The sequence below is a fragment of the Oryx dammah genome, unplaced genomic scaffold, assembly GCF_014754425.2.
Source record: "Oryx dammah isolate SB20612 unplaced genomic scaffold, SCBI_Odam_1.1 HiC_scaffold_21, whole genome shotgun sequence".
Classification (NCBI taxonomy): domain Eukaryota; kingdom Metazoa; phylum Chordata; class Mammalia; order Artiodactyla; family Bovidae; genus Oryx; species Oryx dammah.
In genome coordinates this window covers 52,859,462-52,985,374 of record NW_024070205.1, presented here as the reverse complement: position 1 = coordinate 52,985,374, position 125,913 = coordinate 52,859,462, and the positions used below count along the sequence as shown (strand labels likewise).

The window sequence follows — 125,913 nt, the reverse complement described above, 5'->3', positions numbered from 1 at the left end:
GAGTCGAAGACTGAAGCAACTTAGCAGCAGCAGCAGACCTACTAACAGCTGAAAAGGGAGGACTCTGCCTCTTCTTAAATTAAGAATGCTGCTTTTATGTAAACCAATCAGGAATAGTCAGGGACATGGGCCAACAGCTAAGGGAATGAATCATGAAAAGGAGAGAGGAACTAGCAAATTCCTGGGGTAATTGGAACAATATCTGGAGCTGGGCATTGTGGCTTCTCCCTTTAACTGATCCTCTCTTCATGTTCTTTGCAGCGCTCTTGTTTGGCCCTTGTATTCTCAAGGCTATTACCCAGTTCATAACCTCTCGAATTGAATCCATAAAGTTACAAATGGTAATAGCTCAATATAGCCCCCTATATTGAGGGGGATCTCTGAATGTCTTACCAAAATATGAGATGATGCTTTCTACAATGAGTGATAGAAGCATCAAGAAGGGAGAGTGAAGAGGAAAAGTTAAATTTTTTACATAACCTCCTGCTCCTTCTGCCTCTGTAACTCAGCTTATTCCTTGCAAAGTCTGGATCACGTAGGTCTCAGAAAGTGGCGACTCATAACACTAGGAACTGGAGCTTATTTCACTCACCCTTGTCCGGCTCTCTGCAATCACCCTAGCCCCTACAAACCCGCTTAATCATCCTGTCCATGTATAAAAACTCTGTAACCCCCTTGTCTGGGGCTCAGAGCTTGGAGTGTTAACTCCTCTGGGCCCACCGGCATAATCAACCTGAGTTCTCCAACTCTCCAAGTGCGGTGCTTCATTTCTCGAGTACTGGTTTCTACAACAGGTAGCCTTTCCCTTCTGCAGGGGATCTTCCCAACCCGAGGATCAAACCCAGTTCTACCACATTGCAGACGGATTCTTTACCAGATGAGCCACAAGAGAAGCCCAAGAATACTGGAGTGGGTAGCCTATCCCTTCTCCAGTGGATCTTCCTGACCCAGGTATCCAACTGGTGTCCCCTACATTGCAGGCAGATTCTTTACCAACTGAGCTATCAGGGAAGCCCTCTGAAAGTGAGGGAACAGTTCAGTTTGAGAAGAAAATGTGTATTCTGCTCTCAGATGAAATCACCTTAGATATCAATTACATATACTTGGTTGATGGTATTGTTGAACTCAGCTATGTCCTTGCTGATTTTCTGCCTGCTGAAGCGATTTCTGTTAGAGAGTTGTTGAGGTCTTTGGCAGCTCAGTGTAAAGAATCTGCCCGCAGTGCAGGAGATGCAGGAAACATGGGTTCGATCCCTGGGTCAGGAAGATCACCCGGAGGAGGGCATATCAACCCACTCCAGTATTCTTGCCAGGAAGATTCCACAGGCAGAGTCTGGTGGGCTATTGTTCACGGAATCGCAAAGAGGAGAACGCGACTGAGCACATCAACTATAATAGCAAATTCACTTATTTCTCCTTGCATTTCTGTCAACTTTGACTCACATATTTTGATGCTCTCTTGTTAGGTGCATACACATTAAAGATAGTTGTGTCTTCTTGGAGAATTGAACTTTTATTACCATGTAGTGCTCTCCCTTGGAGAAGGCAATGGCAACCCACTCCAGTACTCTTGCCTGGAAAATCCCATGGATGGAGGAGCCTGGTAGGCTGCAGTCCATGGGGTCGCGACTGAGCAACTTCACTTTCACCTTTCACTTTCATGCATTGGAGAAGGAAATGGAACCCACTCCAGGGTTCTTGCCTGGAGAATCCCAGGGACGGGGGAGCCTAGTGGGCTGCCGTCTATGGGGTCACACAGAGTTGGAGACGACTGAAGCGACTTAGCAGCAGCAGTGGTCTCCCTTATCTCTGACAATTTTTCTTGTTCTGAAGACTGCTCTGTCTGAAATTAATATAGCTTCTCCTGCTTTGTTTTGATTAGTGTTAGTATAGTACATCTTTCTCCATCCCTAGCCCCTTGCTACTTCTTCCTCCAATTTTATGAGACATAAGTCATATATCAGTCAGTTCAGTGGCTCAGTCGTGTCTGACTCTTTGCGACCCCGTGGACTGCACCAAGCCAGGCTTCTCTGTCCATCACCAACTCCCGGAGCTTGCTCAAACTCATGTCCATCAAGTCGGTGATGCCACCAACCATCTCATCCTCTGTTGTTCCCTTCTCCTCTTTTGCCTTCAATCTTTGCCAACATCAGGGTCTTTTCCAGTGAGTCAGCTCTTTGCATCCGGTGGCCAAAGTACTGGAGCTTCAGCTTTCGCATCAGTTCTTTCAATGAATTTTCAGGATTGATTTCCTTTAGGATTGACTGGTTTGATTTCCTTGCAGTCCTAGGGACTCTGAAGAGTCTTTTCCAGCACCACAGTTCAGAAGTATCAATTCTTCGGTGCCCAGCTTTCTTTATAACATTCTGTAAATTTTAGGTTTACAGATTGATGCACATAAACTACTACAAAATATTTACCACAATAAAGTTAGTGAACATATCCTTTGCTTCACATAATTACCATTTTGTTATTACAGTGAGAACATTAAAGCTCTAATGTCATAGCAACCATCCTTTTACTTTTAATCTTTATGTGTTTTTATATTTAAAGTGGGTTTCTTGTAGACAACATAGAGTTAGGTTTTATTTCTTAGAAATCCCCTGGCAGAGTGGTTTGGACCCTGCTTTTCCATTGCTTCAGGCATGGGTTCAGTCCCTGGTCAGGGAACTAGAATCCTGCAAACTGTGCAGCACAGCCAAAAATATGAATAAATAAAAAGTGACATATTGATATATACAGTTGGACCAATACTATATTGGATTCATGTTTGTTACTGTTTTCATTTGTTGCCTTCTCCTTTGTTGCTATTTTTGTCTTCCACTCTTTTCCTGCCATTTGGGGTTTTAACTGAGTATTTTAAATAATTCCTTTTTCTCTTCTTTCTTAGCATGTCAGTTATATTTTGTTTTTAAGTTTTTTTTTTAGTTGTTGCCTTAGAGTTTACAATATACATTTACAATTAATCCAACTCCACTTTTAAATAACATTATACCATTTTGTGGATAATGCAAGTACCTTATAATAAAATATTCCTTGGGGTTTACCAGGTGGCTCAGTGGTAAAAGAATCTGCTTTCAGTGCAGGAGACATGGGTTAGATCCCTGGATCAGGAAGATCCCCTGGAGAAGGAAATGGCAACCCAATTTAGTACTTTTGCTTGGAAATTCCATGGACAGAGGAGCGTGGAGGGCTACAGTCCACAGGGTCACAGAAGAGTCAGACATGGCTTAGTGATTAAACAATTCCTCTCTTCGGTTGTATCATTCCTGTTATTCATTTCACTTATAGTAAGCACTCATGTATATATGTATGTATATATTTGAATATATTGCTGCTATTACTATTTTGAACAAATTTTTATGTTAGATCAATCAAGAATAAGAAAAATAAAAGTTTTTATTTATTTTCACTTATTCCTTCTGTAAAGTTCTTTATTTAGATCTGAATTTCTGACTTAAACCAGTTTCCTTCTCTTTGAAGAACTTATTTTAAAATTTCTTGCAAGGCAGTTCAATTGACAACAAATTCTGTTTCTTTTTGTCTAAGAAAATGTTTCTTTCTCCTTCACTTTTGAAGGATAATTTTGCAGGATACAGAATTCCAAGTTGGTGGTATTTTTCTCTCCATACTATTTCATTTCACTCTCTTCTGAGAAGAAGTTGGATGTAATTTTTATTTTTGCTTCTCTGTAGGTAAGTTGTTGTTTTCTTCTGGCTTCTTTCAACAATTTCTAAAACTTACCTTTGATTTTCTGAAATTTGAATATGACATACCTAGCTTTTTGGCATTTATCCTGCCTTACATTCTCCAAGTTTCCTGGATTTGTGTTTTGTCTAACATTTATCTGGGAGAAATTCTCAGTTGATTGCTTCAAATATTTCTTCTGTGTGTTCCTCTCTTTCTTTTCCTTCTGGTATTCTCATATCGCATGTTATATCTTTTCTAATTGTCCCATGATTTTGAATATTTTGTCCATTTTTCAGTCTTTTTTTCCTTTGCTTTTCAATGTTGGACATTTCTATTGACCTATTCTCAAGCTCAGACAGTCTTTCCTTAGTCTACTAATGAATCTATGAGAGACATTCTTCATTTCTGTTGCAATGTTTCCGATCTCTAGCATTTCTATGTGAGTCTTTCTTAGAATGTCTCTTTTTGGTTACATTATCCATCTGTTCTTGCACATTACCTACTTTTTCCGTAGTGCCCTTAGTATATTAATCACAGTCATTTTAAATGCATGGTCCGATAATTCTAAGATCCCTGGCACATGAGTCTGAATCGCATGCTTGCTGTCTCTTCAGATGACTGTCTTTTTTTTTTTTTTTTGGCCTTTTTTTATGGCTTCTAATTTTTTTGTTGTTGTTGAAAGCTGGACAAAATATACTGGGTGAAAGAAACTCCTATAAATAGGGCACCTTTAGTGACAGAGTAGTAAGGTATGGACAGGATAGTGTTTTATAGTCACATGACTGGGGGACTTCTCTGATGGTCCAGTGGTGAAGACTCTGTTTGCTTCCAGACTTAGGAGTGCATATTGGATCCCTGACCAAGGAATAAGACCCACATTCCACACAGCACAGCTGGAAGATAAAAAGAAAATGTTTAGAAACAAAAAATATAGTCCTATAACTAAGTCTTAGTTTTTTAGTGACTCTTTACCCCTGAGCTGTAAACTTCACAAGTGCCTCTCAGTGCTCCCCCCACTATCCCCTTAAGTGGCAACTGATGATTTAAAGGGACTGGAGTTGAGTATTTCCCTTCTCTCAGGTCATTTGGACTCTGATAAAACCCCAGTAGATTAGGCTCATGTAATACAGTTTCTCCTGAGGGCAGGATTTGTTAAGAGCAGAATGCTCTGGTATTTTTCGAATGGCCTCTTTTTGCCTTCTCCCATAGGAATCACCGGGCCTCCCTGGTGGCGCTAGTGGTAAAGAACTGCCTGCCAATGCAGGAGACACAAGAGACAGGGCTTCAGTCCCTAGGTGGGGAAGATCCCCTGGAGAAGGGCATGGCAACTCACTCAGATATTATTGCCTGGAGAATCCAGTGGACAGAGCAGCCTGGCAGGTTATAATCCATGAGGTGGCAGAGTCAGACATGACAGAGGAATTTTTTGATCTTCACTAAGAAAATCTGGCAGAACTATAGGGCATAAGACTCACAAAAGTAAGCCCCTACCTTCCCTCTTCCCTCCCTGCACCGAGTTTTTATATTCAGGCCTGTCCATGCTAAGCCTCCATATTTTCCTCAGTTACAGTTCATGTTTTCCTATTCAGTACTGGTTCCATGGAGGTTTCTACTAGAGGTTTTGTTTTGTATTTTTCCTGCTCTGGTAAATTGTGATTCTATTGGCCTGTCTCTCCCATTTTTGGAGCAGTGACCTCATTTCTCTGACAGACCTAAGAAGACTTGATTTTTCAGTTTCTTTGGCTTTTTATTTTATGTTAGGAACTACTGATAACTTCTAAGCTCCTCAGGTGTCAGACTGGAAACAAACAATTCAATTTGTACTTTAAACATATAACATGCATTTTAATACACACACACACACACACACATACACACACATACCCTGGGCCCTTGGCAGTGAAAGCCGAGAGTCCTAACCTCTGGACTGCCGGGGAATTCCCACGATAGCATGTATTTTAAACCATGAGTCCTGATAACTCACAACACACACACACACACACCCTACTTAATGCTTTTTAATCCTGATTATTTCCCCTTTAAAATTTTGCATTCCCCATAGTTTTGATATTGCAACCATGTTTTAACTTCTCACATAGATTAGACAGAGTATCTTAATTAGGACTGATATTTCTAATCCTGGATTATGGTGCCAGCTTTTTAAAAATTAACTCAAGATGAAACAGCTGATAGAGAACATAAGATAGACTGCGTTTTCTGTTTGAACTGGAGGAAAATATATGTGAGATGAAGTTTATGTTTTAAATAAATCTGGACTAATTTCAATATCTCTCCTATAGTCAGTATGGGTCATTCATTTGGCAAACACTTATCAAACACCAGTTATTTGCAGGATAGAAGATACTGGGGGTACAAAAACTAATATAATATGTTACTTTTATTGTAAATTTAAGGCATGGTGGGCGAGGCATGTAAGGAAGACAGTTAATGTAATAAATATTCTGATACAGGTACGTTCAAGGTGCAGTGGGAGTGTAATGATAGCTGGTTTATAAATAATCTTTTAGCAGTCCATCTAGCTTTACACTATGAACCCTTTATGATCCTATGAACCCAGGCTGTGGCAGGCAAATCCAATTGGTTTTGCTTTCATACTAATTTTCCTATTCATCCTCTTCTCTCCTAAGTGGTTACTTTGCAGACAAACTTGTCACCTTTTCATACATTCAGTGCACCAACAAGAAGGATATTTTTAAAATGTAAATCAGAGTAAAAAATGTAAACCAGATCAAGGTACTTTTATACTTAAAACTCTCCAACAGATTATCATCTTAAGAGAATAAAAGTTAAAAACTCCTTGCTAGGGGTCTACAAGGCCCAAATGACCTTGCCCTACCCACCTCTGACATCCTTTCTCAAAACTTTCTCACCCTTATTCATTGTATTTCAGCTACACTGGCTTTTTTCCCCTGATCTTTAAACACAGGAAGTTCTTATGAGCAATTACGCCTCTGGGATCTCTCTTCACAGTGTCTGAAACTTTGCCCACAAATCTTTACATAGCTATTGTTCAGATTCCAACTTATATGTCAGTTCCTCAGCTTTGCCTTCTCTGACCAGTTAGTCTCCAATCTGAAAACTGCTTGTCATGGATATTTACTTATATACGTATGTGTGCATGTATGGATGTGTCTGTCTCCCTGACTGTAAAGTAAGTATATAAAAAATATATAACTTAAACTATAAAGGATGTTTTTATATTTTAAAAATATAAAAATAATATTATACATTATTTTAAAATAATAATTTTAAAAATTGTAAACAATTTTTTACATCTGTAAAAAATACAGGGGATATTTTTCTCTTTTATTCATTCTGTATCTTTAAGGTCCAGTAGTGGCATATGCTAGCTACTCATAAAATACTGGTTGAATGAATGTATGACTTTCATAAAGTATATTCCTAGATCCTATAACCCTTTGAAGTTATCTCTTTCTGGTATTTAGCTGCTTATTTATTGTGTGTTCCTCCCACCTGGTAAGGGCAGCATCTTGTCTGCCTTACTCATTTCTGTATCTCTGTAGTCTACAGAAGTTCTTGGCATATACAGAAGTGGAGTTGGTAAGTCTGTGGTAAATGAATGGATAAGACAGTATATTCAATTTTCAAAGATCTTAAAATCTAGAGTGGAGAGAAACATGGCTGTAACGAAGAATAAGCAAGAGGCTGAAATCTCCGGAGAAATTGAGATTAGGATGGGCAAGTCTCAACCATTAAGCCAGGAGTACTGAGGTTAGACATGTACTTTGAGATGAAATTCTCTTACCATTCCCAAGTGAGGGGGTCTGGTGGGTCCAGTGCAGAATCTAAAGAATTTAGCACATGGCAAAGAAGTTCTACTGGATATTCAGAAGATTAAAAGCGATCAGTAAACACTTGTTGACTAATTGCTTGTCACATCTCTGGAAATAATCAGATTTAGGACAGAGACCAGGTCCACCTCTTTGATAGGTATTCGTACTACTGAACCACATTTCCCAGCATGCATCAGATTGAGGGAGGTAAAGTTTTTTTAAATGGACTACAACTCCCGGCATGCCGAGTCCTGCCGGAGCGGACTACACGCCCCGACAAACCAGGGCAAAGACTATCAGGAGGCGGGGCGGGGCGGGGCTGGTCGGGTCACTTGAACCGGTTTGACGGAAGAAGCGGCGCGGCAGCGGTGGCTGCGGTGGCGGCGGCGGAGGAGGATGGAGGCGGTGGTGTTCGTCTTCTCTCTTCTCGACTGCTGCGCGCTCATCTTCCTTTCTGTGTACTTCGTATCCTTGCCTGAGACGGGCGGAGGCCGGCCTGGGGCCCTCCGTCCGAGGGACCGGGCTGGGGCTGGGCCCGTGTGGGGGTCAGGGCAGGGTCGAGGGGACGAGGGAGGTGGCTGGCGTCGAGCGCGGGTACTCTGAGTGCTGGCACGGCTGCAGGCGAGCCCGGGCTGGAGGAGGGCCCCGCAGGCCCAACCCCGCCCCTCACCTGGGGGTCCGAGCGGGTCTTACTCTCGAAGCGCCCGGGCCCGGCCTGCCCGCCGCTTCTGCCCCCCGCGACGCCCGGACCCGCTCTGCCATGCGCCAACACTGGCACTTGGCTTTTCCTTGTGGCCCTCGGGGGAGAGGGTCGCGGTTTACTTCTTTTTTGGCCCCCGAGAGAGAAGGATCACGGTTTGTCTTGCAGCTGCCCTGGGCCCGGGCCTTTCGCCTGATGCTCGGGGTCCGGAGAGCGAGGGCCCACGTCCTGGGGGCGGTCTCTCTCGTGGACGGTCCCGCGCTGAGCCAGGCGGAGACGATTTGGCGCCTCTTGTCATTCTTTGGGCAACCCCCCCGCTGCCTGCCCCTTTGTTCTCGCGGGTGTTGGAACTTGTAGGGAATCTTTCACATCCCCAAGTTGACTCATTTCAAAAGCCAGTGAAGTTTCTTTCACGATGCGCTTTTGTAGGGAGTGCTGGGAACGGTTTGTTTTAAAAAACCAGCTACAGCTGATTATTTCGTTGCCCTTGTTGGTCGCATATCTGTAAATTTTAGTATCTGTACACGTGATTTAATTCTCCGTCGTTTCTCAACTTGTAGTTTTCTCTGTCGGTGCATGTTTAAAACTTCCGTATTTTGTATAGCCGTTCGCGCTACAGTATTCAAACTATATTTTCCAGGCATTAATGGTCGTTGAACTCTAGAAGGCATGTGGGGCTACCACTTTGCTCTTGAGGAAGCTTCTAGTCTTAGTTGTCACCCAGTGATGTAATGCACAATCAAATTTTAAGTAATTAAATGTAAACTAAGGAAAAGCATGAGAAACTCTCCATTTTATTTTTTCCCCTTGGAAATTATATGCGTCTCTTTATGGCAGAATTAAACTGTTTGTTTGCCAGAGCATTCTGGCATTAGGATGGTTGTACAGAGTATTTTTCAGTGTGGCTTTCTAATTTATTATGGACTGGCAACCTGTCGAAGTGGGATAAGGCAAAACCTGGAATGAAGACTTCTTGCTTAGGTAGTTATTTGCTATGCACATTGTTTCACCTCTCTAAGCCTCAGTTGTTGTTTTTTAAATGTGAAGTGTTTACTTATAGGTGTGTGCACTGTAGAGGTGTGCTCAGCATCTAGTAGCACAGTGTGTGCCCCATAGCCAATGCTTAGTAAATGTTGCTCTGCCTTCATGCCTCACCCCTCACTGAACAGCAGTGTTTGCTTTAACTGATGATTTCTGATGAGAACCCTGACTTTTATTAGGCTTGGGGAACTTGAAAGTGCAGCATCCCTTAGGAAGTTTTTGGTGATCTACCTCTCCCGTGGCATAAGAAACTGGAGCTTAAGTTCAGAGAAATGAAACTTGGATTTCTTTTATTGCAGTTTGGAAAACTAGTCTTGATAATTTAAAATAACCTTGTCTAGGGAATTCCCTTGGAGAAGGAAATGGCAACCCACTCCAGTATTCTTGCCTGGAGAATCCCAGAGACAGAGGAGCCTAGTGGGCTGCTGTCTGTGGGGTCGCACAGAGTCCGACACGACTGAAGCGACTTAGCAGCAGCAGCAGCAGGGAATTCCCTGGCAGTTCAGTGGTTAGAACTTAATGCTCTCACTGCTGGGGCCCTGGGTTCCATCCCTGATTCTGCAAGCCAGGCAGCATAACCAAAAAAAAAAAGCCTTGGCTTACACAAATTTATGTATATAGAAACATATTAGGTGGAGTTTTAGACTTAAACATTAAGGTACATTCCGGATGTGTTTTGATGAAATTCAGCATATTGTATTTTTGAATTTTGTACAAGCTTAATACTAGAGCCGAGAGGTAGAAAATCACCAGAGTATACATTTTGCAGGAATAAGAGTTTTCCTGGACTTTGAACCTGGAAGAAAACATGCAGAGAAGGAAAGAGGTGGATATTCAGAATTAGACAGTCGAGAGTAAAGGTGCAGAGACAGATGTGTTCATGGCATTTCTGGGTGATGGAGGAATAGGCCATCTGGAGCAAAAGGTTGATTTTTGGTGGCAGCCGAAGGTCAGGTTTGGAAAGGCTAGATTAGATTCAGTTTTGGAGGGTTTAAGGAGAAGGGCTTTCACTTTTATCCTCTAGGCAATAGTGAGCCATTGACAATTTTTGACATAAACAAAGTGGTGTGTCATGAAGATAAGTCTGTAGAGTAGGTTGGAAACAGGAAAGACTGGAAGGTAAGAAACCACTGGAGAATGGGTTCATTTGGATCTGGAGTGGGGTGCTAATTGTGGGCAGGTGAAAGGAGGGATTAATGTGAGTGGCAGAAGAAAGAAATGATTGACAGAACCTGGTAACAGTTGAATCTGAGATAATGAAACAATCCAGAAACAGCTTTCCATATTTTGAGCCTGGACAAATAATGCTTATGTCATTGAGAGAAGTAAAACAAATTGGAGGTGGAACAGTTTGGGGAGAAAGTGATGATTTTGATTTTAGCTGTGTTGAGGTAATAGAGGGGACTATCCATATGGAAATGTGTAGAATTTACTTGAGAGCATTTCTTTTTACCTATTTTATTGGACACTTTCCAACATAAAAGTAGAGTAGTGTAATAGATCCCATGTTTCTATTATTTCAGTGATTTTGAACATTTTGCCATTTCTTTCTCATTTTTCTCCCAACTATTGTGAGGAGGCTGTGGGAGCATTTTAAAGTAAATACACACATTCAGTGGGAGACTTTTCCTTTTTTGTCTGTCTGTCCCTCAGATTTTTATTTGTGTGTTCATATTTTATGTTAAGACCCATTTTTTCTGTAAGTCCAGTGTAATATATGTTTACTGTGGAAAGTTTGGTAATAGGGAAAAGTATTGGGAAAACAAACTATCTGTAATCCAACTTTCAAAGCATAAACACTGCTAACTTACGACCATGCTGAATTTATAGTTTTGTGTCCTATTTTTTTCATATCTTAGTTTTCAGATATTTTATGGATATATCATAAATAAACACTTTTTCCAATATTGGGAATTAAGGTTTATAACATTTAAACTGTTTATATGGGTCATATTTTCCATTTCTTGTAGCCACTGTTCGACACTTGAGGAATCCTGGTGGAATGTTCTGATATGGGTCACATTAGAATTGCACATAATAAGAGGATTATATTGTGAAAATAACGTCGAAAGAACAGAAATGAGAAAATTTAGGTGTCTAATAAATGAGCTTTAAGGAAAGAACTTAATGTTTTCAAATCAAATCTAAATCTGCCTTGCAACTGGAGTTGCTTTCTGAAACTTAAATAGTTATTATAAAAGAAATCTAATAATTCCTTATCTTGATCATCAGATAATTACATTGTCTGATTTAGAATGTGATTACATTAATGCTAGATCATGTTGTTCAAAATTAAACAAGGTAAGACGTTTCTTTCCTCGTTTTTTGGCCTTGAAGACAGTTCTCCATTTTCTGTACTAGAGATTATTATACATAGTCAGCATATGTGTATTTGGTATACACTGAGATGTTGGTGGAGCTCCTGTGCTTTGGAATGTTTTGGATCATGAAAGCATACCAGAAGACTTAACTTGACATTTTGTTTCTTCACTCTTTTTCCTTGTCCCCTTGTCCATTACTCAGACTAGTGAAGGTTCATTATCAGGTAATTGTTTTTGTTTTCTGTGTGCAAATCCCCTCCTTCCTGCTCAGGGGAAAGAGCTCAGTCTGTCTTTTGTTAAATGAAAGATGACCTTCTTTTGTGGCTTGATGAGAAATTGAATTAGTTGATTTGTTTTCAGACTGTTTTATCTTTAGTATATAATCAAAAATTTATATTGGCAATAAAACTATGAATTTTCCAGCTTCTCTAAGTATGAGGAAACCAGTTGGTCCTGATTCATTTTATGAGATGAGTAGGCCAAAGTTTTTTGGATATAAAAGTGCATGTAAAGGGGACTTCCCTGGCGGTCCAGTGCTTAAGACTCTGTGCTGTGCAGTGCGGCCAAAGAACAACTTCATAAAATATTTATATATACAATAAAATATTTTTATTGTATATAAAAAAATACAATGCTGAAAAAAAAAATACAATACTGAGAAACACGTTTGGCTTGACCTAAAATTCTCATGGGTCTTTTCACATCTTCAGTCCACTTGGTTCCTCTGACCCAGGAGGGAAATAGAGTTATACTTGAAAAGTTACAATTTCTGGCAAACTATATTCCTCCTGTCCTCTCCTCTCCTTTCCTTCCTTCTTCCCTTCCAATTTTCCAGAACATGGTTTAATACAATGATAGATTTAAATAAAAGATTTTGTTTATCTGGTATGCTTTCAGAGTTCTTGTTTTTCCTCAAGATATAATTGAAATATAACATTCATTAGTTTCAGGCCTCCTCATCTTTATTTTTAATTCTTTTTGAATTTAAATTTAAAATAATTAATTAAAAAAAATTAAAGTCCTCCAGTGTGCCAGGCAGGGTCTTCCCCCTTTTTAAAAAATTGAAGTATGGTTGAATAGGCCTTCTCATCTTTAGAAGAAGAATTTTTTACTGAGAGATAAATCCATCTCATATATGTATATGTGTATGTGTGTTTCATATTTCTTGCTTGGTATTTTTGGTGGATATTTTGTGGGCTTTCTTTTACAAAAATAAAAATTTAAATACAAAGAAAAGATTACCTGGGTTCTTCTATTGAGAAAGTAACTCCTTCAATTTGAAGTTAAGTAGTTTTTTTTTTTAATGTTTGTCTTTGTGAAAGTTATACTTGCACACAACTAAAGTTAGAGTATTAGAAAGCTCACAGTGAAAACAGCAGACCCTTCCTGACCCTTTAAAATCATATCTGTCTTGCTTCTGAGGGGCCACTGATTTCAACCCTTGAACTGTTAATTTTTTTCTGATACTTACATCCATATTTCTCTATGTGCTTACAATGCTATTTCTTTCTTTCTTTCTTTCTTTTTTTTTTTTACTCTACTGCATGGGTTGCAGGATCTCAGTTCCCCTACCAGGAGTTGAACCAGGCAGTGAAAGCCTAGAATCCTAACCACTAGGCTGCCAGGGGACTTCCCACTACTTTTTGATTTATCAGTTTTACACATTATCTATCGACTTCTGAGTCACTATGGTAGATTTTGTTCTTAGGTACCAGCTTCTAAACATCACTCCTGTTTTTCTATTTTTGTTTGCAGGTAAGTTCATATTTAATGTTTATATCATGATGTGCTATTATAATGTTTTTTATTGCTGAGCCTTATGGCAGACAGTGATCATATTTTTCTAATTTTTTTTTTTTGGATAGCTTGTCTTTTCAGATAACATCTTTAAAGTCTTTCAGTACTATTTCCTACATGGCTCAAACATAAAATAATCTATCAGTTGTTTTTCCAGGTGATATTTCTCCTCAAGACCTCCATCCTCTTGCTATAGTCTGGAGCGGTTGCTCTTAGACTTTTTCACAGCTTCCATCTTGGGACTTCTGGTTGGATCTCCTGATTCTTGGAAATTATGTCTTCTTTTCTCTTGGCTTACTACCTCAGTTTGCTGGAGTAGCTTCTTGAGATTCAGGACACGGGAATTAAGTTTTTTGAGACCTTGCATGTTTGAAAATGTCTAATCCTTTCCCTTGATTGACAGTTTCTCTGAGTATAGAATTCTAGGTTAGAAAAGACTTTTTCCCGAGTTTGCTTGATTAATGTCTTTTAACTTCCAGTGTTGATGAAGTTGGGAAATCTGGTACATTTTGATTTCTTGTCCTTGGGATGGGATCTCTCCCCTTTCCCCCCACCCCCATCTCCATCCTTTCCAGAAGCTTTGGAATCTTTTCTTTACCCTTGGTGTTATTTATTTATGGTAATCCTCGGTGTTTTGGAATTTTGCAGGCTTCTGAGAGGTTCCTTCAGTCTGGTAAATTTTCTTCTTTCTCCGATGATGTCTTCCCCCTCTATTTTCTCTCTTCTCTTTTAGCAACTTGGATTTGCTTGATGTTTATCTACTGGGTTGATCTGCCAATTCTTTTTTCTTATTCTTGTCCCTTTAGTTTTTTTTTTTCTACTTTCTTCTAAGATTTGCTGTTTTATCTTCTGAATTTTCTAGTTTGTATATAGTTTATGTTGAACTTTTAATTTCTAAGAGCTTTTTGTTCTCTTGGTTCATACTTGACTCTCTATCTCTCTGGGATATTGATTATAGTAGTTTTTGAAATTCCCTTCTGCTTCCTACATTATATCTGTTCTTCCTTTCTCTTTCCCCCTTATTTCATACTGAGGGCTTTCCTCAATTTCCGATATGTGGCTGTCTGGTCATACTTTATGGTAAAACACTGTAATACTCATTGGAAGCTCTTTGGGTGGTCCAGGCTATTGACTGATAGGTGGACTTCACTGAGGGTGATTGGTTTCTGCCTTTTTTGGAGGTACCTGAAATGGCAGTTTTTGTAGGTGTTTTCTCTTGTGCCATTAAGGCACTCCAGAGAAGGATCCTCCAAACTCTTGCCTGGGTGATAACAAGTCTTGAGCTAGCAATCTGAGAACAAGTCAGGGGGAGAACACATTGTTAATGAGGGAAGAGAACAGAGGCCTTGGTTGAAAGTCAGTAAACCAATATACAAGTATAATAAGGTCACGTGTCACTTCCTGAAACTTTTGTTTTAGGTTTGTGTTTATGTAAAACAAAGGGCAGCCCATAGTAAGAAGTTCAGTTTGAAAGCTACTGCTGCGTGGGTCTGATAACATGGAGGGGAGTAGTAGTAGTAACATCAGCTAACATTTATTGAGTGTTTACTTTGCATGTGGCTTATGTATGTTATTTGCTCTAATTCTCAGTAACAACCTCTTGAGGTGTAAGTATTATTATCTCCATTTTACAGATGAGGAAATCATGATTTAGAGAGGGTAGGTAACTTCCTAAAATTGCACAGCTAATAAATAGGATAGAGCATGGGTTTTACTCCAGGTTTATTTGACTCTGCAGGTTACACATACTCTGTGTATGTGTTAGTAGCTCAGTTGTGTTCCACTCTTTGAGACCCATGGACTGTAGTTCTGCTGGCTTTTCTGTCCATGGAATTCTCCAGGCAAGAACACTGGAGTTGGTTGCCATTATAGCATTATGTTAAATTGGTTACACTTTAAAAATAATTTACGTATTAAAACTGTCCTTGTTGATTGCAAATTAGGTTTAAGGCCCAGAAAATCCCTTCTTCTTTGTTTATTAAAAAAAAAAAAAGTAGCCAAGAAAAACTGAGGGAATAAATTTCCTGGTGGTCCAGTGGTTAGGACTGTGCACTTTTCACTGCGAAGGTGAGAGTTTAATCCCTGGTTGCACAACTAAGATTCCACAAGCCTCCCAGCAGTGGGCCCCCAACCCCCACCCCCAAATGTATCTAAAATCTAAATGCAGGAGACCTGGGGCCAGTGAGTCTGAGCTTCTGTTATATTGATTGCTGGGCCTCTCTGTAGTTGTGTGACGTTGGGCAAGTTACTTAATCTCTCTTGAGTTTTATTTTCCTCCTTTCTGCAAGTTGGGAGTGCCAGTTTCTGGCTCCATAAATACTAGGTGTTAACTTAAGTCTTAAAAAAAAAAAAAAAAGAAGAAACATTTTCTACTCATAGGAGAGGAAGACTATTGGTGAATTGAGAGCCTGCCACAGTAGCTCTTGATACATGAGAACTAGAATATTACACAATAAAGAGCATAGATAAGGGCATTGGGTGCTATAAAAGCAATAGTCTGGGATTCTTTTATCCTGGTCCTTTATCATATTTGTTCAACTTTGAACTGATATTGTAAGCTGTTAAAGTACCTTTTTTTTTTTTTTTCCCATAAATGTGAGATTATTTTCCCTAGGGTTCTGGAGCTTGGAAATGTATGGATAGATATTCTGACTTGAAAGGCAGCATGAATGCGGATATAAACCATCCCAAATTAGAGTAAGAGATTTTAGCACAGATATTGGAATAGAGAGTAAATGATATTCTGTTTTTTCTCTAGTTGTCATTCATACCTGCTTAGTGAATGAATCTGAACCTATGCTTAGGATAAAATGTAATTAAAGTTTAAGTGCATTATTTTTCAGCGGTGTCCTGATATATTTGCAGGGGGTAAGCAGTGATAGCAGTATGCAAATCTGGGACATCTGAGTCTAAAAATAATCTTGAAATACTAGCTTGGAAGATTTCTGTACTCCTTTGATTTAGCTTCAAGTAACATGTACATTATTTAGGAAGAACACAGCATGAGATGTGATAACTGTGTTCTTCCCTTGCAGTGGGTAATTCCAGAATTGGTTGGCCATGCTCTCGTCACTGTACTAATGCTCATTTCATTGCACTGGTTCATCTTCCTTCTCAACTTGCCTGTTGCCACCTGGAATATATATCGGTGAGTACTTTCTGTTTATTGTTTTGTTTAGAGAAAAAAATTTAAGATTTGACAGCTTTTTTTTTCTCCAATAAAACATATGCTAGTCATAAATGATAGCAGAATGCATCATTAAGTCAGCACACATTTTTATTCACTTTGGTATATTGGGCAAGTAGCAATTTGCGTGGCTCAGTCTTGTAGTAAAAACACAAATTTACATGTGTAAGTTAAAAAAATATTTAATGTTGCACTGTCTAAAGACTTGTGAGTTGTTTTTTCCTTATTTACCTTTTTTCTTTGTGAATAATCAAAAACCTGAAAATATAACATAAGGTCTTTATTTTCTATATTTGCAGTTTTAAATTATAGTACATGAAATGCTCTGAAGAAAATTTCATTTTAAATCTTGCATGTTAGATAATGGATATACATGTGGGCTACTAGGATTTGAGGGAGAATTTAAGATTTGTGGACCTCAGAGAGCCATTTCATTTCTCAGAAGCCATAATTGAGAAACCTAATGGTGAGAAACCCAAGGCTGGACTAGAAGAAGCTTGGGCGCGAGAGAAGGAAGAGGCCATGAACAGTACTAGGTTAGGACATGCCTGCGGTGCAGATGGTGCAGTGTGAGTGCCGAAGCTCAGGTGCTTAAACTCACTGATGCTCTCAAAATTGCCCAGTTTTCTTACTTGTAAAAGGAATCATTGAGGAAGATTATCATTTGTAATACTGTGTACACAGTGGTATTCCATAAATATGAAATATTATATGTTATCAGGAGCCCCATAGGCTTCACAGTATGTTAAATGCAGTGTCTTCAAGATGTTTTACGTTTGAGTCTGAGTCTGTGGGAACACTGAATTGAACTGGTCTGGTTTGGGGACTAGGTGTGTGCTTTCCATGCCCTTCATCTTCTGTACCAACTTTGTAGCCCTATTCTCCTCCCCGCAGTGCGGTCATACCTCCATCACTATAAAAAGTACAGTTCTTATTTGTCAAAACAGTATTATTTTATTTAATATTTAGATGTAAATTAAATTAAATCTAAATAAAATTTATATTTTAATTAAATCTAATCTTTTTTTTAAGAGTCATGTAAAGTTAGGCACTGCATTTGTGTCTGAAGTATCCATTTATAGTCTTCATTGAAGAAGAGTTTTATTTTACCACAGTAGCATTTATTCTAAATCATTTCTGTCTTCTTGAAATCGGTCTTTTAAGGTAAGTACCGTTTACTTACCATGCAGATTGAGAGACATCTATTGATCAGCAGGAGCGTCACATATGAGTGTTGTATTCTGGGTTTCCCAGGTTGCACTAGTGGTAAAGAATCTGCCTATGCAGAAGATGTAGGAAATGTGGGTTCTATCCCTGGGTCAGAAAAATTCCCTGGAGTAGGAAATGGCAACCCACTGTAGTATTCTTACCTGGAGTATCCCATGGATAGAGGAGTCTGGTGGGCTAGTCCATAGGGTCACAAAGAGTCGGTCATGACCGAAGTGGCTTAGGATGCATTCTGGATGTAGAATCTCTCTCTTCAGTGTCATCTGAAATGGGAATAATGTTTGACACTACTCTTCTTACAAACACGTTGTGAAGGTGAAGGGAATTGCATTAATTAATTTAGAACTTTGTAGATGAAGAAGTTTCTAAGAACTTGATCAAGTTGATTTGGTCTTTGCGGCTCCTTTCACTTGTCTCAAGGAAGATGGCTATAAATATTACTGATTCAGTAGTTTTCTACAAAAAATGAGTAAAAGGGTCTTAGTACATAAAATGGGAGAAGGCAATGGTACCCCACTCCAGTACTCTTGCCTGGAAAATCCCATGGATGGAGGAGCCTGGTGGACACGACTGAGCGAATTCACTTTCACTTTCACGCATTGGAGAAGGAAATGGCAACCCACTCCAGTATTCTGGCCTGGAGAATCCCAGGGATGGGGGAGCCTGATGGGCTGCTGTCTCGGGGGTCGCACAGAGTCAGACATGACTGAAGTGACTCAGCAGTACATAAAATATCTTTCTCTAGAATATTAGTGGATTTGTTTCAGAGGGCAGAAATTATACCAAAAATTAATAGTATTGTATCTTTCAGAGGAAAACTTAAAGTCATGACCTGTGTTGATATTATAATATCCTGTCAGTATATGGTCTGAATATAACTATGACTGATTCCTTTTTAAAGTTTGATTATTACTGGTTACTTATTTTTCAATGTTTATGCTGATGGTTTGATTTTCTTTCTAATGTGTGTACATCCTTTAATTTATCAGGTACATTATGGTGCCGAGTGGTAACATGGGAGTATTTGATCCAACAGAAATACACAACCGAGGGCAGCTGAAGTCACACATGAAAGAAGCCATGGTCAAACTCGGTTTCCACCTGCTCTGTTTCTTCATGTATCTTTACAGGTGCGTTTACAGTCCTCTTGGCATTTCCCCGGATACCATGCCTGCTTTTGATGGGTGAGATATTACTATTCTGTGAGATTTTATTTGGACATTGTAGAACTTTTGGGAGTTATGTGAATTTCTTATGACTTACATAGATTTTTTTTTTTTATGTCATGTCATTGAATCAGCATTCTGTCTGACCTGCAGTAGAGTTACTCCATGTTATTAGTTACTCCTTAGCTGTGGAGGCTGTCCACACACTTAAAACCGTCTTTGCTCTTCTTTCCCTGCCCTAGTGTCCAGGTATGAGGTCTTGCTGCCTGTTTTAAGCATTTCTAGATGTCCTCCCAGAGACTTTCCCCCTCTTGGGTCTTCTGGGAGTCAGACCACTGACAGCAGTTCTCAACAGCTTTTATCCATCCTGGGCTGCTTTTTGTTGGTGTTAGGGAACTTAGGTGTGATGGCCTTCTCTCCAAGATGCAAGTGGTCTGTTCTGATAAGATTGCATCAGTCTGCCAGTTAGATTGGAAGTAAGGATTAATATGAAGGATTAGCTGTCAGACACTGCAAGCCTTATGCTATCCTGCTTTAAAATTAAATTTATTACCTAAAGTTTTAGAGATAACGTGCCACTTCTTTCCTTACTCATTATAGACCCATAGGATAGACCAAAGAATAGAGAAAAATTGTCATGTGTGTACATGATTTGATTAAGCTTTTAAAAGGGTAGAAGTCAAGGCTTAACTTTTGTGTCCAAGCGTAATTATATCATATTTGTTTTCCTGAGGTAAATTTTAATTTTCACATGGGCATAAGACTAGTAGGAAAAAACTTGTACTGAATTAAACTCCTGTCACTCAAAACAGCCCTAATAATTAGAAATTGTACATAGATAAGAATTTCTAAAAATTGCTATTTTTTTCTGAAATAGCTTAGAAGTCAGAGCCATTTTAGCCTCTGCCTGAAAAAGCAGGCTTCCTAAAATTCTTTTGCTGTGCTGATTCCACCCACTAGCATAAATTAGGTTGAAATTAGAGTTTAGATGGTTTCCTTTTTACTATTTATTTGCTTTCCTATATTTAAAAAAATAGGACCAAAAAAGCACAGTAGTATCAGTTTCTGGTTCTCATACTCTGTCTTATTGCTAATGTGTTCAATTTTTAATCCTAGCATTAAAGATGCAAAGATCCTAGCATAAAGAATAAAAAGCAAAGAAGTTTAATATTAAGAATACAATGATACACCTATTCTCATTTTTATTACTTTTAAAGTCAAATCATATGAAGGTATCATTACCATCATATATGTTCCCTTGTCTTTGTCAGAGGCAAAAAGCAAGGTGGTTATCCTTTCTTCATCCTCCTCTCCCCTCCAGGTTTTATGCTTTTGGAGAGTAAACTAGAGTGGATGCCTCCTGAGTCTTGATAACACACGCTTCTGGAGACATCTAGGGGCAAAGCCAGTGTAGTTACACTTCCGGGTGTAAACATAGGATTAGGGAACAGTATCTTGCTTAGTAGAAAAGTCTTAGGATTTTAAAATTGACAAGACTTTCTTAGTCCTTAGCTATTGAATTTAAAGAGATGGGAAGATGGACTGAAGATTGGGGATTGGAAGAATCAGAAAGCAGTTGAGGGCAGGTTTAAGGAAGGGTCCTTTACAATGAAATAAAAGATAGTAAGTAAAGTAGCTCAGTTGTGTCCGACTCTTTGCGACCCCGTGGACTGTAGCCCGCCAGGCTCCTCTGTCCATGGAATTCCCCAGGCAAGAGTACTGGAGTGGGTTCCCATTTCCTTCTCCAGGGGATCTTCCCAACCCAGGGATTGAACCCGGGCCTCCTGCATTGCAGGCAGACGCTTTATCCTCTGAGCCACCAGGGAAGCCCAAATAAAAGATAGGCAACCTATGAAACTGGTTTGACTGAGGAGCTGCCTTCTTCACTGAATGCATCCTTTTTCTTTCTTTCCCCTTCCTTTCCCCTTCCCTTCTTAGCTTACCATTTTTAGCCATGGTGTTGTTACCTTATTCCTTGGCATTTCCCTGTAGCCCAGGAATTCAGGATGGAAGAGTAATCTCAGAAGATGTCCTTGTAACACTTTTTCTTAGCTTTTGGTTGTTGTCTTTAAAAAGTGTTTATAATTCTGAATCACCAATTTATTTATTTTTTGAATCACCAATTTCTAATGTAGGGATTTATGCTGCTCCTTCTACATCACCTGCCACTACTTGCCTGGTGTGTTGCACCATGGCACCTTGTGGACACTTGGGGTTTGTTAAATAGAATTAAAGGGAAAAAACGCCCATCTTCTTTAGAGATTGGTGGAATCTATGCCTTTGGAGTTTGTTGGGTACTAATCTGGTGGAAGCTACTACTTCCTCATGGTGTGACCTGGGGCAAGTTTCTTACCCTCTCTGTGCCTCAGTTTCTTCATCTGAAAATGAGATAATAATAGTATCTGCCTCATGGGATTATGATACAGATTAAATGAGATAATGCACATAAAGCACTTTGGTTTTTGCTGACCTCTAGTAAACTCTAAACAACACATTAAAAAAATATTAGTTACTACCATTAATTTGTGCTATGCAGTGCTTACTCTTAGTTTTGTTAAATTTGGACAACTAATCACTTTTAGCAGTAGTAATGTAAGGGTATTTCTGTGTTTTTTAGTCATTTGATCTCAGAGCAAGGCTGATTCCTGTTAAAAATGATAGTCTTACTCTTGTTAAATGTGATGGTTTTAATGGCATATTTATTGAGTGATCACCACATGTCAGACACTGTATTTGATACAAAGGAGCAGCACAGAATCCCTGTGTCAAAGTTGGGACCCTGTTGATGGCAGTATGTGGGTGTCACCTGGAAAATGAAAGTGGACAGGAGCTGAGGCATGCAGAGGTCAAGGAGCTCTGGAGGGAGGCCATGGAGCTCTGGAAGGAGGCCTGGCCACTGCCTGTGGCTGAGAGGCTGGCTTCTCAGAGGAGCTGCCAAAGCTGTCATGCAGCCTGAGAGGAATGTAGGGTGTGAGAGGAGGGGTTCCAGGAGTAGGAACAACATGTGCAGAGACTGCCATAGAGAATTAAAGTTTCTTCCCTGGATATAGCCTGTTTTTCCTCAACTATAGTCCAGCGTTGGTTTTAGGTTACACTCCCCACCCTCGCCTCTGCCCCAGGTTTCTTTCTTTGCTCCCTTCCTTCTCTCTTGAAACATGAGAGCCTCTTGGTGCCCCATTATAGATCTTCTTCCCTTTAGGTATTGCTTTATGCCCAAATGAGTGTCACCTGGTGAGCCTTAGGGATGCAGGTCTGTATAGAACAGACTCTGTAGGAACATTCCTAAGGAAACATTAGTAACATGAATTTCTTCTCTCCACAGTATGATTTTAGCTTTGATAAATGACTGAAGCTGGAGCAGCCGTGGTTGAAGTCAGCCTACACTACAGTGCACAGTTGAGGAGCCAGAGACTACTTAAATCATCCTTAGAACCGTGACCATAGCAGTATATTTTTTCCTCTTTGAACAAAAAATATTTTTGCTGTATTTTTACCATATAAAGTATTTAAAAAACATGAATTGAGTTTTTGTAGCTTTCTGGTTCTCAACTTTAGCCTGAACCCCCAACATGTGAAGGTGTCTTTCATCATCTGTATATAGAAGACAGTTATTTGTATGTAGGAAGAGGACTCATTCCAGCCTTGCATGCCAGAGTCAAGGACATGCTGTAAATGGAAAGTGTAATAGATAAGCAAGGTGGCTCTTCAGGTCAAGAGTACAAAACCATACTGTTAGTCTGGGCAAAGGAAGAAAGAAACTAAACTACCCTTTTGCCTATATTGTGGCAGCTTCCTGTATTTCACATGGTTTCCAGATTTATAGGACTGTAAGCCAAATACCTTTTCATAAGAATGTTAACATAAAAATGACATTTCAAAAAAATATATATTTCTTTGCTGAATTTGTGAAGCTTTATAAGCCATTACAAGTATAATGTAATTCCTGCCTATAGAAAGGAAAATAAGCCAAAACAAATTTTATCAAGAGCTTTCATTTAAAAGCCACTGCCTCCACAATCACCCTCAAACTCATACACTCTCACTGGCTCTTGCTGGATCCTGGTTTTGTATTCTAATTGATCTAATTATATTCCATCTCTCTGGTATGTCTTTTAATGGTTTTGGAGAGGTGATTTGGTGGAAGATGCTCATTAGATTAGATGCAGGAGTAGCTGGTCATTCAGTGTCAGTGAAATTGACCCTGCCGCCAGTCTGCTTGGTGCCTGACTCATACTTCTGTCCTGCTGCACTGAACACTTTGTCCATGTCATGGATATAGCAATATCTAAGCAAACTCGGTGCCTTGGAGTATTTGTCAATTCTTGCAGTTGTTGAGAGAAGTAACTTCTTAGGTTCTGTTTGCCAGGTGAAGTGAACCTAGCATTTTATTCTTAGTTCTCCTTTGTGTTTTAATGTCTCTAGGCGCTGGTATTTAGGCGAAACAGCTGTGTTTTATGACAGAGTCTAAAGAGATTCTTCAGTCTGTGGAGGCAGAATTGGCTAGCCAGATAAGTTGTGTGGTCACCAAATATCAAATGTTGCATGTCTTTTCAGCCTTGGACTAGGCCTTGGCTTGGCAGAAGCCAGAGAGCCACTAAGCAAAACTCCATTTATGGACAGACCCACATTTTGCGGATGATGGTATGCCCTGGCCACATGTGAAAGGAAGGGTGAAATGGTAGCAAAGTAAACTTGGTTCTTTTGTTTTGCAAGTCTCAGAATTTGCTTCTTGGAGTTATCTTGTATTTTTTTCCAGGCAAAGAGCCAAGGAGCTGTAACATAGAAGTTAGTTTGTTTGCATCTCTCTTACCTTTTCTATCTTAGGCACCTTCCTCTGTTTAAAAAAAACTGTCCCTTACTCTGGCTGTATCCCTAGCTTCCAGTGCCTCTAAATGTTCTGCTCAAGCTTTTAAAGCAGTGAAGGTGTTGGAAAACTTAGAACTGAGAGATAAATAAGCTACTTCAGGAAGCTCAAAGGTAGTAGAGGACTGTTGAACAAAATGTTTTACCTTCTCATTCAAATATTCTTTTTTAAAAAATGCCAATATTCACAATGTTGTGTTAGTTTCATATCTATACCATAGTGATTCAATTTTTATTTTATTCCATTATAGTTTATTACAAGGTATTGAATATATCAAGTATTCCCAGTAACCAAAATAGAAGTCCATGTAGTTGAGAGCATCTGGCTGTCAGTTTGCATGTCGTTGGGCACAGAGCAGAGGCTGAGCAGATCAGAAAGTTGCCTTGTTTATAAGACAGGAGCTCTTCTGAAACATTAACTGTGGTTAAAAGCAAAACCACCTTTCTTCTATTGCTTGTCTATATCAAAGCCAGGAAAGAGGGTGACTCTAGTTTTTTGTTTTTTAGGGGCTCTTCTGCAAATGATGAAAAGAGGAAAAGAGCAGTGACTTTTAAGAGCTGTGGTTAAGATGCTAAAGATTAATTTTCTATGCTTTTATCTGATTGGAGAGTTGCAGAGGCCCTTAGAAATCCTTTGGTCTAACTTCATCTTAGAGGTAGAGAGCAGAGCCCTGGGGACTGCACCTGGAATCCTGCTGGTTAGTCTAGTGTTCTCTCTCGCATATCATTCCTCTTCCCTGTCTGTCTGTGAAGATAGTACCCAGGGCCCAGCCAGTGAAGGCTGCAGTGGCGTGCTCCTGGGTGCAAAATACTTTTATCTGTGTGTCCTGTCCTTTTCCTTCCCTCCCTTCAGTGGTAGCAGGTGCCCTTACTGATCTTGGGACTCTCAGCTAAGAGAGCTGAGGAAGAAAGATCTAAGGTACAGCTTGGTTTTTCAAAGCCTGACAGCCACCTTGTCATGCCCCACATGACAAAGGAATAATACTGTCCAAATCTGCTTCCCCACATCTGAACTTTGAGAGATAAGAAAGCTCCCCAATGGAACTTTTTCTTCTGTGGCTCTCACCACTTTCTCTCTGGTATTATGGTCATTTATATGCAATTCATCTCTCCTACTAGACTGTACACTCCTGGAGGGTAGAGTATATTCTTATTTATGTTTGTATCTTCTTTCTGTTGCTCCTGGCACCTAATACAGTGCCTTGCACACAGAAACAATGACTGTTGAATGAACGAATAAATCTGACATAGAAGAAGGGGGATGGACTAAGGAAGTAGACAGTTCTGGGTTCAGATTTTCAAGCCCTGCATCTTCCAGTTAAAGTTATTAACCTTCTCAAGCCTCAGTTTCTTCATATGCAAATTAAAGATGATACTACTTACAAGAAAAAAAACAAAGAAGTAAATCTGATTGTGTTGTTCTATTGCTCTTTCAGCTTGAAGTCTTAACTGATGTCCTTTACGTCAGAGAAGTCAGAAGTAATGGAGCAACATAATCAAAGTCTACCGTCTGTTTTCGAGGCAGTGACATTATGGAATGTTCTAAGACATGCTAGGTTAGGAAAGGAAACAGCTGTATTTGGTGCACTTGAGACTTGTGAACTTTACTCACAAGTAATATTTTGTCAGTAATTGTGATAATTATGTACTAGGTATAATTATTCTCAAATGTAAATAAAATTGTTCTAATATATGGAAACAGGCAGCAAGACAGAGAAGGGAAATCTGAAATTCTATGCTTTTTATCTAGATTGGTGCCACCTGAATGTATGTACTTAGGCCAACTTTACTATTTTGAAATGTAGTGTAACAAAACTTGAAATATTCTTGGGGTAGTGACGCTACAGTGGTAAGGTCATTCAGAGAATGGGCTGTTGTGCCTTTGTGAGAACTTGTCAGTGAAGCCTTTTGGTTTTAAGCCATATTTACCATGAAAATTCTAAGACAGTAGTCAAACTGTTTTGTTCTAAATATAGTCTGAGGACTGAGGGGCATTCAAAGCCTTAGGGATTAGCATTGTGAACTTCAGTAACCACAGTAATAATTACCTTTAGGACATAGATGTTAAAGGGATTGATCACCAAGTTGGTACTGAGCTCAAATTCTCTTCAGAATAAATTCTTTGATAAAAGCTGTTTTTGCTTTCAATTGCATCCCTCTGAAGCTGGGTGAGGAAGAGTGAGTGGGTGGGCAGTCCACATCAGCTAGCTGAGAGTTTCAGAGGTTTGACTGTGTCTTCCCTGCTGTGTATTTGTCATTTACGGAGCAATCTTGGTTTCATCTGTATTAGTTCCCATTCAACATTAATGCCTAGTCAAGAAGTGAGTCAGCTTAACAAAAACTGAATTTGCTGTTCTCCAGCAGAGCACCTTGTGTGTAGAGGTTGAGAGGACTAGTAAGGTGCCAAGTTACACCCTACTACATCATCTCTCTCCAGCCATCTCTCGTATTCTTGGTTCACTTTTAAACACCCTGTGTTTTATCAGTCCCCACTTTGTTACTGACCCAGGGGACGTAGTTAATCTTAAATACGATATTTTAAGTACCATATACTCTCAGGGTAAGAGACTGGCACTTGAACAAGGAAGGAGCTTGCATCTTTCGTGTGTTTTCACAGCTCAGTTCATTCAAATTGATAAGTGTGAAGGAGAGGATGTAACAGGAAATCAAGTTCTAGAGTCTGATCTTATCACTTGATCTATCAGCAGCCTATTTCACCTATTTTGAAGCCAGTACCAGACATTACATATATACGGTTCTTAAAACATACACATACAGTCCCAATATCATACATAAGTTGGTAACTACTAGTACTAAGTAGCCAATTGGTGCTCCGATTTGCCCCACTGGCTCAAGTTTTACAATTTGTTCACATCAGGATCCACCAAAGATCTGTACATTTCACTTGATTAGTCTCTCTTAAGGCTCTTAATCTACTAAATTCCCTTTTTTCCTTTGCAATTTGTTGAAGAAATGTGTAGAACTTGTAGTATTCTGGCTTTTGCTGACTGCATCCTCTGCCATAAACTCTTAAAAAAAAAAATCCTTTGTAATTTTACTGTGTACATTCTCACCCGTCACAATGCTGTTTGATAAGATCCTGTTAGATCCTTTCTTAGGTAAGGGAACTAACTTAAGTACTTGCCTAAAGTGACATGCAAGTTACAGGATTTGTATTCAGGTCTGATGATTCCAAAACCACTACTTCTAACCACTACTTTATAAAGTAATTGAGATACTCTTATTTACTGTGGAGGTTTTCTTCTATAAAACTTCATGAGCCTGTTTTATTAATTATATGGAGAAATATCTAGAATTTCAAAGGTGTCAGTTTCTTCTATGAACTACAGTTAATTAGAATCAGTCAAGTGTGCCCTTAATTGTTGTACCTATCTTTGACAAGTTTTAAGTCAATTTTTAATCCAGGGTTAAGTGGCCATCTACAGACCAAGTAAGGTTTGTATGACATAGTAGCTAAAAGCATAAGCTCGGGGGCACCTGGCTTTGAACCCCAGCTCCTTCATACCAGTTAATTTATTTACACCTACTTCCCTCATTTGTAAAATGGAAATTAGTATTTGCCCCAGGAGGCTACCTTGAGAATGAGAATTAAATGAGAATGAAATGAGTGGGTCATCCACAGTGACTGGCCTAAAGCAAGCACCAAATGCATTAGCCCAAAGGAATACCTGTTCTGTAATCGTGTTACTTAACCAACTAGTGTACAGCTTTGTGGTTGAGTGTCTGACTCTTTGCAACCCCATGGACTACACCTATACAGTTTCGGGAATTCTCCAAGCAGTTTTACTGGAGTAGGTAGCTGTTCCCTTCTCCATGGGACCTTCTCAACCCAGGAGCTGAGGGGGTCTCCTGCATTGCAGGTGGATGAGCTACCAGGGAAGCTTAGGCGCTGTGGTTGGCCCCTCTCAATACCATTCTTGCTCCTACTTTTAATTCTTGGTCTCAATGCTAAAGTAATGTAGCACAGTCCTAGTTTTCAAAAACCACCAGTAAGTGCCAGCTGACAACATACAGTTACCTCATATGTTAACAAATCTGACTCATGATCTGAAGATGGCTTAGAAATCTAAGTTAAAAAAGCCTTCAGTTGAGTCCCACGTGCACCTGGATTTAGGAGTTAAAATCACAGGTTTGGGAATCAAAATGAGTTTGAAAATCCCAATGCTACCACCTATTAACTGTATTAGTTTTCTTAAGCCTGAGTTTATCACTGAAAAAAAAGTGAGGAATACTTGCTTACAGACAAGTTTAAATAATGTATATAAAGTACCTGGTATCCGATAAGCACTCCAATTATATACACAAACATTAGGAGAAAGTATACAAAGGAAAAGGAAATTAAAACTAAACCAGTTGATTTATCAATCAGTTCTTTCTGGACAAGGAAACAAAATCTTACTGAAAATGTCTTCATCTGGATCCATTAACAGGGGAAAAAGAACCCATTTAAACATAGTGTGAAAGAACTTAGAACAAATTTTTCATTGATAATAAAATCAAGACCCCTCTTCTGGATTCACAGGCTGAAAACTGGTATTTTTCCATTTGGGGGATGAGGGAAGGTTAGTAGTTGGAAACTATTTGGTACACAACTCCCAATTCAATATGTAGCTGCATTTTAATATATTAAAAAGGAAATGAAGCCACACAGGACTTAAATGAAGAACATTAATATGTTTATTTGAATTGTAGATACAGTCTATCACGATGGCTACCTATATCTTAAATAAGATGTTTTCCCTGAGGCTATAAAAAGAAAAAAGGCTTGGACTCATTACATCCACTTAATACAGTGACCAAAGAAGCCGCTATCTTCACGTCAGAAAAGGAAATGCTCATGGTTGGCACACTCATCAAGTCTGAGGGAGAAGAGCCCATTGCCATAAAGCCAGTGGCAGGCACCTAGAATTGTTGGAAGTACTGACTGACCACTCCACTATTCCTGCTTAGCAAATCCCATGGACAGAAGAACCGGGGGGACTGCAGTCCATGGGATTGCAAAAGAGCCGAATATGACTCAGCATGAGTATGAGTGACAGGGTGATGGGGTAATTTTGTTTGTTGAATGTTTATAGGTTTGTCTTTCTGGAAAAAATGTCAAGGCATGAAATGATGTAACTACAGACCAACTTTTCTCTTGCTTAAGTGGAAGAGAACTGTTTTTAAAATACAACTCTCTATTGTCAGATTTATTAAGGTTGCGAAGTTTTCTATACCTGCTGGGATCTGGCATGAAGCTTTAAACAGAGGGATAATCTGACTAAGCTAAATCTGCCAAGTGTAGCTGTATATTTAAAGACTCAAGTAGAAAAAGTTCCTCTTGCCTGCTGATCAGAGCAAGTGGCAACCATACCTTCGAAGAGGGGAGCAGTGTGTGGAAGCACTACTCTCTCTGCCTCACCAGTGGATCTGCTATCCTAAGCTGACTCTCCACTTACTACCTGCCAAATACAGATTTTCCACATGTGAAGTTCCTTCTACTGTGCACAATGTCATCCTTAGCAGTAAAAATCATAAAGCCTACTTCTGTAGTAATTCACTGATGGGCAATTGGTTTTCATCTTCATAAATACAAGTGTACTACATAGCTTTGTATATACTGAATGTGTTCTCCAAGGAGATCTTTAAAGAACTATGTATTTGTTATGAAATAAGTTTTAATTTCAAATTGGAAATGTATTTTCGTCCCTTGTCAACATTTCCACTGCCTAACTGCACAATTTCAGATGTAGTAGTATTTTTGAAACTTTTCCGGTCCTGTGGCTACTGCTGGGTCTTCCAGACTTGCGGACATATTGAATGCAACACCTTGATGGCATCATCCTTTAGGGATTCCACTGCATCCACTAGCTTTATTAACAGCAGTGCTTCCTAAGGCCCACTTGACTTCGCTGCACAAAATGTCTGACTGGGTGACTGACCACACCATTGTAGCAATCCAGTTCATTAACATCTTTTTGGTATAGTTCTTCTGTGTGTTCTTTCCATCTCTCCAGCATCCACTAGGTCTCCACCATTTCTGTCCTTTATTGTGCTCTCTTTGGGTAAAATGTTCCTTTAGTATCTCCCAATGTTCCTGAAGAGATCTCTACCCCTTTCTGTTGTTTTCTTCTAGTTTTATACACCTTTTCATTGAAGAAGGCCTTGTCTCTGTGCTGTTCTTCGGAACTCTGTGTTTAGTTGGATATGCCTTTCCCTCTCTCCCTTGCTTTTTGCTTCTCTCCTTTGTCGAGTTCTTTGTAAGGCCTCCTCAGATGACCACTGTGTCTGCTCTTTTCTTTGGGATGGCTTTATTTGCTGCCTCCTGTACAATATTATGGGCCTCCGCCCGTAGTTCTTCAGGTGCAGTTAATTAGATCTAATCTCTTGAATCTACCTGTTACTTCCACTGTGAGAGCTGGACTGTAAAGAAGTGAAGTTTAAGTCACTCAGTCGTGTCCAACTCTGTGACCCCATGGACTATATACAGTCCATGGAATTCTCCAGGCCAGAATACTGGGGTCGGCAGCCTTTCCCTTCCCCAGGGGATCTTCCCAACCCAGGGATCGAACCCAGGTCAAGGCAGACTGCCAACGAATTGATGGCTTTGAAGTGTGGCGCTGGAGAAGAATCCTGAATGTCCCTTGGACAGCAAGGAGATTAAACCATTCAATCTTAAGGGAAATCAACCCTGAAGACTCACTGGAAGGACTGACACAAGCTGAAGCTCCAATATTTTGGTCATCTGCTGTGAACAGCCGAATCATTGGAAAAGTCCCTGATGCTGGGAAAGATTGAGAGCAGAAGGAGAAGAGGGTGTCAGAGGATGAGTTAGCTGGTTGGTATCACTGATGCAATGGACATGAACTTGGGCAAACTTCAGGAGATGATGAGTGACAGGGAGGCCTGGTGCACTGGAGTCCATGGGGTTGCAAAGAGTCGGACACGACTGGGTGACTGAACAACAACATTTTTGAACATGCGGCATATGAATCCTTTAAAATGCAAATGTTCCTGAAGATTTTCTAAATTAATCAATAATTACATACAATAGCTCTTTAAAAAATAACTGGCTAAGCAGTGCTTTGTTAGACACTGTTAAAAAATTCCAGGTCAATCTATGGATGTCAAATTCAGCAAACTGATTGTTCTAGGTAACAAGTACTTTGAACATTCAGACTAATGGCTATTAGATTTAACACAGCTACAATTACTTAATTATTCATTCTGTTTATTGAATTAAAAAGGAGTACAAACAATTGGTTAAGTGCTATGCACTGACATGGAAAAGGTGTATTTAAAAAAAAAAAAAAAAAAAACCAGAAAAGCAAATCAAAGTTAACGTAGTTTCAGTTGAACAAAAATTTAAAGACATTTAATATACTACACATTTATAAAATAAAAGTTAACAAAGGGTGTTTTGTAAATAATTAGTAGAACAAGTGAAAATAAATATACCAGAGACCTGAAGTTTTTTATGCTTTAATGAAATAACAAAGCAAAGAAATTTAAACTACTAAATATAATCTGAGAGGCAGTTAAAAACAAAAAACAACCCCCCCAAATTTAAGAACACAATCCTTTGAAACATTTAATCAGTCCATAGCAAATAATTATTACATACCAAAAGCTCTAAGTGTTAACTAGTTCCACCACAATGCCATGTAAATCTTGACAATTTAGAAATCTTGAGATCAACACTTAAGTTCTTTTCTTGATCTCTACAGCTTGGTTTGTAAATACATACATGCTTTTGTGGATCTACTCCCCCGCCACACACACACATTTTCAAGGAGCCAATAAAATTTTTCCACCTGTGCCTAAAAATTTTCTGATTCAGTTTTAGCACATTGACCCTGATGATGAAAATGTTTTTAAGTTAAAGATGGGGACACAATTTCAGTCTTATAAAAATATACCAGTATTAACCAAACCTTAATTCAGAGAGGGCACTTCACATGTGCACGAGACTGTCAGTAAAACTGCTAAGAACCCAGAACAGCTGCTCCTAGGGCTTAAGTACTCTCTCTCTTTCATACAGATACAACACACACACATACATTTTTATACTATTAGTTTCATTAAATCCAGGCTATCTGGATTAAGTAGATAAAGGATGGGTTTTGTTTTTGCAACTATAGGGCAGCTACTATAACAATAGCTTAACACCACCAAAAATCTTCAATTAAGTTCACCCTGTTTTTAGAAAGTGTCTAAGTGTAAATGCAAATTCACCTCTTCTCTTCAAGTTAGCGGTTTATATTAAATCAGGTATGGTTTTTGAAATGGAAGTAATGTTTTTGGGAACAACCCCAAAAACGTTGCTAAAATTTAAATGAGAAAGTAAAACAAAACCAAGATAAACATTTTAGATATGGGACAAAAAGGATATTAATAAAAATGTCTTCTTTCCTCCCCATTCAAAAGTAGTCATTCTTCTGCTGTGAAAGAAACTGACATAGGTATTTCCCTTTCAAGAGATGTAAGATATATTTACCAGTGTGAGCAGAGGTGTTAGGGTCAGTTCTTGTGTGCAGGAACCTAAAAAAGAGAATTTCAACATGGGGAGGGGTGGGGAAAAAGGGTTTTCTATTAATGTCATGGAATGCCACTCTACAGGGACAACACTCCTAATAATAAAAATCACCAAATTACTACTAGTGTGATTTCAGATTAATAAAATATTGACAAGTCTTTTAAATTATTTTTAAAGTTAGGTAATTCCTTTTTGTTCTCCCACCCACTAAAATGGGCCAATTTGTAGGGGCATTTGCAAACAAAATTTCCTCTGTTTAAACTACTTACCTGGTTAAATAGAACATTTACCTGGCCAGTAACACAAAGTGTAGCTAGCATGAACACTAATAAAATACAGAAATAAAAACTGAGGCCGTCTTCCCTCCCAGCTAATTCCCTACTCTTAATTCACCACCCACACACCCATTTTAGGAACCCCATATCCAACAATGTACTATTAATAACCAGTTATTTGGAGGAAAAAGACATTTAATTTCATACGTGCTCTAGCCCTTGATCAATGAATAGTTAACAACAAAAACATTTTCAAGCACATGGAAATGAGGCCTACTAACCTGATTTTTGGAGCCCAAATTCTCCACTCTATTTTGATCTATGTGCAAAAAGTATTGGTACTTTTCAGTTTATACATTTGTTAGTATCTTGCAGCTGGCTTGAAAATACTCTCAAGCCTAGAGACTACAGCACAATCAGAGGTTTCAGTTGACAGCTGAGTTAGACCATCCTGCCATCAGGTTCTTTGTACCATAAAATCCTAGGTTTCTTCATGTATTTCACCTTTCTAGCACAATCACTGCACGGCACATGCATGAAATAGACGTTTACAGCAAGTTGGCACCACAAAGTACCAGTATATGTAGGAAGCTGCCGATTAAGACAGACTTGGAACACAAACTCACCTAGCTGCTACAGAAACCTTTGCATAGTTGTTACTCCATTTTAATGGAGTTATGTTCTTGCAAAATGTGCCTCACTTTGCCTCCACTTTTTTAAAGTGTTCTTAAACTGTACTTCAGAAGCACTCTGAAAACTCAGATCTAGGGGTGGTTGGGTGAAGGATAGTAGACTCTGAGTGCCAAATTGCCCCTGAACGGGCACAAATCCCAGTGAATGTTACAAATGTACCATGGCACACTATAATGCAATTTGTAAACAGCTGTGGAGTTTCTATGCCCACATTTTGTTAGTGATGTTACCATAGAGATTGGGGTAATTAATGGCTTCAGGGTATACATGAATCACTTAAAATATGAATGGATTTAACTGTACTGAGGTAAACAGAAGTTGCCACTTAATTATATACAGTTACCAATGAAGATTTTATTCAAGCTTAAAAAGTAATTTTAGTTAAGAAAAATGAAGTACCAGATAAACTGTAACATATAGTTATTTTAACTTAGAAATATCAAAACAGGAATTCTTGATTCTCTAAGTGGTGGTCTCTGCAAAATGGAGCTTAAAGAAATCTTTTACATTACCAATTTGATAAAATAATCTGCTGACCACGATCTGTCATCTCCTCTTACTATGAGCTTCTGGGAGAATCCGAGTTATTTTAAGGCCAATTTGTGTTTTTCTTTCTTCTCCCCTTCCCTGACTTGACCATTTCTCCCTGCTACCCTCCTGTTAAATGCCCCCCACCCCCATCCCACCCACCAAGGAAGAACTCCTGACATCCAAGCCTTTCTTCTCTTCTTTGTGGATCCTGAAGAAGTCTGCTCATGGTAAATAATATAGATTTGGTTGGGTCAAAAGGAAACAGTGTTAAGACTTTTTCTTCACCAGAATCTTATTTTGGAGATATTCCCACTCTTTTCAATGTAACAGCTATGGTCACCATATTCATCCTCTACTCAAAAGGGGAGGGAATTTCAAAGGAGACTAAGTATGTTGTACTCAACTGTTATGGAATTTTAAAAGCACAATGTGAACATCAGGCTTTTGGTGTATTTTAAATGTGAAATTCTCAAAAGTGCTTTTCCATGAAGGAAACCTTTCCTTAAACTAAAACAGGGAGGGGAGAGGGACACTACCCACAGCACCAGTTTAGAATGAGGTTCAGTATGGCAATATCTGAAAAACTGAGGAGAAATAGTGTTTAAATTTATGTATCCCTATGTCAAAATATTAAGGGCAATTAGAGAAATGATTATGAGGTTTTAAACCCAGTTTAAGTATGTTTGTAACCTGCTGAATTCTAACAAGCTCAATTATACTATAAACTTCCAAAGTGGTTATATCTGCTGATTTCTACTCTCTTGCTAGATGACACCAAAATGATTCCCCAAATTGAGAACAACTTGGAACAAGCTTTGTTGAAAACATACGGACTACTGATCTCTCATGTTGGTACAAATTTAAAATTCTCTTTTTGAATCTTGAATTTCTTCAAGATTAGGTACTGATGTTCCTTCGGGAATAAAACAAAAGGGGGAAAATCTTCAAAGCACTACTCTGAATTTTCTGTATAATGTCCTTCCAAGTACTGTTTCTGACCATGTCTCATGTGGTATTCCAGAAGAGCATCAGTTATACTGCGTATCTAAGTCATAGAGGAAACTCTTTTTTAGCTGGTTTAGATTCCAAATGTATACAAATGAAGTCACTTTAATCCTATAAATACTTCTTAATTTATTTTTAAAAAATTGTGCTGTTAACCCTTTTACGGGGCAACAAGCTATGTGAAAAGTACAAAACTTTTTGTCAAATGTAATATTGAGAGTGCTTTTGACATAGTTCACTGGTTTATCATCTGGATCAGTATATACTGCGCAACGGGCAAGGCTAGAATCCATGAACCAAGCTGCAAAGATCTCAAGCTAAATAAGGCGGAAAGATTTGGAGAAACAAAAGGAAATTCTTTCCTATCCAATGTATACTCTTCAGACTAATGCACTCTTTCTATCAAGCCTTCTAAACTGTTAAATAAAGTTTTCCAAACAAGCATTTAAACTTCATTACACAGAAGAGCAACAAGAATGGTATCCTGCCAGACAAAAGGCAGGAGGGAAAAAAATATATATACTGAGTTCAATGGGTAAGCCTGAATGTAGCACAGTTCTTCACAACCGATGGGGGGATAATTCAACATGGTGTCCAACAACGTTCTAACGACGTGCTTCATCTCAACTGGTTACTATGAAGCAAGGTGTAAATGTTTGGCCCCAATCGGGCTTCAGAAATGGTTCTTTTTTCATGACGAGCATGTCAGTCCAGCTATCAATCATGTTTGTTTGCACCAAATCCCAAGCCATTAAAATACGACTAATTTTAAGTTAAACAGAAGTCGTCTGCTCCAAATTCGCCATCAACTATCCATGCTACTGCATTCCTCTGAATGAAGACAAGATGAAATGTGTATTGGGGGAAAAGAAGAGGGGAGGGGGAGAAAAAAGTTACCAGTTAGAAAGTTTTGAAATCAGCATCAAGACATCACAAAATATCTTAACATTAAAAAACAATCGCATCAAGGCAAATTCTTGGTATTTTCATCATGATCATTAAAACTGTGTTATCTTAGGCTACATATTACAATCTAGGAGAACCCAAGTGAATAATCATATTGGAATCTTATACTTTAAAAAGAAATCTTGAAATAGTTACTCAGAGTGGAAACATTTTTATGGTAGAATAAATAGAGAAGAAAGAAATAGAATAGAAGAAAGAACATCAGGCAGTCAAGGTAAAACTGCATTATAACTATTGTACTGGGTTGGCCAAAAAGTTTGTTCAGTTCCCCCAATTTTACAGAAAAATCCAAATAAACTTTTTTGTCCAATCCAATATTGAATTCTTTTAGTGGCTCAGTTTGAAACTGCAATATTACCCTACTGTGTGTGTTTGTGGGAAGGACAATGTGTCAACAGCTCTATTGATATAATTCACATACTCTACAATGCACCCATTTAAACTGGACAATTCAGTAGTTATTAGCATATTCACATAGGATTGTACAACCATCAAAGCAATCAATTTTAAAACATTTTCATCACCATTAGAAGTCAATCAACAATCCTAAGCAATTACTAGTCTGCTTTCTCTACAGATTAGCCTATTTGGGACACTTTCATATAAATGGAAGCACAATAGGTACTCTTTTGTGTCTGGCTTCTTTCATAGCATATTGTTTTTAAAGTTCATCCATGTTGTAGCATGTATGAGAAATTGATTCTATTCCATTTTGTACAGTCCTCAAAAAAAAAAAAAAAGTGCAGTATGGACTGCTACTTATAATAAAAGGTCAGCGATTCTTTTCTTTGGAACTTAAGTATTTTTAGTTAAATGACTTATAGTATCTTAGGATACTTATGGTTTTGGAATGCCATTTCCTTAGCTTCATCTACATTTTTCCCAAATGTGTATTCCAAACAGGTATTAATTAGAAAAAATGTTTTTGAGCAGGGGAAAAAGAACTCAGAGGATACCTTAATAAAAGGCATGTAACTAAGTATCTAGTTATAAAGAAGTTGTTTTCTTATTGTAGGTATAAATGAAAATCTTTTAGTGCTATACCTATTTGCAAAGCACAGCTGAAAATTGCTTAATTTGACCCAGTTCTTACAACTGGACTAAGTCTGTCTCATCCACCATCATGAGTATCCACAATAATTAAATCACCAAATAGCACTGCAACTCTTATTCCACTGTAGTGGAGGCACAAACATATCCTTAAAGCTATGTCTAAAATAAATCTACTTACAAGTTAAATCTGTTACTATATACCTAGTATTTTCCTAGTTCTTTGTATCAAATGTTTATTTGAAGAAATAATTTCCAAAATGACTAATAAAATTTGAAAATCACATATAACCTGTTATAGATCTCTAAAGTGTCTATGAGTAGGCCTTGAAACCTAAAAAGGGCCAACAAACAAACACAAAATCAATCAAGATTTTTGCTTTTAGCTAATTTCAGAGGTATGTTAGTGAAGTCATGTAGTGTAGTCAGGTCATGTAGTGATCTACAAATATAAAAAGGCCCTAGAATGTTCTGAGTAACTCAAGAGTAGTTTTCAAACTTCTTGAGCTGTGTACTCTACATGCTTTCTACCCTTGTCTTTGGCTGTATATCCTCACCTACCAGTGAGATCTGGTACAGTTTGTACCATACAGATAAAAGCACAGAGAACATGCTTTTAAGCCATTCGTGCCACCCTGACAACCCTCCTCCTCTGAGAATAATTGAGAGCAGCTGGTCATCTCTCTTACTAAAAACACTTAGGTGGGACACACGGTGAACAAAAAAATCTGTTTATCCGTTTCTAGGTAAATTATTTCCTTTTAAGCAAACTAAATATTTTTGCTCTGAAAAAAGAACAGGTAAGTCATTTACATAAAATTTCTCATTATCTCTTCTTTCTAGCATATCTTGCTCAATTAAGCTATGTGCTTAACTGTTAGCTTTCTGGCTTTGGGCTTTCTTCTGGTATTTCAAAGTAATGGAAAACACCTTTTAGACTTAGATTTGAAGAGCTGGTAGCACTCTACAAGTTAATTAGTCTTGCCATGCTTCAGTTTTCACACTCCAGAAATGAGGACAAATACACTTCTCCATTTCTCTTATAGGGCTATACAGATGTTCTGCAAGACAGTGTATATAAAGGGCCTCGCAGGTTACTTGGCACAGAGGTACATGATCATAATTCTAGTTCCATTTTCCTTCTCTATCCATCATGCACAGTTCATGCTAGTGTGCTACATGGTATTAACAGATAGTCATCTGTAAGGATAAAACCATAAGCAAGATCATCCTGAAGTTGTTCAAATTTCCTATACTAGCTAGTTTTCATGAGCACAGAAGTATAAAATACTTCTCGTCTAATGAAGCAAGATTTTTAGGAAGATTTTGAAAGTGGCAATACTAACTTGCCTGTCAATGAGGTGGCACATTCCTGCTTATTCTCACCACTGTCATCAATAAAACAAACAAAAAAATACTGTTGCAATTAATTAAACTCCTGTGGAGTGAGATACAGTGTACAATCTTTAACTGAGGGAGAAAATCTATTATATCCTACACTTTAAAGTACCACCTAAAAGTGCTACAACTTTATGATAAATTAAGGCAAGGTTTCATTTGGAAAAAACCACAATACTGTATGACGGTTACCTTCAATATTCTGGTGGTCTATAAAAGGTGCTGGTCCCCATATCCTAACAGTGCCGTCATCTGAGGCGCTGGCCATCATGGATGGAATCTGTGGGTTCCAGCTCACGCAGTTGACTGTACGTGTGTGCCCTGTCAGCTCCGCAATTGGCAGTTCACTACGTTTGTGCCAGATGTAAACCTTGTGATCTGAGTAACAGTAATTCAGAAAAAAGTTGGGAAAGTGTAACAGATTAACAAAATTGATTGATTTTAAGTTTTCTGCTCATTACAGAACATTTATCAGACTTGAAAGGACAACAAAAATAATGTGAATAACTTAACATTTTTTGAAAAATCCATTTAAATTTTAATAAAATACACATTTTCCCTGTTAAAAACGACAGACTAGCTTGCAAGTCATCACAGAATCTGCAATATTCTGTAATACATAATGTATAATCACAGTCAAGACCTTTGAATATAAAGAAATCTAGGATGAAGATAAATTCTATGGAAATGAGAGGTGACAGAGAAGCAATGTATCCAAACTCAAATATGGCAATTAAGATGACACCTGAATATTGAGTGCTTACAATGTTCTAGGTACTAAATATTATTTAACCTTCACCACCATCAAGAGGTGGTGCTTATCCCTTTTATGGATGGTGACTGATGAACTGCAAGTGTAAGCAATCTCCTCATGGTTAACAGCTGGTAAACGGTGAACCTGGGATTGAAATCCGGGTCGTCCTGCTCACGTGTTTACTTGTGAGGCTAGACAGCTGTCCTACAGCTGTATCATGATATGACTGTGTGGTAGTCTATTTATACTCTCATCAAGTGCCAATAAAAACCAAAAACCCCAACAACTTTGTTTCTTTGGATAAACTAATCTTCATAAACAAAGTGAAACAACTGTCTAGTACAGAGTAGTGGTTCAGAGAAAGGGCTGTAGAGTCAGACTACTTGGTCCCCAACCTCCCTGTGCTCCTGACCAGGTGTGTAACTTTGGGCACATCTCCCACTCCCTGCAACTTTTCTTCTATAAACGGGGAGTCATACTTACCTCATCATGTTATGAGGATAAAAGAAGTCTGTATATGAAGAAATGTTTTGAACAGAGTCTAACACACAGTAAACACCATGTATTACCATAAAGGGTTAACTAAATATAAATGATGGTTCTTGAACAGACGGCAGAACCCCAGGGTGAGTTAGAGAAGTGTCCCATCTGAAGAGCTGTCACTCAATTACATGATCAATGTGGGAACTCTCAGCAGATGTGCTGCCAACTGAGGAAACTTTACAGTGGTGAATAGGTAATAAACTTGTGCTAAAAGAACATGCCCTGGTTTCAAAACTTACAAAGATAAACAATTGGAACCACTGTTGAACATTTTTTTGTGTATGGGAAGCAAAAGCTAAAAGGAACTCACTGATACTGAATTTATCTTTCCTAGAAGGTATTTGTTGTTCAGTCATTTTTGAAAATAATTTTCCTTGAATAAAATAAAACTTGAAAAAAAATGCCCAGACTAGCTATGCTTCCCCTTGGACAGAGCAAGTCCACAAAGAAAGACTACAGGCTTTCTTGAAAAGTGAGATTGCAACTGAAATCTGCCTACTGAAATCTGGATGAAAAATGCTTTTGTGAACACATATCCAAGGAGGATATTTATTGAATATGCAGCCAAAATTAAGAAAGATCTGAGCAGTCAAGGTCAGAATGACAGGCCTTATGATCAAGTTCTGCTTACTTTTATCAGTTTAAGGAATCCAGTGCCAATGCAGAGGAAAAAATAAGTTTTCCTCTTTATTATCAGCACAATGAAAAGGCTGGAGTAATGGTATAACTTTTAGGTGGAAATGCTTCCTATTGCTCTATCTTATATTGACATTCATGATTTTAGGGGTTTGGAAGGTTCTTGGAATATATTTCTTACAAATAAACAATGAATGGATTACTGTGGACATCTTGGGAGAGAGCATATTCATTATAACCACTTGGTGTTGAAAACATTTTTAGAGTCATTCTAAACCACCTGAGTCATGAGAATGCTAATCTCTTTCCTTTACAGTTATGTTTCATTTTTAGCCCTAAATAGAATATACTATGGCTTAATTACATTATTCATCAGGCTTAGTTCTATAGTTAGTTTGGGCCGAAAAAAAAAAATTGGCATCACTAGGGATAATGGTGGCTATACATGTTTTTTAAAAGTACTTCTAGGCTACATATTATTTTTAGAAAGAGTATAGGGGATTGTCACAGTTGGTAAAGAATCCACCTGCCAATTCAGGAGACATAATAGATGTGGGTTCTATCCCTGAGCCAGGAAGATCCTCTGGAGGAGGAAATGGCAACCTATGCTACAGTTCATGGGGTCGCAAAGAGTTGGACACACACACAAAAACATACACATGCCAGAAGATCCTCTGGAGGAGGAAATGGCAATCTATGCTATGGTCCATGGGGTCACAAACAGCTGGACAGACACAGACACACAAACATACACATGCCAGGAAGATCCTCTGGAGAAAGAAATGGCAACCTATGCTACAGTCCATGGGGTCACAAAGAGTTGGACATACACACACACACACACGATTGTGAGGCATAATTAAGAGGGGTAAAAAACCCCACCAGGAGCAGGATTAAAGAGCATGGGGAAGAATCTTCGAGTAGGAGGAGCTAAAAAAGCATGTAGAAGGCTTAATATATTTAAATCATATCAAATAGAAACCAATGGAAAATCTAGAAGAAAATAACATTAAATTAACAGATAAAAAAGATTTTTTGATGGGCAAGAAGTGAACTTCCAATTGTTACCTAACGAGCCACTCTTTTCTTAATCTTATCTGAATGACATTTTTAGGGGAAAGAAAGAATGAAGTCATATGCTTCATGTGAAAAATCTAAATCTCTAAATGTCTCTTTGTCCCAATCCTTAAATATACCTTATACACAAAGGAAAAACTCATGTGTCACCTTGTGATCCTCATCAGTTTTTTTTTGTCAAGAAACAGAAAATAGAAACATCTCACACAGTAACCGAACATTACCAAGTGTTCACCAACATAATCCAGTTCCTTGGTCTATCTTGGAAAACTAGATTCAGTTTTTAAAAAATGACTTAAGTAATTTGCTGCTACAGTACTAGAACAGCGAAGTAGGTACTCAAGAAAATGTGTTGAAAGAAAATTTTCAATAATATGCCATTATTTGTTTCTATTACCTTAAAATGTACAGCAACTTTTAATACTGCCTCACTTATTTGTGCTTGCATATTTTAAACAATTTATTTTAAATTAGACTACTTGAGGCACATGCCTGCCTGATATACTGATGTTATTAGACCAGAATAAGTTATTAAAAAAGGTAGTAGTTAATTCCATAATTTGAGCTTTTCTGAGAACATAAGAATCCCACGGTTTCAAAGAAAATCTAAATTATTTTCTTCGGTCATTAAAGAACCACTGAAGATCTAATTACAATCAACTTTGTCCAAGATCAAGTAAAACATCATTAACCTTGATTTTTAAGATACTATTAATATCTGAAAACCGTTAAATCTCACGAAAAGAAAAATACCTACAAAAGAGTAATGATTTAACTAAATCTTGATTTGACACATGCACCAAACACACTTCCACACAGCCACAACAGGTACTATTGATCTGTGACAATGAGGGACTCAAATCATCTCAAGAAAAGGGAAATCAACAGTGTACTGGATAAATGACTCATACAATTTCTGATTTAACATCTTGAATTTGTCTGGAGACATAACTACCTTTACAAATAGAATTATAGAACTTTCAGTCCATTTGTATATATCTGTGAATCAACAGAGACACAATTTACCTTCACTGCCACTAGCGATGAAGTCTTCATTATGGCCTCCAAAACATGAATGAATCGTATAAAACCCTTGTGTAACACCTTGATACTTTCTTACTAAAACTCTGTCTTGCAAGTCCCATAAATGAACTCCCTGTAAGCAAAAGAGAATATAGGTATTTATTCTTAAAGCAAAAGAATTTTAAAGAGTAATCTGTGACTATGCATTTGCCTGATGAACATTTCCATTTTCTGTGTATGCAAAATGTCAATGTCCTGAAAAATTTCCAATTGACTCTACAAACTTATGGATCAAACACATGAAGTAAAATTTAAGAATTCATAAAAATTTGTTTATATAAACTAAAGCCCACAAATTTTAACTAAGCTAAATTTTCCTGAGAATTATGTTAATAAACTTACCTGAGTTGCTACATTTAACAAAGCTAATCGGCCATTCTTTGAAATAGTAAAAGACATAATGGGATGATCTTCTTGTACTCTGTAACCAAAAAACAATTTGTGAAAACCAACATACTAAGAATCAAGACATTCAAATTATTTAAATATAACAAATTTTAAGTCTGTAATCACTATTACATACTATATTTCAATCAAGAAAAAGAATCTGAGTTAATAATTACTAAGCACCACTTGACTATCCACCCAAATTACCAATCAAACCAAAAACATAATAAAAATAATCACTCTTCTTTTGAAGAAGCAAGTTCTACTACACTTTTATTTTAATACAAATCAGATAACTGTTGTTTAATGGATACAAAGTATATTTACATGTTTCTATCTGTAAGGTCCTCGAAGTTATATCCCCGAATTCGCTGGTGTGTATCTGATGCCAGAACAGTCTTCCCGTCACTCAAGCACCAAAGACATTGCACTCTCACTCCTTCCCAAGAGTCAAGGAGATTACCATCTAAATCCTGAGGAAAAAATTACTATTAACTTCATTACTGAACAGCACTCAGAAAGCAAACAAAGAACCAAAAGAATCTTTTTTTTATCCCAAAAGAATCTCTTAATATATCTTTTTGTAATATCTATCTTTTCCTGAGACTGATCGCAACCTAGTTGTTCCTTAAGTATTTTCAATCATCAAAATTTATATAAGTCAAATTTCATTACAATACGTAGGGGGAGGGGGAGAATCTTAGTAAATCTATCTTCCCTTCTATCAAGCATAGATAAATACAATAAATACAAAGAAAGAAAAGAATCCTTAAGTTTCAAGGGCTCACAACTTTTGGAAAAGAATTTAAACATCCCTTTAAAACACACTATACTGGGATTTGTACTATAATATTCAGAAGTTGTGATATGGAGAAAGATAACTAACTAACATGAATTATAGCTGTACAGAACTTAGGAATCTGTTATAATGTTTTTTAAAAAGTCACCAAGTTTGTAAAATGCTCTACCGAGCAAAGCTCTTAGGATCATTATCGTCCTGAACATTCAAAGCTCTGAGTGGCAATCCTATTTTTACAGGTTAGGGAACTACCAAGTCATGTACCCTGAAGGCTTAAACACTGTAAGGGATGGCAAAGTCAGCAGAAACACACAAGGCCACTTTGAATCCAGGGAATTAAGAACTAATGGCTTAAATGCCAAAATGATGACTACAGTTAATAATACTGTATTACATATGTGAAAGTTGCTAATAAAGTAAATTTTAAAAATCCTCATAAGAAAAAAATTTTGTAACTATGTATGGTGATGTTTGTTAATAAGACTTATTGTGGAAATCATTCTGTAATACATACAAATACTGATCATATTATGTCATACACCTGAAACTAATGTAATAATATATGTCAATTATATCAATCAATCAATCAATGAAAGTACAGCATTAGCCCATGGAGATAAAGTCCAGACATAAAATGCTTAAATTAGTATATTATAATGGTACTGACCACTTAAAATAACTTAAAAGAAAATCAGGGGTGTATCAATAAACTGTATTGGGACAACTGGGGAAAAATTAAATGATTTACAACCATGCTGAGATAATAGCACACTAGATTCCATGAGTCTTGCAGTCAGCTTAATGAAACTGATAATTTGTAATGGCAACATAAAAGTTTTTATGATAAATGACCTACACTGAATGATTTGATGGGGTTATGATATTTAACTTTAGTCTTAAATAAATAAATCTAGAAGGATCTACTGGAACCATGGTAGGCAGTGATATGAGACATGAAATCTAGATAATAGGGAGTAATGACACTGCATTTGTATCATTATCTACTTTGTCATAAGACTTTTTACCTATTACTTACTTTTATTATCCCAACACTCCAAGATTAATAGGGCAGGTAATGATCAGAAGACACCTCAAATAAAGACTGGACAATTTCCTGGCAACATTCATCATCACTTTTATTCCTCAAATATTTAAAAGTCAGTCTCCTCATGAAATACAGCATTTTTTGGCGGGGTGGGGGGCGGCGGGAGGCCGAGAGAGATACAAAAAATCCAAATGGCTAAAGACCTCCCCACCAAAGAAATTAACACTAAAACTTTTTGTCCCTATACATAAGAAACTTATTTATTTATAAGCACAAATGTTTAGTAGGACAATCTTTTTTTTAATGTTTCACTAAATTCAAAGCCTATACTTTGTATAAGCACTTGAAATGTGTTTTTAAAAAAGAAAAAGATTCCACAGAAAGTTCTATTGGACAGTGTTTATCTTAGACAGTCAAGTGGGTTTTCATATATTTTATAAAAGTTATCAAGTCAAGTGAATTCTTTATTTTTACAAAACTAAATTTGCTTTTAAGTAAATTTGTAGGCATCTGAAATAGGGCACTAAATACTCACACACTGATAGAACTGCCCACGCTGACCTCCAGTCACAAAGCGTTTCCCATCTGGATTCCAAGCCACACTTGTTAAACTGTCTTCATGAGACTGGCTCATTTTTGTCCTTAGCTCTCCCGTCTACAAGGAAATAAAACTGTGGATGAGATCTTCAAGATACTCCTCTAAAGGGAATGTATAAAGAAAAAAAAGAAAAAGGATAGTAACTGGGATATCTGGTTAGTTTAATACTCCTAATTAGTGAAGTAAACTGTTTAAATTGGCCTTATAGAACAAGACTATAGCATTCAGAAGAGAAATTAAATACTTGAAAAAAACTCAGGAGTCAAACAAAGCCTGGCATAGGTGATTCAAAGAATAGCTATGAGATAAACTTCAAACAGAACTCTTGTCTTAAATCAATTACATGCATAAATTAAAACAAGTAATTTTCCCCAAGTACAATCATGAAAAGCCCAGCACAACATACCTATTGCTTCTGAGTTCTCACTTCTCCTTAGTTCACAGTTCTTTATTTTATTCTAAAATTGTAGTTCATGCAATTAGCAACTCCTTAAGAACATGATTAATAGGCAGAAAAACTATGCCCCTACTCTAGGCCAAGAGTGTAGGTAGTCTAAATTACATTAATTTCATATCCGATATGCTCAAAATATAGAAAGAAGAATGGGAAAACAAAAATTATTCTTCTGATATACAACTTTATTTCAATTAAAAGTAACAGAAAAGAGTGAAGGACATTTGTACTGTTTAGCATAGTCATTTTAAAGCATTCCCAACTAAGTAAGACTATTTAGTTGGTTACAACCCTCAGATATCCTCCTGTTATTTTTTCTAAGTTATTCAACTTAGAAGGTAGACACATACCATTTAATCTAGTCTTGATTCCATTTTGTTCATGGATTAGAAACAGGATCTGAGAGATTAGAGCTGCCCTTGGGATAATAAAAAGTACATGGGCATAATTTTCCTGTGAGAAATGGGTAATCAAATTAAAAAAAAAAAAAAGAAAAAAAAAGGGTGCATGATCAGGAAATGGGGCCAAGTAATAAAAGCAAAGAGGGCACAAAAACCAGAATGTCTTCCTTACACTGAAAAAGAAAAAAAAAAGCAGCAATCTTAAACCCTTCCCCCCATATTGTTAACTATTCTCAAGTCACGATCTTTTGAGATTGTGCAATATAAATGGGTAAAAAAAAAAAAATTAGAAACACAAATACATATGCAACAGCTGAATCTTCAGCATTTTCTATTTATAGTAAGTACTGAAGGCAGAAATGGTCTTTTCTTCTGTTATGCTCAGGACTGTTTGAGTATGAGGACATTACAGGTATCCCCAGAATTTTGAAAGTTTGCTTTGTACCACTTGGCTTTTACAAAGATCTACATTAGTACCTGTTTTTGCCAAGCAAAAGACATCTGAAGAGGATGTTTGCTTTTACGAAAAATGTCTGTGGAAAGTGAAAACAGTGTTTCGCAGGGAGTTGTTAAAGAGGCAGCATACACTCTGAAGAGTGAGAGTGGCTCCTTCCCAGGAACTACACTCAGCATCTCAGCATCAAGCTGCCATGGCTCTGAGCTATGTGAGCACCTGTGCTTTATCTTGATTTATTTTGTGCATCCTTTAGTAAGATGTGTCCTAAGGTAACTGCTTCTTTATGCCATTTTAGCTTATGAAAAATTTCACAGGAATAATTACTTTCAGATAGCAGGAGAAACCTGTAATTAGCAGTCTACATAAAATCTCAAAGGAGCAATTTTGAAAACTGACTTAAAAGGACCACCCTTTTAGAACAAGTCTATAACATAACACACAGTAAAACAGTTAAGCTATAATAGTCTAACTGTCCAGAAATTCAAAATTGAATTTCAAGAAGACTATACAGGCTGACTCTCTGTTGTGGCACTATGACCATATACTTCTCCTCCCTTTGAGGGGTGGAAATTGTCTTTTAGGTCAGATTCATTTTAAGCTTGAGAAGCCATCTGATCTACTCTGTGCTTTGCCACTCTGAGCCCAATCACAAATACAACACTGATTCAACACTAGTTTGATAAAAACGGCATAGACACATTTTGGGAACAACTGGGGATTTTTAAATTATGAAACAAATATTAGAGAATTATAGTTAAGATAATGGCATTTGATTATGCAGGAAAATATTACTGTTAAGGAGATACATGTTTAAATAGTGGTAAAATATAATCTTAACTTACTTCCAGATGTTTTAGGTATAGATATATAAATATGTATGTTTGTATGCATGCGTGTGTATACACACAAAATGTACAAAATGTTAATAACATCTGCTGAATCTATAGTGGCACAGATACAGGTCATCACTATGTTCATATTTCAACCTTTCTCAATATGTCAAAATTTTCTTAATAAAAAAACTGGGGTGAAATATAAATCTTACTGTAGAATTAGATTTATGGCACAGGTACATTTTAGTATTCATCTGTCTCCTATACCATCTTATTGAGTCATTTCTACAGAGCTTTTATCTTTACTCTTGATAAAAATCAATTTACACAGGGGTCCCTAAACTCAAAACCATATCCCATCAGCTTATACTTTTACACCCAAACTGTAGCCTGAACTATTCCCCTGCCAAGAAGTTAAAAAAAAAAATCATTTAACCAGTCAGCTTATGGAAGAAACTTAAAAATAATTTAAAATGATTAACTAGAAGGTTTCCAAAATAGAGCCAATAGATGATAGGGTGAACTCAGTGCTGAATTTTTCTAAAATGGAACTCTAGATAAAGTGTTTAAGTTTTCATTTAGAAACTACAATAAAACTCTTGATAGTAAGTACTGTAAACATCATTTCAATCTACTAAACGAGACTGTAACATTAAATATAGGTAACTGTAACATTAAATATAGGTAAGGAAATGGTGCAACTGCCACTGGGATGGAAAGTGTGGTCATGTCCATGTTTCCACACTTGAAAGTAAGTTTTATATAAAACTGTGCAACCTCAAAGCAACTGTGAAATCTTTACTGAGGCACAAAGTATCGCAGTAAAATAGTACATATTACACACTACAAAGTACAACATCCCTAAAAATACCTACTGATCATTCTTTCAAAAATGCTATTATGCTCAACAAAATATTTAAATTTATAAATCTGGACACCTGGGTTCCATTTGATGAATTAATTACCTTTTATAAGAAATACATCATGGGAATTTAGGTTGAATCAATAAAATTGTAACAAAGATTTACAGTATGATTATACTTTATAAAGACTAAACCAAGGATAAAATTTGCTCACTTGTACATTCCAAAGCCAAAGCTCAGAGCAGTCATCTGGGCCACAAGCAACAAGATAGTTGTCGTCAGGACTCCATGCAATATAAGAAACGCCGTAAGCATGTCCTTCTAATGTTTTAAGCAGTTTTAGCAGGTGTGTATCCTAGGAGGGAAAACAGACAACTTAGTAAACTCTCATTTCTAAAGTCACTGTTTTTTGGGCGTAAGAACTTAAATAGCTACAAAGATGCGCTTTGATAATATAGTTTAATATGAGGACATTTTCACAGATTTTGCCAATTCCTTGCCCCTAAGAGAACTTCTAACCTGCTTCATAAAGACTCATTCATGCTCCAACATCCGTTAAGCATCAACTACAAACAGGGCACTGAATGCTAGATGGAAATAAAGATGACAGATTTTGTACTTACGAGACTTTCAAGGAAACTTAAAACAGGTAATAATAAAAGCTACCCCCTCCTCTTAAAAAGTTTTAATGAGATGTATCTTAGCATAAAATTCATCCCTTTTAAAGTATATGACTCAGTGCCTTTTAGTATATTCAGAGATTGTGCAACCATTACTGAGAACATTTTCATCACCCCAAAAATAATCTCCATACTAAGTGGCAGTTATTCCCTATTCTCCCTTCCTCCAGCACTGGCAACTGCTACTTTCTCCATGGATTTGTCTGTTATGGACATTTCATATAAAATAAATTATACAACATGTCCAGTTTTTTGTAACTGGCTTCTTTCACTTAGCATAATGTTTTCACGGTTCATCCCTGTTGTGGAATGTATTAGTATTTTATTCCTTTTAATTGTTGAATAGTATTCCATTTTATGCCTATACCATACTAAGCAACATCTGGATTGTTTCCACTTTTTGGCTATTATGAATAATGCTGCTACAACTACGTAAGAGTTTTTGTGCAGACCCATGTCTTTATTTCTCTTGGGTATATGTGTAGGAGTAGAATTGGTGGGTCATATGCCAATTTTGCGCTTAACAATGTGAGGAGCTGCCAAACTGTTTCTTAAGTGTTTAAACCATTTTATACTCCCACCAGGAGAGCTACCACTTATTTGATGCTAATCAGTATTAGCACTATTCACAATCAATCTCATTTAAACCTCATAAATCTAAAAGGTTAAGAATTATTCTCCTCCCCCATATTATAGGAAAGGACATGAAGATTGAGAAAGGTTAGAAACAACTTGCCTTTACTGACAGTATTATCAGGAATTTGAACCTGAGGTGCCTGACTCTAAAGCTATATAGGATGTAATACATAAACTGCAAACATGGAGTGGCAAATGAAAAGACTGGAAAATTGACACCTTTATTTTAGACTAAAGGGTTAAATTTTATCCTGCAAGTGAAGAACGATTTTTAAGCTTGGAAATACACAACATACTTGGCTTTAGGAAGAGAACTCATTAACAGGGTGGAAGAAGAATCAGAACAAAGAGAGACGCAGAATAAGGACACTCCTAATAAAATAGGAAAAGGAGTACGTCAAGGCTGTATATTGTCACCCTGCTTATTCAACTTATATGCAGAGTACATCATGAGAAATGCTGGGCTGGAGGAAGCACAAGCTGGAATCAAGACTGCTCAGAGAAATATCAATAACCTCAGAAATGCAGATGATACCACCCTTATGGCACAAAGTGAAGAGGACTAAAAAGCCTCTTGATGAAAGTGAAGGAGGAGAGTGAAAAAGCTGACTTAAAGCTCTACATTCAGAAAATGAAGATCATGGCATCTGGTCCCATCACCTCATGGCAAATAGATGGGCAAACAGTGGAAACAGTGTCAGACTTTATTTTTTTGGGCTCCAAAATCACTGCAGATGGTGATTGCAGCCATGAAATTAAAAGACGCTTACTCCTTGGAAGGAAAGTTATGACCAACCTAGATAGCATATTCAAAAGCAGAGACATTACTTTGCCAACAAAGGTCCGTCTAGTCCAGGCTATGGTTTTTCCAGTGGTCATGTATGGATGTGAGAGTTGGACTGTGAAGAAAGCTGAGTGCCGAAGAACTGATGCTTTTGAACTGTGGTGTTGGAGAAGACTCTTGAGAGTCTGTTGGACTGCAAGGAGATCCAACCAGTCCATTCTGAAGGAGATCAGCCCTGGGTGTTCTTTGGAAGGAATGATGTTAAAGCTGAAACTCCAGTACTTTGGCCACCTCATGTGAAGAGTTGACTCATTGGAAAAGACCCTGATGCTGGGAGGGATTGGGGGCAGGAGGAGAAGGGGACGACAGAGGATGAGATGGCTGGATGGTATCACCGACTCGATGGATGTGAGTCTGAGTGAACTCTGGGAGTTGGTGATGGACACGGAGGCCTGGCGTGCTGCGATTCATGGGGTTGCAAGGAGTCGGACACGACTAAGCGACTGAACAGAACTCAACGAGCCAGCACAACAGTCACATAGTTAAGACAAGAAATGGGCCTTAAAACATGGTCAGGACTGAAAGAGGTTGTGGAACATAAAACTGACATGACAGAATGAGACAAAAAATGTTCAAAGACTATCTCTAAATTTCTGTTTTAGGGAATAAGGATGAACGTAAACAGTGTGAAGGAAGCAGAATTTGGGAAGACTAGACTAATGGAGACCAGTTTTGGCTAATTCCAGTTCTGATGGAAATTTCAGTGATGACCTACAGCAGTTAGAAATGGGTCTGGAACTAGTCTAATAAAACTAGATTGGGAATTTATTTTGAAAATTCAAGTTTACAATGCCATTACTTCTGATTCTTCTTTGGGAAGCTGATAATAGGCCTGGGGTATCAGGGCATAGTATCAATAGATCAAAGTAGCATGCATAATTTAATAAGCAAGTCATATCTTTTGGACTAGCCCAGTATCTTCTAGGAACAAACTTTCATTCATAGTGGTGTTTTATTAGATTTACACAAAGATTTGCTTCTAAACTAATGACTAGCTACTACAGAAGTATTTACCTAAAAAACTAATAATTTCATGCAATTAAAAAATAGAAAGCCGTGAAAGGAAAAGTTGAAAACAAATGAGAATATTAATATTATATCTTCAGAAGTACAATGCCTTTATAAAGAGTAACCTATTCCAAATGGTAGTATCATATTCATGCAATCCACTTAATTTTGCTTGGATTCTGAGGAGGGGAATGGGTAAAGTTCTTTATTGGGAAAAAAGGTAAAAAAAAAAACCTGTTAAAGGAAACTTACCACTGGAATAACATCAATTCAAATATTAAGGTTCTCTCTCTCTATTCTTTCTATCCACTAAAAATACATATTCAAAAATAGAACTGATTTTCCTAACAAGTTTTTCAAATAGTATTTGACATAGAAAAATACCATGATACCAAACTCTAAAACCCACTGTATCTCAGATTTAAATGTAAGCACTGACTCTGCATTTCCCAAGCTAATCTGGACGTAAAAGCCCTTTACATGTAACCACTGTTAACATTTTACATAAACAGTATTCTCATAAAAACACTTTAGGAAACAATGGCATAAAAGTCTGACGTCTTTAGCAAAGTATAGAAGATCCTCCTTGATCTGGTTGCTACTTACTTCATGAACTTCATCTCCTAGTCTACAGAGTCTTCACCCAAACTGCCCAGTCAAGTTATCTTTTATCTGAGGGCCAGCTGTAACGTTTTGCCTAAATAATTTACTTCTCCTTCATCTCAGACTTACTTGTCATACTTCTCCTTGCTTTCCAATTCCAGTAGGATCTCTTTTTTGAGTTCCTGTAGCATTCACTAAAGAATAATTACATGTATTATCAGGAGCCCAGTCTGACTTCTACCAAAAAGGTCAAGCACACAGCAGGTGCTCAATAAATACTCCCTAAACAAAAGGGACTCATACACTGCTGCTAAAAGAAAATATGTAATAAAAAGTTTTGATATGGTTGCTTTCTTTTCATACATGTTACAAATATCTACTGAATGAAAATACTTCTTATAATAGTTCAGTTCAGTCACTCAGTCATGTCAGACTCTTTGCGACTCCATGAACCGCAGCACACCAGGCCTCCCAGTCCATCACCAACTCCCGGAGTTTACCCAAACTCATGTCCATTGAGTCGGTGACGCCATCTAACCATCTCATCCTTTGTTGTCCCCTTCTCCTCCTGCCTTCAATCTTTCCCAACATCAGGGTCTTTTCAAATGAGTCAGCTCTTCGCATCAGGTGGCCAAAATACTGGAGTTTCAGCTTCAACATCAGTCCTTCCAATGATAAGGTTATGATGGATCCCAACCTATTTTTCTAGCCACATTTCCCATGCTTTGCCTTACTCATCCTATTTGCTTACTAAATAGTAGTTCTTATACTTGAAAATGCACTTCTTTATTTTCACTAACCACACACTGATATTCAGTATTTCCTTCAATCCTGACTACAGGCAATTAACAAGGCAGCATTGGGTGGTATTAGGTGACTATTAATAATGGAGATTTCAACTATTTTCACATACTATGGCTTTGGATATCTCAAAATTTTATGCTTGTCACTACAAAATTTTTGAAGTTATCAGATCTATTACTAGAATGTGTTACTAAGCTTATAAAAAGCAGCATATTACTATACTGTATCTGTTTTTGTACTATTTTGATAATTATATTTCAGTATAACTTGGTTTACATTTACGATATATACTTGGGCTTCCTAAGTGCTTTGGATTACGCGTTTAAAAACATTATTCTGAGGAGGGGGTCCATAGGGTTCAGACTGCCAGAGTACATGGTACAATAAAAGGAAAAAAATGCCTGCTTTAAGGCAGAGTAGATCTTGTTCATCTTTCTTCATTCATAGCATATTGCAGGTACACAAGAATTGATGTATGCTCTCAAACTGACTCTATACTCTTTTTAAAATATTTCCTTCTATGGCTCCCTTTCTCAATAAGATTATTTATACTTTCTGATTTCAGGTGAATGACTCCTAAACCATATACATCTTAACCTATTTGGAGTCATGTACTTCCTTAATTGCTTGGCTGAAAGAAATGGACATACTCCTCTCTACAAATTTGTAGGTCACCTGGTTATAAAGAAAGACAATTTTGATTTTTGAGGGAACTTAATGCCAAAGAATGCTCAAACTACCGCACAATTGCACTCATCTCACACGCTAGTAAAGTAATGCTTAAAATTCTCCAAGCCAGGCTTCAGCAATACATGAATCGTGAAATTCCAGATGTTCAAGCTGGTTTTAGAAAAGGCAGAGGAACCAGAGATCAAATTGCCAACATCCGCTGGATCATGGAAAAAGCAAGACAGTTCCAGAAAAACATCTACTTATGCTTTATTGACTATGCTAAAGCCTTTGACTGTGTGGATCACAATAAACTGTGGAAAATTCTGAAAGAGATGGGAATACCACACCACCTGACCTGCCTCTTGAGAAACCTGTATGCAGGTCAGGAAGCAACAGTTAGAACTGGACATGGAACAACAGACTGGTTCCAAATAGGAAAAGGAGTATGTCAAGGCTGTATACTGTCACCCTGCTTCTCTAACTTATATGCAGAGTACATCATGAGAAATGCTGGGCTGGAGGAAGCACAAGCTGGAATCAAGATTGCCGGGAGAAATATCACTAACCTCAGACAGATATGCAGATGACACCAACCTTATGGCAGAAAGTGAAGAAGAACTAAAGAGCCTCTTGATGAAAGTGAAAGAAGAGAGCGAAAAAGTTGGCTTAAAGCTCTACATTCAGAAAACTAAGATCATGGCATCCGGTCCCATCACTTCATGGCAAATAGATGGGGAAACAGTGCAAACAGTGGCTGACTTTATTTTTTGGGGCTCCAAAATCACTGCAGATGGTGACTGCAGCCATGAAATTAAAAGACGCTTACTCCTTGGAAGGAAAGTTATGACCAACCTAGATAGCGTATTAACAAGCAGAGACATCACTTTGCCAACAAAGGTCCATCTAGTCCAGGCTATGGTTTTTCCAGTGGTTATGTATGGATGTGAGAGTTGGACTGTGAAGAAAGCTGAGCGTGGAAGAATTGATGCTTTTGAACTGTGGTGTTGGAGAAGACTCTTGAGAGTCCCTTGGACTGCAAGGAGATCCAACCAGTCCATCCTAAAGGAGATCAGTCCTGGGTGTTCATTGGAAGAACTGATGTTGAAGCTGAAACTCCAATACTTTGGCCACCTGATGCAAAGAGCTGACTCATTGGAAAAGACCCTGATGCTGGGAAAGACTGAGGGTAGGAGGAGAAGGGGATGACAGAGGATGATCTGGTTGGATGGCAACACTGACTCGATGGTTATGGGTTTGGGTAAACTCCGGGAGTTGGTGATGGACAGGGAGGCCTGGTGTGCTGCAGCTCATGGGGTCACAAAGAGTTGGACATGACTGAGTGACTCAACTGCACTGAAAATTTTAAATCTAGAATACAATAAAGAAATGTGTGTATGTGGGAAATGTTTAACAGAAGTTCCACAAATTACAGAAGATAATGAAGGGTTTGGGAAGGCAAAATGGTAAATGAGTCTTTTCTAACCTGTGTCAGAATGGTTACTGCATTAATCTGTATATCAAATACTAACAAAGATAGCTGATTGGCAGAGACATTGAGGAGCAGTAGGTCTAGAGTAAAAATATCCCTGGATTTAAGTCTAACTCTGCCATTTACAAGCTGTGAGAGCCTGGGTGTTCAACTTTTACCTTGGTTTCCTCATCTGAAAAGAGGAGATATTAGTATCTCAAGAGAGTTAATCAGAGGATGAAATTACAAAATGCACACACAGACTAAGTACAATCCTAGCATGTAACACTCACCAATTCTGATCATATGAATCTCTATGTATTATTTAAACAACACAAAAAGAGGTAAGACATGACAAAGATGACAAAAAATGCTCTTGGAAAAGAATGCCATTTATATACACATACTTTAAAACTAGGTACTTAATTAGATGAAAAATTACCTCTTTTTATAATCTAAAGATTCATATTTAGAATACATACCGGATCAACTTGCCATATGATAACTGTCGTATCTTTTGATCCTGTTGCTAATTTAGTGCCATCGTTAGAGAATTTACAGAACCATACTTCATTACAATGCTCCGTAAGTATCTGCTGAGTATAACATGGGAACTGCCTCCTAAAACAAATAAATCCATAAATAATTACTCTTAAAATCGATTAAGAGTAATAGTAATGAAAAATGTTAAAAAAGAAAACAATGAAACATTTTTTGCTCAGATTAAGTCAATTCATATAAATAAAAATTAACCAGGTCTTCACGTTTGTCTGTGTTAAGTGGCTGGGATCAGGCTGTTCTAGAAGAAATAATGTACATTTTCACTGATATAAAAGCAACTTGGTGTGACAAACAGAATAGGCAATATAGAGAATTTGGGGTTACAAGCTTTAGTATCTTTGCCAAGCCATTTAACTCCTGAATCTCAGCTCTCTCACCTATAAAACGAGATGAATCTACCAAGGTTCTTAGGGTTCCTATAAGGATCAGAAATACATCTAAAATTCCTGGAATGCAGCAGCCATTCAAAAGTGGACTGCTAGTATTACTTTGGGGACAGCACAAGAGAAGTGCAATATATGGTAGAGGCCGTAGTGGTCAAAAGTCAAGTCTTAAGAATGGGGGCAGTAGAGTCTGAGAGACTCAGGTTCATATCCTGGCTACTTACTAGCTGTGATTCTGAGAAGCCCAATCTCTCTAAATCTCAATATATCCAACCACAACCTAAAGACAAGTACTTTAAAGAATTCCTTATATAAGGATGAAATAAAAAGGATGAGACAATGAATGTAAAGCATTTAGACTGGCTCTGATGTTTAGCTAGTATTTTATAAAGTTGCAGTTATTATATTATTAAAGACAAAGAATTCTATGATTAACTTTGAGTTAAAGAGGAAAAAGTTAAGACTGACTATTCTCATTAAGTATTCACTTTTAAAAACTATTCTGTCCTTTTCCAGTTTATTAGGACCGTTCAGTAGAGCTTCCTGTGATAATTCCAATGTTATACACCTGCACTGTACAATCTGATAACCCTAGCTGTATGTGTTTATTGAGCACCTGAAAAGTGGCTAGCATACTTGCGGAACTTAGATTTTTTCATTTAACTTGAATTACTTTTCATTTAAATTTAAATGTAATCAGTGGCTACTGTTGGAACAATGCAGATCTGTATTGTAAAAGTTACTTAAACATTAATGGGTAAACTCTTAAGTCTATTTTTAAAAATGTTGTTTTAGGTTGCTAACTGTGTCCAACTCTTATGACCCCATGGATTGTAGCCTGCCAGGCTCTTCTCTTCTCTTGGAAATCCCCAAGCAAGAATACTGGAGTAGGTTGCCATTTTTTTCTCCAGGGGAATCTTCCTGACCCAGGGATTGAACTTACATCTCCTGCATTTGCAGGTGGATTCTTTACCACTAAGCCACCAGGGAAGCCCCCCCTTGTATGGGAACACCAAAGTGGCTCTCAAATAGTCACTATTTCATTATTACTTAAGTAATCTTCTAAAAAGACGAGTAATTAAGCCCTTAGTTTATTAAAAGGCTAACTTTAGGGTATTAAAATGATAGTCTTTGTTTTCAAATAAATGTAAAATTTGTTAAAAATATAAGGACCTTCCTAAACCAAACTGAAAAAAGTAGCATTTTAATCAAGCTAAATACCCTAACATTTTATAAATCTTGGGAGTTTGAAAGATTTCACATTTTGTTTTTCAGTATCTTGAAAATGAAAGCTCTGTTGAAATTTTGGACATCATCATAAAACGGTAGGGACTTTCATACTCAAAATACTTCTAACATCAAAAGTGAAGCCTGAATTCTTGTAAGTTAAACTATGCAGATGCATAGGTTATGGCAACAAAACCCAAACCAGAAAATTAACACCTGTTCTTATAAGTATTTCTAGTCAAAAGGTTACCTTCAACTAAAAAGCAGAGCTTCCATTATGAAAAGTACTTCCACGATCCTCATGAGCAGAAAATAATTTGGGCCACAGTTAAAACAGTCATAATGTCTGGGAAGGGGTGGATGGGGTGGGGGCATGCATGGGGGTGGAGGTGGGGATTGGGGAGGGGAATAACTAAGTGGTCTCTGGCATACCAACACAACAAAGGCTTCGATCACTGGCATTCTCACACAGGATCACTTACAATTTCTTTAAAAAAATAAAATAAATAAAGGCCAGATACAGAAAATGACCAACCAAACCCACAGACAAGTAAAGGAACAAACAGGCTAACCAGGTTCAATTCTCAAGGAGTAATTTCCTATACAAACACATACAAATTTCTCTTAATTGTCAACTTCAGTGGTTCTAGCTGTATTTGTAAAAGCTAAAGCAAACATGAATTGCTTTATGGTGACAGGATAAAAGTCTAAAACAGAATCCTAACATTTTAATAAATTTCATAAGTGAATTTGTAAAATGTTAGCCTACTTTAAAATACAAAACATTTTCCTCTTACCTACTACAAACATGATCTATAAGCAGAGACACAGAATCTAGATTACTATCAAGTTTGGTATTGTGATAGAGGCACCGATCCCTTTGTAGTTCCACCGCTTGCCGCAGGAGAGTCTGTAAACGCCGTGGGGGAAGCATCACTGATGGTGGTAAATAGGCTTTAATAGAAGATATTTTTAAAAAAGAGAAATTAAAATTAAAAAACAAAACAGAACAGTTTACTTTTATTTAGGACATTTGACTCATCTTCTCTTGCACTTGCCCCTACCCGAGTGATGTCCTGACCTTTAAATAGAGCAGTTCTGGGTGAAATGATGTAACATGTAAGCTTTATGAGTATTTGTCAGCAACTACAGCTATGCTGTCACTAGAATGAATATACTTGGGTAGGAGAGCTTTAATTTGCAAGTGAATTTCCTAAAACAACAACAAAAACCTAACCAAAAAAACATTCGACAGAAAATGAAAAGGTAGTGATGATGAAAATAAAATCTAAAGATACTTGTGTCCCACAGGTAGACGAAGCATCACTAAAAGTGTAAGAAAAATCTCTACTTAACAAGGAGCAAACCAAAATGGAGGAAAAAATCAAGTTCCAGGTTTCATCAAATTGTGTCTAATGCCAAGGTACTGTGAAAATGCAGGGAATAACTGGTATTTTACCAATTTATTTCAATCCTTTAATGCCTTATCCCTCCACAACATTGTTTTCCGATTCTGAAGTATCTCCACTCTCACCTCAGTATGAAAACATAGGATATGGTTTAAATAAAGAGGGAAAGACAGTCTTTTATTATAAAGATGTGGCAAACAGGAAATGGCTACTGTAATTTGGAAGTTATATAAAAATATCTAGAGGGAGGGTAAAACAATTTACCAAAGGAAATTGGTGCTTTACGCTTGAAATCAACATAAAAATAGGTACACCTCAGAGGTATTGAGGGTTTGGTTCTAGATCACCGAAATAAAGCGAACATCACGATAAAGTGAGCTACAGAAACTTTTTTGGTTTCCCAGTGCATATAAAATTTGTGGTTATACTATACTGTAGTGTCTTAAGTGTGCAACAGCATTATGTCTAAAAAACTGTACAAGCTTTAATTAAAAAACACTTTATTACTAAAAAATGCTAACCATAATTTGACAACTCAATGTTGCCACAAACCTTCAATCTATAAAAAAATGCAGTATCTGTGAAACACAATGAGGTCTGCTTCTATCTAAAACACTTGTGGCTTAAAGCTGTGGTTTCCATGTTTCTTCTTTAACCACAGTACTTCTCCCCCAAACAAAATCTTAAGGGGAGCATCACTACATAAAAGAAATGAAGGAGACACGCTCTAGGAACAGCATCCACTCACTGACTCCTGAGGTTTAGATTCTTTGACTCCACGGTGGATTCTGAAGCCTCTGGTTTAAAGGGAGTCCTAATGGATCTCCCCGCTCATCCCTCCTATATAACCACTTGATAAGAGTATGTCTAGATATAAGTCTTCTGAAAGGATTCATAGTATCCTTTCTAAGAGAACACATAGAAACATCAAAAATGAAGATGCCTACTCTGAAGTTTGTCCAGCAGTTTGGATCGGGAAGCTGTTCCTTTGCCTTCCCATTCTGCTTTTGCACGTAGGTCTTCTGCATGGCTACACATCAGATACCTAAAAAATATGACAAAGAGAGCAGCAAATATCAAACCCTTTTCTTTGGATTAAACATAATTGATAAATACTGATTATACTCTGGAGATCTAGTTCTTATAAAAAATATATATCAAGAAGAAATTTATACAGTGGACTCAATTCATTAATACAATCTGGCACCTGAATAAGAGTTACAGCATAACAGACATTATTATTTGCTATCAATTAATAGAATGTATCCTTAGATTTGGTACTTTCCTCATAGCTCAGCTGGTAAAGAATCTGGCTGCAATGAAGGAGACCTGGGTTCAATTCCTGGGTTGGGAAGATCCCCTGGAGCAGGAAACGGCAACCCACTCCAGTATTCTTGCCTGGAGAATTCCATGGACAGAGGGGCCTGGCGGGCTATATTCCATGGGCTCACAAGAGTTGGACACGACTTAGTGACTAAACCACCACCACCATCCTTAGATTTACTATTATGTATCATTATACATATGTAGCTCTTATGGTGTGCCAGGCTCTATTCCTAAGCACTCAACATATATTGGTTCATTTTATGTTCATAATGAATATTTTTATAAATGAGGAAACTAAGGCACAGAAAGCTTAAGGAACTGGCTTAGGAGAGGCAAGTAGGAAAATAAACCCAGGCATTGTAGCTGTAGAACTTGCTCTTAATCACCATGCTAACTTAATTGCTCCTCAATAGTTAAGACAAAACAAAACAAAAAACCCCCAACAAAAAACCTTCAAAGATAGTCATACTAAGTTAAATATACAAAACCAACATATCTTCAAGAGTTTATCATAAATGCCACTCAAGAAATGGTATAACTGGATTATCATCCTTGTGTGATCTTATTAAAGTTATGGGATCCCAAAGAAGAACATTTGGGTACTATTTTATTACTCACTATATATGCCAAAGGAGGTATAAGTGCTAAATTCATGGATTCTAGAGAATACATGAGGGCCCACTGCTGGAAGTGTGAGTCTAACCTGGTTCTGCCTCTTCTCAGAAGAACTGGCTTTAAAAGTAGAAGAAGTGAAGGCATTAATCAAACATGGAGATTAGCCCTGGCAAGTAACTCTCCTCCTATTCTGCCTCATACTCTGGTCTCAGACCAATCTGTTCTTATTTGTAAAAAGGATATTAAGAAGGGAAGTAGTGAGGATTAAATAAGATGGAATACATGAAGTACTTGGTCTACTATCTGGTATACAGAAATGTTATCAGTTTACATGAGTATCATCACCTTCTTTTCTTAAACTGCATACTGCATTTAGCAAATTGTATTTAGCAGGTAAAGAATTTAATAGCCTCTTACCCAATAGCAGGACTACTTGTTCTCTTGCTATTTGCTATATAATATGCCTTGACTGGAGCTTCCCAGGTGGCGCTAGTGGTAAAGAACTCGCCTGCCAATGCAGGAGACTGATGTGGGTTCCTGGGTGGGGAAGATCCCCGGAACAGAGTTTGGCAACTCACTCCAGTATTCTTGCCTAGAGAATCCCCATGGACAGAAGAGCTTGGCAGGCTATAGTCCATAGGGTCGCAAAGAGTCAAACATGACTGAAGCAATTTAGCATGCACACATGCCTTAGCTGATGAGAACTTATTTTTTAATAGTGTAGTAATCAGACTCACAAAACCCTATGAAAGAAGTTGGACACTACAAAAATTTGGTTTGTAAAATAACTTTTTGGGAGGAAAATTTATTAACAATTTTATGAAAAACTGTTTTCTTTAAAAAAATTTCCAAGTTATCCATGATTACTTCTGCTTCCTTTTGAAAATATACATTATACTTTAAGGTTTCAAATGCGTGTCTGTTCATGAGGGTCACATAGTATAACTCAAAGGACACTAAACTAAGAGAAAAAAACCACGTCAAATTTGATACCTGCCTTCTATGGGATATTTCCTTACACGAACAATATATGTCACAGTTAGAAGATTAAAATCCAAGGATGAAGTTTAAGTTTTTTGTTGGAAGAAGTGGGTAGAAGATCTTACCATTTACTGAGATGAGGAAAACCAGAGGAAGAACAGGTTTGTGGGGGTAGGTGGAGGGATCACAGGAATCAAGAATTTTTATTCTGAACACGTAATTTTTCGATACCTATTACACATCCAAATGGACACTATCAAGCAGGCTATTAGATATATACGTTGGGAGTTCAGATGAGGGTAATTTTATGAGCTACTGGCATACAGATGGTATGCGAAGCCATGGCATAGAAGGAGATCACCTGGGAAGTGTGTGTAGACAGAACAGAGGGTGGTCCAGAACCAAGGTTTTGGGCACTCTAATATTTAAAGGGTTGATGTGAGGATAAAATGAGACTATGTATATAAAATGCTTAGCAAGGACCTTGTACATGACAAGTATATGTTTAAAAAATATGTGTGCAACAACCCTAGAAACTTCACTGCTTATTGTATCTACAGAACATTATGCCATAGGACTTTTACAGAAGATCATGAAATGGCATTTCATTGTCGATACATATTTCTTCTTTTCATTCACTTAAATACCTCTATTCTAATATGGAAAGCTTCCTAGGATGACAAAAATAGTCTGAACACACATAAGTGAAACTGCCCAACAAGTATTACCCAAGAATTTAGCAATACTCAGATCTTGGGAAAATGTTAAAAGAAATGCAACTCTGGGATGGTAACCTTGATAAAAATAGCTTTTTCCTCAACCTGAAGTCTAAGAACTGAGCTTCCTTACCCACTAAGAACATGAATGCGCTCTGTATTGTATTTCAGTGGCGTCAATTCACAGCGTAGAACTTGAAGTGCCTCCAGGACCTTGCCATCCTCCAGGTATTCCAGGTACTTCTGCTGCAGCAGCAAAAACTTCATCCTCTGACATGACAGAAAGCAGCAGTCAGGGGAAAAAAGTTGATGGAGGTTTCAGAAAATGTTTGTGCCTAAACAGAACAGTAGAGACCGTTCTACTATGCCCTTTGAAAATGACTTTATAAAGCTTTAAAATGACTCGAAATACCTTTATCTAATAGGGTCACAACAGATGGAATGTGACTCTACTGCTCAGTTTCCCATCTTAATAAAACTCTTTGAACGAATAATCTCAAATTAGAAAAGATCATTAGTGACCAAGGCATCAACGTTGGAGAAAACTTATTCTGTCCCCAAAACATTCACCTAGAATTTTACTTCTGTGAAAATTTAGAACTATTTCAAATATCCTAAATTTGCTTTTAAATTAGCCTTTCTTCTCTAATGGGTATTGGGGGGTTTCATGCAACAAGTTTAAAAAAGATGGCAGAAAAACCAGTTAATGAAGGAATTATTCAAAAGCCACAATGTAAAAAAAGGACTAAGTAGACCAAAAGCACAACTGGAGCCACTGGGTCGAAGCTACAAAGTGTCAGATTTTGGCTTATCAAAGTAAGAGGAGTCGACCAGCAACTGGACTAGAGGTTGGCGTGCAAAGTACTGAGTTTCCTATGATTAAAGTGGACAAGCACAAGCTTGATGGACTCACTCTCCCCAGGTGGCAATAAAGGGATGCCTACAACTGAAGGTTAAACTTGAAGGTCTTTGTGTATTGGTAACATCTCATCCTGATGCATGTCACTATGAAGCACTACTATCAACACTTTCCTCTCCACAAAAGACAAACCATTTCCAGCTTATGGTGAAGCCCTTTCACATTTAGTTTTTTTCTGATACATGTTTAATACTTTTAATGTTCCTTTACTCTGTTACTTTACTTTTAACTTCAAAGTGATCATCACTCATTTAGCAGCTTTCTGCTAGACAAGAGTTTTTACTAACATTAAGTTTGGAATTTCTTTTAAACCTTAAACCTAATTAAAGACCAATGCTTGGAGGGTTAGGGTTTCATTTATCATATTTGCTACTTGTGGTGCTTAAGCAAGCCAAATGATGCAGATAGAAAAGTTGACAGGAAATGGTAGTCATACTTAGAGATGCCAAGGAATATAGCAGTAAAGATCTCAAATCCATTAAAAAAAAAACGCTAAATGCCTTTTCTTCTTCAATAAGACGCTTACTTTAAAAAATAAGGTACTGCTGTCAAAAATGGTGTGGAGAAATTATCTTTTACTTAAAAATTAACAGTATAATGAAATGGTCTATAGGATTTTCTTTTAGGGAGTATTTAGAAAGGAAAGCTTAACCTACAAGTTTATAAAAATGGTTTCTAGAGAAAGTAAACAAAACATACCCTCCCATGTAACTTAGGCATACATTTAAATACATCTTTTACAATATACATTGCTTATGCTTGATAATAATCTAATCTTAAACCGACAGTTAAAGAACAGAAAAAAATTTAAAACTATGAGATAAGCTCCTGTAACTCTAGAAAAATTACATTTACCAAATTTTACACATAAAGTTAGATAGACTACTGAATGTTTCAGAAATAGGTTACCAAGATGTGTTGAAACATATAACCTAATGTTAATCTCTAGATGGCAAATAAAATATATAAAGTCTACCAGGTGACAAAAACCAAAAGTCTAAATTAAAAAAATCTACAAATCAAAGGATTTTAAAGTTATTATGGGTATTCTCACCATTTTATCTTCTGGAAAGAACATCAACTCTTTATGAAAATGAAGCATTCATGTATTTCCATTTATCAACAAACTATTAAAGAGTTTCATTTTATAGTGTTTTTGAATCAAATTTGATATCTTTTACTTGCAGAAATTTTTCATTTAAATGCCATTGGTGGCATGTGTATTTAATTTGACTAAATTTTCTTAGTAATTGAGAATTTTGGGGAAAATTTTGTTTTAATTCAGGGCACATTTTAATTTGTGGGGTATAAATCATTTAGGTTCTATGTACTCCTCCTTGCCCATTCCAATCTGTGTAGGGACAGTGCCCCAAGAGCTATTTCCTATTTCCTCCTTACTTTCCCATCAATATCCTACTACATGTTCCTCTCTTTCTAAAGGGCAGAGGCAGGGCAGGAGAGAAGAGAAAGGCAGAGCAAAACTTTGAAAGAAGCCAATATAAACACACATTTCTGCATGTACAGGGAATGCTATAAAAGCAGGGCAAGAACATCTCTCTATGAGTCATTTTATCCAGATTAAGACACAGAATATCCTCAAACAGATACCAATTTCTGGTAGTGTGCATGGCAATTAATGTTACTGGCCAAGAACTGCTAGAGTTTTGGTTGAGAAACTGTTTATTCTACTAAGAATCAATTTCAGTATTTGACACATATGATAAAGATGGAGAAAGTAAAGCCATTATTTTAGTTTCCAAAATTTAAAGCACAACAGTATAAATATAATTTCAAGAAAATGAACATCTTTCACAAAAGATGTTAACTATTTACTGAAAAAAATTAAAGAATCAGGCAAAATTAAAGCTTGCTGAGGTAGGGGATATGGTTTTGCTATGTTTTTTTTTAAAGATCACATGCTTCTTAAATGAAGAAAAAAAGAAAACAGGTTGAGAAAATAAACTTTCCTTGTATCTTTCCCCACCTCCTAACTAGACCTCTGTAAGAGATTATTCTTAATCTCTGGTAATTTTTCAGCATCTTTGGTCCTAGCAGTAATTCTTTCTCTTTTATTATCTAACAAAAACTTGAAATTGGTAAGTGACTAGGTAGGATAGTTTGAAAGATAGTGTATGTGGTAAATCTTAAGGATTTAGGTTGTCCCCTCAACCCTATCCATTGTTTGGATTTATCGTTTTCTTCCATTAACTGAACTCAATGTGAAGTTCTGAAACTCAGAACTTATGATATACAGAAAGTCTGGTTATTAAGGGCAGACTGCTAGCTAACTTAGTAGTGATTCTGACTAACTCTGAAACAAGGTTATAACCAAGTTATATCAATTAAATCATGACTCAGAGAAAGGGGAAATGAATTATATTTAAACCATGGCTTTCAAAATGTCTCCCTATTTGACTTTAAAATACACTAGTAAATTTCTGTACATCAAGTTAATATTTGAACACTTTTGTTAAGCATGTTTCTATTATATTAAGAATCAAACATTTCTAGACATATAAAGTTTTCTATGTTATTGATCTCAAATATCTATCAAAATTATCTAGACACAGCTAAGCATATCCGAACCCAAACTAAAATATGTTGATTCACAGGCTCAGCTTCTAGTATCTCCAGAAAAAAATTCTGCTATTCGTAGAATCACTTGACTAGGAACAATTTAAAAATATGGAGGCTGAGAGGGAGAGTGGACTGGGTCAACAGAAACATTCAGGTTTAAAAAGAAAATACAGTTTTAGTCTAGACTAAGTCATCAAATGTGTCTGGGTATACAATTAAAATAATTATGTTTTTTAAAAAAACCCAAATAGTTGTCTTCTAAGGTATTATTACAAATTTATGCTTACATTAGATTATCTTTTAGCGATGGAGTGGAGGAAAGGAGTCTATCTAAACATAATTAGGTGAAAAAATGCTGACCTAAATCTTTAAAAGCAATTGATATTAATGTTTAAAGTGAGATACAGTTGGAACCCCTTTCTTTTATAAATACCTAAACAGTTTGATGGTGTGAGGCTCAGCCAGAGATTTTATCTTCATCTCTTATTAGATCCTAGAATGTTCTATAGACTGATCAGGCTGTAAAAAGAAAGGATTCCTCCTTATTATCTACAACTACCTCTCATCAGTTTACATGTTGCTTCTAATGCAGATTTCTAATGAGATATTTATAATCAAAATCCAATACAGAAGTCTCAAACTACTACAAATAAATAAGAAAAAAAGAAGTGAGCCTATTAATAATTTTTACTATGAAGTTACAGATACAATTTGGATGAAGCTTAAAAAAGGAAAACAATCCTCCAAGAAATCACACATTTATTTTAAAATAGTCCATGGGCAAGCTCTCTACTGTCACCATACAAGTAGTGCTAATGTCCAATGGGAAAGGAACTCCAACTCTTATTTTGGCCTTTTAATTGTCTTCATATTAGGGTCACCTCCATTCTGTCAGGGCTAACAATTTATTAAAAAACTGCCCAATCAAAATTTATTTGGGTATCACTTAAAAAAAAAAGCAACCCCCAAACATACTGATTGGGGAAAATTTACTTGCTAGAAAATCTGCAATCTTTCTGAATATAGATGTTGAACTTCTGTGTTTCCATTTTAAAAATTTATCACAGAGTTGATTATTCCATCAGTTAATTTATTATCAGGCATCTGATTCAACAGTAACTTAAACATTTTAGTATTTTAAGTGTTTAAGGGGAAAAACCCCACAAAACACTAGATCATCAATTTAAATGAATCCATATTTGTTCATATGGCTCCTCCTTTATTTCACCTGAAGTCCATTCTCTAGGATTATATTTTTATAAAAGATTAAGAATTTGAAAACTCTCGTAATTAAGATTTTCTTAAAAAAAAAAATAAATAAATAAATAAATAAATAAAAAATCCCCCAAAACAGAACAGGAGGGTCTATTAGGTTTATAGACAAGGTAGAAAGATTAATGTTTGACCCAATTAAAAAAAAAATCAAAATGTAACAGTCAACAAACAGCTGGTTTCCCTACTTCACTTCCTATTCGCCTTCTTTCCCTCCCCCACCAGACAGGAAACTGCTTTTGACAACAAATGAATCAGCTAGAAGTTAAAAAGACAGCAGCCAGCAGCTGAGTCTTCATGGTTTCCAATCACAAGGACTTAGGGAAAAAAACTGATCCCCTCCTTTCCCTCACCAACATCTACTGAAGAATTAAAGCCTATTAGTATAAAAGATTCATTAAGGTTTATGAAAGAGGCTAACAGGTTAAACTTCGACACTGATCTTGTCGGGAAATAAGGGCAATAAGTAGAGCCCAATGGTCAAATTTGCGAATGAGTCCTCCACCAGAGTGATTTATATCATACAAACTTTGACACTGTCAATTCACACAACTGGAATGCAGGAATGGAAAATGGTGAGCACACCAACGGAGCTGGTTTGAATTAATTATAATTCCCAAAGATTTTTTTTTCTTTTAAAGTTACTTAATGTGGTCAGCTACTTAAGGTTATACAGATACACTTACATCCCAAAATGTTTTTTTTGCCAGCACATTCAGTATTTTAAAGAATAAAAGGATAATTTATCCTTGATCCTATAAATATAAAACTCCTATTAATAGTATTGAGTGTAAAGATCTTTCAATATAACTTAGTAGAAAATTTATAAACTAGATTCAAAGGACGTATTTATTAAACATGATTTTAAAAATATAAAGCTCAAACTTTAAAACACCATCAATATTCATCTTAGTTTACGAACGTAATGATATGAAAATTACAGCCTTATCTTTATAAGAGGCAGAAGCCTAGACTTATCAATAACCTACTAACATAAGCATAAATGTGAAACTAAGAACAAAAGTGTATTTACCACAATTATTCCCAACAACGTTTGAGAGATTTCAAGTGCGCCTCTTACCACAATAGCATGAGGAGAATGCACTAAAGGCTTTAGTTCATTCAGGTCATTTTCTGCCTGCAAAAATTGGTATAAGAGAAAAACAGAAATGTCACAAAATGCACATCAAATATACAATTTTAGCAGCAGTTACACAGCTCTATATGCCCTACTTTACCTTATCCCAGTCTCCTTCCATGACATGATTTCGGAATTTGGTAGCAGAAGGATGTTCTAAACGACATCCTGACTCTTGCATGAGGAGATCAACAGTCTGGCTGCAGGAGAGATACAGTGTAAAAAAGACCTGACCAACTTTAGGGTTTACTCTTCCAAATAAACTACTGTCTATGAAAACAGTTTCAAAAGTTCTTAAGCTAACCTCATGATGAAGGAAAAAGAAATAAACAGCTTTGATGTGCTTGGCTAAACAAGATTTTTAAACTGCCATCTATGTTTACATCTAAAGTCAAAAACCTTCTTGAAACCAGAATCAAAATAAAATTCTTTCTTCTTTTCCATTTTATGCCTTTAATGAAGTATAAAATTTCTAAAAATGTGTTGTAACCAACCGGTTAAGAAACATGAAAAACCATGATTTACATACTAGCCACATTACTACAGTTTGAAAGATTAAAAAAAAAAATGTTAGTTCCATACAAGGTGATGGAAATGACCTGTATTAGGTAAGAGCCTTACATCCAGGTATTATGTCTGCAAAGAAATTCTAACAAGTCAATCTCTAAAATTAAAATAAATCCAGCATCAAAAAATCATTCCCTTTCTCTCTATACTAAAAATAGCCAATTTACTATGGTGTAGGTTCCAAACAGTCACGAGTTATTTCCTCCTGCTGCTGTCAGCTTGCTTCTTGTCTCAGTAATAGGTTCAGTTAGCATTTACAAAAATCTGTTTTCACACTAATCCTTTTCCTTAGGGAACAAAGTGAAATCTTCCTTCGATACATTTCTTTCAGAGCTTAAAGGATTCACAACATGTGGTTTCTTCCATCAGATATTTTGATATCTCTAAGAATCTTTATCCATCTTACATACTTATGTTTCAATGCTTTCTTATTCAGCTCCATTTTTCAGCAAAAACAGTGCAATAATCTGCTTGAGAATCAAAATATTTATGTCACTCTTAAAAATGCTCTTTCACCTTCTTCCCAGAACAAATCTATAAATCCAAAAATACTAACTGTAGGCTAGGTCTAAGAACTTATTCTATTTAATCTATGCTTTGAAGCTGGAAACTGACTGTTGCATGCTGTTTCCTAGTCTTATTCTGTCTGGTTCCTCCATCAGGCTCCTCGGTACTCTCACCAATCCTACCGTCCACCCCCACCCCCTGCTTGGTTTTTCTTTGTGTGTATACAAAACGGGGGTGGGGGGGTGGTTGGGGCCAAGGTCGTCTACCTTCACCCCATTTTAGGTACACAAGGCCATCTAAATTGTATCTGAAAATAAATGATTCACCAGATCCGATGTCCCTTTTTCAGAGGCAACCGCTTTCTTGGTATTACATTGGGATTTCAGATAAGTTAGTGGTAGGCCTCTTGCACACACACAAGGGCCTTTACATGACATCAACATGGTATCTTACTTCATTAGTCCCATCAGATTTATTTAGCAGCCTCCCTCCGAATGATCCCAGCCCCTCAGTTCCCATAAACACTTGTAACTGATTGTCTTTCCTGATTGGTAGTTTGCCTGGGTCGTCTGTCATGGTTGGGGGTGGGGAGGTGTCCCACAAAGATGCCTCTGAGATACACTTGAAAAACAAATCCTCCAAGGTTCATTATTTCCACCAGCTCTAATCCACCCCTCCCCCAACACATACAGAGACACACTCCCGCATCTGTCTTTATTGACAGACAATTAAGCTCTGAAGGTGTGTGGAGAGGGGTGAATCTTTGGGCTCCTACGCCCCCTTCTCCCCCAACCCTCCCAACCGCCTGTCTCCTCTCACAATTTGTCCGACAGATTGATTTTCCCTTATTTCCCTTCAGGTCAGCTCCTCCTCCCTGGTCAGTCTGTCTGGGCCGCGTCCTCCCGTGTCCTGGGCCCAGCAGTAATTCTCTTTGAGCTCTTTCCAGCGCGCCCCTCTCCCCTCGCCTCCCCGCCAGCTTCGGTCCCCTTGGTCCGTCCACACCAGCTTGCCTGTAAGGGATACTTACTTGAGCCCTAAGCCATTCAAGTGCTGTCCTATTAGCCTAATGACATCCTCATCTGACTGCGAGAGCCGCTTCTTCTTCTTGAGGCTGCTGCCCAGTTCGGGGGTGGCCAAGGAAGAAGAGGCGGCGGTGGTGGCGGAGACAGAGGCGACGGTGGCGGAGGCAGCGGCGGCGGCCCCGCCGGGGACCCCGTTATTGACATTCAGGCTGTTGCTATTGTTGCTGGCGGCGGAGGGGGCGGAAGGCAGGAGCCCATTGGCGTGGGCCAGGTCCCCCGCGGACGACGAGGACGAGGGGGACGACTCCCCGTTCTGGGCCGACAGGCAGGCGAGTTCCTGGGTCTGTCCCTGGCCCCCGCCGCCCCCTCCTCCTCCTCCGCCGCCGCCGCCGCCGCCGCCGCCTCCTCCTCCTCCTCCTGCCCCGTTGGCCTGCATGATGCTGCCGCTGACCAGGCTGTGGCCGCTACTTCGGTGGGGGACGGCAGCGGCGGCGGAAGGGGCAGCAGCCGGGGGGAGTCCCACCACTACCACCACGGAGGAGGAGGAGGAGGAGGACGACGACGACGACGAGGAGGAGGACGAGGACGACGAGGACGGAGGGGAGAGGCCTGCTCTGCCTGCCGAAGCCCCGGGCTCTCCTGCTCCCTCCGCCGCCGAGGCTCGGGGTTTCTTCCGCGGGGGCGGGGAGGCTCCGCCGGTGTCCGAGTCGGAGGAGGAGGAAGCGGAGGCCAGAGTTTCCTCGCCGAGAGAGGCCGTGGTGGGAAGCCGGTGGGGCGAGGCGGGGGAGGGGAGGCGGGGGCCGGGGACAGGGTCGGGGTGAGGGGGGGCTGGGAAGGCGGGGAGGGGGGTCAGGGTAAGGGGTGAGAGGAGGGGGAGGAGGAGGGAGAGGAGGAGGGGGAGAAGGAGGACCGGGCCCTTTCCCCCCCCCCCTCCCGGAGGCAGCTCGGGGTGCGCGGCCCGGGGGTCGGGCCGGGGGGGGCGCCGCGGGGCGGCTGCGGGGGGCTCGGGGCCCGCCGCTGGGCTAAGCCCCGGCGGTGGTGGCGGCGGCGGCGGCGGGCGGCAGCGGAGGCAGCTGCCGCCTCTGTCCTCGGGTGCGCTCCGCTCTGCTCCCTGGTGTGTTGATTCTTCCCCCAGCTGCTGCCTAATGGAGTCCAGGCGCTCGCGTCACAGGAAATGCCTATACTGCCCTCCTCACTCACTTCCGGTGGCAGGTATGGAACCTATAGGGGGCCTGTCACCCGGCACGTGCGCCGGGGGCCGGCCGGGCGGGAGGGGAGGCAGGCCGGCGGGGGGCCGACCCCGACCCCGACCCCGACCCGACCCGACCAGATCCGCCCCGGAGCCCGGGCCTGGCCGGCTGGGCCTCGCTCCCAGCGCCCCTGGCAGGGCTGCCTCGGCGAGGAGTAAGTTTGTAACCGCCCTCCGAGGCTGGGCGTGCACAGGAGGGCGGCGATCTCGATCGTGTGCGCGAGAAGTGTGCGTGTGGACCCCAGGGTGACCTAGAAACGCCAGGGGTGCGGAGGGACTGCAGATTCTCCATCCCCGGCCGGGGACGGGGTCGAGCAGGTGGCGAGGTTTTTGTCATGAGAATGATCAGGCACAGGGCTGTAGTAGGCCCTGTCGACTCGCTCAATGGTAACCAGGACTGGCCAGCTCTTGGTTTGAGTGTGGAAAATTCGAATTTCCACAGCCAGGTGCCACACACAGTTGTCGTGCCTGGGCCATCCCTGGAGGTTTGAGATGATGAGCCTGGGAGACTCTGTGTTCCACCCAGGGAAGAAGGAATAAGATGGCTAAGAGCAATATCTGATGGGGGCAAGGAGTCAGAAAAAGGCTGTGGGTTGTAGAGAGGCGGGGAGAGACTTTGCTGAGGGGCTTTCACTTAGCTTTTGCCCAGCATCTCCTTCTCCCTTCCAGTTGCCTCTTGAGTCACATCCCACTTTAGGCAGCAGTAGTAGAGACCAAACAGCTTCGTCCAAAACATGCATCTCAGGGAGAATTCAGACTCAATTTGAGATCCAGGCTTAAATGTTTAGGTGAACTGCGAGGCTTCAGCGTCGCTGTAACTTAACCCGTTTATGTGGCTGTAGAAATGCAACAACCAAGAGCTAGGCTGAGTCTTGATCATTGGTGAATAGTCTCTCTTCATTATCCCAAACAATTATTTACATATATGTGGTCGATAGCATATACACCTGACGTGTACAGAGATTTTCTCAGACATTTAACAATCTTATTCTGAAGTAGTTTCCACGTGGAAAAACAGACTCAACAATAGAGTATATTACAGCTCAGAAATCTCAAAAGTTCATAGCGCAAAATAACTTTGAGACTTTTGGCTAGGTTTCTAAAGTTAGAAAAATTCATTGCTCAGTTGGTAAAGAATCTACCTGCAATGTGAGAGACCCGGATTCGATTCCTGGGCTGGGAAGATTCCCCTGGAGCTGGAAGTGGCAACCCATTCCAGTATTCTTACCTGGAGAATCCCATGGGCAGAGGGGCCTGGTGGGCTACAGTCCATGGGTTCATAAGAGTCGGACACTAGTTAGTCACCGCCACTCTGCATTCAGTTGTGTCCGACTCTGTGCGACTAAACCACCACAAAAAATAATTCTTATGAGAAAGTATTAAAGAATCTTGAGCTCTGTTGATCCTCAAACTTAAGGAAGGAGAAGACCAACGCAAGATCTGACAGAGATTTAGCTTTTAGTCTCATCTCTTAAATATGCTTCCAGGTGGTGGTGTAATTTCAAGATGACTCACATGCAGTATTCTTACCTGAGACAGACCTAAGTTCTACCTGAGGTTCCTAGGGCACTGCCACTGTATCCAGCAGAGCCTGAATTACTAGATAGTTAACACTTCAGAGAGCGCTGGTTGTATGCTAACTTTAGACAGCCTTATTATTAAAAGTGTTGTTATTGTTTATACAAAATTAAATTTTGCAAAGTCATTTATAATAATTTATGAGGCCCATAGCAGTACTGAGGACAAGCTTCTGAATAAAGTCTGTAGCTTTCATGAAGGAAACAATTACTTAGTGATAGCCACAGACAAGGCTTACCCTTCATGAACAAAAGTAAAGGATGAAAGGCAAAAGAAACTGGTCTCAATTGGTGTCTAAACTCATATATATACACCCCAGCTTTTGTATGTTTTATGTGACTAAGGTGGCTGTTACTAGAATTTTGAATTTATGAAGTCCATGTGGGCACACATTTTTCTCTAAACTAAAATACAGCTGGAGACCCTGTTGTCTGAACTTTGAATGTTTTTAGAGCCATGTTTGAAGCCCATGTACAGGAGAATAATTCTGAAATACCACTCTGTACACACTCAGAATCTTCAGTAATACAGTATTACCTGCAGGATGCAATCCAGAGTTTATCTTGCTCTCCACAGATTGTTCTCCAGCTTTCTCTTTGACTTTGTTTCTTACCGCTCCCTTTATGAACTCTTCACTCCCCCAAATGTGCTGGCCTCATCTTCTGAGTCTGATCACATGCTCCCTCCCACCTTTTCTCTACCCTTCTGATTCAAGACTTGGCTCCTTTCTCACCTCCTTGGAGGAGTTTTTCCTGACTGCCAGCCTCCTTACCCTCCTTCTGAGAGTCATTTATTTAGACTTCCAATATTGAAGCCTGCTTGCAATATTTAACTAAAACCTCTTCTTCAAGTCTTCAGAGAGGACTGATTCAGTCCCCCTGATTCTTCCCCTTTTCACCCTCCTCCTGGAAAAGACTGAGATAGATTTATGAGTAAAGGTCCAAGATGTCTTTTAGGAAAAAAAAAATTGAATGTATATTCAGGTATTTGATTCATTTATTTTCATTTCCTGTGGTATTTTAACAGGTCTTTATATGACCAATCCTGTGCTAGGTTCCAAATAAGAGGCAACTTTTATCCTAGAGATACTGAAGCTAAGACTTACAGGGATGTAAAAGATAGTTGAGCTAATTTATGTCTGAGGATTTTCCAAGTACAAGATGTCTGTGAGTTATGTACATTATGTGTCTCTCAACTAGTGTATAAATTCTTTGAGGTAGGATCTGTGTATTGTTCATTTAAGCCAATGTTTTTCAGATTTTGGACCCTGACCTGTGAGTCATAAAATTGGTGTATTGGTTGTGATTACAATTTTTAAAGATGAAATGGAAAAATGGAAAAGAGTAGGAAACATCCAAGTCAGTCACTAGTAAGAAAGGTCATTATTATTTTGTTAAAGTTCTGTTTTAATGACAGACATATCTCTCAGCTTTACAAAGCAAAATGCATCTCTTCTGTAGACCATTCTCATAAAAGTTTGCAAAACACTCATCTCGGATGGTCTAGACTGACAAAAGGCAACTCAGGAAATCAGTGTTAGACAAGTTCTGTCCAGAGCAGTGTCTTAGCTATAAAAATTAAAAGCTACTAGATTGAAAAATTAAAAGCTACTTAGATAGTATGGGTGTTCATAATAAAACATAAAACCAAATTTTCATAAAAGACTTTGTAAAAAAAAAAACTAGAAGAGACTGTTTACTCTTCTATCAAGTTTTAAATTTAGTGTTAGCAACATTACTATTATTCAGTTTATTAAATTTCTACTGGAAGAGGTAGTTCTCGGCTGTCCTTGGAGAGGGATATATTGTATTTACATCTCTAGCATCATTTCTGGGGCTTCCCTGATGACTCAGACGGTAAAGAATCTGCTTGTATCATTCCTAGCTTTTCTTTGTTCAGGGTTCTAATACTGGCAAGCTGGACTTGTTGGACTTGGGAGAATTCAGGAAAGAGCACTGTTCTTGCAGTGAGAGCACATTTGATCAGCCAGTTGACCTTGGGCAAGTAATTTGACTTCACTGCCCTGCACTCATTTCACAAAAGAAGTGTGGATAATGGCACCGGCCTACCTGCCTCAGAGACTTGATCTGGGAGTCAAAGAAGATATCAGGTATAACAGATAGCTGGAAAAAGACTATCTTGAAAGGTTTTAAAACATAACTTAAATCTGCCATCATTTCAAAAAGGATTTGAGGCAATGAAGTTCAAAGAGAATTTAATAACTGCTCGTAGTTCTGAGCTGTGGACTCTATAGTCATTTGTTAACCCCAGCACTGCCACTCCACTGGGTTCCTGTGCACCTCTAGCCTGACAGCTCTCAATACTGTGCTTCCGATTGGTCTTCCATGAATGGGGAGTTTCCAGTACCTGCGTTGTACAGTGAATGGCACGGTAACCCGGCAGTTACTGCTCTGTGCGTGTCTCTCCAGCACTTGCTTGTCCTCCCCTCCTACAAACATTCCGCTCTTGGCCACCAGCATCCTCCAGTACCCTCCAGTACCGTCCACCAGTACTCTCCTGAAAGGGAGGGGAGGGGTGGCACATTGGGTGAATCCAAGTGCAAAGACAGGAGCCTTATACTTTGAAGGGAACATGTGGAAGTGTTCTTTCTCCTCTCAGCTGAATACCGTCCTTTTTGCCAAGAAAACTAGATTGTTCTTTTCCTACCACACAGCTGGGTTAGACTGCTTGGAGTAGCTTGTTCTTGCTGCTCTGTCACAAAATGCATGTAACACGAAGATGTGTGTGCAGAGATATTCACTGAAGCATCATTGGTAGGAGCAAAAAGAATGGGGTCATCACCTTGTGCTAATATGGAAATAGGATCAAGGTATATTGAGTAAAAAATGCCTATAACAAAACAGTGTGCCTAATATGACTCACCTGATAAATAAATGAATAGATATGTATGCATTATTTTTTTCTGGTCAGCTAGAAGAGCATAAAGCAGTGATTTATCTTTGAGTGGAAGGACTGGGGTGGTTGAGGAGGGAGGTTCTGATTTTTCCGTTTGATACTCTTCTGCAGTGTTTGCATTTTCTAACTAAATATAAGTATTTTTTTTAAAGTGTCAATAGAGGTTATTTGGATTTTGCTTTTTTGTGTATTATTAAGTGCTATGTTTTTAAAGTACTCAAGTTTCTATTTTTATGTTAATTTTTAAAATTTTTTCACATTTTTAAAAGTACACTCAAAACCAATCAAAATATTCATGATCATTAATCATAATAAAAGATGCCAGATGAAGCAGTGTTGTGTATAATTGATGACATTAAATATATTTGCTTTGTAAACATCTCTTTCTTTCCTATTACCTGCACTTCCTATGTTCTCAGACTGCTGACTCTGCACACACACACACACACACCCACACCCATCTCTCATTTGGTTAAATTCATCTGGGGAATAAAGGGCAAAAAGACATTCCTATTTATTAACTTTGAAAAGTAGATAAATAATTAATAGCCCCTGGAGTCCATGGACACTGGACAGCAGGCCCTTTGGGCAATCTTTCTTCTTCTCAGGTTCCTGTATGTGGTTCATCTCTCTGGCACTATGTTAATTGTAAATAATAATCAGTGGAAAAACACAATTATTGTTAACCAAATTCTAATTAGTATGAGAAAATATGTTTTCTGATTAGATTATACACAGGCCAGATAGAAGTAATGGTCTAATGCCCAAACATTTTAAAGGTTTTAGGTGATTATTCGTGAAGTTTAAAAAAACTGTTGAAAGAGTCCCTGCATTTCTTCATTTAATTTTATCTCAAAAAATGTGCTGTTTACTTAATAGTACTAAATGTGTAGGCAAATGTGGCACAGGATGGTAGCCTAAATTTAAAAAGCTGAAGGAATTAATGAATGCCAATCATTAACAACAAAAGCACAAAACAGTAGTTCTTAGCTTTTTTTTTTTTTTTTTTTAATGGCTTGTGGAGCAGTCTTTGGCTAAGTCAGGACCGAGAGGGTTTTAGGACTTTCTGGCCCTATAATAGCAATGGGGTTTGTATCTTTTCATAAGAGTGACCTTCCTGTGTACATCTGTGAAATATAAGAATGTCCACTTTCTAACTATACCTCGGACCCTTTCACAGAGTAGCTTTTTCTCTATCCCTAAATTATTGACAAATATTATGAAAATAGAAATAGATGTGTTTGTAAGGTTCAGTCACAGAGTTTCAACAACACTGGTCTTTTCATTTCCTGGTGTCCATCCTTTCCATTCTTATCCTTTCTTTCCTATGATTGGACATGTCCACCACAGGGTTTACCCTAATAATAAAAAAATATGAAGAGCTAACACCTACCAGGCCTTGTTTTAAGTCTTTACATTCACTGTACTATTTTAACCTTCCCATCAACCTTATGAGGTATGTAATATTATTGATGGTATATAGTATTATCAATATTACCCCCATTTTATGGGTGATAAACTGACACACAGAAAACTTGAGGTCAAATAGCTGGTGTGTGGGAGAGCCGGATGCACAGGTTTCAGAACTGTGTGCTCTGCACTCCACTGCTTTTCAGAGATGGCTGGTTTGACTCTGAAAAGTACTCATTGTTTAAAGGGGCCAAAAAGAAGAAATAGAGCAAGTCCTATAAATTAATTCTTTTAGAGAATTTTTTCTTAATGTGGACCATTTTTAAAGACTTTAATTTGTTACAGTATTGCTTACATTTTTATGGTTTGGTTTTCTGGTGTGTGAGGTCTTAGCTCCCTGCCCAGGGATCAAACCTGCACCCCCAGCATTGGAAAGCAAAGTCCTAACCATTGACTGCCAAGGAGGTCCCTGAATTAATTTTTTGACTTTGCCTTTTTTGTGCACATAAAATTTTGGTCCCTCACCTTTGAAGCCCCTGTTGTCTCATCGGCCCATTTAGTGGTAGATAAATGACTTCATGAGCGCTAGGAAAAGGTTTTCCTCCTTCTGGAAGCTACCTGGGGGAGTGCCCGAAAGCTCCTTGTCAAACATACAGCTCATTTCTTCAAAAAAGTCCTGGTTGAAATGCAGCGTCTTGCCTAGAAGGGATAGATAGCACACTAGGCTAGGTATAACCTGGAGATTTTTTATCCATTTAGCGAACTTCATCTTAAAATAGTGAAGGAGGGCCAGAAGGAATGAATGAACTTAATTTCCTTTCGAACTGGGAGAGCTCCAAACCTAGAGGGCTTCTTGAGAGACACATTAAGTCAGGAGGCCTCAGCTGGGTTGTTTTGCAACTGCTTGTGTCTCTCTCTAGTGTGAGTTTCTCAACTGTGTAAGCCTGTACTTGTCTAGGATCCTGGGAAAAGAAAGAACCAGCCTTGATTTATACAAGAATTCGTACTTGATTGCTTTACTCCATTAGTGGCTCCAGCCAGGTCAACTGGCAAAGGAAGATAGATGTCTAACTAAGATGAGGCCAGACAGCAGATGCTTAGTATCCAGGGGCAGGACAGGAAGGGCCAGCTCAGGGAGACTACAGGAGCTTCTGTTGAGAGTCTACTGTGAGGGAGGGCGGCCGGGCTGCTTAGAGCCCTTACAATGGCATGTGCCCCGAAGAATGTGGGTAAATGATTGCTCTGCTTTGTGCAGGTGCCCTAGTCAAGCTTCTTTTTTAGCGGCTTCTCTGAGGGTAAGCACACTGTGTCTCCTGTGCCCATCACTGCGTAGTTGGGGTGTGGGTTCTCTTCTCTTTCAGATACTTTACTTGATAAGAAAGTGGCCTAGATGACTTCTTTTTTTATTGTTATTTTTTAATTTTGTTTTTTTTTAATTAATTTTTGTTGGCATATAGTCGCTTTACAATGTTGTATTTCTATTGTACAGCAAAGTGAATCAGCTATACGTATACGTATAACCCCTCTTTTTTGGTTTTCCTTCCTATTTAGGTCACCGCAGAGCACTGGGTAGAATTCCCTGGGCTATACAGTAGGTTCTCATTAGTTACCTATTTTATTCATATATAAATATGTCAATAGTGAAAGTCGCTGCTCAGTCGTGTCCAGCTCTTTGTGACCCCATGGACTGTAGCCTGCCAGGCTCCTCTGTCTGTGGAATTCTCCAGGCCAGAATACTGGAGTGGCTAGCTGTTTCCTTCTCCAGGGGATTTTCCTAACCCAGGGATCAAACCCAGGTCTCCCACATTGCAGGCGGATTCTTTACTGTCTGAGTCACCAGGGAAGCCCAAATATGTCAATATATGTGTATATATATGTCAATCTCAATCTCCTAATTCATCCCACCTTAGTGTCCATACATTTGTTCTCTACGTCTGTGTCTCTATCTCTCTTTTGCAAATAAGATCATGCCCTAGGTGACTTCTTGAGGTCCCTGTAGCCTAAGGGTTCGTTGTATCTGGTTTCTGTTGCCACTACATAGTATTACTTGATTAGGTTTTGGGGGTAGAAGAAAGGAATCTTAAATAGCCCCAAAGCATAAAACTTTGGCTATGCCATAGCTTTGTTTCTTGTTTTAAGACTTATTATGCAAGATTTTAAGGATACACAAAGGTAGAATAGTCCAGAGACCCCCATGTGCCCATTGTCCAGTTACAGTAGCTGTCAATTCATCCATTTTCCCTCTTCTGCTTATTTTGAAGTAAATCTAAGATATTATTTATAAAATATGTATTTATATTTCAGTATGTAGGTCTAAAATAACAACCCTTTTTGAAAACATTGTCACAAAGCCATCATCATACCTAAAAAGCTGAATAATCCCTGAGTTACCATCAAAGATGCAGTTAGTGTTCAAATTCCCCCAACTGTCTCACATACATATTCTTTTTAAATAGTTGGCTTGTGTGAAGCAAGATCCAAATAGGATCCACACATTGCTTTTGGTTGATATATTTCTAAAGTCTCACTGTTTAAGGAAGCATTTTTATTTAGGTGTAATATCAAGAGGGGAGCGCACACCTCCTGGTGTACAACTCAGTGAATATTTCTCCATGAAACCACCACCCATGTGTCATGAAATAGAGCTTTAACCAGGATCCCATAGTACCTTATTGTAGTTTTAATTTGCATTTCTCTGATGACTGATGATGTTAAGTCATTTTAAAAGATATTTTTTGGAGCCATTTCTATATTCTCTTCTATGAGGTGCCTAGAAAAGTTCTTGTGCTCCTCTCTCTCCCTTTTAAAAGTGTGTTTCCTTCTTATTGATTTGTGGAATTCTTTATATATTCTGAATACGAGTCCTTTGTTGAATGTATGTACTGCAAATGTCTTCTCTTACTGTGTGGCTTGCCCTCACTCTCTTAATGGTGTCTTAATGAGCAGAATTTCTTAATGAAGTTCAATTCATCAATTGTTCCCTTTATGGTTTGTGCTTTTCTTGTCCTACTTTAGAATTCAATCCCTGGCCTCAAGGGCATGACGATATTCGCCTAAGTTATCCTCCAGAAGTTTCAGCGTTTTTTCTTTTTAATTGTCTACATCTACACTCCTAGTATTTAGTTTTGTGACAGGTTTGAGGCAGGGGTCTACATTAATTTGTTTTCCATGTGAACATCCAGATATCTGGCACCATTTTTGTTGTTGTTTACTTATTTGTTTATTTGGCCTCACTGTGCAGCATGAGGGTTCTTTGTTCCCTGACCAGGGATTGAACCCAGGCCCTTGGCAGTGAGAGCATAGAGTCCTAATCACTAGACAGCCAGGAAATTCCTGATCTAGCACCGTTTTGAAAAGACCATCCTTCCCTCTCTGTCCTGCAGTGGTATCATTATCCTACATTAGAGGACTGTACCTGTGCGGGTCTGTTCCTCAGCTCTGTTTGTTCTTTTGGTCTGTTTATATATCTTTGTGTTTCAGTTGGCAAAAGTTTGTGCTAATACCATGCTGACTCAGTCGCTATAATTTTATAATAAGTTTTTCCATGTGGTTATGTAAATCTATCAGCTGTTTTTCTTCAAGATTTTCTTGGCTGTTCTTGGCCCTTTACATGCCATAGAAAAATAGAATCATCTTGTCAGTTTACACAAAATAACTGCCGAGATTTTGGCTAGAATTAAATAAAATCTGTGCATTGATTTGTGAGAACAAATATCTATAATATGGCAAGATTTCATCTTTTATGGCTGAGTAATATTCCATTATGTGTGTGTATGTGTGTGTGTGTGTATGCACATAGCTATACCTGTGTACACACATCCACACACACGTTGTTCAGTCACCAAGTCATGTCCGACTCTTTGTGACCCCATGGACTACAGCACGCCAGCCTTCCCTGTCCCTCACCATCTCCAGGAGTTTGCCCAGGTTCATGTCCATTGTATCGGTGATGCCTTCCAACCATTTCATCTTTTGTCACTCTCTTCTTCTGTCTTCAATCTTTCCCAGCATCAGGGTATTTTCCAATGAGTTGGCTATTCGCATTATACACAAAATTTTGTGTGTGTATCATATACACACACACATATATACATATATACACATATATACACACACACATAGGTCCCATCACTTCATGGGAAATAGATGGGGAAACAGTGGAAACAGTGTCAGACTTTATTTTTTTGGGCTCCAAAATCACTGCAGATGGTGACTGCAGCCTTGAAATTAAAAGACGCTTACTCTTTGGAAGAAAAGTTATGACCAACCTAGATAGCATATGCAAAAGCAGAGACATTACTTTGCCAACAAAGGTCCGTCTAGTCAAGGCTATGGTTTTTCCAGTAGTCATGTATGGATGTGAGAGTTGGACTGTGAAGAAGGCTGAGCACCAAAGAATTGATGCTTTTGAACTGTGGTGTTGGAGAAGACTCATGAGAGTCCCTTGGACTGCAAGGAGATCCAACCAGTCCATTCTGAAGGAGATCAGCCCTGGGATTTCTTTGGAAGGAATGATGCTGAAGCTGAAACTCCAGTACTTTGGCCACCTCATGTGAAGAGTTGACTCATTGGAAAAGACCCTGATGCTGGGAGGGATTGGGGGCAGGAGGAGAAGGGGACGACAGAGGATGAGATGGCTGGATGGCATCACTGACTGGATGGACATGAGTCTGAGTGAACTCCGGGAGTTGGTGATGGACAGGGAGGCCTGGCATGCTGCGATTCATGGGGTTGCAAAGAGTTGGACACGACTGAGTGACTGAACTGAACTGATACACACACACATACACACACACACACACACACACAATGGAATACTGCCTGCCTTCCTTTGTGCTCAGTTTTGTCCAACTCTTTGGACCCCATGGACTGTACCCTGCCAGGCTCCTCTGTCCGTGGGATTCCCCAGGCAAGAATACTGGAATGGGTTGACATGCCTCTCTCCAGGTATCTTCCCAACCCAGGGATGGAACCCACATCTCTTAGGTTTCCTGCATCTGCAGGCAGGTTCTTTACCACTAGCACCACCTGGGAAGCTACTCAGCCATAAAAAATGAAATTTTACCATTCACAAGGGTATTACGCTTGGTGAAATAAGTCACACGTGTGTGCTAAGTCACTTCAGTTGTATTTGACTCTTTGCAATCCCATGGACTGTAGGGATCTCTTATGTCTCTTGCATTGGCAGGTGGGTTCTTTACCACTAATGCCATCTGGGAAGCCCATAAGTCACATAGAGAAAGACAAATACTTATGTTACCACTTACAAGTGGAATCTAAAAAATAGAACAAATTAGTGAATATCACAGAAAAGAAACAGACTCATATATATGCAGAACAAACTAGTGGCTACCAGTGAGGAAAAGGAAAGAGGGGAGGGGTAAAAGAGAGGTAAGAGATTAAGAGGTACAAACTACTATGTATAAAATAAATAAGCTACAGGGGAATACAGCACAGGGAATATAGCCAATATTTGATGAATCTGCCTGCAATGCAGGAGACCCAGGTTTGATCTCTGGGTCAGGAAGATCCACTGGAGAAGGAAAGGGCAACCCACTCCAGTATTCTTGCCTGGAGAACTGCATGGACAGAGGAGCCTGGTGGGGTGCAGTCGACAGGGTTGCAAAGAGTCGGACATGACTGAGTGACTAACACACACTCACACACATACACGTATATTTTATTTATACATTTATCTGTTGGTGGACACTTAGGTTGCTTTCATACGTTGGCTATTATAAACAATGCTGATATGAACATTGGGGTACATGTATCTTTTCAAATTAGTGTTTTTGTTCTCTTCAGATATGTACCCAGAAGTGAAATTGCTGGGTCATATGGTATTCTATTTTTAGTTTTTTGAGGAACCTCCATCCTATCCTCCATGGTGGCTGCACCAATTTCCATTCCCACCAAGAGTGTGCAAGGGTTCCCTTTTCTCCAGAGTCTTGCCAGCACCTGTTACTTGTTGTCTTTTTGATAACAGCCATTCTGACAGATGTGAACTGATATCTCATTGTGGTTTTGATATGCATCTGTCTGATGATTAGTGATGTGAACATCTTTTCATGTGTCTATTGGCCGTGTGTATGTCTTCTTTGGAAAAAGATCATTTCAGTGTCTGCTCATTTTTTTAGTTGAAGTATAATTGATTTACAATAGTAGTTTCTGGTATACAGAAAAGTGACTCAGTTATACATGTATATTATATATATATTCTTCTCATATTCTTTTCCATTATGGTTTATTACGGGATATTGAATATGGCTCCTGTACTATAGAATAGGACCTTGTTGCCTGTCTATTTTTCCTTTTTGGCCACGCAGTGGAGCTTGTGGGATTTTGGTTCTGGAACTCTACCACTGGGCTGGCAGGGAATTCCCTTGTCTCTTTTATATACAGTAGCTTGTATCTGCTAATCCCAAACTTCTAATTCAGCCCTCCCCACTGCCTTTCCCCTTTGGTAACCATAAGTTCATTTTTTATATCTATTTCTGTTTTAGAAATAAGTTCATTTATATAATTTTTTTTGGTTCCACATGTAAGTGAGATCATATGATACTTGTCCTTTTCTGTCTGACTTACTTCACTTAGTATGATAATCTCTGGGTCCATCCATGTTGGTGCAAATAACATCATTTCATTCATTTTTTACAGCTGAGTAGTAGTCTATTGTATATATTATATATACACCACATCTTTATTATCCCATTCATCTGTCAATAGACATTTAGGTTGGTTCCATATCTTGGCTACTGTAAATAGTTTGCCCTCTTAAAGTTTTTTTAAAAATTTAGTTACTTATCTGTTTTTGGTTGCACTGGGTGTTCGTTGCTGCACGCCAGCTTTCTCTAGTTGTGGCAAGCGGAGCAACTCTTCCTTGTGGTGCCCAGGCTTCCCATTTCCGGGGCTCCTCTTGTTCCGGAGCACAGGCTCTAGAGTGCCTGGGCTTCAGCAGCTGTGTCCCACGGGCGCAGTTGCTCTGAGGCATGTGGGGTCCTCTCAGGCCAGGGATTGAACCTGTGTCCCCTGTGTTCGCAGGAGGATTATTAACCGCTGGACCGCCAGAGAAATCCCTGTCTGCTCATTTTTAATTGGATGGTTTATTTTTGCTGTTGAGTTCTGTGAATTCTTTATATATTTTGGATGTTAACCACATGTTGGACATATCATTTGTAAATATTTTCTCCTATTTAGTAGGTTGCCTTTTCTTTCTTTCTTTTTTTTTTTTTTAGTTTGATTAGCTCCAATTTGTTTATTTTTGCTTTTGTTGTCCTTGTTTGAGGAGACAGATCCAAATAACTGCTAGGGCTGACATCAAAAAGCACGTTGTTGTTGTTTAATCGCTAAGTTGTGTCTGACTCTGTGACCCCACAGACTGTAGGGGTCCAGGCTCCTCTGTCCATGGGATTTCCAAGGCCAGAATACTGGAGTGGGTTGTTATTTCCTCCTTTAGGGGATCTTCCCAGTCTAAGGATCGAACCCGCATCTCCTGCATTGCGGGCGAATTCTTTACTGCTGAGCCACTGGTATCAGGTCTTACATTGAAGTGTTAAACCATTTTGAGTTAATTCTTGTGTATGGTATAATGGTCTGGTTTCATTCTTTTGCATGTGGCCGTCCAGATTTCCCAATTATATTTATTTCCAGCTCCGTTGTACGTTCTTTGCTACTTTATTGTAAATTACTAATTGTTCTTGTATGTGTGGGTTTATTTCTGGCCTCTCAATTCTGTTCTGTGTATTGAATTTTTTATGCTAATATAAGTGGGGTCATGTTTAACATTTGATTTTCCTCTGCCAGTACTAATGTTAAGACTATTGACAGGTAGTTTATCATTACAGATAAATTAAAAGTCCATATCAGAACTAGCCTTTAGTCTTGAATTCAGTTTGTTTTTACAATTTATATTTACTTTCTACTTACGAATAATTTAACAATATAGCTGGTCTTTTACCATTTTCAAGTATCAGATTTAAATGCTTCGTTTGGAGGGATTGAGAAGTGGGTGGCTCCAGGAGGTTATTTAGGTGAGGAATGAGCGATTCTCTGGGGAAGAACTTGTCCTAAGGGAGTGGGAGCCAGGCTGGACCCACCTGACCCTGTAATGAAGCCCTGCCCCGAGGGAGTGAGACTGTGTGCTGTCTGTCACTCATGTGTCTTCTAGCCGTGGTACCTGTGGACTCATGTCTCAGTCCTTTGGTGTGGGGAGGGAGGGCTGCCAGTGAAAAATGCAAAGAACTCTTTTACTGGCAATTTTAGAAAGCACCGAGCATGCACCGTACCGCTTTGTGGCCCCTTTGATATGGTGCAAAAGCAGGACATTGTCCCTCACCTTAGAACTCCTTTTGCTTTGGCACTTTATTTCAGAACCTACCAGACGCTCCCCCAGTGCCACTAAGAGCAGTAATAGTAGGAGTAACATTAGGAGCTTCCATTTACTTATTTATTTAGATTGGACTATTTAAAAAGTCTTTTGTTGAATTCGTTACAATATCGCTTCTGTTGTTTATGTTCTAGTTCTTTGGCTGTGGACCATGTGGAATCTTAGCTCCTCCGCCAGGAATCAAACCCGTACCCCCTGCACTGGAAGGCAATGTCTTAACCACTGGACCGCCAGGGAAGTCTCTAGTAGCTTACATTTATTGAGTGCTTGTTACTTGTTACTCTGTTAGGTACTGTTTCAAGTACTTTATTAACTCATTTAATAATCACAGCTACCCCATGAGGTAAATTAGATAAAAGTATGCTTATTTTACAAGGGTGGAAACTGAGGCACAGAGAGGCTAGATAACTTGCCTGAGATCACACAGCTTATAAGTGGTAAAGCCAGGTTTCAAGCACCAGTGCCCCCTATCTCTTAACATTATATAGGCTCTCAGGTGGCAGCAGCAGATGGGGGCTAAAGTAGGAGAAAAGGAATAAGCCAGGGATCCCTGAAGGGCCTCTGGCCAGAGAGCCCACTCTGCTTGCTTTTTGTCACCCGTGGGCTAGCTAGCCCATGAGGACCGGAAGCAGTATCTTGGGGTTGGGGTGAGGGCCGCTTTAGAGGGAGCTGAGGGCTAAATTAGCAATTAATATCAAGAGAATGTGAAACACGGGTGAGGTAATCATAATTTTCTCTTTAGATCAGATTTATAGACTTAAGAAACATGATATCAATTTGTTTTACAATTTTGTCACCTTAAAATTTCCCTGGAGTAAGTGGAATCATGACTTCTGGTCTGTTCTTCCTCTGAGGTGACAGGCACATCTATATTTAGACCAATAGTCATGCTCCTGTGGTGATGGATCAGTGTGTGCCTCCAAAAATGGCCGAGCATCGAAAGAATACTGTGTGGCTTTGTGAACCGATAAATCATCGACGTTGTGGATTTGATGCACACACTTCAGAGGGACGTCTATAGAAATTTCCTTGATAAGCAGAGAAAGGAACCTTTGTGCTAGGATCACAGAGAGCCACCTGGGCAAGGGTCCATGAGCTCATGTTAGTGAGCAGACTCAGTTTCAGCCACATCACAAACAGAGTGAATCTAGGCTTCCCAGGCCTGAAGCAGGAGCACCATTCATTTTGATGACACTAACCACAGCCTGGGATTTTCTTTAACCCTATCCTTTCTTTTACCTCCCACATTTCATGTGTCACTAAGCTCTATTGATTCTGCCCTTTAAATAGCTTTCATATCTGTCTGCTCTTTTCCTTTTCTGCTGCCACTAATTGGGATCCTGGATTGGACAATAACCTCCTGAATGCTTTTTTCCCTCTAACTAGTTCCTTCACTGCCATCAGCATTATCTTTATAAAACATAAAACCATCATATCACTTCCCTGCTTAAAAACATCTCAATGGCTCCCACAGATCACAGAATTAAAATCTTAACATCCAGAGGCTGGTCTGTGAGGCTCCTTAAAAACTAGCCCTGGTCTCTCTTTTGAGGCCCCATCTCTCTCATTTTGTCACTTGTGGAACCAACCATCCCAGTCCTCCTGGGGCTTCTGGAACCCATAGTTTGCTTTCACGTATCATGCCTTTCTTGGGATATTTCTCAACAGGGTGCCTTCCCTGCCACCCTTCTTCTCGTCTTTGCCCTTTTGGCCAACTCTTAACTTTCCTTAGAGATTGTCCTCCTACTCACCTTGGGTGGAAGGCATGGTACGTGTCTTCTTTTTAGAAAAATATTAATTTATTATTAATTTGGTTGTACCAGGTTTTAGTTGCAGCACGCAGGGTCTTTGATCTTTAGTTGCAGCATGTGGGATTTAGTTCCCCGACCAACAACCGAACCTCGGACCCCTGCTTTGGCAGTCTTAGCCCCTGGACCACCAGGGAAGCCCCATGGTATCCTTCTATAAGCAGTTCTCTCGCCATGTTGTTCCGCTTAAATGTCTGTCATCCCTGGTAGATTGTGGAGTCCTTGAAAGAGGATCTCATTCCTCATCTCTTCCCAGGTTACCGTAGATGCTTCACAGGTATTTGCTGGATGCATTCTCCCTTCATCCAACTGTCCATTGTTCTTTCGACTAATATTTATTGAGCAGTTGCCATATGCAAAGCACTCTAGCTGCTGGAAACACATGGTGAAAAAGACACAAAATCCTTATTTCCATGGAGTTTATATACCAGTGAGAGAAGACAAGCAATAAAGAAAGAAACGGGAACTGAATCAGATGGTAGGAAGTGTAGGCAGAGAAGTAAAGTAGGGTCACGTGACACAGAATACGTGGGTGGATTGTGTGGACGGCCAGAGAGGGCCTTTCCGAGCAACAGCCTGCAGGCTGAGGCCTGAATGAACTACCTTGTGGAGATCAGGGTAAAGAGCATTCCAAGAAGAGGGAACAGATAATGCAAAGGCCTTAGGGTAAGAACAAGCTGACTTAGAACAAACACTGGTTACCTAAAGCCAGGGCAATATCAGGGCACAGTAAGGAAAGTGTCTGCAGCAGGCAGAACTTAAGCCATAGGTCATAGCTGGTTTAGGAGTCAAAGGTTCTTTAAATCATACTAGATACTTATTGGCAGCTACAAATAGCAAAATAAAAAGCCCTGCTGTTCACACCTGATGCACAAAAGCACTTAGGAATGTAGGTGCCTCCCCACTTCACTGGAAGCCAAGCTGTCCATGTCAAGATGGCCTGTGTGAAGAAACTGCCCAGTTGTAATCCACTTGGCTTTCTCGTCTTGGAGCCTTCAGTTTGCCCAAGCCACACAGTTAATATAGCCACAAGAACGTGGACTTTTATCTGCTCTGAAATGTGCCTATTTTTTAACCTTTCCAGGGGGAAAGGGCCTTTACTTTACCCATTCCTCATTATTTTCCAGCTTAATGTTTTTACTCCCTTCCTGTAACTGAAACAAAAAAAGCTGTATCTGAAGATCTGTGTGCTTTTGTACAGGGTGAGCGTGTGCTCATGTACACATGTGGGCCATGGCCGAAGGTTACATAACGAGCTGTTCTGAGTACAGTTGGCTCATGCCGAAAGCCCTGATGTGGCAACTCCAAATTTCATCGCAGGTAGGCTGAGCATGAACTTGAAAATCAGGAGTCGTGGCTCAGGGCAGCCTGCTGGCCACCTTTATTTTCCAGCTCAAAATGTTTCCTGAAAACCCTGGGTTTGGGTTCAAAAGGGCCAAGAGAGTTCTGTTTTACAGACAGGTGCTCCCTGCCACAGAAATGGTGATATACAATCTTCATCTTCCCCAGTGGGTGGGTGGCTATGATAGAGGCGATCAGGCTGGATAGAAGTGTTCACATTCTTTGTGGTTTTATTAACCAAGTGGCTTGGCCACATCAAGGCCATGTCTAGACAGCATAATAGACGCTGCTATGGCACAATGATCTGTGTTTTGTGTGTGTGTGTGTGTGTGTGTGTGTGTGTCCCCCCTCCTTTAATTATGTTTCTGGTTGTTCTTCGTGGAATTGACCATCTAGAAAACTTATTTAAATATACAGAGTAATAATTTAGGATTAAAAGGATTCTTGGACCTCTAAACCTTTCAGACAAGGTAACTGCAGTGTTAGGTGTCTTGCCCAGGGATAGACGGTGGGTTGGTGTCAGACTAGGTCTGACAGTCTTGGGTTCCTGGCTTCCGTGGTGGCTTTTCTGTTCCCAGTGATACAGCCTTTAATCACTGAAGGGAGATAGCAAAGTGGCGAACTGATGAGTTTTTTTAAACTGGTAGTTCATATTTTAAAATTGGGAGATTACACATCAGAATCTGGGTTTCTAGTTTCTCCAGAAAGACCTGAGTTCATACTCTTGCAGGCCTGGCTGTTGGTAGCAGCAGTGGCTTCTTCCTTTATACAGGTCATGTGGTCTCCAGTTTACTACAGTCTGCACTAGTCCTTATTATCTCTCAAACACTGAAATTGACTGTCAGCTGCCATTTATGGTCAATTGTGAGCTGCTGTATTTCTGATAGTAGAATTAAGAGGAAAGAGAGCTATTTCTCATGCCCACCTATCTATTAAAAGTGGGCCATATTTCAAGAAGAATGGATTACAGATTTTTTTTTTTTTGCCACACCCCATGGGATGTGGGACCCTCATTCCCCAACCAGGAATCACACCCTGCATTGGCAAGCAAAGTCTTAACCACTGGACCACCAGGGAAGTTCCAGAATGGATATTTTAAAAAGCAAAGTGTTTCAAGGCCAAAGAATACAGCTCAAGATATTGTAAAAAATCTATTTGGAGCCTATAAGGCATTGGAAGTTGCAGCTCTTGTGCTAAACTCTGATACCATATCAGAAAAACTTTGGATACATTTTTTCAGTGAGGTTACAGAATACCCTTGACAAGTTTTGAAAAGAGATTTTTGTAGCATGGGGCCAAGAAGAAAAGCGGAACAGAGAAAGGAAAAGGGACCCTTCTCTCGCTTTGCCCCATAGCAGAGCTATTAAATGTGAGATTAGTCTGCTTAGACAGTGAGTGAGTCAAGTTGTCCAAAAGGCTGTGCATTAAGAACTCTTCATATTAACTTTAGGCAGGAATATATTGAACTGTTCAGCTGTGAGCTGATAATCAAGGCAACAGAGATACTGAGAAAGTCAGAACCGAGGATTCCTTTCCCATTTGCTGGAATAACCGTGAAATTGCTTAAAGGAAATGTGCCATATTATTCTGAGAAATCAATGATAAATAAGCAACACCCAAAGTGTACCACACTGATGATTTCTTGAATAAAAGGCTCATTTCTCCTCGTGATTGCTTTCTTTTTTTCTGGTCTCTGCTTCTAGCTATCCTTCAACTTTACCAACAAACATTTTGTTTGTGAAGCTAAGAGTCTCCATAAAAGGTTAAAAATAATTCAGCTATATTGTGTTGAACTTAATTGAAGTGTCATGAACCATCTTGAGAGCAGGAGAACCAGTTCTCTCTTGTTGCTATTGGCTTAGTCTGTTTACCTTTCTGGTGCCCTGTCCTCTGAAGCTTGGGCTGGGAGGCCTGGTGAGGAATGTTTCCTCTGAGGTTTCGACAGGTTTGGCTGTTCAGCACTGCCTCAGAAGCTGCTTGGCTGCAGGTAAGGAAGGCTGCTGCCCTATGGGAGGGATAATTATGGTCAGTGAGTTTGAGCCTTTAGCTTGGCCTTACTCTGCACCCAAATTCACATCTGATTCAGGAAGTCTATTTTTGTGTGTCCACATCAACGATTTCCTTGCTCGCTTTATCGAAGGGAAACAGCCTTGCTACTGGTGAGGAGATTCTGAATCAGGCCTCTTGCCTGGCTGAGTTGCAGGGCTTGAAAGGATTAAGTCAAGGGAGGAGTCACTGTCATCAGAATACCCACACAGGACCGCCCACCTCCTCTCTGACTTACCTACACAAAGCATGATTACCCTGGAGGGGGCAGGTGGTGAGCAGGCATTGGGGAGGCAAGGGCCTGAAGTCCTTTTTTTCCCCAGTTCAGGGGGCACCATTGGTTGTGCCTTTTCCAGAGAACGTTGAAGTCTGGGAATCTCAAGATATGCCTTGACTGTGAGAAGTCTCTTCTGGGCTTGTGACAGCCTTGTCGCTTAAGTGGCTCGAGTATCCGTCACAAGTAGAACATGTGATGGATAGCCAGACTTTTCATGGCTAGGGGAGGCTCTTTGACTTACGGGAATATAGTGGGTCCAGGATTGTCCAGAAGCCACAGTGAGTGGAGCCTCCTGAGGTTGATAAACCCTGAGTAGATTAGGGTGGAGCTCCCTTGGGAAGGGAAGGGTCCCTTCCCTTGGCTTAGTCTGGAGAACCTTGCCTTTGAAACAGTCAGGCTGTGGTTAGCATTATGAGAGATTCTTTTTGTTCCATCCCTCTTATAGCATATGTAATAGGATAATGGAAAAAAAACCCCTTCAATTGCCATACCAATGTTGCCACATCAAAGCAACAGTTAATATACTTGTCATGGCAAATTAACATGGATCCCAATATAAACACTGCTTTATCCCTTTTTGTTTTTAAAAGAAGCATTTGGCTTGTATATTCTGTTTGAAACATCAAACATAATGCATGGTCATATTTGAATATGGATGCTACTTATGTTTTAATAATAACTGGCATTTTTATTATGTCTGTGGCACCACAGGTGTATCATTTTAAATTATGTATATAGCATTTAAGGTGTATAGTGACTTATATAATTACTGTTGCTTCATGTGGCCTACATAGGATGTACCAATTTAGCAGATGATGTCATTCAAATCACATGAAAAGTCCCCTTAGAATTCCCTGGTGGTCCAGTGGCTAACACTCTGTGCTCTCGCTGCAGGGGCACTCGATTCAGTCCCTGGTTCGGGAACTAGAACCCAGCATGCTGCTGGTACCCCTCCGCCCACCCCAAAATAGTCCCCTTAATCTGCCTGTCTGAATTCATGGAAATCACAAGTCTGGAGACATATTTTGATACCAATAACATTGTCCATGAAATCTTGACACCTTCTTACCTTCTCCCCTCTCCTTACACCACCTCCTCCCATAAGCTTGGCATCGCTTCACAGTGAAGTTCCACCCATGACAAGCCCCAGTGTGTAGTGGGTCTGAACCCTTGCCTGGATCCACGGCCAGAAATCGGATGTGGTCCAGGGAACAACCTAGACGAGTGCCAACAGGGACACGTGGCAAGGGTTCTCCTTGCTTTTTGACACTCTTCAGCTGGCGTCTCCCAGGGAAGAGGAGCCTTGGCCATCATCCCCTCCTCCTACAGGTCTGTGTTGTAACTGCCTCAACATCCCCTTTTGGCTGAGTTGGTGAATCCAAGAAGGGTAATGCTTGCCATGAGCATCACCTGGAGTCCTCCACAGTATGTTGACTCCACTGGAGCCGGGTGGGTGGTGCCAGCGAGGCGGTTGGGCCCCTAGAGGAAGCGTGTAACTAACCCTGGGCAACAGCCTGAAGACTGGTGGTAGATGCCCCGCCCTGTGCTCTCAAGCGTGGGCGGGTGCGCGTTTTCTAGGCCAGCAGCTCCAGAGGACAGCCCACAGGCTCTACCATCAGTTCTGGTAAAGGAAATATATGTGAGGAGGCCAGATTGGAAGTGAATAAGAGACCATGATGTTCAAGGTTAGATAGGAAGAGCTCCTGACGCAGAAGTGGGTTTTCCCTTTTAAAATGAAGATGGCCACAGCCGATGTGGCCTCCTGTGTGTCCTCTGGTGATCACCATCCTCTGGTCTCCTATTGAGGAGAGGGGGGGGTGGCCCTGGATTCCCAGAGTAGCCTCGCGAGGGGAGGAGGCCCAGCTCCGCCCAGCAGTTTTCACATTTCCCCTGTGAAATTCACCAGCACTCAGAGCTCTGAAGATCCAAGCGTGCCCAACTGAGTGGCAGTCTGTGAGTGGCAGTCTGTGGGGAGAGAATGTAAGATTTCTTTCCTGCAGCTCCCTTTACCCTCTCCCTACGGAACCCTAAGTAGACAAAATATTGGGTCAAAGGGCCAAATAATCTTGTTTGGGGAATCTCACCATCTCATTTTCCAGCCAGGCACTTTCCCCATCCTGTAACTTTCCAGTTGTAATTCGGGGAATATTATTGATAACTCTGACACCTGGTGGTCACTTCAAACACTGCACTCTGGGAGGATCGACAGTCCTCTGATCACTTTTAAGTTTTTGTTTTTCCGGTTCCAATTTCAATGTAAATAAGATATACTTTATACCTTAGTTATTCTTACTAATTGAATTATTTATAAGTAAAATTCTTGAGAATGCATTTAACAGAATACACTTGTATAAAACATTTCTGTAAAGACATACCCCAAACTGCATGTTATGGTCCTTGGAGTGAAGCTAGGTTTGGAGGGGAGGGGGAACTTATTTACTTTACACCCACTAGTTATGTCTGAAATCGATTTTAAGCAGGAAGGAAGTGTTACTCTGAGTGTGGCTGGAGGACCCCACTTGGGCAGGAGGCCCGGAAGTCCAGGATATTCCCCTCCAGGGCTCCGACCCTCTCCTGGTTTTGTGTCAAGGGACCTGCAGTGCTTTCGTGTGTTTGGAGGGTGTGGAGTATGGCTGGCCTCCCTCTGATCTTGTTCACTGATGGTGGTGCGGGAGCCCAGCAGCTGAGCAGAGGCTGGTTCTGGGGAGCCGAGTGGTCGGAGTGCTGAAGCCACGAAAAATTCCCCTCTCCCTTGATGGTCACGGGCTTCCCTGGTGGCGCAAGTGGTAAAGAACCTGCCTGCCAATGCAGGTGACATAAGAGATGCATGTCTGATCCCTGGGTCGGGAAGGTCCCTTGGAGGAGGACTCGGCAACCCACTCCAGTATTCTTGCTTGGGAAATCTCATGGACAGAGGAACCTGGCGGGGTGCAGTCCACAGGGTCACAAAGAGTCCAGCATGACTGAGGTGACTTAGGAGGCATGCGCATTGGTGGTCACAGTAGTGAAGGAAGCAGCCACCGTGTCAGGTGTGGGCTGCCCACTTCCCGAGGTCGTGCTCCGCGGTGGGGCTCCAGTTGGAGAGTCAGCCACTCATTTAAGTTTCTGACGCCTCACAGGTGTAAGGCACCCGGAGCCAAGCTTCACAAGGTGTGTGAGGTGAGGCCCCTTGAGGTGTGGGGCAAAAGCTTCCCAGATTTTAACCCCAGAGAAGTGGGCTGGGGGCAGATGTGGCCTGGGGCTGGCTGGCAGGAGCGCCTGGTCTGACAAAAGCCGTCACCTTTTGACTAGCTTCTCTGTGCCTCTTACTGTGCAACACCAGCATTGCCTTCTACTCTTGAACACACCTCCCACCGCTTTCCCACCACTCCCCCTCATGGTAACGTGCCTTTATGAGTGTGTGTGTGTTGCACGTAGCCACTTTCCAAGTATGTGCTCTGGACAGCAAACACTCCTCTCGCATGACTGTGCCCATTCACCCAGCTTACCAGCAAGCAGCCCAGAAACACTGGGTGACCGGGTGACCTCAGAGGAGGTTGCAAGGTGTTCAGGGCACAGCCCCAGGGAAGTCTCCCAGGGCCAGGTCTGATCTCCAGGGAGGAGGGAGTTCCTGCCTGCACTTGTCACGTGGTCCCTGAGGGTGGAATCAGGACCAGGATACAGGAGTGGAGCTCTTTCAAAGCAGCTCTTCAGGGAAAGAAAATCTCAACACTGCACTCAATTATTGGTCTTTATACCCAGAGAACATGTTTCAACTCCAGAGATTAACTCTTTTTTTTTTTTTTGGCCCCACCGTGTGGCATGCAGGATCTTAGTTCCCTCACCAGGGATTGAATCCATGTCCCCTGCATTGGGAGCTTGAGTCTTAAGGGGTGGATGGTCTAGTGATGAACTCTTTTAGGAGTCCCTCAAGGTGCAAGACAGCACAAGTGCTGTCTCAGGTTGGTCCGAGTGTCCACCATCTTTTGACTTCCAAAGTCAGGCATTCCTGGATCACTCTTGGTGACCTACCTCTCGTTCCTCCAGGTAGTCCCCCCTTCTACCTTCCTGGAAAATCAAGGTACCTCTCTTTTCCTCCTTTCTTCCTCCTCCTGCTCAGATCAAAGCTCTCCAGCCAACACCATGTGACCTAGAGGATGGAAAACACGTGCTTGGGGAGACAGAAGAAGGCTCAGAGCCTGGTGACTTCATGGAGCTGCCAAAACAGTCTGACTGCTTTACTCTCAATAAAGTGAGAAAAGAAACCCACCTACGTGAACGACTGGACTTTCTTATGTGAAGCCAAACTTCGTGGTAACAGATAATAGTGACCCTCTGTGATAACCAGGTGTTTCCTTGATTCTCATCTATACTATTGCATGGGGGCAAATAGTTCTTAATAAAGAACAGAAATAACACAGATTGAATCTCTGGGGTTAGGGGTTGTTCCTCTGGTAGGACTCTGCACATAGTAATATAGATCTGGTTGGGCTGTTGTTCTTAAATTACTGATTTTAAGTGTTCCTCACAGTGGAGTGGAGTTTCAGAAGCACGTATTTGGTTGCCTTAGCTTCAGTTTAAATATGTGGAGAGCAGTGAGGGAGGCTCCTAAGGACACAGAGGGGAAAACCAGGCATTGCCTTTGTAAGATGGACGAATGGGGAATTCCCTGGTGGTTTGGTGGCTAGGACTTGACGCTTTCACTGCTGTGGCCTGGGTTCAGTCCGTGGTCAGAGACCTAATGTCCTGCAAGCTGCCCAGCGTGGCAACAAAACAAACAAAACCAAAACACATTTGGAGCTCGTAAAAAGCTCTGGCACTGAGCTCAGAGAAAGCTGGGTTGAGGCCCTTGGTTCAGCTCCCCTGCCCACCAGCATGGGGAGCTTGTTAGCGTCAGGTGACCCATGTATTTTCTGATCTCTGAGTCATCTTAAAAGTCAGTTTATCAAGGTATAATTGACCTACAATAAACTACATCTATTTATTTTTTAATTGATTTTTTGGAGTATAGTTGATGTACAATGTTGTGTTCATTTCTGCTGTACGGTGAAACTAATCGGCTATATGTATAGATATATCCCCTCTTTTTTTAGGTCACCATTGAGCATTGAGTGGAGTTCTCTGTGCTATACAGTAGGTTCTCATTAGTTATCTATTTTATCAGAAAAACTATGACAAACCTAGACTGCATATCAAAAAGCAGGGACATCACTTTGCCAACAAAGGTCCCTATGCCTGCCTGCTAAGTTGCTTCAGTCATGTCCAGCTCTTTGCAACCCAATGGACTGTAGCCCACCAGGCTCCTCTGTCCATGGGATTCTCCAGGCAGAATACTGGAGTGGGTTGCCATCTCCTCCTCCAGGGGATCTTCCTGACCCAGGGATCAAACCCACATCTCTTATGTCTTCTGCATTGGCAGGTGGGTTCTTTTTCACTAGGCCCACCTGGACACATGAAAGTCCATATAGTCAAAGCTATGGTTTTTCCAGTAGTCATGTACAGATGTAGAAGTTGGATCATAAAGAAAGTTGAGCAGTGAAGAATTGATGCTTTTGAGCTGTGGTGCTGGAGAAGACTCTGGAGAGTCTCTTGGACAGCAAGAAGATCAAACTAGTCAATCCTTAAGGGAAATCAACCTTGAATATTCATGAAGGGCTGATGCTGAAGCTGAGGATCCAATACTTTGGCCACCTGATGTGAAGAACCGATTCATAGGAAAAGACCCTGATGCTGGGAAAGATTGAAGGCCTAAGGAGAAGGGGGCAGCAGAGGATGAGATGGTTAGATAGCATCACCGACTCATTGGTCATGAATCTGAGCAAACTTTGGGAGATGGTAAAGGACAGGGGAGCCTGGCCTGCTGTAATCCATGGAGTCGCAAAGAGTTGGATAGGACTTAGCCACTGAACAACAACAACAACATATACCCAGAGTGGAATTGATAGAGCATAGTAGTTCTATTTTTAATTTTTTCTATTTAAAATTTTTTTTATTTTTATTTTTAATTTTTATGGAGTTTCCATACTGTGTCCCATAATGGGTGCACCAATTTACATTCCCACTGACAGTGCACAAGGAGTCATGTATATTTCATGCTTTTATTTTCTCCCATTCTGTAGGTTACCTTTTAATTTTGTTGATTGTTCCTTTCCTGTGCAGGAACTTTTTAGTTTGATGTAGTTCCATTTTTATTTTTGCTTTTGCTTTTGGCATCAAATCCAAAAGGTCATTGCCAAGAGTGATGTCAAAGAGCTTACGTCCCATGTTTTCTTCCAGAAATTTTATGGTTTCAGGTCTTACATTTATGTCTTCAGTTCATTTTGAGTTGATTTTTGTGTATGATGTAAGATAGTGGTCCAGTCATTCTTTTTGTGTAGCTATCCAATTTTCCCATTACCACTTACTGAAGAGACTCTTCTCTCTCCATTTTGCATTTTTGCTCTTTTGTCATAAATTAATTGATGAAATATGCATGGTTTTATTTCTAGGCTCTTTATTTGGTTCCATTGATTTATGGGTGTCTAGAAGTTAGCTAAGAGTCTTTAAAAATATCTTTCATGTGTTAACTAAAATTATGAACATATATAATACAACTATTATCATTATTTTTACATCTTTGGACACAAAACCTCTGGGTCAGTTCTGGCTCAGCCTATTTTGACTTATCATTCTCTTTAAGAGTAAGTTTTTTCTGTTTCTTTCTGTGTCTGGTAATCTTTGACTGAATGCCAGACATTGTTAGTTTCACCATTTTGAGTGCTGAGTATTTTTGTATTCTTATTAATATTGAAAAATATTTTAAATTATCAGAACTGTTATTTTTGCTTATTTTTTTAAAACATCATACAGCTTTTTTCCTTTAGGGAGAAAAAAAAAGGAACAAGTTCCACCAAATCAAATAAACAATCTGTCTTAAGTTGAAGTTTGGGAATCACTGGTTTATCAGCTAGGATTGAATGAAAGGAGGTAACAGCCACAGTTGACCGTCTCATGCCAATGGCAGCAAACAACAGGATCAACCAGGGCAAAATAAATATGTGGAAGCCTTGATAAGTGCTTAAACAGACTGGTTCCCTGAGATACCACTATAGATATATTTTTTGATATATATACAAATATATTAATATATCTTAATATTTTGGACTTTGTTCTTAGATGCAGTTATGTTCATTGGGAACAGTTCTCTGTTAAAAACTTGCCCTTTTCTCATGAACTTCTTGTGTACTCATTCTCAGCTCTTCTGTATTGGGTCACTCTGGTGTATTTTCCAAGATACTGGCTTTTCTTGGTGATTTAGAGTCCTACATTTCTTGTAAAAACACTTTCAGGTTTTAACAGGGATCTTTTCCTTTCTTTCCTGAGTTTTGTTCTCTTGAAATCCTACAACTATTGTTGAACTGGGGGAAAGAAGTTCTTTCCTAAGTCATTTTAAAATCAGAGTTTCTTTGTTTTCACACATCACTCTTTTTCCATCTCAAGAAGATGGCTATTCTTTCTTTTCCTCTTTTCTTCCTTTCCCTTCATTTCGCACCTTTCTTTCTTTAAAAACTTTAATTATGGAAAATTTTAAGCCTGCAAAAAGACAGCGAGACTGATACAGTGGGTATTTCCACATACCAATCAACAATCATTAACTTGTGAAATTGTATTTTTCTTTAAAAAAAAGTTTTTTTTTCTTTTTAAAATTGTGGTATAGTTGATGTAGAAGCTTTATTTTTCTAATGCTTCTGATTTGCAAGCATTAGAGACTTATTTTCAAGTTATATTAGATATCATGTGGTAGGGAGATGCATAACCCATTTGGTCTTGTGGGATGTGTGTGTGTGTAGGACTGTTGGTTTTTATCCCAGGTAGGATGCATGCAACATGAAAACTAAGAGCCTCCAGTGAGTTCCAGGCGATAACTGCAAGCATCTCAGTTACCCTTTCCCTTTATGTTTTATGCACAGTCCTGTAGCCTTTGCTCTGTGATTTGTTTCTAGCCTCTGGTTGATTTAGGCCATGTCTTATATTCAGTCTAGGTTTACATTCCTGGCATACATTTCCTAAGTTCCTTCCCTTTTTTCCCTGTAAGTATATATGTATACCTCGAGTGTTCTTTATATTTCAACTATGCTTAAGGAATAAAAGCAAACTAGCATAATGTAGTGAAAGGTATCTGAGAGAATCCTGACACCAGTACTTACTAGTTGGTGTGACTTTTCTGAAGTTGCTAAACCTCTTGGAGAATCAGCAGCATCATCTGTAAATTGAATAACACCCATCTTGAGGGTTCCTGTCAGGATTGCAAATAATGCAAGCAGAGTGCTTATCCCAGTGTCTGATGCATAGTAGTAGCTCGATAAATGACAGCTATTATGATCATGGCGGATGTAGCAGTGCTGTGAAATGGATAGCAAAGAGTATTATCCCCAATCGACTGACTAAACAGGCACCGGAGAGACGAAAATACTGACCAAAGTCACAGACAGATTCATAACCAAAGTCATAAATGCCACTCCCTGGACTGAGAGACTCCTGCAAACATACCGAAATCTAATTTCTGCTTATATCTTTATGAGTGAGTTCTATTTTTTAACAGAAACAAGACATTTCCAACAGCTCATTTCAAGGGGATTTACTAAATTCATGGTTCCAGGCATCTAGGTTTGGGCTTTGTGCCCCAAACCATGTCCTTACATACATGGTCATACTTGAAATGAGCATATCAGACCAGGACATCTCTGTTGTGGTGTTTTGCTGAGTTTATTTGTGGGTAGACTGGCTCTCAGAATCACAGACTGTTAGTGGGTAGTTTTTAAACAAACTGAGTGAAGTGCTTCAAGCTTTCACACAGAGAAAGGAATGTTGAGTCCTACTTTGTCTCTCTCAGTGTTCTCTCTCTCTCTGTTTCACTGTCTCTGTTTCTCTCTCTCTCTCACACACACACATATGCACACCTAATTCTTTTGGTCTTATACACTCCAGGTTCTGGAGAGGTATGCACATTTCTGTGTATTCTTCCCAAAGTGTAGAAATGTTCTTTCTCAGCTGTTTCCTCCCATATTTTGCTGAGGTATAAAAATATGTCCTTACTGACCAAGTGTCTAGAGGACATAAGTTCTGCCTGAAAGCTAGAGGCAAATGTAAAAAAAATTAGTGAAAATTGTACAAAAGTGTCTCCCCTGTTTGTCCTAATTGAACCAAGTTGGGGAGAATAGGACTGTTTGAACAGGCTCTGGAATTTAATACCTATAACCATGACCTCTGATGCGAGAACCCCTCTCACTCTGGATATACAATGTTACATTCTCCTTTTGATCTCCAGGAGATCAGTCCTGGGTGTTCATTGGAAGGAATGATGCTGAAACTGAAACTCCAATACTTTGGCCACCTCATGCGAAGAGCTGACTCATTGGAAAAGACTGATGCTGGGAGGGATTGGGGTTAGGAGGAGAAGGGGACGACAGAGGATGAGATGGCTAGATGGCATCCCTGACTCGATGGACGTGAGTTTGAGTGGACTCCGGGAGTTGGTGATGGACAGGGAGGTCTAGCGTGCTGCTTTTCATGGGGTTGCAAAGAGTCAGACACGACTGAACGACTGAACTGAACTGATTCTCCTTTTAGCAGGGATTACAGTAAGCAAGTTAGATGAATTGCCTAGGGAAAAATGAAAAACAGGAGCCATTGGAAGCCCTTCTTCAAAACAATTGAGGCTTCTCTTTTTTATCTTTTTCAAAATTTTCTTCATTAAGCACAGTGGCTGTAACTAGAGCATCTTTGTGTCTATAGCACCTTTCATCATGCTTTACAGACAGCAGGCACTCAATAAATAATCATTCTTGATGCTGAATGTATAAATATGGATTAATTGAGAACCCACTATGCAGCCTTTGTTAGGTGCTATGTGGATTAATAAAGAGGTACAACTCAGAATTCCTTGCTTTCATTGAGCTTATGGTCTAGCTGGGGATATAACAATTATGGGAAATGTTTGGTTATTATTTCCTCAAGTATTTTGTCTGCTTTATTTTATTCTTCTTCTCCTTATGGGACTCTAGTTGTATATGACAAATCTTTTGATAATGTCCCACAGGTTCCTGAAGTTCTCTTAATTATTTCAATTATTTTTTTCTTCTGTGCTTCAGATTATTAATATATAATTAATCTATTAATCTTTCTTCAAGTTCACTGGCTCTTTCTTGTTATTTTTATTCTGCTGTTAAGCCCATTCAGTAATTTTTTAGTTTAGTCTAATATTATCCTTTACTTTTTACATTAAAATTTTTAATCCATCTGGAATTTACTTGTAAGTATGGTATGTTATTATTGTTGTTTAGTTGCTAAGTCATATCTGACTCTTTTGCGACTCCAAGGACTATAGTCCACCAGGCTTCTCTGTCCGTGGGATTTCCCAGGCAAGGATACTGAGAAATTGCCATTTCCTTCTCCACCAATGGGTAATTTTTTAACATTTCAAATGTATATTTTTAAATTCCAGAATTTATTATTAGTCCGTTTTTATGGCTTCTGGTAACCTGTTGATACTTCTTAGTTTTTCTTTCATTACTAGCATATTTTCCTCTGTGTCCTTGAACTTAAGATATAATAATTGTTTTATAACTCTTATCTACTAATTTCAATACATGAATCATTTCAGGATTGACTTTCATTGATTCTTTTTTTCTGAGAATAGGTAATTTCTTCCTATTTTCTTTGACTGTTAAGTAATTTTGAACTGTGTCCTGGATGTTGTGAATGATATGTTATAGAGATTCTGAATTCTGCTATGTTCCCATGAAGAGTAGTTTTTCTTTTTTTAATAGTAATCAATTAACTTGGCTGAATTCAACATGTAAACTTTATCTTCCTTGCTGTGAATGATGACTCAAATTTCTGCTCAGTTCTTTCAGTCTTCGGCTTGAAGTTGGCCTCACACATGTATAGTTTCAGCCTCAGCCAGAGATCTGGCTAGAATTTATACACATGATTCAGGTCCCCTCTTTCCTGGCTTGCTACTTTTTAGGATTTCTCCCTTTGCTTTCCAGTAGCTGTGTTTCCCTCAGACTCTGGTTTTACCAGCTAGTAAGATTTTGAATTTTTCTTTGATTTCTAGCTGCATTGCATTGCAATTTGAGGCCTTCTCTCAGGGAAAAAGTCATAAAAAATGGAAACTCATCAGTGCTTTTCTCTTCATCCAAATGATGACTCCCTTTCAGTGTCTACCTGTTCTTAGATGCTCTTCAATATCTTCAGATAGTTGCTTGTATATTTAGCTCAGCTTATATTTGTTTTCCGTGAGAAGTTTGGTCTGATAGGCACCACATGGCCGTGACTAGATAGGTAGGTAGGACCAAAAAACATAGGGACAAATAAGCAAGTTATTGTCAAACAAAGACTCAGAGACAAAAGCATTTAGGAGAGAAAAGAACTTTACTTAAGAAGAGGTTTGCAAGGGACTCTAAGCTTTGGAGGGGCTTCCCAGGTGGCACAGTGGTAAAGAATTCACCTGCCTATGTAGGAGATGCAAGAGATGCAGGTTCGATCTCTGGGTCTGGAAGATCCCTTGGAGAAGAAAATGGCAACCCGTTCCAGTATTTTTACCTGGAAAATCCATGGGCAGAGGAGCCTGGAAGGCTGTAGTTCATGGGGTCACAGAGAGTTGGACACAACTGAACAAATGAGCACACTAGGCTTTAGAAAAATAGGTTTATCAAGTAAAAAAAATGCAGCAGATGTTTAAAGGGAAAAAACAAATCACAGAGCTTACTGTCAGTGTGTTTATGGTAGAAAAATAGTAGCTTTCTTGCATGACTTCAATATTTACAAAGGACAAGATATATCTTCAGACACTGATATTAGAAAAGTTAGGTATAGAGACATTTTTGTTAGGTAGGCAGTAACTCATAGGAAATATTCAAGATATATTCATATTTTGAGGACTAGAAGTGTATACAGTGTCCATGTTTTGTGTGTGTGTGTATGTGTGTTTGTGTGTGTGTATGTGTATTTTGTCTCTGGGATTCTTTATGGTCAAGTCTCACTCACATGCAGATTTGACCTCATAAATTGTTTAGAGATTATCTGATTCAATGTAACTCATTTGATTTGTTTTATTTACCTGGTTTTATTTATATAGTATATAAGAGATGCTAATATACAAAGACATCCTTGTTATATATTAATAAAACTGGAGCAGTTCTGGTTTAAGAATTAACTTGTAACTCCTCTACAATTATAATTTACTTTTAGGTATCAGAATTATTTTATTGCCTTTATCAGCTCATCTATTGAGCTAAGGAACAAGGACCTTCCAATTTGTTTCTATGAGGTTTACCTATTTAGTAGCCTGTAAGGGTCTCTCTGTGATGTTGGAGAAGACTCTTGAGAGTCCCTTGGACTGCAAGGAGACCCAACCAGTCCGTTCTGAAGGAGATCAGCCCTGGGTGTTCTTTGGAAGGAATGATGGTAAAGCTGAAACTCCAGTACTTTGGCCACCTCATGCGAAGAGTTGACTCATTGGAAAAGACTCTGATGCTGGGAGGGATTGGGGCAGGAGGAGAAGGGGACAACAGAGGATGAGATGGCTGGATGGTATCACTGACTCGATGGACATTGAGTCTGAGTGAACTCCGGGAGTTGGTGATGGACAGGGAGGCCTGGCATGCTGCGATTCATGGGGTCGCAAAGAGTCGGACACGACTGAGCGACTGAACTGAAGGGTCTCTCTCTGTCTGCAACACTCGGGTTTGTCAAATTCCTGACCTGCTAGGAAATTCTTTATTACCTAAAAAGCTCATATTCTTCAAACCATAGAATAAGTTCCAGGACAGTTTCCTGAGCATGGTATACTGGAATTGGTTCATGCTGGCTCATGAGAGCTCATTGCTAAATTTATAGGAATTTTGGAAGCTGCTTATTAAACATGGCCATCATCAGAAATTAAACTTTGTAACTTATAATTAAATGGGTTGTATTTAAATCAGTGGTAATAAATACTCAAAACTTATCACTTCCTAATTATTGTATGACCTTTTTGAAAGCTATTTTTAAAAATTGAAGTATAGTTGATTTGTAATGTTCTGTTAGTTTCTGGTATACAGAAAAGTGATTCAGTTATACAAACATAATAATATATGTATAATCTTTTTCATATTCTTTTCCATTATATTTTATTATAAGATATTGAACATATACCACAACTTCTTTATCCATTCATCTGTGATGAAAATACTATATAATGGTGTGTTATTGCATGTCTCTTCCCAGCTCCATGTTTAGTGATGTCATGTTAAAATTGGCCATGATGGAAGTGTTTACACCACAGACATTGGCAAACGCTTTTTTTTTTTCCTTTGGTGAGCTGGATGTTAAATATTTACTAGCATATGACTGTTTGCATGCATCTCCCTTCAACCTGTAAAGTACAGTCCTTGGTCCTAGTAGCAGCTTGTCATATGTAATTAAGTGACATTTGAGTCTTACTGTTGCAAATTTGATTTATCCAGTTAAACCTTATTGGAAAGAGAATGAATTTTTACTAAGCGTGAGTAAATAACTACGTGATTATAAAAAATAGAGGAATTTGGTAAAAGCATATCAAATAATATCGAACCATTACTACTGTTGTTTTGGGTACTGTAGATAAGGCCTATTAATATAGTCTATAGAATCGCTCTTTTTAAGTTTCTCTAGCTTTTTTTACATTGAAAATATATACTGAGAATTTTCATAAAAAATTTTTTTCCCATGAATTCTAAGGAGGGATGTTGGAATAATACACCACTTAAAGAATGTTTCGTTCCAGTTTATGAAAATATGTAGTATGTAAGTATCTCTACCTTAAACTGATAGAGATAAAAGAGAAAGAAAAGGATTTTTTTCTCATATATCTACTCAAAAATAGAACATTAACTACAGTTTAATCAGTTCACTTAATCACAGAAAAAAAAATTTTTTTTTTACACGATCTCAGGATAAATAGGCTACTTTCACAAGATCATCTTTTTCCAAGCTAGAAAGCAAGAACTCCTTGGTACAGACTGGACATGTTTCTGTGGATGTCAGCTCCGGGGGGAAGCCTGCACTTTTGAGTCTGTTTATTGTACTATCAATAAAGTGCCTGCTGCAGTTTTTATTGAATCTGTGTTTGAGGTTACTATCAAAAATTTCAATTTTTCTTCTGAGTTTATGGCAGAGGCCTTTAGGCAAATATGAGGGAAAGGCAGAGACCATCTTGTTTATGACAAGCCTGAATGACTTAGACTGTTTTATTATAACATCGAATAATATCAGAATGGAGGAGAGTGAGACGTGTAATCAGTTTACAAGGATTTAGTCAATGATTTCTGTGGATAGTGAGGGCATTCATCCTAGGGCCTTTAATTCAACCTACAAAATGTGTTTTATTTGTTGCTAGTTGACAAGAGCATCTTAGGCCTACTAGTAAAATCTTTCTTCTATTTATTTATTTTGCTTAAAGGGATTAATTTGTTGAAAGTTATTTGGTTAGTTTATGTATATCAACTTAATATGGTGGGTAATAAAGAGGTTGTTGGGTAGGTGGCTGATTTATGTAATAGACGTGGAAATTTTATATTTCTAGAGCATAAAGGGAGTTTACAAGCCATTTTTTGGTTCTTAAAATTGTCCTTAGCAAACCTACCTGAGGTTTGACATTGTGAATGTGTGTGTATGTTTATGCACATTTTTGGTGGTGGCTGGAGAGAACCGGGATGCTTCTCTGAATGTAGTTTCAGTGTGCTCCAAGGGCTCAATGAAGGGATATGACTGCTATTAGCAAAAATAATGAAAAGTAAACATTGGGGTAGGAGGTGGAGAGCAGATGGTTCCCCATATAGAACAAAGCACAAAGATGAGAGAGTCCCTGTTTTTGCCTGTCTTTACACTAGAAACTGCTTAAGGAGTTGCATATTGGGAAACAGTCCTTTTCTAGTTTACCAATATTTTTCTTCTTCACATCTTAATTTTGATTGACTTTAGGGTTGTTCTAATTGTTAAATTTAAAATTCTTCTTCTTTTTTTTTTTTTTGCAGATGTTCTATCAGGTTGAGGTAGCTCCTCTCAGTTCCTAACTTGCTGGTTAAATGGATATTGGATTTTGTTAAATTACTTTTGTCAGTTAATGTGATTGTTGTTGTTGCTATTGTTTAGTCACTAAATTGTGTCCAACTCTTTGTGACCCCATGGACTGTAACCTGCCAGTCTCCTCGGTCCATGGGATTTCTCAGGCAAGAATACTGGAGTGGGTTGCCCTTTCCTTCTCCAGGGGATCTTCCCTACTCAGGGATTGAACCCATGTCTCCTGCTTGACAGGAGGATTCTTTACCACTGAGCTACCTAGAAAGCCCTAAGATTTATTTTAATGGGAAATATTAATGGTTTTAAAATGTTTGAAATACAGATTTTCCTGAACTTAAGTTCGCCATAGAAAGATCCAGATAGAGAGCATGACTGAATAATTATTCAACTCTATCAATAAGATTCAGCACATATTTCTTTTACTTTACACTTTTAGTTTTAAAAACATCATTCCAGAAAGTTTGGAAAGCAGAATGAGACACAAATAACTCATATCCCATCTCCTAATGTAACTATTATCATTTTTGGTAAATTTCATTCCAAAATTTTATCATATGTACATCTATGTTATTTAAAAATCGCAGTCATAGTGTGCACACAATTTTGATTATTTTTTTCCTCTCAACACTGGCTCATAAGCATTTTTCATGTTGCCACAAAGTCTTGGTAGGTCTAGTTCTGATATTTTCTTAATGTGGAATTCCTTTACTTTTTAAAATTAATTAATTAACTAATTTGGCTGCACCAGGTCTTAGTTGTGGCACTCGGTATCCCTAGTTGCAGCATGTGGGATCTGGTTCCCTGACCAGGGATTGGACCTGGGCCCCCTGCTTTGGGAACTCAGAGTCTTAGCCACTGAGCCACCAAGGAAGTCCCTGGAATTCCTTTAAATAGGAAGCTCCCTTAGTGCCTTTCAAGTGCCGTACCATTTACAAGACATGGAATGCACACAGGTTTCCAGGAACATAGTTATTATGTTAAGTGAGATAGAACTACAAAGAGGTTGAAAGGAAGCTAAATTACTCCGTTTGTTAGCAGGGAGTGGTAATGTGTAAATGTGGACTGGTAAGCCAGGGTATCGTTTTTTTCTTTTTTCCCCTTGAGGAAAGCAGTCAACTCCATATTAAGTTTCTCAAACAGGTGTCCAGATGAGTTACAAGGTGTATCACAAGTGATTGTTAATGTTATAGTATAATTTGTGAATGATTTGCTTTCATCATGCATTAGAGTTAATTCAGGTCATCTCACTCCTGGCCCTCCCCAGTAGTTTTTGGTCTAAAGCTGTATGTGGGAGTTGGAGACCAGGAGAGTGAGGAAGGACAGAATGCAGTTCCTTTCTCCTCTGGCCCCCCGAGTTATGGAGTCTCATATACTTCCTCTCCATTCTGCAAAGGACAGGTCAGAATTCCTTCAGTAACTCTACTTTGTGCTTGTCACTACCCCAGAAACAAAATGCCATGTAAATTAGCTGTTGTTACTGCAGTACTTTAATAGACAATAAACTTGAACACATTGGATGAGAAATGACAATGTAAAACCAGTAATTGTGCCCTTCAGGTTTTTAGTCTTAGAAGTCACCGGGGTCGATTTTTGGCTGTCTTATCACAGATGTTGATTCAAAAGCCGTGGTCAGGTAATTTCTATTTTACCAGCAGAGTTGGTATTTCACATCTTTTATTGATAAAATTGACTAAAAGGACTTGAAAAATTAGATCTCATGTCATTTTCATACCGAATTTCTAAAATCACCAAGCCCCTTGACATGCTATGTAGTCTGAGTGATTAGAATGAATGAATTCCGCATGTATTTCCTTAGTACGCTAAGTCCTCCTAATTTATCTCTGTGTCCTTCCAGTGCTCTGAGACCACTAGGCTGAGAGAATATATGTCTGAGAGTAGCCAGTGTCACCTATCAGATCCTCATTTTGAAAGCAGAAAGCAGTCACTAATTAACACACTGCCTGACAATCCTTTTTCTTGAACCCATTCTTGCCAAGTTTCTGCAAAGTTGAAGCAATGCAGTCACTAGCTTGATGACTTCATAGTTTAACTCCTATGGCTCTTTTGAGGTTCTTTTTGCAGCAACTTTCTTCTAGAGAGCTATTAGGGTTTCAGTCCTAATCATAAGAGGAGAAGAAACCTTATTTTTTTGTTAACAGGGAGATCAAACCAGTCAATTGTAAAGGAAATTAACCCTGAATACTCATTGGAAGGATTGATGCTGAAGTTGAAGCTTCAATACTTTAGCTACCTGATGTGAGGAGCCAACTCACTGGAAAACATCATGATGCTGGGAAAGATTGAGGGCAGGAGGAGAAGGAGGGGGACAGAGGATGAGATGGTTGAATGTCACCATCGACTCAATGGACATAAGTTTGAGCAAACACTGGGAAATAGTGAAGGACAGGGAAGCCTGGCATGCTGCAGTCCATGGGCAAAGAGTCAGACACGACTCAGTGAACAACAGCAACAGATGTGAGCCAGTGAGCCCTGAGGGAACTCAGGAAGGAGAAGAATGCTTGCCATCTAGCAGCCATCTTTGTAGGCTTCTCTGGTGGCTCAGACAGTAAAGAGTCCACCTGCAATTTCAGGAGACCTGGGTTCAATCCCTGGGTTGGGAAGATCCCCTGGAGAAAGGAATGGCAACCTACTCCAGGACTCTTGCCTGAAGAATCCCATGGACAGAGGAGCCTGGCAGCTATGGTCCTTGGGGTTTCAAAGAGTCAGACACAACTGAGCGACTGAACAGTGACAAATGATGACACAGGTTAACTGGCCTTATTGTGGTGATCCTAATCGAATCATTATGTTGTGTACGTGAAACCAACATAATGCTAAATGCCAAGTATACCTCAGGAAATACTAAGAAGAGGTGGCAAGAACACACAGAAGAACTGTACAAAAAAGATCTTCACGACCCAGATAGTCATGATGGTGTCATCACTCACCTAGAGCCAGACATCCTGGAATGTGAAGTCAAGTGGGCCTTAGGAAGCATCACTATGAACAAAGCTAGTGGAGGTGATGGAATTCCAGTGGAGCTATTTCAAATCCTGAAAGATGATGCTGTGAAAGTGCTGCACTCAATATGCCAGCAAATTTGGAGAACTCAGCAGTGGCCACAGGACTGGAAAAGGTCAGTTTTCATTCCAATCCCAAAGAAAGGCAATGCCAAAGAATGCTCTAACTACCGCACAATTGCACTCATCTCACGTGCTAGTAAAGTAATGCTCAAAATTCTCCAAGCCAGGCTTCAGCAATATGTGAAACGTGAACTTCCAGAAGTTCAAGCTGGTTTTAGAAAACACAGAGGAACTAGAGATCAAATTGCCAACATCCACTGGATCATGGAAAAAGCAAGAGAGTTCCAGGAAAACATCTATTTCTGCTTTATTGACTATGCCCAAGCCTTTGACTGTGTGGATCACAAGAAACTGTGGAAAATTCTTCAAGAGATGGGAATACCAGACCACCTGACCTGCCTCTTGAGAAACCTATATGCAGGTCAGGAAGCAACAGTTAGAACTGGACATGGAACAACAGGCTGGATCCAAATAGGAAAAGGAGTACGTCGAGGCTGTATATTGTCACCCTGCTTATTTAACTTCTATGCAGAGTACATCATGAGAAACGCTGGACTGGAAGAAACACAAGCTGGAATCAAGATTGCCGGGAGAAATATCAATAACCTCAGATATGCAGATGACACCACCCTTATGGCAGAAAGTGAAGAGGAGCTAAAAACCCTCTTGATGAAAGTGAAAGAGGAGAGTGAAAAAGTTGGCTTAAAGCTCAACATTCAGAAAACGAAGATCATGGCATCTGGTCCCATCACTTCATGGGAAATAGATGAGGAAACAGTGAAAACAATGTCAGACTTTATTTTTTTGGGCTCCAAAATCACTGCAGATGATGATTGCAGCCATGAAATTAAAAGATGCTTACTCCTTGGAAGGAAAATTACGACCAACCTAGATAGCATATTCAAAAGCAGAGACATTACTTTGCCGACAAAGGTCCGTCTAGTCAAGGGTATGGTTTTTCCTGTGGTCATGTATGGATGTGAGAAGACTCTTGAGAGTCCCTTGGACTGCAAGGTGATCCAACCAGTCCATTCTAAAGGAGATCAGCCCTGGGTGTTCTTTGGAAGGACTGATGCTAAAGCTGAAACTCCAATACTTTGGCCACCTCATGCGAAGAGTTGACTCATTGGAAAAGACTCTGATGCTGGCAGGGATTGGGGTTAGGAGGAGAAGGGGACGACAGAGGATGAGATGGCTGGATGGCATCACCGACTTGGTGGACAATGTTTGGGTGAACTCCGGGAGTTGGTGATGGACAAGGAGGCTGGCGTGCTGCGATTCATGGTGTTGCAAAGAGTCGGACACGCCTGAGTAACTGAACTGAACTGAAATAGATAGATAATACCTCCCTCCTCCAATTGAATTCATTTGTTCAGCAAATATTTATTGCCCTGCTGAGTTTCAGGCTTTGTTCTACGTGCTGGGGTACAGAGCTGAGGCTAATAGAGAGGGTCTCTGCTCTAGTGGAGTTTTTAGTTCAGCTGGCTGTAGACATGAGTGAAGTCATCACAGTCTGCGTGTACTGTCACAAAGAAGCTGTGCCTAGAGCAGCTGTGCTCTAGAGAGCCTAGAGGAGACACTGCTGCTCCGAGGGAGCCTCCTTGCAGATTCTGTGGTACAAGAGGAGCCAGGTGAGGCAAAGGAGATGAAAGGAGGCCAGCGAGTCTGGAGGACAAGAGTGGAGTGGGAAGGGGGTGGCGGAAGGAAGCCAACTTTGAGGAGAAATGTGGAAAATTTGTGTTTAGTTAAGTTGAAGATGTTTGTGAGATATCCATGGGGAAGAGAGGGACCAGCTAAGCTGTAGGATATGCTCTTTTCATGTGGAGTGGACATCATCTGGGAAATGAAAAATTACTGGAGAGCTCATATAATTCCAGAGAGTCAGTCCTCGTCCTTCCGGCTGCAGGAGTTTGTTCATCTCTGATCTGCAGTGACACAGTGGTTACCAAGCAACGCCCTTCCCTTCTTCTGGGTACCTATCTTCTGCTTCCTCAGGACGTCTGCTATTGTCTCCGCTCTTGTGTCTTCTGGAGTCTGCCAACTACCATCTACCTGAGGAGGAAGAGCTGATTGGCCACGGGTGGGTCTGGGGAAGGACTTTCACATCTCCCATCTGCTGGCACGTGGAATGAGTCAGTGGTGGTGGTCGTGCAGCAGTGAATCTACAAAGTCCCACCCAATGGTATACTTTAAAATGGTGTGTGAATTTTACCTTGATTTGCAATAAATGTAGGAATTGATCAATTATACTGTGATGTACTGTGATGTACTGTGATGCTTTGAGTCAGAAAACCTGGGTCAGATTTTCTTGTGGAGTCATCCTTACCCTCCACCTCTAGAATCAGGAGAAGCTATATTTCCTAGATGGCTATGAATATTAGACAGGATAATGCTTGTGATAGACTTGGCTATCTGTAAAAGACCTTGGGAGCTTTCTTTATTGTTATGGTTATGGCATGGTTTGGAACCCCTTTATTTATTTAATTGAAATATAGTTTATTTACAATGTTACAATGTTTATTTACTTCTGTATAGCAAAGTAATTCAGTTACGTGCATATATATAAGAAAGTCATTTCCTAGGCAGGTTGATAAGAAGTCTAGGGATCGCCAAGGGGAGAGTGGTCTGGAATTCTCAAGGAGGAAGAAAGGACAAACTTTTTTTCCCTCTAGAAATCCTTCTTCAGCGATCAATGCAAAGAAATAGAGGAAAACAACAGAATGGGAAAGACTAGAGATCTCTTCAAGAAAATTAAGAGATACCGAGGGAACATTTCATGCAAAGATGGGCTTGATAAAGGACAGAAATGCTATGGACCTAACAGAAGCAGAAGATATTAAGAAGAGGTGGCAAGAATACATAGAAGAACTATACAAAAAATATCTTCATGACCCAGATAATCATGATGATATGATCACTAATCTAGAGCCAGACATCTTGGATTGTGAAGTCAAGTGGGCCTTAGAAAGCATCACTACGAAGCTAGTGATGCTAGTGGAGGTGATGGAATTCTAGTTGAGCTGTTTCAAATCCTGAAAGATGATGCCGTGAAAGTGCTGCACTCAATATGCCAGCAAATTTGGAGAACTCAGCAGTGGCCACAGGACTGGAAAAGGTCCGTTTTCATTCCAATCCCAAAGAAAGGCAATGCCAAAGAATGCTCAAACTACCACACAATTGCACTCATCTCACATGCTAGTAAAGTAATGCTCAAAATTCTCCAAGCCAGGCTTCAGCAATATGTGAACCGTGAACTCCCTGATGTTCAAGCTGGTTTTAGAAAAGGCAGAGGAACCAGAGATCAAATGGCCAACATCTGCTGGATCATCGAAAAAGCAAGAGAGTTCCAGAAAAACATCTATTTCTGCTTTATTGACTATGCCCAAGCCTTTGACTGTGTGGATCACAAGAAACTGTGGAAAATTCTTCAAGAGATGGGAATACCAGACCACCTAAGCTGCCTCTTGAGAAATCTGTATGCAGGTCAGGAAGCAACAGTTAGAACTGGACATGGAACAACAGACCTGGTTCCAAATAGGAAAAGGAGTACGTCAAGGCTGTATATTGTCACCCTGCTTATTTAACTTCTATGCAGAGTACATCATGAGAAACGCTGGACTGGAAGAAAGACAAGCTAGAATCAAGATTGCCGGGAGAAATATCAATAACCTCAGATATGCAGATGACAGCACCCTTATGGCAGAAAGTGAAGAAGAACTAAAAAGCCTCTTGATGGAAGTGAAAGAGGAGAGCGAAAAAGTTGGCTTAAAGCTCAACATTCAGAAAACGAAGATCATGGCATCCGGTCCCATCACTTCATGGGAAATAGACGGGGAAACAGTGGAAACAGTGTCAGACTTTAGTTTTGGGGGCTCCAAAATCACTGCAGATGGTGACTGCAGCCATGAAATTAAAAGACGCTTACTCCTTGGAAGAAAAGTTATGACCAACCTAGATAGTATATTCAAAAGCAGAGACATTACTTTGCCGACTAAGGTCCGTCTAGTCCAGGCTATGGTGTTTCCTGTGGTCATGTATAGATGTGAGAGTTGGACTGTGAAGAAGGCTGAGCGCCGAAGAATTGATGCTTTTGAACTGTGGTGTTGGAGAAGACTCTTGAGAGTCCCTTGGACTGCAAGGAGATCCAACCAGTCCATTCTGAAGGAGATCAACCTTGGGATTTCTTTGGAAGGAATGATGCTAAAGCTGAAGCTCCAGTACTTTGGCCACCTCATGCGAAGAGTTGACTCATTGGAAAAGACTCTGATGCTGGGAGGGATTGAGGGGAGGAGGAAAAGGGGACGACTGAGGATAAGATGGCTGGATGGTATCACAGACTCGATGGACGTGAGTCTGAGTGAACTCCGGGAGTTGGTGATGGACAGGGAGGCCTGGCGTGCTGTGATTCATGGGGTCGCAAAGAGTCAGACACGAATGAGTGACTGAACTGAACTGAACTGACAATCCTTAGGATTATATAACAATAATGTATCCTGCCTGAGGACAGTCTCTGGAATAAACCTTCTGGCTAATCCTGTTATCTTAAAATGTAAATTATGGGAGTAGGTCTATATAACAGTAATGTATCCTGCCTGAGGACAGTCTCTGGATTAAACCTTCTGGCTAGGCCTGTTATCTTAAAATCTAAATTATGGGAGTAAGTCTGGTGAGGTCTTTACAACCTCCAGACATTCTTTGGATTCATTGGAAAGTATATAACTCCATTGCTAACACTAGGCAAGCGGGTACCCTTTCTCCCCCCTTCTAATGTCTATGTCAGAAGCTTTCTCTATCTTCTTTATACTTTAATAAACCTTTATTACACAAAAGCTCTGAGCGATCAAGCCTCATCTCTGGCCCCGGATCGAATTCTTCTCCGGAGGCCAAGAATCCCGGCGTCTTTGTGTGGCTCAGCACAACCTTTCATTTATGTGTCCTCTTCAAGCTTCCCTGGCGGCTCACTGGTAGAGAAACCCCTGCAGTGCCGGAGAGGCAGCAGGCACAGGTTTGATCCCTGGATCGGATCCCCTGGAGGAGGAGATGGCAGCCCACTCCAGTATTCTTGCCTGGGAAAATCCATGGACAGAGGAGCCTGGAAGGCTACAGTCCACAGGGTCGCAAAGAGTGGGGCACAACTGAAGCAACTGAACAGCAGTAGCAGAATATCCTTTTTGTATTCTTCCCCATTATGGTTTATCACAGGATATTGACTATATATTGAATATAGTTCCCTGTGCTATATAGTAGGACCTTGTTGTTTATCCATCCTGTATCTAATAGTCTGCATCGGCTAATCCCAAACTCTGAATCCTTCTTTCTCCACCCCTTGTCCCCCTTGGCAACCATAAGTCTGTTCTCTATGTCTGTGAGTCTGTTTCTGTTTCATAGATAAGTTCATTTGGGTCATAGTTTAAATTCCACATATAAGTGACATTATATGATATTTGTCTCTCTCTGACTTACTGTGATGATCTCTAGGTCCATCCATGTTGCTGCAAGTGGCATTATTTCATTCTTTTTTTGTGGCTAAACCGTAGTGGATTATATATATCTATCACATCTGTATCCATTCATCTGTCGATGGACATTTTCTTACCTTGCTTCCATGTCTTAGCTATTGTAAACAGTGCGGCTATGAACATAGGGGTGCATGCATATTTTCAAATTACAGTTTCTTTAGATGTATGCCCGGCAGTGGGATTACTGGATCATACGGCAATCTTATTTTTAGTTTTAAAAGACACTCCAAACTGTTCTCCCTAGTGGCTGTACCAACTTACATTCTCACCAACAGTGTAGGAGTGGAACCCCCCTCATTTTATTCCTGCATTTATAAAGCAGCTTCTAAGTGAATTGCTCTCTGCTGAGGCTCTTTGAGACGACCTTGGAATCCAGAGAAATCCCCAAACTAGAGTCATGGCAAAGGGGTGAGTGTTTTCCCAACTGCCAACCCTGCAGCCAAGCCTGGTCCTGGGCAACACTGTGAAGTAATCAACATCTGTGTCACTTTTCTGGCCTGGTTGTCTTTTGGGTTATCATTTCTGCGTCTCTTCCATGTGCTTTCTTAAGTGATTCGTGTTTTCCAAAGTGAGCTCATCATATTAATCATATTAGGGTGTGAGTGGCCTGGTTAAGTTGTCTTTGTGTCTTAAAGGAAGACCAATAAAGCTCAGAGGGAGGAATCATCAGGCCCTGCAGAAAAGGCAGGGTAGGAGAAGCAGAAGTTATTTTGAAGCTGTGGTGCCTTCCTAGGCATCCCTGAAGTCACCCTGATTCAGGGCCCATCTGGTCTCCTTATCCCAAGGCCAGCCTTGCTTGGCCTGTGCTGACTACTGCCACTGCTACACCATCTGGAAGAGAAGATCAGGAAAACTGCTTCAGTTTCTTGCTTTCCTAGGGTTAGGCTGTGGGCCACAGCAGCTTGGGCATAAGCAGGGTTGATGGCGGTTGGTGGTGGTGGCAGGGTGTCATTACAACACTAATGAATCACGGCTGGCCCTGGCTCTCTTCTCTGACTCAGCTTGAAACTTCTTTCTGTTAACAGGAAGCCAGTAACCAGTGAAGTCAAAAGCTTGTATGAAACTCTGGATTGGAAACCACGGGGTGCTTTTTAAGCTTCTGTTTCTAAAATAAGAAGGGAAGCCATCAGAGAGAAGCTTCCCTGTCTCCTTTGATGCGGAGGGACTGGGTTGGTAGAAGGTTGATTGTGAGTCCAGGCTTTTGTTTCTTATGAAACGAAAAAATTGTCCAGGAGTTTATAAAAACAGGAAGCTGGCAATGAGTGCTATTGGAATTATGTAAATTAAACAGTTGCTGTGGAATGCAGGTGGCAGTCTGCCTGTGGGAAAGACTGGAGAATGAGGCCAGATGGGAGCAGCCAGGTTATCGAGTGCTGTTAAGGCACTGGCGAGGAAGCTACGAGGCAGGGGGGCTAGCTGAGGGGGTGTGGTCCATCACTGCCCTGGTGTCGTCAGCCCAAGGCACTGCTGGAACGGTGGGGCAGCCCAAGGGCAGCAGGGAGCAAGGGCTGTCTACGTGCAGTGTGAGAAAAGATGCTTACATCTCTCCAGGAGAGATTTCTATCTTCTCGTGGATATAAAGGATGGAGCCACATGAGAGCTGGAGGCCCCTTCTGGGCACAGGTTCTAGAAGGCCCTAGCAAACTGACAGCTGCCGAGGGGCCTGGGAACCCAAGCTGTGGTGTATGCTCCCATCAGGAAGGGAGCTAGCAGCACCATGATTTATCAGTGATTCACACACTTGGGGAATGGAGACATTTTGTTTTGGCTTGTTGTTCTGGGGTGTATTCTTTTTCTTACGCTTTAAAAGTATTGTTAGTTCAAACGTTTAAGTCAATTGAAATGCACTTTGTTTTAGATTAAAAATTTTTTTAAAGTCCTGTTATTTGAAACTTCTAAGACAACTAGATAGCCTGCTAAGGTATCACAGTACTAGGATTTGGGTTCTCAGCTGTATACTGGATGCCTTTGAGGGCAAAGGAAAGGCCTTTGGTACTGATAAGAGGGGTTACCACAGGAGTATTTTTGCTTGCTTACCGCTCCCCACTCCGGGCAGTGTTGACCTCTGGGGGGTGCTTGATAAAATTTCCTTTCCCCAGACTCATCGCTAATCACATTTTCTTGCTTCTAATCTCTCTTCCCTGCAGTCTATCACTCATCCTGCCATCAGAGTTAATTACCTTAAGCACAGTGTATTGTGTCACGTCTCTTCCTCAACAGTTTTCAGTGTGGGTCTCCCCACTGCCTACATATAAAGTCCAATACCTTAGTATGGGTCAAGGAAAGCCCCTCATGATTTAACCCTCTAATTCCTTTCAAGTGTCAATGTCTTTTACAGTCCTCCATGTTCCCCCAACCCCCAAATTCTTGCTATACATACTTTGAGTTCATCTCTTGAACATCAAGACATGGAAAGCTTGGCTTATACAATCCAGGGATTTATTTGCTTCTGGGTTTTAAAAAAGAGGCCATTATCTGCCTGAGCTGCAGGCAGGGCTTGATCCAGCAGCTCAACAATTTCCCCAAGGACTCAATTTATTTTCAACTGATTCTCATGGTCCCAAGATGATTGCCAGCAACTTTTGGGCTTTGTGCTTCTTTGTCCATGTCTCTAAAGAAAAACAGAATGTCTTTGCCCCAGCATTCCTTATCCATCTTCAATCTGATTGTTGCTTAGTCTCGTCAGACTTTTGTGACCCCCTGAACTGTAGCCAGCCAGGCTTTTCTCTCCATGGGATTATCCTGGCAAGAACACTGGAGTGGGTTGCTGTTTCCTCCTCCAAGGGATCTTCCCAACCCAGGGATGGAACCTGTGTCTCGAGCGACTCCTGCATTGGCAGGCAGATTCTTTACCATTGAGCCACCAGGGAAGCCCAATCTGCTTAGACTTTGTTTATGCCATCTTTTTACTCCTGCACCAAGGCCTGTGGTCAGTGGGAGGTGCAGCTACAAAGTTCCTCCTTACATCAGAAGTTTTTCCCAGAACTGAATGGACCCCTAAATGGACATTGGGAACTGTTGGGAAGAAGGAAGGAAGGCTAGAACCTACGGAAGCATCCAGCATTGTTCACTCCATACACCCTGCACCTTCTCATTTCTGTGCCTCCCCCGATGCTTCCATTGGCTTCCACTGATCACAGTCCTATGCATGCCTTAAAACCTTGCCCAAGTGCCACTGCTATGTCTCCTCTGTTCTCCGGGTAAGACTAATCCTTCTTATCTCCCCCACCTCCTCCAGGATACACCATACTTCTAGCTCATATGTAAATGCATTTATTCTAGTTCATATGTAATTCTGTTTGGCATTTGTCTGGGGCAAAATGTGCTATGTTTTCCTGTACCCTCACACTCAGTACTTTTGAGGCCAGATGTGTGGTTTTTGCCCACACCAACCCATTCTCTGACACCAGCTGGGTGTCTGACAGTTCAATTCAGTTCTGACACTATTTTCTGCCTATAAATTTAAGGCCTCAGTCCCACAGACTGTCCCACTTCAGATGCTAATTGCTAGTCCCAGACTGTCACTTGTACTTCTGATCAACTGGCTATCAGTTGTGGTTCTCATGACCTCCTATTTACGTTTGATAATATACTAAAATGACTCACAGAATTCAAGAAAACATTTGTGTTTACCAGCTCATTATAAAAGATACGATAAAGGATACAGATGAACAGTCATATGAATAGGTACATGGGGCGAGGTCTGAAAGGATGCTGAGCATTCAGGAGCTTCTGTCCCTGTGGAGGTGGGGTACACCATCCTCCTGGCACATGGATGGGGTTACCAGCCTGGAAGCTCTCAGAACTCTGTACTTCAAGGCTTTTGTGGAGGCTTCATCACGTAGGTATGATCGGTTGGGAACTCATTTTGCTGTTCCTTTTCCCTACCCAGGTGGGACTGAAAGTTCCAAGCTTCTAATCATGGCTTAGTCTTTCTGATGACCAACTCCCCATCCAGGAGCCCACCAAGATTCATGTCCTTAGAACAAAAGATGCTCCTAGAAAGTTCCAAGGGTTTTAGGAGCTCTTGTGTCAGGAATGAAGGTCAAAGACTAGATATGAGAAACCAGAGACAGAGACGCCTGTCTGTATCTTACTACTTTATAGCATTGTATCCAACTGTTCATTTGTCTGACTCCTCCAGTGAACAGGAAGACCCTTGAGGTAGGGGGAGTCCTACTCGGCTCATTGTCGTGTTGAATGGTCATGAGTAATAATAATACCATCACTGAGAGCTTTCTGTGCAAAAGGCACTTTTTAAAAAACGCTTCTGAGAGAATTTTATTTAGTCTCATTTAGTGTTGGCAACACAGTCAGCAGTAGTAGAGACTTGAACCTAGAATTTTTCCTACTTCAGAGTTCATGTTCTTAAGCGTTTATCATGTTTGTGCAGAAATTTGCAAAGAGATACTTTCCTAGAAGATAAGTCCCTGTAGAGGTGACTCTGAGTGGAGAAGGTAGAGGAGGGCAAGGAGGTTGAGGCTCCCTGAGAAACTGAAGGGATGGTATGGAGGAGTGTGGGGTAGGGATCAGGTGAGTAGAGGAAGATTATGGGCTTTGTTCAGGATGGTTTGCCAGAGAGGTCTTCCTTTCCGGTGCCGCTAATGGGCAGAATTGGAATTGCTGCTGAGTATGGTACCCTGACTGAGGCTCCTGTTTGCTTGGAGTCCTCATGAATGAGGGAATCAAGTCATTTGACTGTCTCGATGAACTGGAAATGAGAAACCCAAGTGACTGTCTGCTAAGATAAAAGAAGTGGTGAAACTTCACTGGTGGTCCAGTGGTTAAGACTCCATGCCTCCAATGCAGGGGGCCTGGGTTCCGTCCCTGTGCAGGAAACTAGATCCTACATGCTGCAATTAAGACCAGGTGCAATCAAGTAAATTAATTAAAAAAAGAAGTGGTGAGACTGTGTCCAGCTATTACCTGTGAGAAAGCAATTGGGCAGCAGAGGGCTTCTCCCTGTAGAAACTCCATGCTGATGACTTCGAGGGAGGAGATGAGGGGCCTCTCTGGGAGCAGAAAGCCCAGATCTCCTGAAAGGTGGCAGCAATGCAGCAGGAGCTGAAAATCTGTGATCTGGAGGCTCACTCCTTCCTTCATAACTGAGCCCACATTGCCTGCTCCAGGGCCCCCTGGCTTGGGAGAGCACAGGGCAAAGCCTTTGCCCCTCTGGAGGTGACTTTGCACTAGCCAGTCCTGGGGAGGTGATTTGCTGTCCCTCCAAGAAGAGTTAGGGCCCCCACAGGATGGGGGCGAGGTGGATGGAGCCTAGCAATTACTGAGCACCCCCCTGCCTGTTTTTCCTGCTAAGTTCTACATAAACAATCAGTTGAAAAAGACTGCCCCCTTTCATAGGCTTTACCACTGGGTGTTTTCAAAAGCAATTTAAACACTGGCAAACATAAAGGAAAGCTTTTATCCCTTCTCTAACCACTGAAAGGAAGCGGTGGATTTAAAAACCATATGAATTGCAAGGAACAGAGCCAGAGAGACAGAAAAGGTGGAGGGGAGGGTGAGACAGATGATGAAAATGTGTGAGCTGATGGGGTAGAGTGGAGGAGGGCCAAGGTGGGGGGATAGGTCCTAGGGAGGGAGAGGGGGGAAGAGGGCAGGAAGGCGGTGCCAGCCTCGGAAGGAGTCTGTTCTAAAGCACATGGCTCTCTGGGGGAGAGAACCCCGCCTGGGAAGCCTGGGAGACTTCCGCAAGGATGAAGTCACCATCCTTTTGGGAGGAGGATGTGAAGGAGGATGGTCTTTATTTTGTATTAAGGGCCAGTCTGCGGTTTAGTCCACAACGTAGTAAATTTGGGGGAAAACTTAACTTTGTTCAGTTAAAATTTCTATTTGTTAAGCAGAGGCTGAGACACCGGCCTCAGGTTTGATTGAAAGCTAGGTTGGCAGCACAGGTAGTACCCTCTTTCTCCAGTGTTAGTCTTTTGGCCCGTAATTCCTTTGTCTTCTCCTCCCTGGCTTTTCTTCATTTGCTTTGTCTCTGTCTTGCTCCCCCTCTTCATTTACTTCCTCCTGGCATGGGCAAAACCCCGGGGTTCCCTGTGGAGGGAAGGCGATGCCTTCCAGGGGCCCCTAGTGCTGAAATTGACATCCCGGGCCTCCCAACCCCCAGGGCCTCACAGGCGGTGGCCCAGGGGAGGCCTGTGCCCGAGGTTGTCCAGGCCCAGCCAAGTCCGGTGCCTCGTCGGTGCCCACCCACGGCACAGGGGCGGGGCCCCCTCCTAATCTTATCCTCGCACAACCCTGCGGCAACCGCGCCACGGGAGCCTGGTATTTAATAAGGGGAGTTGGAGTTCGGTCCTCCCACGAGGAGAGGCGAGCAGGAGAGTCTCCCTATTGAAAACACAGCTGTTGCAGAGGAGATAGACAGGAAAGCCGACCCAGCCCTCTGGCAGAGGCCTCGGCGGGAGTGCCAGCTCCTGTGAAATAACAGGCCCAGCCCAGAGGCGCAAACATGCGGTCCTGGAGGTAGCCAGGCAACCGGTTTCCAGGAGGGCGGGAGCTGGAGACCCCTCAGTCCCGGGAAGGCAAACAGGCTCTCCCTTCTTTAAGGGAGTCCCATCTTGCACCTGGTCGGAGGAAGGGGACTGGGGAGGCCTGTCCTGGGTGGTGGAGGGGTAAGCAAGGAGTAGGTGCTGCCAACCTGGTTTGGTTTTAATGGAGTAAGCTCACTCAAGTTACTTGCTCTCTTTGAGACTCACTTTCCTCCTCTGAAGGATGACAATAATACTTGCCCTGCTTACTAAATGGGTTGTTCTGAGAACCACATGGTTGAATGATGTCTTCCAGAGTTAAGATCTGGGCTTAGACCTTACTGTTGCCATGTGTTAACTGACCTAAACATCTATTTTCTCATCTGGGAAGGACAGTAATAGAAGCTGCCTCATTTGGGTCCTGGTGAGGCTGGAATGAGCTTAATACAGTGCCTGGTTTATTATAAAACTGTACTGTTACTCACTCAGTCGTCTCAGACTCTTTGTGACCCCATGGACTATATAGCCCACCATGCTCCTCTATCCATGGATTTCTCCAGGCAAGAATACTGGAATGGGTAGCCATTCCCTTCTCCAGGCGATCTTCCCAACTCAGGGACTGCACCCTGCAGGTGTATTCTTTACCGTCTGAGCTACCAGGGAAGCCATGGTTTATTATAAGCTGCTCAATAAATGTTGCCTCTTGTCATCATCAAATGCAAAGATTTTGTGTAAGCATTTTGTAAACTCTGGTGCATTGTTTAAAACGTGGGACATTATTCTTTCGTGTGAGGCCAGCTGAAATTCTGGGTTCCAAGCAGTATTTTGTAAAAGAATTCTCATTCTAGTTTCTTTTCCCCTTAAAAAAGTTTCCCCTTTCTTTCTGTGGTCCTTTGGAGTCTTCAGTGGGAAGCTTTCCCTGCGATTTACTCACTCTGCATCTTCTGCTGGTCCAAATCCCACTCTCCTCTGGGGCCCAACTCACCTCCTCCAAGAAGGCTTAAGTCACTAATTTTCAGTCACTCAGTTGTGTCCAACTCTGTGACCCCATGGACTGTAGCACATCAGACTTCCTTGTCCATCACCAACTCCCAGAGCTTGCTCAAACTCATGTCGATCGAGTCGGTGATGCTATTCAACCATCTCATCCTCTGTCGTCTGCTTCTCTTCCTGCCTTCTATCTTTCCTAGCATCAGGGTATTTTCAAATGAGTCAGTTCTTCATATCAATTGGCCAAAGTATTGGAATTTCAACTTCAGCATCAGTCCTTCCAATGAATATTCAGGACTGATTTCCTGTAGGATTGACTGGTTTGATCTCCTTGCAGTCCAAGGGACTCTCAAGAGTCTTCTCCAACACTACAGTTCAAAAGCATCAATTCTTTGGTGCTCAGCTTTGTTTATAGTCCAACTCTCACATCCATACATGACTACTGGAAAAACCATAGCTTTGACTAGATGGACCTTTGTCGGCAAAGTAATGTCTTTGCTTTTTAATATGCTGTCTAGGTTGATCATAGCTTTTCTTCCAAGGAGCAAGCATCTTTTAATTTCATGGCTGCAGTCACCATCTGCAGTGATTTTGGAGCCCAAGAAAATAAAATCTGTCACTGTTTCCATTGTTTCTCCATCTATTTGCCATGGAGTGATGGGACTGGATGCCATGATCTTAGTTTTTTGAATGTTGAGTTTTAAGCCAGGTTTTTCACTCTCCTCTTTCTCTTTCATCAAGAGGCTCTTTAATTCTTCTTTGCTTTCTGCCATAAGTGTGGTGTCATCTGCATATCCGAGGTTATTGATATTTCTCCCGGCAATCTTGATTCCAGCTTGTGTTTCATGCAGCCCAGCATTTCTCATGATGTACTCTGCATATAAGTTAAATAAGCAGGGTGACAGTATACAGCCTTGCGTACTTCTTTCCCAATTTGGAACCAGTCTGTTGTTCCATGTCCGGTTCTAACTGTTGCTTCCTGACCTGCATATAGGTTTCTCCAGAGGCAGGTCAGGTGGTCTGGTATTCCCATCTCTTGAAGAATTTTTCACAGTTTGTGGTGATCGACACAGTCAAAGGCTTTGGCATAATCAATAAAGCAGAAATAGATGTTTTGCTGGAACTCTCTTGCTTTTTTGATGATCTGGTGGATTTTGGCAGTTTGATCTCTGGTTTCTCTGCCTTTTCTAAAACCAGCTTGAACATCTGGAAGTTCACGATTCACGTATTGTTGAAGCCTGGCTTGGAGAATTTTAAGCATTACTTTGCTAGCGTGTAAGATGAGTGAATTGTGCTGTAGTTTGAACATTCTTTGGCATTGCCCTTCTTTGGGATTGGAAAGAAAACTGACCTTTTCCAGTCCTGTGGCCACTGCTGAGTCGCTAGTCTAACTCCCCTTTAGTTTACAAGACTCAGTTGTATCTAAGTCATGTCTGTAGATTTAGATTGCTGGAGTTCAAAGCCGGTATTTGAGCTCTGTGGCCTTGGGTAAGTAACTAAATCTTGCCAAGCCTCAGTTTCCTCAACTGGAAAATGGTGAATGGGTAATGACTTCATTGGGTTGTTAAGTAGATCAGATGAGACCCTGTTCCTGAAGTCTGCATGTGTTCACCACATTGTAAGTGCTCAGTTGAGGTTCATTATGACTTTTATGTTGCTAATTGCCTAATGTCAACATTTTTGTGTCCTTGTCTTGAGTTTAAGCTCTTTAAAAGCAGGCATATCTTCTGTTTTCCCATCATATCATGAACTGTGGTGTACATGTGTTGGATAATCAATACGTACCTTGGATACATTTTCCTCCCATTTAAAAAATAAGCCAGAAGGCTGATTATTTATTTATTTATCTATTTATTTTTGGTTGCCCTGGGTCTGTATTGCTGTGTGTGGGCTTTCTCTGGTTGCAGCGAAGGGGGGCTACTCTTCCTGGTAGTGTGTGGGCTTCTCATTGCAGTGGCTTCTTTTGTTGTGGAACACAGGCTAAAGGAAATTAAATGACCAAGATTACCCGGCTGCCAGGATTGAGAATCCTGTGCAGGTCTGTTTGACTTTAAGGTCTTATTTCATTTTATCTTATTGTTTGTGCCTTTTAGTCACACTGTCTTTGCAGAACATATGCTGAACTTTAATTTCGTTTACTGCTTATACTGACACCATACCAACTCTTGGTGTTAGACAAAATTGAACTCTCAATTGATGACCAAAAAGATCTGCAGATGCAAAGTGCCTTGAACAACTTGAAGCCTTAACTGGAAGTAGTACTTTGATCCCTGTGACTTATGGCACTAAAAGTTTGGTTATTTCTCTTGAAGTGATTGGCTTAAATTAAGCTTAATCTTGTTTGCCACTTTGAAAACACATTCTCTTTCCAGCCCCCAGTCAGAAAGATTTTGGTGCCCAAGGAGGGAAGCTTCTTTATTTTTAGGAATCTTGGCTCATAGAATTTTGACATAATGATTCTTTGGGAATGAATCTTTCAGGACAAGTGAATCTCTCAGGAAGGAATTCCTTTGTGACAAAGGCAACTGGGTGTTAAACACAAACAACAACTCCGCAGCGAAGTGGTGTCGGTGTGAGTCACCAGGACAGGGGCTGCATTCCCGTCCTCTGCACACACAGCCACTCCTCTTTGTCCAAGAACAGAAGAATGTGAAACACTGCGGGCAAAGTTCTGAAGTGAGCACATTCTGTCTCGACTGTCTTTGCTCCTTCCCTTCAGGCTTGGCCTCTGTTTTGCCAGGCATCGGTGCTCTGCTCTGTAACACCCTCCTGCCTCCTCCCGGCCCTGGTAGTAACAGATCTGCTGGCAGTCACGGACTCCACTGCTCAGTGGACTGAGTTTTAGTGTGCGTGTTACTCCTGGGGGCATTTGAGTCAGAATGGGGTTTGTCTCATGCCTACCTCTGAGGCCTTCCCTGACATTAAACCTGACCTAGCCCTTTTAGGGAAACAGTGTGAGCTCAGAAGGGGAGCAATAAGTCACCATGTCCAGCAGCCATCCTTTGTTGTTCAATCGCTCAGTCGTGTCTGACTCTTTGCGACACCATGGACTGAAGCACACCAGGCTTTCCTGTTCTTCACTGTCTCCTGGAGCTTGCTCAAACTCATGTCCATCGAGTCAGTGATGCCATCCAACCATCTCATCTTCTGTCATCCACTTCTCCTCCTGCCTTCAATCTTTCCTGCCTTCAGCCATCCTTGAGAAATGGAATTAGTTGTTTTTACATTAGACCCTTTTCTGTAGTGGAATTTTGCATGTGTTTAGCCATCAGACTATGCCCAAAATTGGACTAGAGAGGAAATGATCATGTTTTAATCAACCCAGAAAAGAGGTGTGTACAAGGCCAGGAGTTAGCATTAAGACACAGAATTTGGTTTCAAATCTTGACTGTCGCCTATCTTGACTGTTGCTTAGTAGCATTGGCACCCTGGGCAGGCTTAATATCCACTCTGTGTCTCAATTTTCTCATCAGTAAATGAAGGTAATAACAGTGCCTGTCTTCTGGGTTTATTATGAGCATTAAATTAAATGAATGTTTTAAAGTGATTAAAAATAATGCTGGGCATATAATAAAGCCTGTATAAGTGTTTGTCAAATACATGTATATTTGATATATCTCAAACCCCCATGAT

At 40.0% G+C, this 125,913-nt stretch overlaps 2 protein-coding genes and 2 long non-coding RNA genes across 7 annotated transcripts; 2 read left to right on the top strand and 2 right to left on the bottom strand.

Annotated features, from left to right (window-relative positions):
- Nucleotides 1–7,804: 7,804 nt before the first annotated feature.
- Nucleotides 7,805–25,938, top strand: CNIH4 (cornichon family AMPA receptor auxiliary protein 4). Of its 3 annotated transcripts, none has more exons than XM_040263702.1 (6): nucleotides 7,805–7,970; nucleotides 11,479–11,547; nucleotides 16,400–16,512; nucleotides 18,768–18,908; nucleotides 22,267–22,521; nucleotides 25,244–25,938. In XM_040263702.1, the coding sequence occupies exons 1-5, from the start codon at nucleotides 7,902–7,904 to the stop codon at nucleotides 22,292–22,294; spliced, it is 420 nt and encodes a 139-aa protein (XP_040119636.1). In that variant the 5' UTR covers nucleotides 7,805–7,901; the 3' UTR covers nucleotides 22,295–22,521; nucleotides 25,244–25,938. The 3 variants fall into 3 exon arrangements, with proteins under 3 accessions (XP_040119636.1, XP_040119635.1, XP_040119637.1); XM_040263701.1 differs by having other exon boundaries at nucleotides 22,267–24,505; XM_040263703.1 differs by lacking the exons at nucleotides 7,805–7,970; nucleotides 11,479–11,547 and adding an exon at nucleotides 11,616–16,061 and having other exon boundaries at nucleotides 22,267–24,505.
- LOC120880372 lies at nucleotides 14,339–29,920 on the bottom strand. The gene is made up of 3 exons (XR_005725021.1): nucleotides 29,832–29,920; nucleotides 16,746–16,748; nucleotides 14,339–14,348 (listed from the first exon to the last, which is right to left on the bottom strand). It is a non-coding gene; the product is annotated as an uncharacterized LOC120880372 (long non-coding RNA).
- A 1,353-nt stretch (nucleotides 29,921–31,273) lies between these two features.
- On the bottom strand, nucleotides 31,274–70,914 carry WDR26 (WD repeat domain 26). Of its 2 annotated transcripts, none has more exons than XM_040263695.1 (14): nucleotides 70,132–70,914; nucleotides 68,131–68,230; nucleotides 67,926–68,030; nucleotides 62,258–62,394; nucleotides 59,434–59,531; nucleotides 57,875–58,031; nucleotides 55,389–55,527; nucleotides 48,406–48,546; nucleotides 45,121–45,240; nucleotides 43,069–43,214; nucleotides 42,697–42,775; nucleotides 42,298–42,427; nucleotides 38,454–38,639; nucleotides 31,274–35,678 (listed from the first exon to the last, which is right to left on the bottom strand). In XM_040263695.1, exons 1-14 carry the CDS (start codon nucleotides 70,560–70,562, stop codon nucleotides 35,653–35,655), a joined length of 1,995 nt encoding a protein of 664 aa, XP_040119629.1. In that variant the 5' UTR covers nucleotides 70,563–70,914; the 3' UTR covers nucleotides 31,274–35,652. The 2 variants fall into 2 exon arrangements, with proteins under 2 accessions (XP_040119629.1, XP_040119628.1); XM_040263694.1 differs by having other exon boundaries at nucleotides 67,974–68,030; nucleotides 70,132–70,638.
- A 223-nt stretch (nucleotides 70,915–71,137) lies between these two features.
- LOC120880371 lies at nucleotides 71,138–95,389 on the top strand. The gene is made up of 2 exons (XR_005725020.1): nucleotides 71,138–71,338; nucleotides 95,244–95,389. It is a non-coding gene; the product is annotated as an uncharacterized LOC120880371 (long non-coding RNA).
- The last annotated feature ends 30,524 nt before the right edge of the window (nucleotides 95,390–125,913 follow it).

Bases quoted from the DNA above. Each gene is read 5' to 3' on its own strand.
- CNIH4 (XM_040263702.1), top strand. From the start codon at position 7,902: ATGGAGGCGGTGGTGTTCGTCTTCTCTCTTCTCGACTGCTGCGCGCTC. The intron at 7,971-11,478 runs GTATCCTTGCCT...CTTGATCATCAG, and splicing joins TCTTCCTTTCTGTGTACTTC to ATAATTACATTGTCTGATTT. The intron at 18,909-22,266 runs GTGCGTTTACAG...TTCTCTCCACAG, and splicing joins TTCTTCATGTATCTTTACAG to TATGATTTTAGCTTTGATAA.
- WDR26 (XM_040263695.1), bottom strand. From the start codon at position 70,562: ATGCAGGCCAACGGGGCAGGAGGAGGAGGAGGAGGCGGCGGCGGCGGC. The intron at 59,532-62,257 runs GTAAGGAAGCTC...CATATTTTTTAG, and splicing joins CGCATTCATGTTCTTAGTGG to GTATCTGATGTGTAGCCATG. The intron at 43,215-45,120 runs GTGAGTATTTAG...TTTTTTCCTCAG, and splicing joins GTGGGCAGTTCTATCAGTGT to GATTTAGATGGTAATCTCCT.